Source organism: Arvicanthis niloticus, chromosome 2, assembly GCF_011762505.2.
Source record: "Arvicanthis niloticus isolate mArvNil1 chromosome 2, mArvNil1.pat.X, whole genome shotgun sequence".
NCBI lineage: Eukaryota > Metazoa > Chordata > Mammalia > Rodentia > Muridae > Arvicanthis > Arvicanthis niloticus.
Window position 1 is genome coordinate 48,429,799 of NC_047659.1, and position 144,179 is coordinate 48,573,977.

The 144,179-nt window shown below is 41.2% G+C and overlaps 1 protein-coding gene and 1 long non-coding RNA gene across 3 annotated transcripts; one reads left to right on the top strand and one right to left on the bottom strand.

Moving 5' to 3' along the window:
• The first annotated feature begins 33,762 nt into the window (after positions 1 to 33,762).
• On the top strand, positions 33,763 to 35,377 carry LOC143441338 (uncharacterized). Its single transcript, XR_013108643.1, has 2 exons — positions 33,763 to 33,902; positions 34,890 to 35,377. It is a non-coding gene; the product is annotated as an uncharacterized LOC143441338 (long non-coding RNA).
• A 20,001-nt stretch (positions 35,378 to 55,378) lies between these two features.
• Positions 55,379 to 101,217, bottom strand: Sp3 (Sp3 transcription factor). 2 transcript variants are annotated; one of them, XM_034494289.2, is made up of 7 exons: positions 100,569 to 101,217; positions 99,836 to 99,984; positions 99,258 to 99,386; positions 90,674 to 92,033; positions 64,844 to 65,036; positions 59,475 to 59,671; positions 55,379 to 57,104 (listed from the first exon to the last, which is right to left on the bottom strand). In XM_034494289.2, exons 1-7 carry the CDS (start codon positions 100,573 to 100,575, stop codon positions 56,788 to 56,790), a joined length of 2,352 nt encoding a protein of 783 aa, XP_034350180.1. In that variant the 5' UTR covers positions 100,576 to 101,217; the 3' UTR covers positions 55,379 to 56,787. The 2 variants fall into 2 exon arrangements, with proteins under 2 accessions (XP_034350180.1, XP_034350181.1); XM_034494290.2 differs by lacking the exon at positions 99,258 to 99,386.
• Between the last annotated feature and the right edge of the window lie 42,962 nt (positions 101,218 to 144,179).

The window sequence follows — 144,179 nt, forward strand, 5'->3', positions numbered from 1 at the left end:
CATCTGTGCATCTTCCTGCCTGATTCCAAATACAATGTCACAATTTTAATCTTTAAGATGTGACTACTGGATCAGGCAGATGACACAGCTCATAGAGAGGTTGCCTTAGCAAGTGCAGGAACCTGAATTCAGAGAGCTCCAGATCAGTGAGAGACCCTGCCTTAAATAAAAACAGTGCTTGAGGAATAATGCCCAAAATTATCTTCTGGCTACATAGCAAATGCTAGAACAGCTTAGGTTACACAGCTGATTTCAACAACACACACATACACACGCATGCACACTCACACACACATATATATACATGCACAAATACATACATATGCATACACATACACACATACATATATACATATACAAATACATATACACACATGCACACACATACATACATATACACACACATACATATACATACACAAATACATGCATGTATACACACATAAATACATACACATACATATATGCATACATACATACATACACAGATACATACATACATATATACATACAAAAAACAACTCCATTTGCATCATTACTCAGCCATCCATTCTCAAAACATAGCCTCAGAAAGGAGAATGCTTAGCAAATTGAGACATGTTCATCCCATATTTACGAGTCATAACTTTACAATGCTTACCAGGTAGGTGTTTTCCCTGTTTTGACATTTAAGATACTAAATGTAGCCTAGATGACTCTGTGCCAAAGGCCTCCTCCCTCAAATAAAGCAACCACTGTGTGAATCATACAGATAGCATGCAACATGGGAAGCAAGACTCCACTATTAATTTAGGAATTCTCAGATGGTTGGGGAACTGGTTTCTCAGCGAAGATGAGCAAGTGACATGGCCCCAGCGTGTGAAACTTGAACAAAGGAACACAGGGAGAGCCTCAGCTCAGAGATGCTAGAAGCTCCTGGCATGCAAAGAAAGTGGCTGACTGCTCTAAGGCAGAGTCAGCCTCCTACTTCATACAATAAAACATCTAATGATTGAGTTATAAATTTTGATTTGTTTTTAAGGATAGAGGGGAATGCAGATTTTTCCTGAGCCACCTGGGGATTTCTTCCTGTGGTTTGAAACTGACACAAAAAGCTTAAGATAAGACGCAGAGAGCCAGCTGGTAGATGCGACAAATGTTAAGCTCCACAGAGGAGAGAACTTAGGGAGAATGAATGAACTACTGCCTTAAAGATATATAAAAGTCTCGCCAGGATGATTTCTCAGGAATCTTTGAACATGGTCTACTCATGGGATTTCTGGGATTTCTTTGCCTGGTATGACGTAGAGCCTGGAAATATACCGTAAATACACATAGATAATAAAATATTAAGGCATTCTATCTTAAAAAATTAGATTGAAGACAGGAGGTAGGTCACCTAGCCTATCTCAGACAGTAGACATTTAGGCCTTGAGAATTATATAAAGAGAGTGCCTAGAAATAGGCTTATACCATAAGTAGACAGAGATATTAAATAATTTAGGCCTGGATCTCATGAAGGTCTGGGCAGGAGACAGAAGCAGCACTGTCTCATCAGTTAATATTTGTTTAGATTGCTTTACTTGCTTTGGATTGCTTATCAAAATGAGTGTGGTTATGAGTTTAGTAGTTGTATTAAAATTCCTCTGGGAGAGAAGTCAAACTAAACATTTAATGACTTCTGGTTACTGGACCAAGAACTTGTTATTTTGGAAGAGAGGTTCTGTATTTTCGTTGACAGGAAAGGAGATGAGGATATGGATCCAGAGTCATATGGATCAGATATGACATGGGAAGATTCCCTAAAGAACTAGAAACATTCAAGAAAATCAAACAGGACAGGTAAAGAGTGCCATCCTTTACACGGCATGTATGTACAATTGGTTACTAATAAATTTAACCCATGAAAAAGACAGCTGTCACCTGCTCAAGCAAGGAGCAAAATTTCGTTCTTAACTGATTGTGCCCTGCACAATCCATATGAAAAACTTAATGGTACTAAAATTTTGGTTGTGAGATTCATATATTACAGAATGTACAGCTTTGGCAAGATTCATCCTCAGAGATGCTGAGCTGACCTGGTTGGCCCCCAGCCTCCCTTTGCTGCCCAAAACAGCTTTGTTGATTCCAATAATCTTGCCTCATCCAACCTTTCAGATGAATCCAGTCAGAACTTCAGTCAAGCCCTGAGCCTTCAAAGCATACAGAGCTAAAGCTTTCTTAAGTCTTACCAATTTTTCTAATTTTCCTTACCCCTCCCCATCCCTTTAGAAAATTTCTCATCACCCATATTCAGCTGGAAGTAACTATGGAGAATCATCAGCCCAATTCCCTGGGTTTGGGTATCTGGTAATGGTTATTTTACAAATTATAGATTGTCATTTTAAAGGATAATTTGGAAATGCTCATAATTTTGAACAAGGAGGAAATAGGTAGGATGGATTATTCGATTTTTATCCTTGAACAAAGCATGTGTAGCCATAATCTTGATAGAACTATCTTTTTAATTGTTACAAACTGAAGTTATAGTTTCTTACATTGGTACAGAATTTATATTGATACAGATTTAAGGTTGTCATTGGTGTAAATTTCTAATAGTGATACAAAATTTGAGATTAATATTGTTACTCTTAGATAGGCAATGAGTGCCTGTGCAACTCATCTGAAACTGCGGGACTTAGGCTCAACCCTGCTAACAGTTTGCCATTACAAACTGCTTAGGATGATTAAGTAATACAAGTGAAGGGCCAGATAACAAACTCATGTTTATGTTAAATTCTGATTTAATTACAGTAAAGTATCTTCAATTTACTCAAATAGAAATGGCTAAGAGTAACTAAGGTTTAGCAATTCAAGATTCTTTAGTATTCAAAAACATCAGAAATTCACAGAATATGGCATTTAACGTTATTTAATCATTTGACAATGAGACATGTTTGCTCCAGACAATTTCCTCATTCTCCTTCAAATAAAAATTGAGCATCTTTACTTCCAGGTGAGGTTGCTTATGGTGACAAGGTAGCCATGGGGCAGAAATTGCCTGTTTCATCTGCAAACAAAATACTGTCCAGGAAAAGGACACACTATGTGGAATAGTCAACTGATAGCTCTGCCAAGACAGAGCAAACAATCCTTCATAATCCTGCTTTGCAAAGGTCTGTCAGATGATCCTGGGCCAATAAGCTGAAGATAGATGTTCCAATGTTATGAGAAATTAGGGGGCTGTCCAGGTAGTCAGCTGTCTATATAACTGTTTGTTTAAGTTTGAGAAGCTGTGTTTGGTGCTTCCTGTATACCCAGGTAATGTTTAAGTCGTTCTCGGATTTCTGATGGGGTTAAAGACTAGTTTTAGTCTCATAATCAAACCCAAGTTGTTTAACATTGAAAGAGAGGTTATAGAGTAGAAGACATAGTTTTCTGATGGTGTTACAGGCTAAAATCTAAACATAATCCAGGAATAGAATCATAATTATTTGTTAGGAATGAGGGTAGAATACTTTATCTAATTGACAAATATGATGAACTGGATGTTAATTGTATATCATATTCTGTGATTTACATGATTGCTATGGTTTTGTTTAATTTATGTCTGGAAGAAGAGGGGTTTTTAAATTTTATTTTATTAAATGGAAAAATTTGAAATGTAGGGGTTGGTTTGATGCTAAGGTCCTGTTCCCCAATTGGTTCTTGATCCCTCAATAAAGATACCAGTGACCAATGACTGAGGACAGGGTGTGACACTTAGAGTTGCCCAGGAGGATGGAGGAATGCATGTTTCACAAACAGTATGTGCTATATACATAGCAAAGACCCTGTTCTCACAAAAACAAAAATAAAGCAATATGAAAAGAAACAATTATATGATGACATTAGGTAACAACACACTCAACCCATCACTATATCTGGCTTCTTAAGAGCTCTTCTCTGCTCTTGATGACCTTAACTTGGGGAGCTGGAGTACAGCTAGGGTGAACAGTCACCTCAAGCCAGTGGCTTCCGAGTTCGCTGTCTCATATTCAGGAATAACACAGAAACTCAAAAAACAAGCAAGAAGTAATAGATTTACAAAGGTAAAGTAGGAGAGACCTCCTAAGAGTGATAATGAGTTCAGTGGTTTTTATGAGACTTACAGTGAGAAGTGGATAAACTTTATTGTGCTTGGTCATCCTCAGCTCATCAAGGGCTGAACCAGGAAGTGGCTACACCATCAGGAAAATGATCACTTCATCTACTCTCTCCCCCAACTCACAGTATACATTTTGTAGACTACAGATTGAATAATTTCCTATATGACCAGCTCACAATCCACCATTTCCTGTCTTATCAGGAGCCTGGCTGTGACTCAGAAAACAAGTTGTCAGCCTCTCATTTTATGGCCCTTGCCGTTTTCTCTCTGAGCAGGGTGTTGGGGCACACTGAATGTGCCCTTTGCCCTCTTTGTCCTGAAGCCAGGAATTCTTAAGGTTCATAGGGAGACGGGTGTAAACAGAAGACCAAAGTACATTGTTAAATGGGAACTGAGAGAGTCAGTTAGGAAGCCCAAGAGGAGGTGGATATTCTCCCTGGCAATGACTCGACAGTCTCTGGTGATGATCTGCCAGAGGACACCTACTCAGGACAAGCATAAACAGGTGAATTCCACAGCTTACCTAGACAGAAGCCAAGTTGGAAGAAAGAAAGAAAAATCTGCAGGAAAAAAAAGAAGAAAGAAAGAAAGAAAAGAAAGAAAAGAAAGGAAGGAAGGAAGGAAGGAAGGAAGGAAGGAAGGAAGGAAGAAAGAAAAGAAAGAAAGAAAGAAAGAAAGAAAGAAAGAAAGAAAGAAAGAAAGAAAGAAAGAAAGATGCCAAAGTGTAATGGTTTGTATATGCTTGGTCCAGGGAGTGGCACTTTTAGGAGGTGTGGCCTTGTGGATGTGAGCTTTAAAACCCTCATTTTAGCTTCCTGGAAGCAAGTTTTCCACTAGCAGCCTTCAGATGAAGATGTGAAACTCTCAGCTCTGAGTACACCATGCCTGCCTAGATGCTGCCATATTCCCACTTTGATGATAATGGACTGAACCACTGAACCTCTGAACCTGTAAGCCAGCCACAATTAAATGTTGTTCTTATAAGACTTGCCTTTGTTGTGGTGTCTGTTCACAGCAGTAAAACCCTAAAACACAAAGGAACCTAAAATGTCCCCAGAAGAGGAGGAGAAACAAGGCAACAGACTCAGAGAAAGAGGATGAGACCCTCCTGTTGACAGGGACTACAGCTGGAGGGAGCACAAGAGTGGGGCCTGCTCAGGCTTGCCTTGTAGAGAGCTCTCCAGTACCAGTGGGATTGGAGCAAGGACCTGAGGGTGAGGTCCTGAGACACTAAAAAGCTTCTGTATGGTTTAAGGAGCCATGAAGGGCCTGAGTCACCTTGGTTTTAAAGATAGAAAGGACCTGAGCAGACAACATATGACTCACCAGTAACCTTGAGAACATGGTCCCCAAGAAAAGGGAGCAAAATCTTGCTATAAAACATTAACAAGAGAAATAGGTTAAGCCACAAGGTTATGAGGGCAACCTCCATATTTTCTTACTGAGCTGAAGATATGAGGGAAGAGACCATTAAACAAACACAAAAGAACTTTTATCAGACTGGCAAGAGATCAAGTAGAATTCTAAATCTCTTTCCCATATTAATCCCATAATCCCCATAATCTCATGAAGTGGACACAGCCATCACCCCATTTATAGGGGTGTAAGGTGAGGCTTAGAGAGGTGAGCTGTCCCCACAATCAGCCAGCAGGGATGACCCCAGGCTGCCTGACACAGTAAAACCCTACTTAGCTTCACTGTGTCACTCACCCTCAGGCATGCTGGATGGAGCCAAAGAGAAAGTTTGGTTGACACTCTGGTTAACATCTTCTTCAATGACCATAGGAGATAGGGAAAGTTAAACAATTTGGAATGAGAATGACCTTTTGTGAATCCCAGTTGGTGTTTCGCTTCTTCAGTCAGAGCCTCGAAGAGCTTCCTCCTGCCTACAACCTTACCAGCATGATCAGGAGCAGCCCCAGTCATCACCCAACACTGCCAGGCTTGGATGATGGGTGGAAAATAACTCACTGGTTCATCTCAGACTCACCTACCTTCTGTAGTTTGAATGTGTCCTTCAAATTTCATGCATTAACACTTAATGTCCAAATCCCTATGTTAACAGTAGTTGGAGATAATTGGGTTAGAGCATCCTCCTCATGCATGAATTCGTGCATCCATGGAGTGATGGATTAATAGTACAGAAGGGGTGCTTTTTCTGTGTATACAAAATCAAGCTTTCTCTGGCATGCCTGTTCTGTCCTCCCATGTCTGCCACAACATGATGTATCGAGAAATTCCATACCAAATAAAAGCTAGGTGCCATGCTCTTAGGATTCTCAGCTTCCAGAACAATAAGCTAAATAAACCTCTGTTTTGGTGAAGTACCCAAGGTCTGGTGTTTTGTTATAGCAACAAAAATAAACCAAGACACTAACCTTTGTGAAATCCATTGAAAATTATAACAAGACTATCTCCTCTTAAGAATAAAGCAAAACGTAAATGTATTCCACAGTGCTGGGATCCTTAAAAATCAACTTAATGGGCAGCATACACCTTTAATCCCAACACTGGGAGGTAAGACAGGTGGACCTTTTTGAGGTCGAGGCCATCCTAGTCTACACAGTGAATTTCAGGATAGCAAAGGCTACATAGAGAGATCCTGTCTCAAAGGAAATCAATCAATTTAATGATTTTACAGATGGTGAAAAAGTCTGTAGAGCCAGGGTTAAAGGCAGATCCAAAATAACCACCCAACACAGCATTCTCCCCAACCCCATGGTGAAGCTTTCTTCAGGTCATTTGTGAAACAAGTGTGCTAAGAGTAACAGCAGCTCTTTTGCTCTCATACACTGGACACATTTTGAAGTGTGAGTGATGGAAATTACATCTGCTCAGGATTTGCACTGGCCTCTCTGGAAGCATCCTGCTTATGAGTGAACCTATGAGACCTGAATGCAGCCTCGACCTCCACACTTCACAGTCCCTCCTGCCTTGTGCCACTCAATGACAGGGCTGGGACTCTCTACCTCCAGCTCTCCTCAAATGCCTGGGAACTTTCCTGTACCTTAGAGAAATTGGCGAGAAGCATCTTGGAACAAGAGAGCTTCCATTTGGAGCCCAGAAAAATATTCTCTTGTGGAAGAAGAGTATCCATACCATATCATAGGAATCACTATCCTGGACTCCTGACCAGGATAAACACACCACCAATTCATCCCACTTTCCAAATGGCCAGTTTGTGACCTGCCAGTGAACTCTTGGGATGGCTGTGCTATTTTAATAGTTACATTTATTTCTGTGGAGTTTTTAATCATTTTGTTTATTTTTTTTTTTTTAATTTTAGTGATCTCATTTTTACTTAAAAGCTTTTGGAGTTCTACAATTACCTCAGTGGTCATGAACTGCTCTAGAATTAGATGTGGTGTCTTCTTGCTCTGCAGCGCCAATGGCGTCCCCAGTCCTGCAAATCTGCCTTTTGTGCTGAAGGAAGCACTCGTGGTGGGAATAATTTTGCTCACCTCACTGACAACTCTTTGCCTTAGTATACACATTTACCTCTTTTTTTTTTTTTTTTTTTTTTTTTTTTTTTTTTTTTTTTTTTTTTTTTTTTTTGGTTTTTCGAGGCAGGGTTTCTCTGTATAGCCCTGGCTGTCCTGGAACTCACTTTGTAGACCAGGCTGGCCTCAAACTCAGAAATCCGCCTGCCTCTGCCTCCCAAGTGCTGGGATTAAAGGTGTGCGCCACCACTGCCCGGCTAGTATACACATTTAGTCTGAACTATTTTTGTTCAGTCTGTCTGACTATCCATCTACCCATCTCTCTCTCTCTCTCTCTCTCTCTCTCTCTCTCTCTCTCTGTGTGTGTGTGTGTGTGTGTGTGTGTGTGTGTGTGTGTGTGTGTGTTGTTGAAATCAGCTGTGTAACCTAAGCTGTTCTAGCATTTGCTATGTAACCCAGACTGATTTCAAACTCACAGTCCTCTTTCAGATTCCAAATGTTGGGATTACAGGTAAGCAACCGTCACACTGGGCTCTTCTCATAACTAATGACCACACTCAGTTTGAGGAGCAGTTCTTGAATATTTGTCCCTGATTATTCTGAGGTAACTTAGGGGTTTATGTGAGGAAAACACCAAGACCTGTACCCAACACTGCTTGGACCCAAGTCTTGACTGAAAATGTCTTTAAAATTTTATAGAGCTGTATAGCTGAGGAAGATTTTCCTCAACTTTTGAGACTGTTTTCTCTTTCTCCTTGTACAGAAAAAGTCAGAGTTAAAGAAGTATCTGTGTGCTCTCCATGAAAAATGGCAGACTCTTCCCAACCTCCACAGCAGCATGAGGGGTTCTGACCTGCAACTGTTGTGTAGCACAACCTGCATAGATTCAGGGTTCTGTCCACAGCTGCCCTGTGACACCCAGAGGCAGATTTGTAAATATACATTCTGTTGTTTCCCAGTCCTGCCATGTCTTCTGCATATCAGGATGTGCTCAACTCTTTGTCCTCCATTCCCTCCAACAGTGCTGCATGGCATGGAGAGCCTGGTTGACTGGATTATACAAAAGACTAAGATTTAGCCCTGGGAAATTGTGCAACATTGTGCAATGCCTTCTGGTGTCTTCTAGTCAGTGGGCTGTGCAAGTAATGGAGTCATTTCTAAGAAGCAGCACAAGAGAGTCCATGCGAAATTCAAGGTAATCAAAAGCCAGCTCACCTAGACTGTAGGGCAGCTGGACCAAGGGGCCTCTGCCAAGATGTGCTTCCAAGTGACAGTATAAAGCAGAGCCTGCCCACAAATGTGGAGCACGACACAGGATCTGATAATGGCCATGTGAATGCATTCAGTTGGGGGGCTGTTTGCTTTGGCAGTTTCCCAATGAACTAGGGACTTCATCTAGTTCTGCATCTTAGCTACCTGAACCAGGCATTTCCACCAGAGAAATGTGCACCAACCTGCAAGCGTGCCTTCCCATCTTGGAGGTGGACATACAGATCTAGTCAAACAGGTCAAAATTCCATCAAGATGCCTGGTCCTATCAAGACAACCCACCTCCAACCATCTCAGCAGCTCACTCCTGCTCTTTCAAATACTTTCATGGACATCTTAAAAAATACTTGCCGATAAACCTCAGCCTTCCAGGGTGTGCTGCCAGGCCCTTCCTACAGGAAGCTCAAGGACCAGCTCTCTCCAAATACTGACAAAAAAAAAAAAAAAAAAAAACCCAAGACCTACCTGGGGACACATCAGAGACACTACTTTCTCTACTGCTGTCCATAAGCAAATGTTGATATTTCTGTACTTTTTTTCCCTTCCCATAGAATTCAGCCACTGTCCACTGAGGGCCAGAATGTGGGCTCTCAAATTCACCCTGGGTTACAATGATGAGCTCACATGTTATACCATCAGGCCCCAAGCAGAGCCCCCCGCCTAAAACTTAACTTACCCATTCCACTTCGCATTTCCCAGGGTTTCTATGTCTTCCATTTAAGCTGGCCCTTTTCATATTTTTAGATTTGAACTCATGCCTAGGAACAGGAGGTTTTGCAGAGATGAAAGAAAAAACTCTTTTTTAATTAAAAGCAGATGACAGAGACAACTCAGTCAGAGCATTTCCCCCACTGGCCATGATTGAGCAGAGAAGCAAAGGTTCTAAGTCTTCCTGCATCTCCCAGATGATATACTTCGTCTGAGCTGCCTCAGGGTTCCCCCAGGAAGCCACACTTGCTATTCTTGCTTTGCCATTCACCCTCACAGAGCAAAGGTGAGTCAGGGCCAGAAGGGAACCTCTGTGTTGATCTTCACATTATGCGGGGAGGAGGGGAGTAAGGTCAAGGTGGTGATTGCTTGATGTTTTCTTTGAGGTTGTTGTTGTTTGGGGTTTTTGTTTTGTTTCTTTTAGATTTATTTTTATTTTATGTGTATGGGGGTCCCCCCCCCCCACCGCATGTGTCTGTGCACCTCATGTGTATAGCGCCCAGTGAGGCCATAAGAGAGCATCAGATTCCCTGGAACTAGAGTTATAAACAGTTATGAGCAGCCATTAGGGTTCTAGGAATTAAACTGATCTGTAAGAGCAGTCAGTGTTCTTAACTACTGAACTGTTTCTCCACCTCCTGACCAAGCTTGTTGAGGACCTCATTTTACCTTCCAGCTGGTGGGTCCACCTGCTGAGTACAGCTTCTCAGCTGCCCTGGTATTCACATAAACTGAGAGCTGCTTCTTGTGAGGAACTCTTGCCCTGTGTGTTCTGTGCCTCAGGACCATAGGAACAGGGGGCATCACAGACACAGACAGATATCCATGCTAACTGCTGGGCTTTTCACTCCTCCCTCTACACAGTCTTAACTGCATTGCTTCCTCCTTTCCAAACATTTTATGCTTGTTTTTCTTTCTCTTAATCAAATCTAGCCTTCAGCAGTCTCCTAACTAGGATAGTTTGTTGCAGATCAATTTAACTCAGAAAGAAAGAAAGGAAGGAAGGAAGGAAGGAAGGAAGGAAGGAAGGAAGGAAGAGAGAGAGAGAAAGAAGCAATTGAGGGAGGAAGCAATGGAAAGAGTAAAAGAGGAAGGGAGGGAGAGAGGAAGGTATAGAAAGAAGTATAAATGTACATGTTTTTATTCCCTTAGATGAAGTGATGGGATGAGAGCCATACCCAAGCCTTACAAATACAAGGCTTGGGCTGAGACCACAATGTTTCTATCTAACTATCCCTAGGCCTATGCCTGGAAGCTTCTAACCTCCATATACCAGAGCTAGCTTAGACAGTCAACAGGAAAACCATGACTGGGAGAGTGAGGATGATTTTTTTTTTTTTTTTTTTTTTTTTTTTTTGGTTTTTTTATACAGGGTTTCTCTGTGTAGCCCTGGCTGTCCTGGAGCTCACTCTGTAGGCCAGGCTGGCCTCAAACTCAGAAATCTGCCTGCCTCTGCCTCCCAAGTGCTGGGATTAAAGGCGTGCGCCACCACGCCCGGCGAGAGTGAGGATGATTAAAGGAAAGGCAGAAAGAAGACAGAAGAGACAGATATGGGAGGGCTGCTGGTGAATACCATGGCAGCAAGCAAGTGTATTTTCTCATTGTCTTTTAAAGGCAAACAACTCAAAGCATGACCAATTTCAGGAAGATAAACAATGACTATAAATGCTTATGTGGTGAGTTTATGGTACACAGAATCTATGTTTTGACTAAGGCCATTTCCTTCAAGCTATAACAGTCTCTCAAGGATGTATCTATTAAGTGGAGGAACTTGGTAGGGTATAATGCACATCTTTATTAAAAACAAAGACAGATGTGGGCAGACTCATTCATTATTAATCACAAGCAAGAAGTCAGTCAAAGTTAACTCTGGAAGTATTTCCTACATGTCCCCCTTTTTTATCTGTACAAGCCAAAGCTGTCTCAGCTATTTGTATAGAAAGACTCTGTATGTCTTAGGCATCCCCTCAAGTAGTAGAGACCTTACTTATCATTGGTACATGAATCCTAGCATTCATGCCCTGTCTTAGGTTGATATACCTCTGAGAGAATCTTACCTGTCATTTTTACTTATAAGAGGCACTTTATCAGTCATGGAGCAGAAAGCTATGCTTGTCTCAGGTTGCCATTTGAAAACACAGAACTTACCTGTCATTGACACATGAATAATGTGTGGCCTGTCTTAGTTTGAGGTTTTCAATATGATCTTACCCAACATTAACTACCAACTTCTGCTAGGGAAGATGTTGGAGTTTGAATTTATGTAACTCTGCTTTGACATCTGTAAAAGCTTGATGATTCCTCTCAAATGAACAGGTAATAGATAAGCAATAAAAAGGATCATAAGCCCAAGTCCTTCTACACCCAATAAAAGAGATGTAAATGAAGGAAAAACAGCCTATAACTTTTTCAGAATATCATTTGCAATGCTAGCGGCTTCAAAAGACAAAGGTTTTTCTTAAACTTACAACCTCTTTTTGCAAGGGTAACAAATCTAGAAAAATATTAGTATTATATGCCAAATACCCAGAAAATGCCTTTTTACTCTGGTCCAGTTATGCTGACTCTCATTATACATTTTTGGAGTTATACAAATTCAGACATATTGTGGGTTACCTTGATGCTGTTTGTATTCTGATGTTACTACTGCTTTCTCAAGAGGGGTTGCCCCAAATGAGCAGTGGATCACGTAGTCAGGTGATCTCATGTGAACCTTCTCCCCCATTCTATTTGGTCAGTAAAGGCTAGAGCATGTGATTAGGCAGTGGAAGGGAAAGGTGGAACAAGAGGTTTTGGAGAAGGGAGGAGAAGGGAAGGAGAAAAGATGGAAAAAGAGGAGGATGAAGCAAAAATAAAAAAAAAAACACATAACCAAGAACTACAAATAACAAAGGGTCTCATAGCTGGGGATAAGTAATATAGTGCTAGATCTGCTCAATCTAGACATATAACTTATAAATATAATAACTAAATGATGTGGTTTTTAATACCAGCTTATTGGAAAATACTACATTTGGTACCTAATGTGGGGCTTAAAACCAAACTAACCTGAGATAAAAGTCCAACACACACACACACACTATAAACAGCTAGGCTGTGCTCTAAAGCTTCAGCAGTGTGTAAATTAAATGCTAAGTGGGTCTAAGGGGTCTACAGAGAGCTACTGAGAAGCTACCTCCTCAAGCCCCAAGCAAACTACAACAACCAGAGACAGCACCTTAATCTGAGCCGGGACTTAGGCAGTACCAATGCTACAACATGTTTGTGGCTCCCTGAGCCTAATGAAAGACCAAGGACCCTTGGGCATGACTGCCTGTGAAATAGCCTTCACAGCTGAAAAATCAAAACAGCAGTTAACTTTCCAAAGCCTCCTCCCAGGCACAGTGGGCTTATTCAGGCCTCTCCACCAAAATAGGACATAGGACAAAGGCAGGATGGCCCAGAAACAAACTATAGTATCCTGAGTCAAATAGCAGAGGGAGACAAAGGTACAAGAAGCTCTGGATCAGCTAATAAGAATTATAAATTGATGATGATGATGATGATGATGATGATGATGATGATGATGATGATGATAATGATAATAATAATATATGTCTATATATTTCAATACTTAAAAATGAGATACACAAAAAATACCTTTTGGGTTTTATGGGATGATATTTTGAATGGTTTGACAGGAATGGATTTAAGGGAAATTGACACTTTACCAGTTATCATTATTACAATGTTAAATATCTTATTTTACTATGTCTTCTTGAAAGACAGGGCCCTAGATAAAAATTTATGAGCCAGAAAAGGGATTAAAGGAAATGCTGAAACTAAAGGTACAAGATTTTATAGGTCATGATAAGTGACAGGCAGAGGAAAACAAAGGTTGGAGACAAGAGCTAGAAACAAAGCTAAAACAAGATATAGAAAAATTCATAGATGTGACTGAGAGGCAAACTTAAGACTTGGCCACATGGCCTAGAGGAAACACTGAAACTAAAGGTACAGGAACTTATAGGTCAAGATAAGTGACAGAGAGAGAAAAATGAAGGTTGGAGACAGGATTTGGAGAAGGAGCTGAAACAAAGGATACAACAGCTCACAGATTAGACTGAGTGGCAGAGAGAAAATAATGAGGATTGAAAGCAAGGCCTAGAGAAGAACCTTTTAGAGTTAATCAATCACAATAAAATAGACAGCAAAATATCAGAATTACAATATAAAGAAAAATTAAAATGTGAAAGCAGAACCTTGAACAGAGAATGCAGGAAGTCATGGAACAGAAGTAACAACAAAAGGAGAGATAGAAGCATGGACACAGACCTTAAGGGAGGAACTTAAAACACCAATTAGGGAAAACACTCAGGTAGAGACAGAAGATAAAATTAGAGAAAGCCAACCAAAGATTGTTTAGAAAAACAAACTTTAGTTTATCCAGTTAGTATACAACGAAAACCACCAGATGACGATCATCCATGGGGTTATCAGGAACTCGAATGGCAACCTGTGTACGTGTTATAACTGAGAAAATTTAAGGAAAGTGTCACTAATTTTGGAATGCATTTGCCATTTGTAAAATAAATCCTGACTTCTTGGGCTATTAAAAATAAACGAATTCCCCCAAGACTGGAAGGATATGGCAAAGGCAGTATTAGAAGCTGGGTCACCTTTACCATGGTTCTCGTGGTGGAGAGAAGAGGTAGAGATAGCACAACAAGATAGAGCTGGGATAGAGAGATTTCTAAAGATCAACTACTTGGGGAAGGTTGTTTTGCTGAGGTAGAGGTACAGGCTATATATGAAAAAGAAAAATTGACATTGTATACCTTGGAAGCCTTAAAGAACAAAGTCACAGAAACAGGGAAAAGAATTTGAATCATTTTCTCAAGTCATGCAAGATCCAAAGGAAACAGTCTCTGACTTTTTGCAAAGGTTGACTTCAGCTGTAGAAAGGAGTATATCAGATTCATCAACAAAAAAGGCACTAATCGAGTCTTTAGCTTTTGAAAATGTGATTGCTGAACACAAGGAAGTAATTGAGCTATTGAGGGTAAGGTCAACATCAATAGATGAGTGGATGAGATATACAGTTGATGTTAGACCTCATTCTCCTGATATGACCTTAATAGGAGAAGCTGCCACTAGAGGCCTTGAGACAGCCCAAATTTTCAAATGTCTTAATTGTGGTGAGCAGGGTCATTTCAGAATAAACTGCAGAAAATAATTAATCCCAAAAGAGAGCCTATGCCTTCTGGAATATATAAAAGATGTGGCAAAGGCCGACATTGAACTAGGGAATGTAGAGCAACAGCAGACAAATGGAACAACACCTTACCAAAAAGCATCCTGGGGATTTGGAGGTGGGGAGATAGGCTCTTGCAGGCCCCAATGCCAGACAGGAATAGTTCTCTTCCTCAAGACAATTAAACACCACTGCCCTGAAAACAGACATTGTGAGAACAGATAACAAAGTCAAGGCAAATTCTATATACAATTCAAAAAGCCTATAAAGGGGTCAAAAACAAATATTTTGGCAAACTTCTATAGAGGACCAAAGGCTCAAGATTAGAATATTAATAAACAATATTGAAATTGAAAGAATGGTCGCCGGGCGGTGGTGGCGCACGCCTTTAATCCCAGTACTTGGGAGGCAGAGGCAGGTGGATTTCTGAGTTTGAGGCCAGCCTGGTCTACAGAGTGAGTTCTAGGACAGCCAGGGCTATACAGAGAAACCCTGTCTCAAAAAGCCAAAAGAAAAAGAAAAAAAGAAAAAAAGAAAGAAAGAAAGAAAGAAAGAAAGAAAGGTCAACACTGGAGTAGATGTCACCATTATCTCTCCAAAATCTTGGCCTGCAGATTGGCCACTTCAAGAAATAGATATCCAATTTCAAGGAGTTGGGACTTTATCCCAAATAAAGCAAAGTACCAGATGGGTTAAATGTATAGGGCCTAAAGATCAGATAGGAAAATTATGGCTGATATAGCCATAAACTTATGAGTAAGAGATCTGTTACAACAGTGGAAAACACAAATTAGTGTCCCTTCAGTTTCAGAGACTACACACAAAACTGGTCAGTTTAAAAAAGAAATCAAATTAGTTAAGAAATATTATCAAAGATAATTATAGACTGTTCAGGCTGTCCATAAATAAGACAAAGCAAGGGCTAATGATTCAGCTTTACATCAAGGAGCCACTGCTGACAAGACACCAACAGCCTTACCACTAAGGTGGTTGACTGACCAAGCCATTTGGATTGATCAATCATCTATGACAAAAGAAAAACTACAAGCACTAGAACAGCTAGTCCAGAAACAGCTGGAGGACCAACATATAGAGGATTCCACCAGCCCTTGGAATTCTCTGGTATTTGTCATTAAAACAGATCTAGCAAATGGAGGATGTTGACAGATCTCAGAGCAATTAATAAGATTATCCAGCCAATGAGTTCCCTGCAGCCTAGAATCCCATCACCTTCCTTGCTACCTAAGGAATGGCCTATTACAGTAACAGACCTAAAAAATTGTTTTCTCATAATTCTTCATCATGAACATGCTAAGGAAAGGAAAGGCTTGCTTTCTCGGTACCTACCTTTAATAGTTGTCCAATAAAAAGATATCATTGGAAAATCCTACAAGGAATGTTAATAGCCCTACCTTGTGTCAATATTTTGTTCAACAGCCATTGGAGATGACAATAAAAACAATTTCCTCAATCCATTACTTGTCATTATATGAATATAATATCTTATTGGCTGATTCAGATATAAACATTCTAGAAAGAATATTTGATAAAGAAAAAAAAAACACCTTCCTTTGCTGGGGATTGCAGATCGCCCCTGAAAAAATACAAAGAGAGGATTCTATTAATTATCTAGGATATAGAATAAATCTACAAAAGTTTAGGCCACAAAAAGGTGCAAATGAAAAGAAACCAATTAAGGACTCTTAATGATTTTCAGAAGCTACTAGGAGATATTAACTGGCTTCAGCCTGTAATTGGCTTGGCTACTCAAGAGCTAAGCAATTTATTTCAAACTTTCCATGGTGATAAAAATTTAAATAACTGAGGAAATTATCAGCCAAGGTGAAAAAAGAGTTAGTTCTGGTAGAAAGGAAATTACAGGATATACATCTAGATCACATTGATCCAAAGATGGCCTCCATTTTAGTTATCTTACTTTCTATTCACTCCCCTACAGGAATTTTCATGCAGAGGGAAAATTATCTTAGAATGGATTATTTTTAAACACATAAACAGAGTAAAAAATTAAAAGCCTACATAGAAAAGGTTTATGAATTGATATTTTAAAAAAAGATGAGATTTATTAGCTTATGAGACAATTAGCTGGAATGGATCCAATTGAAATTATGGCACCTTTTACTAACGCAGAGATTACCTCTTATGGACACAAGATGAACATTGACAAAGAACATACAGTAGTTTCTTGAGAGAGATTAACAACGAGGACCCTAAAAACAAGCGACTTCAGTCCATAAAAAGAACTAATTAGATTCTCCCTCGTATAATAAAAAAATTCCAATTTCTGGAGCCCCTACATTTTACATATGGCTTTATTAACCTTAACTTTTTAATATACTAATGAACAAAAAACTACAGCTGCTAAAAGACATTAGATTATTTAAAAAAAAAAAACAGCATGTTTATTTTAAAGATGTTCTAACACCAGACTGGAAAATAGGAAATATGTTATGCTGGGGGAGAGGTTATGCCTATATTTCCACAGAAAAAGAAAATCAGACATGACGGGGGAGACCCCCTAAAGACCTGACTACAGACAAGAAAGAGATTGACAAGATCAACGAGATAAGTGAAATATATGGGGTGATATATATGTCTCTGTACACAGAGACAACTCTGGGACTGGATGAGACTTAAATGTCTATATACAACCAATAGAAAATTATCATGACTTATTATTACATACTATCCTTTAAGGTGAAATAAATAAAAATTTATATTGTAGTTCAAGTATGTGATTAAACTACCCTCTAAGAAAGGCAGTTGTCTTTCTTTATTGATCTTCCTTAACTGATCTGCACACCCTACATGTTCCATACGATGTCTTTACAGAGCTATGTGTTGCTTGTATTACAGATAACAAAGGGTCTCATAGCTGGGGATAAGTTAGTATAGTACTAGATCTGCCCAATCTAGACATATAACTTACAAATAACTAGATTGTATGTTTTTATACTGGCTCATTGCGGTTGATTTTTTTTTTATTGGGGTTGGAGATTACTACAACATAGATGTATTGAGCATGACATTCCAAATTGCTTCTGACATTCATTCCTTGTACCTCATATCTCCCATGATCTGCACTATATTGTATATTGTGTCAATCCTTTGTTCTAGCTATCTATCCAAATCTTTAAAAATTTTTTATTTTATGTATTCACCGTTGCTCTCTTCAGACACACCAGAAGATGGCATCAGACTCCGTTGCAGATGGTTGTGAGCCACCATGTGGTTGCTGGGAATTGAACTCAGGACCTCTGGAAGAACAGTCAGTGCTCTTAACCACTGAGCCATCTCTCCAGCCCCCAAATCTTTTTGTATGCTCAAGGCATTGGTTACATTTTCTGCAAAATGATCAACAAAACTAGTTATTTGTACCATTCCTGCTAAAACTAATGTAGAAATAGCAGCACTGGCTTTAAGAGCACTGAGAGAAACGACACCAGCAGTGATTAGTCCAGTCATCCCTTGGCTCCTTGCCAGAGTGTAATATAATTCTTCCAATATTTGTAAGCCTTTTTCAGAATACCAGGGTTCAGATAAATTTACAGGAATCATAATAAAAGCTAGTTGATATATTACTATTACATATTGACAATCGTACAGTGCAGAAACACAGTTGAACAAAAGACAAAACAAGAAACACTGAACTCATCATCACAGACAACAACAAAGGTAACATTCCCAATTAATAAAAGATTAGGTGGGGTAATGCAGGATGTCACATTTACCTTAACCCCAGAACCTGTTCCATTTTTATCCACAGCAAACATAACATCATAACATCATACAAGGCAGCTGCCAATTTCCAAATATGTCTCTAAAAGAGTTCAGAACCAGCCCTCCAAATGCCCATTGTCATTTCTAATATTGGATTGATTTCCAGACTGGTCCAAGATTGAATTGGGATAACCAGTAACATTAAAGGAAAGAGAAGGGTCATTATAACAACTTCTCCATTTGATTGATTTTTGGAAGTCAGGTTGCACAGTCTCCATGTTTCCTGTCCTGCAAGGTCTAAAAGCCTGAGGCAAGGCAGCTTATACAGTCTGGGATACAGGCATTCCCATCCTAGTGCTTTGCACTACAGTCTTAGAGATATTCTTCTTCCAAGTCTGAGGGTCCACAGAAGCACATTCAGCATTGGTACTATTTTAAGTAAAACAAATAAGTAGGCCCTGACCCACAGCAGTGTAATTCACTAATTTGAAACACTTTTTACCCTTAGACCAAGGGAATCCTAACAGCTGAGTATTATAGGGGCCACAAGTACTTCTGGCCTTGACCATACAGATGGATGTAGCAAAGGTGGGTCAAGAACATATGCCCAGTACAGCTTCCCCATTGCCGCTGTCAGGGAACTCAGCAAGCTCTCAATGAGCACCATTCTTTGGCCCAGCATCAGCATGTCTCACCAATTGCTCTGGCAGCCACCATGCTCCTTCAGGATCCTGTGGAATAAAACACAAACATGCCCTCTTCCCCATATTCATACCATGCCATATGCCAGTAAGCGGATCCTTTCATCTCACCTGAGCATACGTATGCTGAGTTGATACATGCCATAGATAATCAGCAACTGAGAGTCCCTTGGCATCCAAGGTCAAAAAGTAAAATTTTGTGGTGAAGGGTTATATGACTCCCTCATTTTTATTTTTTGAAACTGATTTTTTAGAGGTCCATGGGCTCATTCCACAATTTCTTGTCCTTGAGGACATATGAAATTATGTATATTATATAGATTGTTATATAGATTATAACTTATTTTTATATATTTAACTCATTTAATTCATATTTAACATATATAATCAATATTTGATGTATAATTTTCATTTAAAGTTTATAATTAATATTTAATGCATATAATTTGTATTTACTGTAAATAATATATTGTTTAAATGTATATAAATCATATTCAATGTATATAATTTATATTTAACTTATATAATTTATATATAATGTATATTTAATGTGAATAACTTATATACACATGCATGTACAAACATGCATGTAGTTATTATGTACATGCTTCAATGTATGTAATTTCTAATTTATATGATATATGTTAGTTTATTTTATTTATATTTGGGGCCACCTGCTGAATTGGACCAAATTAGGCAGGTGTACTTATTTGGAGTCCATTTGGTGTGTGACAGGTGGGTTCAATCTTAGGACTCTCAATTCCCTGAAGCTTATGTGAACTTTAGTTTACAAAAGTATGTACATTAATATTTACCATTGCATTGAAAGCCATATTTTAGAAATATAGTTAATAGGACTGGAGAGATGGCTCAGTGGTTAAGAACACTGGCTGCTCTTCCAGAGGTCTTGAGTTCAATTCCCAGCTCCCACGTGGTGGCTCACAACCATCTGTAATGGGATCCGATGCCCTCTTCTGTGTGTCTGAAGATAGCTATAGTGTATTCATATACATTAAATAAATAAATAATAAATAAATCTTTTAAAAAGAAAAAGAAAGAAAAATGTAGTTAACAGGTATCTGTTAGAAAACAGGGGTAGACTCATGCCTTTGAAACCTAATAAAACCTGTAGGTTTGGGTTAAAAGGCACAGAACATCTTTCCTCAATCCAGAGGGCTAGATACACAAGTTGAACAGAGTTGTTTCTAGCATGATGAGAAGCTCCTTTAAGTTTAGAATTAGAAGACAACCAAAAGGAAATTAAAATCTTGAGCTTGTAGCTGAATTGTAAACTGCCAATGTTCCATTAGCTTATCAGAACTCCACTGATCAATGTTAAAATTCTGAACTTTGAAACAACAATAGCATGTGGGAGGAATATGAAATATTTCCTATTTTTATACCTTAAATGATTTTTTATATCTCTATAACTTGCACTTATATACCTTAAAACATCTTCTTAGACCTTCCAACATTTATAACTTCTACATACCAACTTGAAACATCTTCACTTGCATTTACCAACTTAAACATCTTTCATCAGAAGTACTTTTTATTTCTAAATCATCGGCATCCAATCATTTACATCCTCTAACCTTCATCACTTGCTTGTATTAATCTCAAGCATTTTCCATAAACATTTTTTCTTAGACCTTAACCTGCTGGATTGGATCATAACTCACCTATGTCAGTCCAAGAAGGGAGGGGTGGGAGTGAGCTCCAGCTGCCGGCTGCTTGGGACTGAGCATCCTGCTCTGTGCTGGCTCCTCTATCCATTCCCCCTCCTGCATGCTATCTCTGTTCTCTGGTGATGAGTGCAGAGCGGAGGGGCCTGGAATGGGGTTAGCAGAGGACCAATTGATGTTGCTCTATTTTACCAAAGCATATTCTTAAGCATTAGTACAAAAAGCATACTACTGTTTCCATTTCCCATTATTCTCTCTCTCGCTCTCTCTCTCTCTCTCTCTCCCTCCCTCCCTCTCCCTCTCCCTCCCCTTCCCCCTCCCTCTCTCCCTCTCCCTCTCTGTGGATATGTATGTGTATGTGTGTGTGTTTGTGTGTCTTTTCCTTTTTCTGAGCTCCCTTACTTTTTCCAAGCTCCCTTATCTGTACTTCCTATGTCTTTTAATCCTGAAAATTCCTTACCACTGCCAGCACTTTCACTTTTCCAGAGCACTCCACTTCCAATGGTGACTTTTACTGTGCATCCTATAGTCAAGCCCCACTTTAGGCGCCACTCTACCGGAGCCAGTTGGTACAGTCAATGAGAAAACCACAACTGGGGGAGTGAGGATGATTATAGGAAAGGCAAACAGAAGAGGCAAAAAGCAGATATAGGGATGCTGCTGGTGAATACCATGCCAGCAAGCAAGTGTATTTTCTCAGTGCCTTTTAAAGGCAAGCAACACAAAGCATGATCAATTCCAGTAAGACAGACAATGACCACAAATGATTATGTGGTGAGTTTATGGTACACAGTATCTATATTTGACTAAGGCTGTTTCCTTAAGGCTGGGACAGTCTCTCAAGAACATGTGCAAAAGTGGAAGAACTTAACAGGGTAAAATGCACATCTTAAAGACAAAGACAGATGTAAGCAGACTCATTCATTATTAATCACAAGCAAGAAGTCAGACAAAGTTAACTCCAGAAGTGCTCCCCATATCCATACAATCTAATCTTCTGCAAGCCTGGACCTTGAAGGCTGCAGCTTCCAGTCTCCATGTATTAACCTAGGCCTAGAATGTTTCCGCCTCTGAGACTTACTGCTAAATAAATGCACCCTTTCTAGCTCTTTCTGAACACTGACTAACTGGTTCAACTCAGCTGTTCTGGCTTGAACTCCTCTCCAAGCTGACTGATTCAAATAGGCTTCTCTCAGTTTCTGGTTGAATTGCTCTGCTTAGAAAGACTCCCTCTGAACCTCACAAGCTGAACTTCTCTGAACTGAACTGAACTGAACACCACTGACCTCCACTCTCTTCCCTCACAGTTCTTAAGTAGCCTCTCTTTCCTGTCCTAGTGAGAGCTGGGTGTATCTTATCTCTGACTAATTTTGTCAAATCTTTCTCTGATTCATCACTTTGTCTACCTCTCAATTAAACATCATTGTTTGGGATTAAAGGTGTGTGCTAAAGGTGTGTCTCTATTCCAGCCAGAAGAATTAGACGTGTGTATTCCTCTACAAGGAAGAAAGAAAAGAATTTTAATTCTACATTTTCTTACAATACTTCATTTAAATTCAGTCTTTAAAATGTCATCACCAAATGCATTTACACTTAGTTGTTCTCCAGTCACATATAAAAAGTCTAAGTTACAGTTTCCTACACCTAGGTAACAGGATGAACAGTAGACAGCAATCAGTGTCTTGAAGTCTGGTCTGTACTGTCAAATGCTTGGCTCTCTTCCTTGTCATCTCACATGTAGGGAGAAGGCAAGAGCACCCACATGCATTGATTAGAATTACCAACCAGGCTCAGTGGAAGACAAAAGTGATCAGTGTCATACAGTACCCAGAGAAAACATGTGTTCTGGATGTTCTATCTCCTCTCTAGGAAAACCAGGGTTCTTGATTACAAGACAGAAATCCAACCCAAACTAGCTTGTGATAAGGAGTAGAGAACCCCTTGGAAGGCTCACATACCCATTGGGAAAAACATGAGACCACTGAACATCAGAGACTCGAAATCTCACCATGTGTTTGCCTCTCCCCACCCATTTCTTTCTCTCCTCCCTGCCTCTTTTACCTCTCCATTCTCCTTCTTCTGCATCTCTCCATGGTTTTCTTTTATTTCCCACTTCATCCACAGTGAAACCATGAACTCATCTCTGTTCTCCAACTTAACCAAGGGGAGAAGATTCATTCTTTTTCCCCCAGGTCCTGTTGAAGATTCCCTAAGCAATGATTCAATTGGCCTGACAAGAGTCAAATGTCTGCTTATGGAGTACCCACAGGGAAGTCACAGAGGCCCCAACAGTCACCTTTGTTCATGTCTATCACATGTACTGATGGTCAAGTAAGTACCTTGCCTTCTCCTAGCCTTGGTTTCTTCACTGTAAAAGGAGATAATGGGTAGAAGGTGGTTAATCCCTCCTTCAAAGAACTCGCATTTTCCATAGATAAAGTCAAAGGCTGATGTAGTATCCACCATACATGAAGCTTCAATAAATGTTCATTTTTCTTCCAAGGTGAATCTTAAAGTCAAGGAAGAAGTCAGTGCATAAAATTGGGAGGAAAATTATTTGAAGTGTGGGGAGCCGGATGGGCGATGCTGTACAATTCAGAGTAAGAGGCACTACAGGGGCTGTTAAAAGGAGGGTAATTGAGCCTTAAATCATTCCCACCTATAAATCACCCACAAGACCTGTGTTCTAGAAATGGGGTGAGGGGCAGCTATCACCTGTTGAAAACCATGAATGTCAAGTTGATCAGTTCATCTGTAGACAGTGAGATGTTCTTTGCTACCGAGGGGAAGATAATTTCAGCCAAGTAACACTTTAAGGCCAATGTAAAAAGAATTGAAAAGGGTTTGGATTCTTATGAACTCCGAGGTACAAAAGCTGAATTTGCTACCTCTTCCTATGTAATGCTTTGGAGCCAGGCCAATGAGTGTACCCAGCTGTGCAGTTAACATGAATTTACTACCGTTTCTTTAAAACTCTTCCCTGTGTCGTCTTCCTTCATACACTTTATCCTTAAGTTTTATGAGAGGAAAAGGAGACTTCGTATTATGCATTTCTTAGGCAAGATTACTGTACCCACGGAGCAAAAAAAAAAAAAAAAAAAAAAGCCATAGGCAGTAAAATTGCCACTTTCTTTGAATCTTTAAGAAGTCAGTACATTTAAGTAAGACATAGTGTTTTTATATCAAATCAATTTGATTCACACCAACATCTGTTCTTGATCACTAATGTGAAATGTAATAATTTAAAGGCAGCACAGAATCGAACTTGACCCTTCTGCTTATTTGTTGTCCTCGTCTCTTGCATTCCCCATGTGTCCATTCCTCCAGCTTGTAAAAGACCACAGCATCCAACAAGACACTGGAATTTCCTTTCTCCGAGTTTCTATTTCCTTCAACTCAGGGCATGGCCACACTTCTCACCATTGCAGCATGTGGGTCTTACACAGTTGAATGCATGACTTTTGAGGTTCAGTCCATCCTCAGAGCTTTGCCCTCAGCCTAGGCTCTGACCCCATGACCCCTGCCATCCATGAAGCCTCTAACACAGCCACCTTGCACTCTAGTTCTTATTTGTAACATCAGTGCTTTTATCTTAATCAAAGGCTGCTAGATATTGCAATTTGATTCCAAAATGCCTGTGAGTTTGTCTGTCCAACAGTATCCAGCATTAAGCCCTTGTACACAGGTTGACATTTTCAATCATTGGGAAAGGAAGGTCCCTGTGAGACTTGAATGTAAAACTAACAGATTTTGGCTCAACTTTATCAGTTACTTTTACATCAAATTGTCTTGTGGATCTGGAAAAACTGAGCTCAGCAAGACTGACACAGGGTTCCATTAACACACTGTGCTGGTTGGATATAGGAATAGGGGTAGGGCCTAAAGATAGCTAAGGACCCCAAACCTGACCCAAGAACTGTATTGTATCTCTATCATTCAAGAACTGTACTGTATCTCTACCTTCCATCAAAAAGCAGAATGTGTTCTATTACAAGTAAGATATTCTTTCTGAACCCAGGATGATCCACTGACATCTCCCAGTACCTACAAGTCCTCGCCTCTATGTCAGCAGAACAAATTCCTACAGGACTCAGATGTCTCATGTTCTAAGTGGATTCACTGGTATAAAACTTGCCACTCCATAAGAAAAAGTCTTAAAGTTCCAAGACAATAGAGTAATTACACCAGGATGGGCAGGGCCATCGAGACCACTGACAGGTGACCCTCAGAATTAAATTCACGCATATTTCCTCTCCCAGTTTCCATAGTTAGGGTTTCTATTGCTGTTATTAACTACCACGTCCAAAAGCAAGTAGGGGAGGAAAGGGTTTATCTGGCTTTCACTTGCATATCATACTCTATCATCGAAGAAAGTCAGGACAGGAACTCAAGCAGGGCAGAAATCTGGAGGCCAGAGCTGATGCAGAGATCATGAAGGGGCACCACTTACTGGCTTGTTCTCCATGGCTTGCTCAGCCTGCTTTCTTATAGAAGCCAGGACACCAGCCCAGGGATGGCACCACCCACAATGGGCTGAGCCCTCCCACCTCAGTCACTAATTAAGAAAATGTCCAATGTGGAGAGCTTTGGGGCCTGCCTTCTAGGAATCCGGCAAGAACTTGACATTGGACAAGTAAGCAAGCCCAGGCAGGAATTTGACTTTGGGCTAGGACAAGGAAGTAGGCTCAAGTTCTTGATCATCTTGATAAGTCTCTGAATCCCACAGGACTTTGTTTATTGCCTTGTTTGTTCCTTGGCTGTTTTTTGTTTATTGCCTTGTCTATTCCTTGACCTAGTTTTGACCTTATTCTTTGCATGTACTTAAAATGGTATAAAAGCAGACTGGAAAAAAATAAATCTGCTTCAGCCTCAGCACTGGCTGGAGTCATGTTATAGTGTTGTCTAATTGTCTTTCTCTTTTCAATCCTCACTCACTCACTCATTCACTCCCTCGAGACCCAGTTGACTGAACTGGCTTGGTCAGCCCAACATGCTTGCCTACTGCCTGATTTTATGGAAGCATTTTCTCAACTGAAGTTCCTTTCTCTCAGATGACTAGACGCTAACCATCCCTCTACAGAAAATATCAGCCTGGTTGGAGAAAGGACTAAGAGATAAACCCCATAGCTGGAACATTGATCAATAAGAGCATGCACTATTTGAAACCAGAAAAGACTGAGGAGATGTCTGTATTTAGCTTTTCAATTTTAAATTCTTCTCCAAACCACAAATAATCTATTTAATAGGGTCAGAAATAAGATGATACCATTTATATATTTTAAAAGAGCAAGCTCTATACTACTGGTTTGTTAACTAACAAGTTCAGGAGTCACTGTTTTGGACTGAGCACTGTGCACCAGGGTCCAATAGACTAGACTAAAAGTCAAAACGGAGTCACTCATGCCAAGGCTTCACATTATCAAACCAACCAACCATAACTGAGCTGTTGAATGGCCTTAAGGGAAAACAGGAGAGGGGGAGGGAAAAAGAGAGGGCAGGAAGGAAGAGAACAGAGAAATGACTGATCCATTTTTTTATTGTTAATTTCTGCTTTGCTCTGCCCTGCTTATCCTACTCAGTTTACAGAATAGACATGTAATTTAATTCTAGAGCCTGAAACAAAGCCCACTAAGAGTTTTAAACTTTCATTTTGCATTATCTAAGCAAGAGGCCAACATTAACGTCCTAAAGACTAATTTGGGTTGAAAAAGAGAGAGAGAGAGAAAAGTTCCGTGTAATGAGAAAAAAAACAATTTTCAGTCAAAAGAACATTTTTCAGTCTGCATTCACTTCTCCCCCCTCCCCCCCCCCCCAACTACCAGCTAAACCATTAGCAATTCTGAGGATAAGAATCATGCCAGGTAATGAAGCTGTGTCAAGGTCCTGCCCCTAAAAGGGTTGGCCCAGCAGGGAACTTAAGGTGGTAACTCAAGTAGTGTATTCATGAATTTTAGTTTCTAACAAGTGAGGCTGGGGCGGTGTAGGGAAGTGGTAGGAACTGGCAATGTTTAAGGCAGTGCCTCTCAGCTCATGGGCCTTGAACCACCAGCAGCTATATCCTGTGTGATGAAAATTCTCAGGCTCTGCCCTGCCCTCTGAACCAGAAAAGCTGGAGGATGGGCAGCAATCTCGGTTCTTAGTGGGAGCTGAAGGAAAAGTATACAGTCCAAGCCACCAGACTGATAGCCCTTCATAAGTCACATATATATACATACACACCTCTCTTAAGAATGTTGCTTGTCAGCTGAGCAATCCCAGCACTCAGGAGGCAGAGGCAGATCGATCTCTGAGTTCAAGGCCAGCCTGGTCTACAGAATGAATTCCAGGGCAGCTAGGGACACACAAAGAAACCCTGTCTCAAGAAAATCGTGTGTGTGTGTGTGTGTGTGTGTGTGTGTGTGTGTGTGTGTGTGTATGTGTGTGTTCATATGTAGCCCCAGGTAAGGAAGAGTTTCCAGTCTTTCCTTTATCAGCTGGTTTCTTTCCCTCCCCCACCTCTCTCCAGCCACATTATCTTTGATGGCATCTTGCATGTGAACCACTATCTTTTTTCAAAGATTATATATTTCAATATATAGTACATCATGCCTATTCACAGTGTATAATTTTATACACAATTATAGAAATTCTGTTTCTAAAATAAATTATTTGGGGGAGAGGAGAATTGTCATCCCAAAGGAACTGAGCACATACTGACTGAGAACAAGCAGGACTGGGTCCCTAGAGACAGTGTAAGGGAAAAGAGGATGGGGAACGAGGAGGAGATGATGGTTTACCATCTAGAGAGGTTTGCACATGCCTACCTTGGTCATTTCCTTGTTTAACTTTATACAGCCACCCAATTTTGCAGTGGGTGATCCAGGCTGAGGGTGAGTTAACTGACCCCAGATCACTTCAGTGTGTGGCAGATAAATACTTAATCAGTTCAGGATTCAAAGCCTCCAGATAGGTCAAGGGTAACAGGGGCACAGAAAAGAGACTCCAAGAGGAAAACTAGAGGAGGCTTGAGGATCCACAGGAGGGTGGCACAGTCAATCATCAACCTTGCCATCCAGACTAATGTAGGAGCCACTCTTCAGGTGGTGAAGGAGAGAAGGGGGTTCCCACAGAGTCCAGAGGAGCAGGGACCAAACACACACAGTAAGGAGCTTTGGGCAGTGGCCATGTCCCAACAGCACATACAGATTTCCTCATTCAGACAGCCAGCTCGGTAATTTTAGTGTGTAGCTGGGCAACATGGTTTAACCTGTTGTAGGTACAGAGCATAAGGTTTTGGTGGTTTAGGATTTAAATGTTTTTCAAAGCACCTTCTTTAACCCATCCTTAATGAGGTTCCAGAGGCCTCTATCAGACCATAGGTACGAGCCCATCTAAGTGGCCCCTGAAGCCACAGCTCCCCCTTTTCCCCCCCATCATGGGCCCTGAACAGAGACTGGTACACACCACCCCTTCCAGGAGGAAGCTCAGGGGTACAGTTGTACCTAATAGTAGTGGGAAGAAATTCCTAAAATATTACCCAATGTCATCTCAAGTTTCCCAAATGTGGAAAAACTTGCCCCAAATCTAACCAACAGGAGTAAATAAATGCCAGGCAAGAAATTCTTAGTTTCCACAGCTTCCGGTCAAAGGCCATCAAGTGGGGAGGAAGGGGGAGGGGGAGGGGGAGGGGAGAAGGAAGAAAGGATGGATGCTCACAGGAAGGTAAGAGGACTGGACCAGCTGGGAATGGCAAGAGAATACGGCAAACGCAAATCAGAAATCTTCCACTTGCATGGCCTAAATCAACAAATTGTATCAAGGCTGATCATGGTGGTGCAGGCTTGGGATCCTAGCATTTGGGAGGTAGAAGCAGAAGATCTTACGTTCAGGGCCACCCTGAGCTACATAACAAGCCTCAATATCCATAATAGAAAAAAAAAACTGAAATTAAAAAGTTATAAGGAAATCTATGGACTAATATATTGTTATGCAATATTATCATAACAATTTGTCAGATTTGGAGAAACCAGAGAAGAGGGAAAGGACATGATGCAGTGACAATGTCTGTGCCAGGCAGAAGGACAAGGGACTCTGGTTGAGATTTGAAGCCAAGTCCCTCACATCTGTCACTCATTATGGTGTAACAGTGAGAACTTAGCCATGTGGATGTAAATTTACCTAAAAGCAAAGATGACAATTATTGGCAAGGCACTTAGAGTAATGGCCGCCCACACTCCCGACTCCCCAGGATCCTTGTGCAGCAATCACACTAAACTACTACAATACACACCACTGAGAAAAGCCAAGGGACATGGCCCCATCCAATGCCCTGGTCCACATGGGCAGATCCCATAATTTCCTTTTTCCTTTCGTAAGATAAGCTTTCCTTTCCTTGAAAACACAGTATGTTCATTTCTGAACATGAGAGTTAAGTCTTTCAAATCTGTTTCTCCCTCCTCCCCTCCCTCCCTTTCATGTTTTAAAAACTGTTTGGAAAGGCTAGCAAGATGGCTCGTAGGTAAGGACACTTGCTACCAAGGCTGATGACCTGAGTTCGGGCCCTATGACCCAGGTGGTGCAAAGAGAGAATTAACTCGTAAACGTCATCCTCCGACCTCCACACTCTATCCCCATGACCCACCCCAGTACACACTCACACAGACACACACAGACATACAGGACACACACACACACTCTCACTCTCTTGCTCTCTCTCACAGAGTCACACACATACTCTCACACACAAACACACACAGAGACAAACACACATTCACACAAGATGTAAGTCCCTCCCTTTCATGTTTTAAATACTGTTTAGAGGGGCTGGCAGGATGGCTCAGTAGGTAGGGACACTTGCCACCAAGGCTGATGGCCTGTGTGTCAGACACACATATACAAGAACATGCACACAAACACACAGACACATGAATACACAGAGCCACACAGACACATATACTCACATTCATAAACACATATCACACAAACACACTAAATTTATGATATGTAATTTTTAAAAGGTTTAACTATTAGGAGTCCTGGAGTCAAATTTGGAATTTAAATATGTCTTTATATTCTTATCAGGGGTCTCAAAACTTTAAAAGAAAATATTTTCACGATTTAAAGAACAATTCCCTAGAGAATTACAAGGTTTTATTTATTAATTGTATTTGCATTCCTCAACTTTTGCTTGTTAAACATAACCCACAGAGGCCAAGGTTCAGCCTTAATTCATAAGGGCACATACAAGATCCTTGTTTCAAAGTATCTCCTAGTAATTTCTCATAGTCACCTTCAGACAGAATTAGATTATATCCTTGTATTTATCTCATAATTTTGTGGTTTTGTTTGGGCATATGTTGCGGTTTCTAGTTTGTCAGCACTAGAGATACAACCAACCCAGGGCCTTACAAATATCCAGCAAGCAGGCCACCGCAGAGCCACAGACCAGACCTTTACCTACTGAGATCACAAAAGCTAATGTTTACTTCATCAAAATAAATGCGAGGATTGTGGAAAACCATGAGTCCAGGTAGAGGTAAGCAGACACAGTACAGGGTCCCTCTGAGTAGGACTGGCTTCACTGTTGACTTTTGCCCAAAGACAATGGCTTACTGTGAGGAGCAAAACCAGCGACCTCTTGGCAAGAGTATTGCTCAGGTGCAAATGGCCTTTCCTAAGGATACGCTTAACCTGAAGAATCAGAGCCGGAGATCCACATAACTGGACCCACATGGAATGTAAGATACCTGAAAAGCAGCCAGAGCGGCTGGAGAACCCTGCGGGTCTCTGTCGTATGGAGCGCCTGTCCTGCACAGGGGCCCTGTGACTTCTACAAGTGTGTTAGGCAGCAGCGTGAGGCACGTGGCTAACCACGTGTTAATTATGACGTCATTCTAACGCTGCTCACTGGAAAGACGGCTCTACACATCATAACTGAAGTTCGAATACAGATGCCTGTTTCTTCTCACACAGCCCATTTCTTGCTATACACGACGTTCTGGGATTCACCTTCCTGTACTGTGTCTGTTTGCACCTCTGCCTGGACCTTCTGACTCACGGTTCGCTCGACCCCCGCATTTAATTTGATGAATACTTATCATAAGCTTTTGGCTGAGGTCTCAGTAAAGCCCAGGAAGAAAATCCAAGTCCCTGCTTGCTGTGAGCAAGGATGAGGAGCTAAGCCCAGCATCTTTCTTTCTCTAGCCATCATGTTACTTTAGCCAATCGCTGATTTAGGAATCTATGAACTTAGGGGTCCTTCCAGGCACACATGTTGCCCGACACTTAAAGATCATGTTCAGAAGAATACCTGTGAGCTAACATTGGTTATGAACCAAACCAAAATATTTAGACTTTAACAAGACATTAAGCATCTACCAAGTCGGGGTTAAGATTACTAATGAGCTAGTGACTCACCACAGTGACAACAATTTTTGAAAGGACTGGTTAGAACTGGCACGAGAAACCCCAAGACCAAGGTCTCATCACAAAGGAGATTTATCTGTCCCAGAAGGACAAAGGGCAGGGAATCAGAGACAAAGACAAGAGATAGATGGAGAAGGGGAAGGGAACAAGGGAGGAGAAGGAAGGGGTATTCCCCCAGAGGACAAAGAACTAGAGAGGAGACAGAGGTGGCCCATAGGAAAATGGCAGTTTGTAAAGGGAAAAGGGGAAACCCTCATGTTAGAATGAGTTGGTTTGTTTTGATTGGGCATGTTATTAAATAGGTGAGCAAAAGAGGGCTTGTGATTGCTGGATTTCAATGGTTTGATAGCTGGACTTTGCTAGTCAGTCTCAGGAGGAGGAAGTGACCAAATGAAGGAATAGACCTTGGTGGCTTGCTTTAGGAATATAACCTTAAGGGGTTTTAGCAAGGCAGAGGAAACCAGGGGAAGGGCAAGGCCTGCTAGAGCCGTGTTTGTCATGCTTGGGCTGGCTAGAGTCCCTTCAGCTTTCTTGTATAGACATAAGATATAGAGGAAGATCCTGCCTGCTTATTCCAGAAGCTCCATGAAATCACCTGAGACAGAGGCACCTTCCAGCCACGCCTAGAATGTGAGCCTCAGCCCTGTGACCTCACATTGGGGAGGGGAAAGGATTGAACCTTAAAGAGTCCCACCCCTCCCTCACAGGCATGATCCATCCCATAACTGTTCCACATTCAGGTAGATGGAAAACCCAGGTACTAAAAACTATGAGCAGTTGTTACAATAATCTCAGACACCTCAGCTTTAACAAGTGAGGTTTTGACCAAGTATGGGATCCAATATCAGAAATGTATCAGTAGATTCTAATTCTAGCTGACTAATATGTGTGTGTGTGTGTGCGCGCACGCGCGTGCGTGTGGGAGCACATTACCTGTTCATGTGTGTTCATGTGGGAGGTTTACCTGAATGTGTGTGTACATGGATGTTGGAGATTGAGATCAGGTATCTTTGGCAACTGTACACCCCCTCATTATTATTTACAAATCTATTCAATTATGCATTCATTTTGGAGGGGGATGTTTTAGTATCTCTGTTGTTATGATAAAACACTGACCAAAATCAACCCGGGATGTAGATACCTGGGGTCTGTTGTGAAGGGAAGCCAATGCAGGGACTCAAGCAGACTGAAGCTCAGAGGCTGATGGGAGCTGCTTGCTTTTCCTGACTTGCTCAGCTGCCTCTCATAAACATCCCTGGCCCATCTGCCTAGGGAGGGCATGGCCCATTGCACTGGGCCCTCACACATCAGTCAGCAATCAAGAAAAGGGCTCCCAGGCGTGGCCACAGGCCAGTCTGAGGTAAGCAGTTCCTCAGTTACAATTCTCACTTCCCCGGGTGACTCAGTTGAGCCAAGCTGACAAACACTAACCTGTACAGTTGCATGGATGGGAATGCACATGCCACCACATGTATGTGGAAGTTAGAGGACTTGTGGAAGTCGGTAATCTACCACCATGTGGGTCCCATGGATGCCACTGAGGTTGGCAGTAAGTGCTGTTCACCCTGTCAATCTTCCACTTTAGCTTCTGAGATAGGGTCGCTCCTGAACCTGGAGACAGCCAGTTCAGCTAGACTGTCTGGCCAGCAATCTGGGAATCCTCCTGCTTCTGTCTCCCCGGAGATGGGATTATAAGTGTGTATCACCACCACGCCTAGTGTTTACATGGGTGCTGGGGGTTGAATTCAGGTCTTCATGCTTTGGAAGTAGGCAGCTCGTTACCCAAGTCATTTCATTTCCCCAACCCCAGATATTGTTTTTGTTTTGTCCGGGGGGGGGGGGGGGGGGAGGGGGGGAGTATTTTTTTGTTTTTTAATGCATTCAAGGGCTCATTATCTCTCATCACCTTTGGGATAGTTACAATAAGAATTATTTTAGGAAAACATTGTGTGTTATAGGAGCCACATGTTTGGACATAATTCTTTACTGGGAACAGGCTGTGGCTTCCTACAGTAAACAGATAAGCCCCACCCGTTAATCACACCAGGGTTTGCAATCCTGAATCCCCCTTCAAATGCTTTCGGGAAATCCGCTATTTACTGAAGCCAACAGTGACTTTCGGAGGGAAGGCGTCCACCTTGTAAGGGGAATGATCATACTCTACACATCTGGGTCAGAATCTGAAACGTCCGCTTATTAGATTTTAGATAATATCTGCTTATCAGATATCAGAACTTATCAAACAAACCCAAAATGCAAGTCTCCTACAGGAGCTTTACCCACCACAGTAGTCTCATCTCGGGAGGCCAAGAGGCCACCGCAGACATGGTCAGTGGGTTCTGTGACACTCCCACAGAACCGACCCCCACAGCTGGAGCTGCAGGCAGCTGCTGAGTAACAATCTTCCTTCATTTGCTGAACGTTGAGTCAGAGAAGGAATTCATTGTGTAATGACATGTGTTTCATACCTTTCAGATGCCAAGTGTTCAAAGTATAAAAATATGCAACAGGCCGCTCACAAGCTAGGCAGCGATCCAATCGTTAGCTCACACTTTGTCAGTGGCCTCCTGCTTTAGACAGGGCTGTGCAGTCCATAACTACTTCACGGTGGAACTTACAGTAAGTAGCCTCTCTCTCCCCTCCCAGCCTCATCTTCCTTCACTGAGCCTCTAGTGCTTGCTGGTGCAAATTAAGGGGGACGTTCAGGAATCTAAACCATTCCATCAGGTTGAAGAGAAAAACCAGTTGGAAACAGGGCCATTTTCATCTGTGTAGACGACAAGTTATGGACCTGAGACACCAGAGGAATGGTTTCCAAAAAGCCAACACCAGGCAAACACTTGTCCACAGTACCATCACAACCTCCAACCCATAAGGAGGAAAGGAAGCTTTTCTCTGCTTTATTTTTTCCCCCCTCTGAATTTTAAGGGAAAGAAGAAAATGATAAAACCAAGGGCTTTCATATCCCAGGAGACATTTCCGTTTAAGCTGGACTGAGCCCTACCTCTGAATCACAGGCAACAATTTCACCCTGGCGGGGAAAGGACTAAGTGACTTAATGGATATTTTCCATCTCTAATTTCCATGATTAAAAGAAAGAGGTTGAGAGGGGTACATGTGGTGCCTATTGTGCGTTTGCCAATGAATCCTAATTTAGATCAAAGAGAGTCCATGAGACACCGAACCATAAACACCCTAGTGTGCGTTACTTCAAGGAAGTTGTTAGTGTGTTCCCGATGGCTATTATGTGATATTGTTGCGCTGCGTAGCCTGCACCCTTTAATTACTAATACAGAAGAAAATCCCATATAAGAGCGAGGAATGTAAATGAGACCTCTGCTCTTTTGAACCTTTTATGCATTTGCCAAATTAGAGTTTGCTGTGGACTTTGGTTTTTTCCCTGATCGCTGTTGGTAGTGATCAGTTGGCTCGTGGGATTAAATCTGACTTTCTAAAAAACTATTTCCGATCAGTGAGCAGATTTCAGACCTTTATGTGTGCTTTGCGCCGAGACGTGGATCATGAGAACCAGATTGGGAACAACTTTGAAGTTTTCAAAGGTAAGGAAGAAATCCTCCTCTTTCTCATCTTTCCTCATTGCTCTAGTGCAGGTCACTGGCTGCCTCAGAAAGAGCAGCCGGCCGAGTTCAGGGGCACGTGACGACACCACGCTCATTCATGCTCATGGCTTCCGGGCAGAACGCTAGGCACGTGAGTCTGGATCAATAGGTATAACCCTTCTGTATTAGAAGTTGTTCACATCAGGTTTTCAAGCAGCATTCAAGAAGAGAACGGCCACACACGTCAACTTGAACAGCTGGGAGTGTAACGATGCTGCCTTCTCTAGGGTTCTGCTGCCCGACACCCCCGTGCCGAAAGGAAGAAATGGCAAAGGCTTTGCCCATGCATTGAGTGCCGAATGTGGGACCAGGCCCTGTCTTGGTGCAAAGATGTTTATTAGCCTGAATGAGTGCTGAACATATTAGCCATTCCGTGACTCAGGCTATGCCCAATCCTGCATCTCGGGAAGTCCTCTGCCATCTGTCTCCCACTACAAAGAGATTATAATAATAAAATCATTGCTAATGAGTAAACTAAGTACAGGCTAATTCCCTGGTAGGTCATATTGGTGTTCTTGTCCTAAGATGTCATGTTCTCAATGAGGCAGAGAGCACAGGGGAGAGCGTGCGATTGCGCACAACAGAGATGCCTGAAATCAAACACTAAGGCAGCATATGTCCGCATTTAAAGCCCCATCAAAGAAACATCCAACTTTTCAGCTGTAACCCAAATATAAATTTTCCTTACCCTGTCAATTAGCAGATTACAAAGCTTCTGTAGCAGGAAGGCCATTCTGCTGGCGGAGCCCAAGGATTTGGAATGGGTCCAGGTCAGACAGATGGTGTGGAAAAGGGGTGCCATGAAACGTTCCCTGTCTGCGAAGTCAACAGTTCTTCCAAGCAGCAAATGTAACCTTCGAAGGGCTGAAGCACAAGGTGAAGACCTTCACCCGCACAGCTGCGGAAGCATCCGGACGTCTAGGCGCACAAATGAGATGGGGGGCGGGGCACAATAGCCTGGTGTTGCAGTGGCATTCAAAGAAGGGCTTCAGCAAGACAGCTGATTGGGAGCCCTGTTATTTGGCAACTAGAAGAGTCTCTCTTCAGTGAGCCCAGAAAGTGGATTCAGTATCTTCCCCGAGCTTAACGTGAGTGTTTAAATTAGAATAATGGAGAGTGCTGGTTGTGTTTGGAATACTGAGTGTAACCACATACAAAAAAAAAAACTGATGTGATTATGGGGAGCCATGAAGGGTGTTGGCTGTACTATCACCTGACACCCACCCAGTTGCACAGAAAAGTTTAATTCAGGAATGGATGGTTAGTAAAGTTGTTGTACATAGTGATAGCAGCCCGCTGACTTAGAAATTACATTTTATGATGGAACAGCTAATTGACACTTCTTAGATTAAAAGAAAAAATAAAACAAACCTTAAATTCCCTTTCACAGAAATCCAAAAAGCAAAGCAAAGTTGTATTAATTTTAAAAGAATTTTAGATAAATAAAAGTGTGGCTCATCGCTTTAGAAGGCTTTAATCCATGAGGACAAGGGGAGGCATGGCAGAACCTACGGCTAAAGGAGACGGGGGTGGGGGGCTCCCAGAGGAAAGCAGGAAGCATAGAAATACGTAACTGTCATATATAATCCTAGTGACTTACTTTCTCCAGCCATCTCTGCCTCCTGAGTTCTAGACCGTCCCATGTAGCACCACCAGTGGGGGAAAAGCATTCAAAAGTGAATGCGAGGGACATTTCAAATTCAAACTGTAAGAGCTCTGAATTGATATCAACTGGCCATTTATTTATAGGTGGTGACCTATGTCAGCTCACTCAATCCTTTGAAAGTCCCCAAAGATGAAATTACTCTCATTATTTTAAAGGGAAGATATTAAAGACCCAGAAAGCAACCAGACCACACTCTGATTCTGACTCACACGGCTCTTCCCACGCCGAGGCTCCAGTTTAACAGTGTGCTTTCTTCGGTACAAGGCCCCCAATGAGAATGGTAGCTATTGGTTCCAAGTTCCAAGTCAAACTCTGTCATCAAATGAAAATGTGCCCCCTCAGGGCTGGGCAAAGCTGCTGGCCCAGGGCCTAAGACTGGTGCTGAATATGAAAGATACTGTGTCCATGTAGAAGCAGGAGTCAAGGCTGTAGGAAGAACCTCTGGGACACTCCTACAGGACAGAAAATTGAGTTTCACCAAGCAAGCAACCAAGTAAGAGATAGGCAGACACAAAGGGTGGTTGTCTTAGTTAGGGTTTTACTGCTGTGAACAGACACCATGACTAAAGCAAGTCTTATAAATGACAACACTTGATTGGGGCTTGCTTACAAGTTCAGAGGTTCCATCCATAAATCAGGGCAGGAAGCATGGCAGCATCCAGGCAGGCATGGTGCAAGAGGATCTGAGAGTTCTACATCTTCATCTGAAGGCTGCTAGCAGAATACTGGCTCCCAGGCAGCTAAAACAAGGGTCTTAAAGCCCACACCCACAAGGCCACACCTACCCCAAGGCCACACCTCTCAACTCCCTGGACCAAGCATATACAAACCATCACAGTGGTCCTGGCACTTAGGATTTCCATGGTGCCCTTCCCTCACTAAACTCTGAATCTTTTCTTCTGTGCTTTCTTCAGCCTTCTTTGCCTGCTCGCCTATAGCAGCTGGCAGGGAGGGGTGCCTATCTGGAGCTAGCGTGAGCCCCTGAGACTGGCTCCAGCCAGTAGTTAGAAATTTATTTTTTAGTTACTTTCAACAAAAGTGGACTCTGGTGTCATCTATAGGCCTGGTTTTTGTGTTTGTTTGACATGATTCTGATGGACAAAACAGGAGAACTAGATGTCCTGCTGTCTACAACAGCCCTGACTAAAGACAACACAGACCTGCCATAGCATTTGATGCTATATGGTTTCCAAAACCCAGACAAGGGTGACCTGTCACACCTGGGGAAGGATTTTATAACTAGAACCACTGTTTTCAGTTCTGAATGACCAATAAAAGAGGCTGATTGAGCAATTAAAACAATTAACTTGGTCATCAGTTTAAACATTTCAATTCTGACCCCTGCCTTATACCCACACCCTATGAAGAAGTGAGTTTAAAAACAAAAAAAAATCACAAAAGCCTCACTGGAGTAACAATTGCCTATTTTAACGTTGGCAACTTAAACTGACAATTATGTTGTTAATTGATAGTTATTTCACTGAGTTGTCATCCATGTAGATTGTTCAGATTAGCAATGTTGTTTGTGCATTGTGATTAAACCTCTGGGTATCGGCATAGGACTGTTGCATTCTATTATGGAGACATTCTAACAGAAGAGAAAGGGCTGGCCCTCCTTAAAGACACCACTGACTTAAAAGAAGCTGGGAATTACAAAGTCCTGCTAAAAGGCGGTCTTTAGCAGAACGTGATATCAATGAGATACAACGGTGGTGAAGGAAATTTCATTCTGCAGAAGTAAAATATTACTTAGGGGAGTGACAGTCAGGAGCAAGGCTACTGAGCATGCCCAGGGAACTCTACTCCTCCAGACCATGAGGCCAGCAAGACCCAGTTTTGTTCCTGAAATGTTCACAAACTCAAGACAGGTAGTAAAATTAAGGGCAGAGCTGGTTTCTTTTCAGGTTCTTTTGTGGAGTTGGGAATCAAACATAGAACCTTGTGTACACTCAGCAGTCACTGCACTGCTAAGCTACACCCGTGATTGTGGTCGGATGCTACATCTTGTTCTTATTACATTTGATTTATTTATTCAAGGAGGGGATGGGTATGCAAACCATGATACCTGCATGCAAATGAGAAGAATCTAATCGGTTCTCCTCAGACCATGTGGGTCCTGATCATCCCCAGGATTAACTCAAGACATCAGGCTCACTGTAAGTGCCTCTACCTGCTGGGCAATTCATCTTGATGTCAGTGCTACAGTAGGAAAGGAAAGGGAAAAGGGGGAAAAGGGAAAAAGAGAAAAAGGGGGAAAAGGGGAAAAGGGGGGAAAAGGGAAAACGGGAAAAAGGGGAAAGGAAAGGAAAAAGAAAGGAAAGGAAAAAAAGGAAAAAAGGAAAAGGAAAGGAAAGACAAAGCACAGTGGCTCATGTCTGGAGCAGGAGGATTACAAGTTCCGTTAATTAAGATATACGTTGAAACACATCAGATATCCTGGACACCAGATATTTACATTATGATTCATAACAGTAGCAAAATTACAGTCATGAAGTAACAATGACATAATTTAATGGTTGGGGGTCACCACAACATGAGGAACTGTATTAAAGGGTTGCAGCATTAGGAAGGCTGTCCTAAGAGCTACTGTCCTAGACTCACTCAGGTCATCCTCCAGCCTCAGCCTCCTGAGTAGCTGGAACTACAGGGAGGCTGCTTCTTGCTTTCAAAACTCGTGAAACCAAATTGAGTAGAATTTTTCTACTGTGGAGAAGCCTGAAGCTACAGTCACTTGTTAGTGCTGGGCAGTAGGGAAGAATGATCTTGGGCATCTACTGGCAGCATCTCAAGAGAGCCCGACTGGACCCTCCCCTCCCATGGGGCAGTCCTGGCCACAAGGTGACAGCTGCCCTAATCTTAGGCAGAGTGTCTTGCTAGAAGGAAAGCCAGTGACTAGGAAACTCACAGTTTTAGGATGAATGTGGACCTTTAGGCTACTGATCATTTCTACAGTGTCATCGCTTAAATCAACAGGCCTGGGCGGTGGGGAGATGGCTTGATGGGTAAGAGCTTGTATTACTCTTGCAGAGGACCTGGGTTCGGTTCCCAGCGCCTCAACTAACGGTAACTCCAACTGCAAGGGGATCCAACACACCCTCTCCTCGCCTCTGTGGGCACCAGCACTCACGTGCATACTCCCACACACACACCACAATGCACATGATTAACAATAACATAATTCTTTCAATTTTTAATTAATATTTTAATTTAATTAAGTCTAACAATAATGGTGAAATTGGAATGATGTAATTGTTCATGTGAACTGTCCTTTTTTATTTTAGAACAAGATTTTCCTTAGTAGTCCACATTGGCCTCAAACTCCCTACACATTCCCAGGCTTGCCACAAACTCTCAGCAATCCTCCTGCCTCAGCTTCCTAAGTGTTGCAATGATGACATGAGCAACCTATGGCATCTAACATTACATTGGCTCTCCTTTCCAGTCCCTCCCAGTGTCCTTCCTTCTGCCTTCAGCCAGCAGAGTCACTGTGTGGTGCAGTGGACACTGGCTTGAACTTCACAGGATGACCTTTGACCCTGCTGCCACAAGGATTCTCTTTTCTGCTCATACAGCTACCTCTCAGCCACACTTGTGCTTGTGGTTTGGGTGGGACACTCACCATCTCTAAGGCTCCAAGGAGAGCAGGTGTTGGGAGCCGACTTTTAGCAGAAAGCAGCTATCAGCTTTGCAGCCATCTTGAGCCATATACCCTGATAAGAGATGTGATTACAATAGCCTACAACAGCTGCGCACACTCTGATACCATCTTGCTTTAGGTACCCAGGATCTTTCCTTGGGTGTGTGAGATTAAAGGTGTATGACTTAAGAGTGTGACTTAGAGATCAGATTTACAGACAAGACCTAAGGGCATGACTTAAAGGCATGACCTAAAGGCATGGTTTAGAAGTGAGACATATAAAAGGCGAGAGGCAGACAGGAGAGTTCAGAACAATTTGGAGTAACAGAGATTCAGACACTAGGAGTAGGAGTAGACATTAGACACTCGGAAGAGTACAACTTGGAGTACAACTTGGAGTTAGTTATTAGACATAAGGAATACAACTAGGAACTAGGCACTAGGGACTAGAAACTCAAGACTTGGGACTTGAACTAGGAAGAGAGACTGAAGAATAAATGGGATTGACACACACTCTGTCTGATCTCCATTTTCAAGTCCGTCCTCACTCACTCTCTTGCTGAACCCTGACCCTCGGACAGGAGTGGCAGCTTGGGCCGGGAAACAGTGGCCACCAAGTGCGGAGTGGAGAGGGTGGCAACATTTTTGGCCGCCCAAATGTGGGCTAGTGCGGTTCTCAACAAGCAGGTAACTCAGCTATGCATTCAGGTTATTCTATGTCTCTAGTCACAGAAAATGAATCAGGAATGAGCACAAAACACAATTAATCAAATAAGAATCCACCTCGGAACTTTTTCTGGAAGTCCTTGAGAAGGAAAAAGAAGAGTTCTTTCTTCAGTATTAGTCAGGTAAAGGCAATGTGTATTTAGAGATAGCAGCTGGGCCACCATGGGGAGACAGGGAAGTAACAGCACAGAATGCCACAGAGGCTATAAAGACACATGCGCTAGCATTTGGTAAATGCGTGTTTCTACTGAGGATGAAAGAATACGAAAAATAGGAAAAGATGAAGGGCTAGAAGGAACTGTGATGGTTGGGATTGAAATCGGAGGTTCCCTGGTAATATGGACAGGTGTGTGAGTACGTGTGTGTGTGTGTGTGTGTGTGTGTGTGTGTGTGTGTGTGTGTGTGTGTGTGTGTGTAAAGTAGTATAGTGTACTTCCTAGCTGTGTCTCCTGAGAACACTTTGATGTGATAACACCCCAGTAGCAATAAGCACTCTCACATCCAGATCCTCATTCTAAATACCTGATTCTCAGGTAAAGGGGAGCAGGCTCCTTAAAGAAGTAAATGTTTCTAAGAAGTGGGTGGAGAGACTATCAGAATATGAAGTAACTTGTGCTAGTAAGTCAGGAAAATTGGGGGAGAAAGGATAAAAGCACAAAGAAGGACTTTGAAGAGTCTACAACCACACCACCCATCTATCAGAAGGATCCAAAAGAATGCCCCAGCTGACCAGACAGGAACCAGCAACATCATAATAAACACTGAATTATAATCCATTGAAGAAAATATCTGTGATGATGTCAATAAAACTTGTGAGTAATGAATAAAAGCAGTCACTGGCAAACTAACTCCTCCAGGACTTCCCTTCCCTTGAGTTGGTGGGTAGTGGGTAAACCCTGCTCCTCTCGACCCCATAGGATGCCTCAGCTTCTCTCAGGCCTCCCACCTCCACCCATCAGATAGGCTCTGTTCCATCCCACCCTGTAAGCCGTCCACCCATTGTGGAAGAATCAGTCCTCTCCTGGCTGCCTTCAGATCAAGATTAGAACTCTTGGCTTCTCCAGCACCGTGTCTGCCTGCATGCTGCCATGCTCCCACCATGATGATAATGAACTGAACCTCTGAACCTGTAAGCCAGCCCCAATTAAATGTTGTCCTTTATAAGAATTGCCTTGGTCATGGTGTCTGTTCATTATAATAAAACCCTAAAACGTGTTTGTTGCAGAGGATAAGAGGCTACAGAGTGCTCATCTCTAAATGAAACATCCATATTACACTCAACTCCTCCCAGCTCAGGAATCATCACAGGAGAGAGAAGCAGAAAGCCTGTTAGAGCCAGCATTAGCGGATGTCTGCGGTGAAACAGTTGCTGGACACAACAGTGCAGTTGCATACCAGACTTCAGCAGCTGTAGCTACACGTACAAGACCTTTACAAGATGAAGCCAAACAAAATCCCAGCATGAGTGGGTGGGGGGCTCCTAGGCTTCCACCTCTAGCAGAGGAGCTATTTATTGATAATTTATGGCTGTTGGAAAAGGAAGAGTCATTTTTCTTTAAGGGTATAGCACATACACACAAACATACACTTTCAAATACAAAAACAAAACAAAAAAACAAAAACAACCCTCTTGTGCTTTTGAGTTTGTTTTTTAGAGAAGTGCAAGGTCATTAGTCAGCTATGTCGCAAGTTGAGATGCTTGCTGTCTTAGTTAGGGTTTTACTGCTGTGAACAGACACCATGACCAAGGCAACTCTTATAAGGACAACATTTAACTGGCGCTGGCTTACAGGTTCAGAGGTTCAGTGCATTATCATCAAGGTGGGAGCATGGCAGCATCCAGGCAGCCATGGTGCATGAGGAGCTGAGAGTTCTACATCTTCATCCGAAGGCTGCTAGCAGAATACTGACTTCCAGGCAGCTAGGAGGAGGGTCTTAAAGCCCACACCCACAGTGACACACCTACTCCAACAGGGCCACACCTACTCCAACAGGGTCACACCTTCTAATAGTGCCACTCCCTGGGCCAAGCATATACAAACCATCACAGATGCATTCTGAGATACAGAAGATCCTGAGTAAAAAGAAAAAAACAAATGTTCTTCCATGGCATCCCTGCACTGAAATAATTTTTAATCCCTTTTCATTATAGACGAATAGACATGGATTGATGTTTACTGGATACATAATGCTCCATTTGAAGACACGTGACAGGAGAACTCATAGCTTCCACTTCAGCTGTGTCATACAGACTACCATCACCCTCCTGACACCTAGAGGTGGCAAAAGACAGAAGACTCAAGCAGCATGGAGCTTTTCTCATGCAAGAAAGCTCCTCATGCAGACTGATGTGTCATGTCACATGGGGTGCTTGAAAGTAATGGATAATGGTGGAAAGAATCCTAGGAGAATCCTCACTGAAATCCCCCAAAGCCATCCCTGTCTCTGCCCTTTTCTGCTGAGTGATTGCTGAAAAAACACATAGAGTCAAAATTGGGCAAATCATTGTGACCTCTCGGGCCTTTCTCTCCACCACTCTATGGACAGTAGCAATTTGCAGAGCCACTTCTAACATCTTGCCTAAGAGAAAGGAGCATTAGTATGTTCTCTTTAGAGCAGTGCAGACACATCCATGCTCCTGTTAGCTCACTGACAGACTGAGAAAAGCCTACCAAGCCAAAAAATATGTCTCCTGATGAAGGGAAACAATGCATTCTACCTTTGTCTTTGCTGCAGCTTTCTCTATAGCTCAGTATCAGCTCTGAGGCTCTCTTTGGACTAGTGGTCATGAGCGTCTCTCAGGATAGCTGCTGCCTCCACAGAGCAACATAGACTCCCAGCAACAACCCAAAGCCATTTAAAAAGCAAGCTTGGGATAGAATGGAAACACTTACCTCCTTGATACCAAGAAAAGAGGGACTTTGAATTTAAAGCTTCCCAAAATATCTGCATTGGGTTAAGGTGTCACCAGTCTCCAGATGGCCTGATATCAGCATGTTTCCTTGGAAGGACAACACATTAATAGCCTATCTTAGTTCCTGTTTTGATGCTATGAAGAGACACCATGACCAAGGCAACTATTGGGAGCTTGCTTACAGTTTCAAAGCGTTCGACCATTATCACCATGGTGGAGAGCAGACAGGCATGGTGCTGGAGCAGCGGTGGAGAACTTTACATTCTGAACCAAAGGCAGCAGGCAAAGAAAGTCCCTGGGCCTGACTGGGCTTTTGAAAACTCAAAGTCCACCCCTAGTAACACACCTCCTCCAATAAGGCCTCACCATCTCCAAGGCCACACCTCCTCATCTTTACAATCCTTCTCAAACAGTTCTACTCACTGGTGGCTAAGCATTCAGATATACTAGTCTCTGGGGGCCATTCCCATGCAAACTACCACATAACTTGTTCCTCAATCATACAAGTACTTATTAACAGCCTTCTGTGCCAAAACAGGTAACAAGACAGGCTGAGGAAATAGACATGCAAGATCTCTGACTAAGTTAGTCTTACCTTTATCCAATAAACTATTTTTGGCCTGACAGGGTCCCTCTAATAGCCCAGGATATAGTGTGGGGCAGTGGGCTGTGAGAGGCAGCTGGGTACCTGGTTGAGCACAGACCTTGAACCCCGGATAATACCCTAATGAAACAGTAGGAGTTCCACCTTTGCTCGTGGGCCCTGGTTCCTTTCACTTACCCACAGCCCCTCCCAAAGAAAGGTTTGTGGCCTTTGGTCATGTAGCGCAGGTAAAGGGTGTGACTACAGGCCGCAGAGCCTCAAGAGATCTCCATATTAATGAGATATGTAAGGCCAGAGGGTGTAGCCAATTAAGCATTCCTTCCCAGACCCTCCTCCTACTCACAAAAGATATTTAACCTCAGGCCCGCCCTGAGGACACGGGGTACAGCTTCATCCACTTTCCGCCATGACAATAAACCTTTTAAAACCATGGACTTCCTCTTGTCTTTGGGGCCTGCCAGGGAGAACTGTAGAGGGGCCTTCAACTAATGAGCCACTGACTAATCTCCCGACAGAGGACTTCTCTACGTTCCAGCCACAAAGGCCCACCAACTCAAGCAAGCTAGCCGAGCCAGCCTTGACCCAGCCAAGTGAGTCACCTAAACCAAGAGTCTCCACCATACTGGGCGCCTCTGGAGCTTCTCTCCCTCCTCCCTTTTGGCTGCAGGATGATCCAGCCCATATGCCTCCCCCGACCTGTCTCAGTCCTGCGGTCTTCCAGCAGCGTCTGGGTGCCCAAGGGCTAAGACCACTGGTCTCCCACCAGCCGCCTCAGCCTGGAGACCCCTGACCCAAGAGCTCTGCCCTGCAGAACCTCAGACTGAGATCTCCCCACGCTCGGAGTGGAGTTCTGCGACTTCTCACAGCCCGACATCTGCCCGGGGCCAAGGGGAGTGAACTCAGTCAAATTCCCGTGCTGCGGCTCCCTGAGCAGCGGTTCCAGCCGCCTGAGGCGGCAGACACGCGGGATCTACAACACAGCCCAACAGGACCCACGCCCACAAGCAGGCACCACAGCCCCACAAGGATGGCCTTGAACTCTGTGACACCCTGCTGGCCTAGAATATGAACAACTCTTGCCTCAGCAACCAGAGTGGACCACCCAGGTCTTTATCATCAGCAACGTCTCTCACTCATCCAGTAAACTGCCCACAGAACCTGATCTGGTTTCAGCAGCCCCTGTCATAGCCCTTAGCTTCTGTACTGAAAGAGAATTTCTGGTTCCCAGGAATTCAGAGGTGCAATGTTATTTTGTATGTCTCAAAATCTGTGTCATTCTCATGTCAGATGTAGTGAACTATATAAAATAATCCTCACAGCACTTTAATCCTTAAGCTCTAATGAAAGGAAGGGGAAATGCATATTCAGTGAACAAAATCTGGGAAAAGAAAACTAGCATTGGCGTGGTGGTGAATTCTTATAACTTCAGTACTTAGGACTGCAGCAGCTGAGGCCCAGCCTGGGCTTCATAATGACTCCTAGGCCAACTTGCCTATAATGTTAGATGCTATATGGTGTGGGGAGAGAAGAAGGTTTACAGAGAGTGGGTGGGAGAGAGTTGGAGGAGGAGAAAGGGGGATAAAGAAGAGAGGGAAAGAGAGACAGAGGCAGACAGACAGACAGACAGACAGACAGACACACCCAGAGAGAGAGAGAGAGAGAGAGAGAGAGAGAGAGAGAGAGAGAGAGAGAGAGAGAATATATGAATCTGAGTAGTTTGAACCTGTAAAGTTCAGTCTGTAAAGTCTTTATTACTCCTGATGGTAAATGCAGTTTGGGGACCATGAATTTGGTCTACATCACTATATAATCAATCCATAGTCACAATTTGTTCATAAAATACTTGCAAGGAAAGTTTCCCTAAGAACCCTCAAAAGGGGATGATACAGCAGATGAGGAAAAGAGATTGGCTCTGGCAAGGCCTTGATAGACTCTGCTTTAGCTTCATCATGAAGAGCTCTCCATTGCCTTCTTCATCAGCTTGCCAGTGCTGATGGGCAAAAGCCTGGTCTCCCCCATGTTTAAAATCTGAAGTAAAAACCAAGCCTGGCCGAGCAGTGGTGGCGCACGCCTTTAATCCCAGCACTTGGGAGGCAGAGGCAGGTGGATTTCTGAGTTCGAGGCCAGCCTGGTCTACAGAGTGAGTTCCAGGACAGCCATGCTTACACAGAGAAACCCTGTCTCGAAAAAATAAAACAAAAACAAACAAACAAACAAACACCAAGCCTGAAAATCATAGTGAAAGATATAAAACCACAGTGAAACTAAAGGGAGAGAAAACCACTGCCCTGGTAAGAAAAACCTCACGTGCCCAGTCCTCTCAGGAATACAGAGGTTTGGGTGAGATCACCTACTAACTCAGAAACTCTTTTCTACACACCTCCCTCCTCCCATAGGCCTGTCCTCAGCTTTCCCATACCTACTAGCCACTGGTACTCTTGACAAAAAGCAGAGAGACAATTCTTCCAGGGCAGTGAATCATCAGCTCAGTAATGACCAACAGCAAAGGCCCTTTGCATGTCTCCAAATAGAGCAGACTTGGACAAGATACAATAAAAATAAGAGTTACTGAGTGCTGAAGCTTCATAACTAACCATTTCACAAAATAATTCAAAAGTGGGGAAGTCACCAATCACCAATGATCAGAAGCAGATAGAGGCATCGCCAGAGGTTACAGTTAGTGAGTTCTTTCAGAGAAACTTTGCTTGCTCTGTATTTCTTCCTCAATGTTCTGTTTAGCATTTATCGTGTTCACAATCTCTTTTAATGCTGGATAACTACTTTAGTTCTTTTTCTGTCTTGTTTTTTATTATTTTATTTTTTCATTAATTTATCTTACTTTAGCTATTTTGAGACAGAAAAAAGAGAGAGAGGGGGGGGTAGGGTGGAGAAATGGCTCAGCAGTTAAGAGCACTGGCTGCTCTTCCAAAGGACCGGGGTTCAAATCCCAGCATCTACATGACAGCTCACAACAGTCTGTAATTCCAGTTCCAGGAATTCTGACACCCTCACAGACATACATGGAAGCAGAACACAAATGTAAATTAAAACAACAAAACCAATCAACATGTATTTGTAACCAAAAAAAAAATATAGACACTGATGTTGTAATTATATCATAAAGAGTATTGTAAAAGACAGCTTGCCTAAAAACATGGAGGAGATGATTTGGGAAAATTGTTAAGGAACATAGCAATTTGGTAGCTGGAAAATAATGTAGGCAGCAAGCAATGTGGCCCACTTACCCAAACTGTAGAGAAAATGTAATTAAGGGGGCAATGGAAACTGTTGTGGGTTTCACAAAGAAAAGAAAAAGTGGCTAGAGACTTTCCACACTGTAACCTTCTCTTGTTACAAATGTTAGCATGGAAGCATGGATACAAAGAGCGGGGAAAGGACCTCAGGTCTGTCCAGACTCCTCCTAATCACCTGCAATTTGATCCTCACAAAGGTGGAGCTAGGTCAAGTACAAGGCTGGGAAATGTTGATACTCCATCCCCTTTGATAAAAGTTGGATTAACATGCAAGTACTGAGGAAAAGACCTTCCATTAACATAAAGAGACAAATTACTGCTCAAGCAAAACTCTGCTATGGTCACATCACTACAAAAATGCCATAGGACATACATGATGTGCTGAGGAAATCTAAATCGTCACTATTATCATTTATTCTACTCAGACTTTATAAACTTCAAATTTTACTTGAGACTTTGCAACTAACCCAAGAATATAATCTTGGTCTTAAAAAAAAAATTAAATTATTGTAACTTGGTTGCATTTAAGTGACACCATCAGTGTTATTTTCAAGAGGTTTTTGTTTGTTTCTTCCTCCTCCCAGCCCCGAGTTGAGGCTCACCAAAAGAAGGTAATTGTAGTGAATGAATACATGTGAGAACCCAAGAGTCCTTAACTGCCTTCATGCAAGCCCAAAGCGAGAGAGACATGAACATCACACCTCCTGGTCCAGCTGAGCAAGCTTGGTAGTCGTCAGCTTGGAGATGATTATCTATTCCTGGTGGGAACTGACATCAGATCCACTCTCTACCCCTCCTCTGCTCTGTGAAGCACAGCACATCTTGCCAAAGGACATGTTGCTGTCTGGGGCTTCCTATCTCCTCGTGATAAGAAAAACAGGTCAAAAGAATACACTGCAGGCACAGCCGGTGCCAGGCCAAAGCTCACTGGACATCTAAGAATCCAGAGAAACGTTTTGATCTTCATTTAAAATCAAGAGCACAGCTAGAGATGGGGCGCCTTTAATCCCAGCACTTGGGAGGCTGAGGCAGATGGATCTTTGAATTCAAGGCCAGCCTGGCCTACAGAGTGAGTTCCAGGACAGCAAGAGCTACACAGAGAAACCCTGTTTTGGGTTGGTTTTTTTTTTTTGGGGGGTGGGGGGTGGGGGGGAGGCGTCCAAGAGCACAATAGACTCAGCAATTCTACTCCAAAGTGTATTTCCAAGACATTGAAACAGAAATTCAAATAAATACTTGTATAAATATATAAGTTTATTTAATATATAGTAAATATATAAATAAGTATACATAGCAGCCATACTCACAATGACAAAAAGAACCCAAATGTCCATCAATTGGTGAATGGATAAGCCAAAAATAGTAAAATAATTATAATTTGAATATGAAACTCCTCTACATGTCATGTTTTGTTCTCCCCTCCTGACCCCAGGACAGCATTTCTTTAGATAGTCTTGGCTATCCTGGAACTTTCTTGGTAGACCAGGCTACCCTCAAACTCAGAGATCCACTTGCCTGTCTTCTGAGAGGTGGGATTAAAGGTGTGCACCACCACTGCTCCAGCAGACTCACATTTTAAATGTGTAGTCATTGGTTGGTAGTGCTGTTCTGAAAACTGTGCAAACTTCAGGAAAGCATCTGAGCTGGAAGTAGGTCACTTCCATGGGGAGAAAAGTCACCTGATCTGGACACCCTACATGATAGCAGGATTCGAAAGTTTAAGGGGTTTGTAGTTTAGTGACAAGAGGTCACTGGTGACTTCCTCAGCATCTCCAATAGAATACAGAGCAGAGACCAGACGGTATAGTGAACTGTTAGGACTGGAAGAAGTAGAGGGTGCTGGTCATTCTTTCAAAAGCTGGCCATGAAGCTGGGACATGGGTGATACACTACAAGCCACACCTCACACTTAGCTGTCTGCTGGTAGGTTAACAGGAGACTAAGGTGAAAGAGAGTTGCAAAAAAAAAAAAAAAAAAAAAAAAAAAAAAAAAAAAAAAAAAAGTGATGGGCATGACAGAGCCCCTCTGAAGCTGTGGGGATGGAGGTGGGGGTGCCTGCAACCTTAGGGAAGCCATGATTCTGTAACTCTCTGCCTGCTCTTTGGGACTAATTAGGAGAGGAATTTAAACTTGTAGACTGCTTTGCTAATAGCTCTCAAGAGTCGCTGGGAAAGCTTCAAGAACAAAAGAATGACCAAAGTGGATGGGAAACCAAACATCCAGCTTTAAGTCATCTTAAGACTTCCTGCAGGCAGCAGGCAAAATCCTGCACATCTAGGTTGTCAAGAGATGCAATACCAGGAGTTAAGGGATTAAGCCCATCACTAGTCTCCAGCACATCCTACACCACTGGCCTCCTCCATACCTGCCAATGCAGTTAACTCTCCTCCTCCCTCAGCCTCTACCCTCCCATACCTTCTGCATCCTATACTTTCATTCTGAAAAACACAAAATGTCTCAGAAGCCCTTCTGAAAAGGAACCACCATACACAGGACAGGTGACACACATCTTTGGTTTGGGTGGCATCTACACCCTACTGACATTTCTACATTGCATCTGCAGTACTGTCAAAGGTAGATTCCCCTTTCCTCTTCGCCAGCTGGTTTGTGACTCTACTGCAGCTTTATATAGTTCCCAGTTTACCTTTCAGGGCTGACTCACTGATTTGCAATGAGAGTAGATTCAGATTTTGGCCAAGCAAAAAACCCCAAAAGCAATTTTTTGGGTATCGTTTCTTCCTGAATTTGGCCTATCATGTAACCCTCAAGTTCAACACCAGGGTGTAAACAAGGAAGGTCCTCTGTTTGTTCTGTGAATGTCGTACAAGTTTACTAGGTGTCCGTATGAACTGTGCCAAGCCAGCAGCCTCAGGGCTACACTTAGGCTCTCCCTGCTTGGGGACAGACATTCCAGATGCCACATCTGTGGACACTTAGCAGGGTTATGCTGTAACTCTTAAAGGATCATGTTCAAGGAGAGAGGGAAACAAAAACTACCCTTTTCCTAACTTTAAATAAAGGGATTGTACTGTTATAATGAAACAAGCACATGAAACTAGAGAAACCACACAGAATTTTGTTAAAATCAGAAGGGTAACTGTAGTCCTATCATTAGCCTCCACCCAAAACACTCAGAATAGAAATCATGAAATGGTCATCATTTTATCTTAAGTGCTGAGCATGGAACATGTGCTCAAATGTCAGATGAAGGAAAGAATGTCATTGTTTCTACAAATTCTATGAAGCCAGCTGGGCAGTGGTGACGCACGCACACTTTTAATCCCAGCACTTGGGAGGCAGACAGGCAGATTTCTGAGTTCGAGGCCAGCCTGGTCTACAGACTTGAGTTCCAGGACAGCCAGGGCTACACAGAGAAACCCTGTCTCGAAAAACCAAAAACTCTATAAATTATAGACTACTAGGATCCTGGAGCTACATGTCTAGATTCTGTCAGAACCTAAGCCAAGTCCACCCATTCCAGTGTAATCCAGTTTTGCTTGTGTTTTGGTGCACAATATATGGCAGTGCACTGGGCCCTAACAGGGGGCTAAAACCCCGAAATTGCAACTGCAGATGGCTGTGAGCTGCTGTGGGTGCTGGGAATCAAACCAAGGTCCCCTGCAAGAATAGCCAGTGCTCTAAACATCTCTTTTCCCAAAAACATTTAAAAAAAAAAGCCAAATAAATTATTCTTAATAAAAGTTAACACATAAAACAAAAATAAAATGAAAGATCACCCAGCTTTAATACTTTTAAGGGCTGGTGATGTAGCCTAATGGCAAAGTACTTGCGTAGTACACTCAAGGCTCTAAGTTTAACTATAAGTGTCACAAAATACGAAATTTTTGTTTTGAAACAGGATCTCACTGTCCAGCCCTGGCAGGCCTTGAACTCAGATCTGCCTGCCTCTGCCTCCTGGGTGCTGGGGTTAAAGCCATGTCACAACCAGCCTGAAATGTTTTAAAATACATATGCAGTGGAGATTTTAAGACTTAAAAATGTTAAACCTCACAGATGTTATAAGCAAATTACGTAATGGGTGGTAGCTTAATTTCATTTTGATTTTTACATTTGTTCAGTATGCAGTGTTTTTAAAAAAACTTTTCTGGGATATTAAAATTCACCAATTGGCTCCTAACCTTTAAGACTCAACTGTCCTTGTCTCTACTCTCTTCCCACAACCTCAACCACCAGTCTTTTTACCAAGTCTCCAACTAAGTCAATAAGCAACTCTCTGGTTGCCTGTGATACCCTCCACCTGACACCTTCTGTAGTGTCTCAGTCTCCTTGGCTGTTCGTCCAATCCCACCATCCGAGCCTATGCTCCTTTCTCAAGGTTCAGTCCTCAGGTTATAAGTAGTGTTTCAAAATTCTGGACTTGATTTATCATTTTTTCTGGGAAGGCCCATGATCAACCAGAGTAGAAATCGTGAATTTTTCTCATGGCACTTTGCAAAATGCATATGTAAATATTTGGTTATGTGTAAACATGAGCAATCTTTTTAACCTGAACACTGAAGGTGAGCCACTAACACCAAATCTGGTCCCAGAGTATAAACTAACCGGTTCCCTGGGGTCACATAAGGCTCATTACTCACTCATAGCAGTGTTTTAAGCACATTAGTTAAGCTTACATTGAAAATACTTAACCAATTTCAGAAAATTTAACTACTACTCTGCATGTCAACTTTTAAAGCCACAATTTCAAAATCCTAATTCAAATATTAAGTACATTATAATTAAATAAAAACTTTGGAAATTGAAGTTCTAGGGTCTAAACTACAATTAGAATCTGAAGGGAGTGCCTACTGCCTTTGTTTTTCCCACAAAATATTATTTGGTCTTTACAGTACTTTTGCTTCTTTTATTTGGATGGTTTTTGGGAGCCTTACGAAAATATACAATCTTTACAGGCAATTATTAAGCGTTTGCCAGGGTGCTAAAGAGATTCAGGTTATGAACACTGGCTATTCTTCGAGAAGTCCCAAGTTCAATTCACAGCAAGTACATTGTGGCTCATAACCAACTGTCTGTACTGAGATGTTTCCCTATTCTGGTGTACATGAAGGCAGGGCACTCATATATATAAAATAAATTTTATACATAAAAAAATGTTTTTAAATGTTGGTCAGGTAGATAGAGAAAAGCAGTTAAAAGCACTGAAAAGCAGCAGTTAGTATCATTGTTTTTCCAGGGGAACCCAGGTTTGATTCACAGTACCTACACTTTCTGGCCCATAACTGTAAACTCCAATCTCAGGAGAGCCAATACCCTCTTTCAGGCCTCCTTGGAATCAGGCATGCATGTGGCACACATACATGCAGGTGAAGTATCCATACACATAAAACAAAAATAGTTTGGCTGAGGGTATAGTGCTTTCCACATAAGCCGAGTTTGACCCCTAGAACCTACATGTAAAGACCCAACACAATGTCTCTGCAATCTACTGTAGCCATAGAACACTGATACCTGGATATTCTCTGTCCTGAAGAGCTTTAGTGCAAACCATTACAGAGGAACTGACGTGCAATCCCAGTACTTGGGAGGCAGAGACAGGAAAAGCAGGTCATCTTCAGCTGTGACAACTTCAAGGGCAGCCTGGGCTGTCTCAAAAAATAAAAATGAGTTCTGGGATTTCCTGATGGACAACACTGGTTAGGAACTATTCTCTTTTTACTTATTAGCGCACATGTGCATGGTTAAGTATTTTGTGCATGGATTGTCACAACATGCATGTGATAGTCAGGAGACAACACTGTGGGTTGGTTCTCTCCCTCAACCTGCACATGGGTTCCAGCCCCAGGACTGAATTCAGGTTGTCATGCCTGTGTAGCAAGCACCTTTACATAGTGAGTCATCTTACTGGTCCCAAGAATTATTTTCCATAAAATATGTGACACATTCCAACTTATCTAACATGTTTTAAATATATTAAAGCATTTTCACTATTTTGAAGGTCAAAGTTGTAAGGCAGTAGTTGACTTTGTAATATGCATACTCTCTTTTAAAGCATTAAGTGGTGTCTTTCAAGGCACACTAGACATGCAGCTCAGATTAATTGCACTTGTATATACATAAAATGTAAATTCTAGCCATTTATAAAAACTGACAAAACTATTGGAGGTATATTAAAAAACAGTCTTGTCCACTAATACACATTTCACAACTAAAAACCTGGCTTCAGATCAATTCTTCAAATACTTTTTTCTAAAATTAGGTTAGGCCAGCCGTCTAACTGGGGAACCCCTGGTCCAACATTCAAACAATATAAAAACAGAAGTACTTACAATCAGTACACCAGAAGTTAAATATTTTCACCGGCTGAGCCAAAGCTTTAAGGCCCACAAACACACTTTAAACGGCCATCAATTCAATGCATTTAGTCTCTAAAATATGCTTGGGAATTTCTGTATCAAAGTGTTTTGAAACTGTCAATTTTCAATTACCTAAAAACATCTTGGTGGCTAGAGAGACAGCTCTAGAGATTAAGAACACTGACTGCTCTTCCAGAGGTCCTGAGTTCAATTCCCGGCAACCACATGGTGGCTCACAACCACCTGTAATGGGTTCTGATGCCCTCTTCTGGTGTGTCTGAAGACAGCTACAGTGTGCTCATATAAATAAAATAAAATCTTAAAAAAAAAAAAAAATCTTGGCACTGGGAATAAGTCAGCAAAGTTCTTACCTTACCACATAAACATGAGAGGACTCAAGTCTGAGTCTCCAAAACTCACATAAAAAGTGAGGTATGGTGGTCCAGGATAGGAATCCTATCAACCACCCAGGAAGGAAGGATCCCTGAGGCTAGCTAGCCAGCCAGCCTAACCTAATTGGGGAGCCCTAGGTCCTAGCCTCTCAAAAAACCAAACACAAAACAAACAAACAAACAAACAAAAAAACCAAAAACCAACCAACCAACCAACCAACCAACCACTCTTGAGGTTAACCTGCCTGTATGCCTCACTGCCACCTCACACAACCTATCTTCATTTGGTTCAAATAAGCAACCTCTACTTATAATCTTAATAGAAAACCATTTTAAACAGTTCCCTTTTCACATTCTAAATTTAAGCCTCACTTAGAAAAATTGCCTAGAGTTGACCTATGCAGTGTTAAATTACAATTGAGTGTCAAGTTGGGCCTGGATAACAGACATGGAAGTCTCACACTGTGTACACAAGCAAAGAAATATTCTGCCTTTCCCATTCCTACTCCCCTTCCTCTATAACCATTTCAGACTCACACATATTCAAAACAACCTTCTGAATAGCTTCCACTTGCCATGATTACCACAGCTTGTCTATATTATCATTTTGAGGAGTACTTATGTAAATTCAGAACTCTTATAAATCAAAATACTTTGCAGTGCTTTCAAAAGGGAAACAAAGAGTAGTTTGCAAAACAGTGTTGATAAAACTGGTACAAATCAATGTAAGCTAAGAAATTAGACTTTTTCAAGTTATATTTTTCAAGTTTCAAGTTATATTTAATAAATTCATTTTTAAGTGAAAAATTAATTGCCAGCACCTCTATACACCTTTTTAAGTAAATATATTTATTTACAATCCCAGCATCTGAAATCAAGAATCTAAAAATAAAAGTCTAAAGAAAAATAAGCCAGACTTTCTTATCCATACCATTGCAGTATTTTAAATGCATCGGACTACAACAAACTCAAAAGAAAAAAAAATAGTGTTTTATTAACTACCACACTGTTATAATACACTTTAAACGTACAATAAGGTAGCCTTTAAATCTGAGGTGGTCTTAAAGATAACAAATGAACAGAATCAAACTTCTTGAAATGATGAACTGCTGTAGGTATAGGTACATTTAGGAAAATTGTAGAGCTCTTACAAGACCAGCAATGTAATTTTATTTTGTACATTTTTAATTGAAAATATAAACAATAATTAAAAAATAAAAAGAAAATACAGCATAATAAAAAACATACATTTCTCAATTAAATGTACTGGATACATATAAATTTTAAGGGAAGAAGCAAAAAAAGGAAAATGGTTGATATTTAAGTGCAGACTACCTAGATTAAAAAAAACTTAAAAAAATATCATAAAGCTTCTAGTTTCTATGACTAATATCCATATGGTTGGAGTATCGTCACTGTGGAAGTGATTTTGTTATGTTTGCATATGTTATACTTTATTGGTAATTTACAACGATGGCTTTTAAGGCCCTGGCAGACATATTTTTTGGAAACAAGATTAGATTTAATAGAAAAAAAAAAAAATCTCTGCTAAGACGCAATACACCTTATTATTATTTTTTGGTCCTCCAAACTTCAGGAAAAGGGATAATTCACTAGAACATTTTACCACCCAAATGCTTCAACCTACACATTTTAAACTTTTTAAAAACATCGGTTATATTGCCCAACTTCATTATTGAAAGAATATTAACAAGACATTATTTTGGCAAATTAAATCTTAAACATGGCTTTTCAACAGGATTTAAAAGGTGACTATCCCTAAAGGTCCATGTTAAAATGTAGTTTTCAAAATCTTACAAGAGTAATGCTTAAAATATTGTACAGTTAACCTAATTAAAATAATTAGCTTCAAAATGACAAATTGATAAGCTAAGTAAAGCCTACACTATGTAACATTTGCTTGGAAACTTGATTTGTCAGTTATGCATAATAAAAATTCCAGTCATCAAGAAAATTACAAAAATTTATAACATGATTTCTTTCACCCACCAACTTTTTTATCTTACAATAGATAAATACCAACAGTTTCTCATTTTTACACTAAACCACACAGGATTGATGCATTTGGTTAGACTACCATTCGCATTGTTAAATTCAATTTTCTCTTTATATAACTTGGTAAAATTTCATTTCTTCTAGATTCCAAAAGTACCTACAAAACCCATGCAAATTTTACCATTTTTAATATACTATGGAATATCATACAAAGTAAGGCATTTCAGTGTCGTGTATAACCAAGTTACTGTCAATCCAAAAATTTTTGCACATCAATAAAAAGATATCTAAGAACTTAGGAACAATATTCTTCTCACTACTGTATAAAAATAACCACAATGAATAAGTATTTGTGTAATATTTACTCCATTGTCTCATTTCCAGAAACTGTGACAAGCTGTAAAGGTATTTCAGTGTTGGTAAGGATGTCTTGATTGCTGGTGGCAGAAGTATTGACAGTTCCTATCCCTGACACAGACCCCTGTTGAATATTTGCAAGGATAAGTGTTGTTCCTCCTGCAGTAATCAAGGTATCATCTCTCCCAGCTTCCACAGATGCTAGCACTGTACTGCTAGAGTGAATGACTTTTTTATTTTGATGTGTTTTAATATGTTTGGCAAGGTGGTCACTTCTCATAAAGCGTTTTGAACATTCTGGACAAACAAACTTCTTCTCACCTGTAAAGAAAAGCAATTAAACTGCTTAGTTTTAAAAATTACACTTTTACAGATTAATATAGTCTCTCCTAAAACAAAGGGTCTATTAAAACTGTACTGGTTTCATGAGCTGCCCCTGTAAGATTTCCCTTGTAGAAATAGCTCAAAATATTTATCATTTTTATGGTTTGATAAAAACAGACTATATGATGGACAATTTAATTTTAATACTTCATGCTAAGAATCTGAACTGAACCCTGTTAAATACTTGGTAAAACCACCATCTGTGCCAGTTCTTTAAAGTCCAAACTGTATCCTTTTAAAAGACATTTATAGGTCATATTAAATCTTTGATAATTATCAATCAAATAAAAATCAGAATAGTTGTAGATTAAAGCAAGACAGACTGTGAGTATTCAATGAGATTAAATTCAAGAATGGAGATAGCTAGCTGACCTATTTCAGTTGAACATCAAGGGCAAACTAATATAGCAAAGGCTATTGTTTATTAAAAAATTCATGTCAACACGTGTCAACCCTAGCTTATTTTCCAGCTTAAAAAAATCCCCAAAAACAAAAACATACACGACACTGAACCTTAATTATGTTTAAGACCTACTATGCAAGATTATTCATTGAAGAAAAGGCAGAGCCAACCTAGCAGACTCCCTCTAAGCTATAAGCAGTTTCCTTTCGCTTCAGATTGCTTATGTGAAAGGGTGACTTGCAGGCAACTCAACTGTTCAAATTCCTCCTGATTCATACGGATTTCTATGTCAGTCCCACTTATTTAACAAGCAAAGATCATGTAAAAATGACTGTCTTCCCCATTTCACCACTACTCACTTTCAGCAATGAACCACCATTTTTCTAAGAAAGTATTTCCTAAAGTCTCTCTTGAAACACCAATCAGAAGAGATATCCCACCACACACTATCAGGAAATGCTACACATATTACAACCCTAACCTAAGCCACTGTGTTTATTGAGCACTCAATATCAAAGTTTTAAGAGGCACGATCTTATAGGTTCAAGTTCTCTAATTAATCTATACTCAATCGGGTGATAAATAACTCACACTTATTCACTTATTCAATCAGACTTTCCTTCTCCATATACATGATTTTTTTTTCACAACCTACTAAGGGAATACCATTGGGGAAAATTCTGTTAGGAGCCATTTTAGGGTCTACACCCCAATCTTTCAATGTTGCTAGAACTTTCTCTCATACATTGAGCATATTCAGCACAAATGTAACAGAAAATCTTGCTACTGGTATATTCTTGTTAGTTAATCTTCATCTTCTATCTTTCTAACAGCAAGAAACAGAACTAAAACAAGCAGAGGATGTACATATGACCTCATGCTCCGAGGTCATCTTATATGATGTTTAAAGGCAATTAACAGTTGTGAAGCAGAGACAACTTATTTGCTTAACCTAATAGAAAACTGAAAGGAGTCTAAATGGATCAGACTTCAAAATCCATGTTGTTCCCTTGGCCATGCTCCTTCTAAAGCCCTTCCTCAGTGTCAATTCTCAATTTCTGAACACTGCATATATAGAGAGACTGATAGACACTTTGATCATTTAATATTTAGAAAAAAAAAAAAAAAACCCTCATTGTATGTTAGGCTTCAGTTTGAGTCAGTCCTGTACCCATCTCATACAAACACCATGTGATACTGTAAAAAAAAGAAAAACGTGACGAGTCTCAATAAAATGCCTTTTATTTACCTCACATACTCAGCAGAAAAGATGAAATGTCAGATTTAGCATAAGATTCTATTTGCTAGCATAAGAGACAACGGCAAATAATGTGAAATTTGTCAACTGACAGTACAATTATGTTTTTAAAGACATTCAACAGTCAATGAAAACTAACCCAAGCCGGGCAGTGGTGGCGCACGCCTTTAATCCCAGCACTTGGGAGGCAGAGGCAGGAGGATTTCTGAGTTCGAGGCCAGCCTGGTCTACAGAGTGAGTTCCAGGACAGCCAGGGCTACACAGAGAAACCCTGTCTCGAAAAACCAAAAAAAAAAAAAAAAAAAAACAAAAAAAAAAAAAAAAAAAAAAAAAAAGAAAGCTAACCCAACTTTACATAAACTAAAAAAACTATTTCACAAGAAAATCTATACTGGTTTGTTCTTTAAATTTTAGTTACTGAGAGTGAATTTTTGATATAATTAATCCCATTTTAAAGATTTGATCCAGTAGGGTATGCTGAAAAAACCTTTAGTATGTTCTATAGCCTATACTTCCTTTTGTCTGTTAAAACTATTGGAGACTAGGGATGTAACTCAGTGTTCTTATAGTATACACACGAGTTCAATCCCTAACAAAAAAAGGAGGAATCTTTGGAAAGAGGAGAAAACATAAAAATATTAGTAACCTGTATGTGTTCTTCTGTGCCTCTGCAATTCATCACTCCGTGTAAATCTTTTACCACAGAACATCCAGTTACAAATAAAAGGGCGCTCCCCAGAATGCCAACGCAGATGTGCTCTCAGATGTGAAGTTTTCCCATAGACTTTACCACATCCTGGTATATGACAAATGTGTTGCTTCTTTTTCCCAAGATTGGTACCTCTAAAAAACACACAGAATAATATACATTTACATCAAAGTATTTAAAAACATTTATGTCATATAGCTTCTTCAATTTCAAACAGAAAATATTATCACCAACATATCAGAAACCAAAACCATTTTAAGTCTATTTAAGTGAAAATTAATGGTTTTTAAATGTACAAATTTAATGTATGAATTTTATCCCAGAACTGACTGTTGTCTGATATTGCTATATTCAATAATATAACTAAAATGACACTTCATACACAAAGAACGCACAATAAAGCTAGTAACTATCCCATTAGACTCGTTCGCAAATACTATGCACAGAACCAATTCAATTAATAGTATAGGAAACTAGTTTTATTCAGTCATGATATCAGATATCATTTTTATAATTTATTATCCAAAGAATAGTGTACAAAAACTTGTCACAGGTACAATTAGAAGGTAGATAGACAGCTTAAGCAGGTTTTAAATTAACATGACTTAAGAACATAAGTACTTGAACAGTCACACCCTGACATACACTGATTTGGAGATCCACATTTTTAATGATTAGCTAAAGCTAAGTCAACTTTCCTAGTATCCCACACAACAAATACAAATCAAAATTATCTTTACTGTTAAAATCTCCCCCCAAAAACCATAAAGGCACCCAAAATTATTCACAAGATATATAACAAACTATCATTTTCTCCACAGTGCAAAATTGTACATTACACTTAAGTATTTGATACAAAGGACAGTTTGGGAGATGTTCTTAGATGAGTGAACAGAGGCATCTTAGTCTAAGCAAGAAGAAACTTTTTCGAATCCAGAAACTGTATTTCAATAGCATTAAATACTACAAAAACATTTCTTGAAAACAAAAATTAGATTGTTACTAAATTATCCTTTTTAAAGCATGACTTTTTGGACATAATTATGAAAACTACACCAAACAAACTTTACAGTGTTTCTCTAAGATTTAAACAAAAAGAAAAAGAAAAAAGAAAAAAAGGTACTTTCAACCCCTCCCCCAACTCCCCTCCTCCCTCAACTCAGTCTAAGTGTAGCCTGTAAACCTTTCACAACTACTAAATCCTCCTGTATACAATATACCTATCGTTTTTCAAACTTCACTGGAAAATGCATAGTCCCCCACATTTATATTTTAATGTACTCACACTCAGTAGCATGTGAAATTGCCATAGGACAAACAGTGCTAAACGGTGCAGTGCTGGCTGTTAGGTGCCATAGGTGTTCTGAACAGGGAGGCATCAATGTGGGCTCCAGTAGTTAGAGAAGGCTTCGTGGAGGAGGTGGGTAGGATTTAGATAGAAAGGAGGGAAGGCATTCCAGGCAGAGGAATAGCATAAGTAAAGACAAGGAGGAATCATGCTGTTGTCTCAAGGGCACGGATGTCAAAATCTAACACATTCTAGTTCCTGCTCCAGTCCACCCCCAATTTCTAAGTCTCTTTAAAGAGCTGAGCTGAGAAAAAGTTTTGTTCTGCCTGATTTTCAATGCTCAAGTCTTTCCATGAGTTAGCTTTTTAAATTTTGCTTTACTCTTAAGTAGACCTAAGAGAAAGAACAATGTCTTTATTGGTATAAGTATTGCGTTCACCATAGCAATTTCACAGGAAACCCAACTCAATTCACTCATGACTTCACATCCCTCTGCTAATAAGGCTACCACTTGGGTGAAATAGTATGATTTTATAAACTCAAAAGTGTAATTTCACAAGCTTAGCAAAATTTAGCCTGTGAGCACCAACAAAATACAAGGCTGACAACTGAACAGCAACAAACATGGGTTCTTAAAGGACTGAGAAAAACAATAGGTAACTTGTTTTTTTCTGTTGAATTGTATGCCAAACAAAGAACAGTCATTAAAAATGGGTAATACATCTAAGAAAAAAAAAAATCAAGTTGCATACTACTGTACCACAATTTAAGGTAAATGTTTACCTTGCTGTACTTAGTACTTAAGGACATCTGACCCCAGGGAAGACCTAGATAGACCATTATGTGTTCACAACCTATCCTATGAAGCAAGGTAAAGAGGTCTTCAAGTGTAATCATGTTTCTATCCTGAACTCATTGTCCATTATATAACCCCATGTAATTAGCAATTTTAAATTTCCGTTTCTGACTGCCTAAATTTGTGCCCCAATAATTCAATGACAACACAGAATTAATCCAAATTCTGGACAGAGTTAAGGAAAGTTTTAAGAACTACAGCCTGTTTGGCTTATGGTGGCAGAAACACAAACTGAAAAATGCTGACAAAACAAACTTTGCAAAAATAATTTAATGAATTGATGCTTAATTCATGCAAAACCCATGTACCAATAATGCCTTTAGATCATTTTTTCATTACAATTGTTTCTTCAACTAGAGTCTAAAGAGTGGTTCTGCTATATAAAGACTGGCTAACTGAACAATTTTAATTTTTTTTATTTAAACCTATTTTTTTATTTTCTACGAATGAGTCTTTTTCCTATATGTAAGTCACTACAAGTGCGCAGTGACCACAGAGGCCAGAAAAAAGGAAATTGGACTCCCTGGGATTCCACTTACATATGTTTGTAAGCTGTCATACGGGTGTTAAGAACAAACCTGGGTCCTTAGCAAAGAGTCAATACTCTTAATTACTGAGACATCTCTCCAGCCCCTGAAATATTTTCTTTTAGAGCTTGCTCAAAAAAAGTAAACAAAATAGTTTTCTAAAGATGAAATTAGTTTTCTAAAAATATTATCTTACCCATTTATGCATATATTGAGAAAATGGTTAAGGAAAAAAAGGCCAATATTCTAGTCTTTAAAAACAAAAATCTTAAATTGTAGGATGTTCTAGACTATGTTAATGCTTCTAATAATTAGCTGCAAGTAGGCCTAATGCATTAATACTTACTGAATTCTGTTAAGTCAACTACAAGAACCTTGATTTTTTAATTACTTAGAATTAGTACACTACTAAGTCAATGAAGAAACAAAAATACATTCTATGAAAAGATTTACTTTCTACGATTTCTGGCATAGGTAATTTTTAGCCTCTAAAAAGCTCATTTGTTTTGTTGTTTAAGAATGTTTGTTACTTATAAGTGAGTGCCTTCACTCATTCACATAATGAGCTCCGCAGGCCACCAACACAAAGAGCCATGTACAAAGAACTGAGAAAATACACTTGTACATGTGACAGTTCACATAAATTAACAGTTCCACAAGACAATCAATTCACAAAATAAAGTTTAAAAATTAAATACTAGAAATGCTCAACCTCACCAAGCAATAAAACACACACTAAAATAAAAGTTATTCTTGTCTATCAAACTTTAAAAGTTTTTTTCTTTTTTTTTTTTTAAAAAAGTAAAAAGTAAGAAATGGTTACAGGTGATAACTAAGACACTGCTAGTGTTAAGGAGAAAGCAGGACAGCTATTTAGCAGACAATTCCTTTTGACCCAACAATTCTATTTTTGTCAACATACACTAATGAGACAATCAGACAGATGTTCAAGAACATATGTGTGAGGATTATGACAAAGCCCAAAGGAGAAAGTTATTATTTATCCACATACAATATAATATAATAGATTAAAAAAATGACACAGATCAGACTTAAAAGTACGGCCACAAAAATTTACAAGAGACATAAACAGTGAGAATAGGATGATTCTACTTTAAAATAAATGTAATAGTGCACAAAAAATATTATGGTGGTTAAACCTTGAGGTCGTATGTTATTTGTGGGGCTTTTTTGTGTTGTTTTCTGAATTTGGGGAATATGTTAGTTTAAAAATGTTTAACTTTAAAAAGTGAAGCAAGGCCAAGCATTGACCACCAATTAGATTTGATAAATAATACATCTTGAAAGAGCCTCTAAAAAGAGTAAATTTCAGAAAAGTTACTACCTATCCAGAATTCAACATTCAGTATAAATATCTAAAGGTCAGGTTCAGAAGCAGACCCTAAGTTAGCAACAAAATATAAAGGTTAAAATTTGGGAGTATATTAATGGGTATAAAATCCAGTTGTATGATGCTTTACATTTCTTTTTCCTTCCCACTCTGCTACCTCAAATTAGTGGCACTTCTATTTCACTGACTGCACAATGACCTGTGTGTGTGATACAGATGTGCCACTATAGTTTTCAAATGTTAGCAGCTATCAGTCCCCTCCCCTTTTTGTGGTTCTTAGGCCTGAAAGTATCTCTGTCCTAGTCATTATTGTTGCAAACAAACTGATCAAAGTACAAATCAATCAAGATCAACCAGAGAGCTGAAAGATAATCAAGTTTATAGCCATGAGCATCCATATACAGTAATACTGTTCAGCACATTTTGAATACTTAAATTAGTACATAGGAGAAAGGTATTGTAGCCTTTCACAATAATGACTGGAGATTTGGTTAGCACAACTTTATGATTCTGTCTTTGCTTCATATATTCAAAACTAACAAACAGATAGATACTAAAACTATTGAATCTAAACAGAAATGTCATTGTTGTCATTATGACATATAATCTTGCCTAACACTTTCCAGTTAATCACATCTTGCTTGATACCAACATTGCTGTTTTCTTTTTGCTAACATTTGACTAATAAATCTTTTTTATCCCATTTTCAGTAACACTGTACCAATCATTTGAATGTTTCTTATAATATCAGGATAGCTTTTGTATTTTTTATGATCTAATAAAATTTCTTAATAAGCTTACTATATAGCTACATTTAAAGCAATTACCAACCATTCTGAGCCTATTCCTATCAAGTGTTTGTCTGGCATGTGTGTATTAAAAAGAATGAGGATATTTTCAAAACAATAACTCACCATCATTAAGGCCCTTCACCCCCATTTCTGTTGAAAATAGTAATTTCTTACTTTTATATAGCATTCTCAAGCTATTTTTTTTCTCTATTTAGGCCAAACTCATTGCTGGTTAGCAAACAGGCTAATAAAATGGGGCCTATAAAACTGCATGTTATATTCTTTTAAAGACTAAGCAAATTTAATTTAAAAGGCATTTAGATATAAAATTTGTATTTTTTTTCTAACTTTAGCCACTCATACAGTCACACACCCAAGATGATCATATAATAAATAATTTATCATAATTAAGTGACATGGCATGCAATGTCTTAAAAGTTAGGCTGATATTAGCACTCCTTAAAACAACAACACATGGTTGATGTATGCATACCTCCCACCACCTTCTTTACAGTTGGGACAGGTGCAAGCTACCCTTCGAAGTCTTTTTCCTTCTTGATGTTGTTGGTCCCCTTCTTCATCTACCACTTGTACTCGTAAGTGTGTTAGGTCATTGGTATTCAATGTAGAATCACCACTGAGCTGCCACTCTTCAGGATCAGGTTCTTCTTCCTTGATCCTAATATCTAGAGATAAAAAGGGGATTGGCACACATACATGAGATGTAGCCTACTGCTTTAAAAAGACAAACATTAGTTTCCAACTTTTCTAAGAGTAGTATATAAAGAAAAAAAATCAACTATCTGTAAAGCATATTCATTTTCCTTCCAAAACAATATATTTTATTTTTAATAATAATGTCATCAGAAGACAGACTATGGCAAGCAGTAGAGCTTACTTTTTTAAAAGATCCAGTAAGAAATGTGAAACTTCTAATGCATTAATTACAATTAGTCAACTGAGTGACTGGAGGGCCAATCCTGGGACCTCACAGCCCTTTTATTTTTTTCTATTTTAATTTTTTGTTTTGAGAATTGCTATGATTAAGATTCCCAGGCTGGTCCTGAACTTGCAACCTCCTACATCAGCATACCAAGTAGGTGAAATTTGAGGCTGCAACAGCAGGCCCAATAGATTTCTCAATCAATTTAGTATGAAACACGTGTCTTTAGTATCTTACAACTTGTAGCCGCTCTAAGGTACCATATGAACGTAAAGAAATGCATTCACAGGGCTAGGAACATACCTCAGTCAGTATGGTGCCCTGCCTCAAAAGCATGAGGATCTGAGTTAAGATCACCCAATATCCACATAAAAGTTGAGCACTGCAGTAGACGCATTATGAGGTTAAGGACAGCATCAAGGAGGATACACACTTCAGATTCACAAAGAGATTCTGCCTCAAAAGTAAGGTACATAATTGAGGCAGACACCCAAGGTCAATTGCCAGCCTCCAGACACAGACACAGACACAGACACACACACACACACACACACACACACACACACACACACACAGGGAGGAAGGGGGAGTTACACAGGGGCCTGCCCCACAGGACAGTCAAACAGATAAGAACATAGACCTGAATTCAATTTTACAGTTTAACATACAAACTCAAGCTTTAAAGTCAACGATTACTGAAGTACTTAAAATGGCTACAACATTGCTATAGAAGTATATGTGGAAGTCTGTGGCAGTTTGTGCTTTATTATAAACCAGACTGGAAAGCAAAATGAATATAGCAAGAAGGTGTGTTATAAAGATCTATACGCATCAACAATGCAATAATGCATCATCCTTCTTTTTTTCCTAAGAAGTTTCTCTGTGTAACTCTGACTGTCCTGGAACTCACTCTGGAACCTGGCTAGCCTTGAACTCAAGAGATCCAGCTGCCTTTGTCTCCTAAGTGCTGGGATTATTAAAGGCATGCATCAACTACCACCACCACCCGGCCAAATGCATCACTTTCTAAGTGAATCTATGGCAACTACATTTTCTGCAACACAGAAATGTGGTTTTAAAAGATAATATTTTGATAAAAGTATCACATAAAATCCTTGAAAGAAATAAACACACAAAAAACTGTAAACAAAAAAGAACCCAAATTCATGAAACACATGTATGTAAACCTAAAAATCTTATTTTAGATACTAATCACTAATGCTTTAAACAAAAATAACCTTGAAAATAAAGTGTGCAGGGGTAGGGTGTGGCTCAGTGTTAGAGTGCCCAATATTTGATTCCAAGCACCAGGAAACATAAAATAAAATGTAACTCCTTTTTAAAAAAAAAAAAAAAAAACAGTAGTGCAAAACAAACTCAACCACATAAAAAGTCTAGAGGAAGCTGGGTGGAGTGACCACATACCTTTAAGTCCAGCACTCAGAAGACAGAGGCAGGCGAATCTCTGAGTTGGAGGCCAGCCTGGGTTCCAGAACAACCAAGACTACACAAGAAAACAAAACATAAAAATTGAACCTGAGGTAAGAAGAGGAGAAGGAATTCTGGGCCTAAGCTGGGTGGATACTAGTGCCAATCAATGACATAAGAATTACTGCAGGGGCTGGAGAGCCATCTCAGTGTACTGCTTTTAGGGAGGGACCAGGTTTGGTTCCCTGTACCCACATGGCAGTTCCAAATTCCTAGAGTTCCAGTTACAGGGGATCCAACAGCCACTTCTGGCCTCCAAAGGTGCCTGTACTCATATGCACATACCCACACACAAGCATTAACACATAATTATTTATTCTAACTTTTAAATTTATTTTTATCCCTTTTTTTTTTTTTTTTTTTGGAGACAGGGCTTCTCTGTGTAGTCCTGGCACTCACTCTGTAAACCAGGCTGGCCTCGAACTCAGAAATCCACCTGCCTCTGCCTCCCAAGTGCTGGGTATTTTTATTCTTCTTAATTATGTATATCTACATATGAATTATGTGTAAATGTAGGTGCCTGTGGATGTCAAAGACATTAGAACTCTGGGGGGCAACATGGGTACTGAGGATCTAACTTGGATCCTCTGCAAAAGCAGCACATGCTTTTAACCACTGAGCCATCTCTCTCCAACCACAAATACATAAAATAGTGAGCAAAAAAGTATTAATGACAAGTATAATTGGGTGCATGTTGTTATACACATGTAGTCTCAGACCTCTGGGATGATTAAGGCAGGGAGTTCATAAGTTTAAAGTCTACAGGGGAAAAAAAAAAAAAAAACTCTTATCACAACAAAACAGAAGACTGGAGAGATGGCTCAGTGGTTTAAGAACACATACTACTCTTGCAGAAGACCTACGTTCAGTTCCTAGCACCCACATCAAGTTTACAACTTGCTTACAACTGCTTGTGACCAGAAACCTCTGACCTCTGTATCTGCAGCCATGCTACTGCACCTTCGCACGTACGTGTGCCTGCACAAACAAACACACACACACACACACACACAACCTTGGTTAAAAAAAAAAAAAAGAAGAAGTATTTTTAAAAGAAAAACAAGTATAAAAAACTTCTTAAGTGTGTGAGAGACATGGAGCAGAAGTTTGAAAGTTTACAAACAAGAAGTGCTCTGAAATAGGTGGGTAGACAGACAGACAGACAGACAGACAGACAGAGTAAGTGCTGTTCTGAGAGACAGTAAAGATGACTATGCTTCACTGCTTATGAAAAAAATCTAGTACATTGGAGGAGGAGGAAGAGGTCAAACTGCCAAAAAGAGATAATAATCAAGAGTACTTAAAAGGTTTGGCTGACAGATCAATCAACTTTTTCTTCTGTTAGATAAGAGACCAAAAAAACATTCACTAATCTAGGCATTTCAATAATTACCTAGATGAGCCTGCACGCACAGTATGAGTTTCATCTGGTGGCTGAAAACTTTAAAAGTAAAGGATATTCAAGTTGTTCCCTCTGTGTTTTTTTTTAAAGATTTATTTCTATTTTATATATGTGAGTACATTGTCACTGTCTTCAAACACATCAGAAGAGTGCATCAGATTCCATTACAAATGGTTGTGAGCCATCATGTGGTTGCTGGGAATTAAATTCAGGACCTCTAGAAGAGCAATCAGTGCTCTTAACCACTGAGCCATCTCTCCAGCCCCTCTTTTATTGTGTTTGCATCTCTAGTTCTTTCCCCAACTTATGAGTTGAAACCCAGAAATCTAGGATATCCTCAAAAACTCATGTTCATAATTTGAAGTTTAGAATGTAACTTATCTGTTCAACAAATACATAAATAGTTGAAGCATGTTAAGTCACTCTTCTAGGTTCTAAGGAGAGAACTGCTAACAAGAGTTAAATTCATGTATTTATCAGGTTCACCTTTTAATTAGGAGAGGACAAGTAAGCAGGAGCACTTGGTAGCAATTAAGATATGGAAGAAGAAAGGCTAAGGAGGAATAGGAAGTTAAGAGAAGGGAGTAATTACTATTTTTAACAGTTGACAGAGACATTTTCTGCCAGTGTGGTGACATCTGACCTGAAGATGGTAATGGAGTGGGTGTGGCCAAAGCACAAAGAACAGAAAGCTGGATATATGTCTGATGAGTTCAAGGGGAAAAAAACAGTCTGTATGGCAAGAATATAATCAATGTGGAGAATGGTACATAGATCAAAGAGGCAAAAATGGAGTAGGCAAAGGAAGAGAACCATATATGATATACATTATTATGCAGGCTAGTTTAAGAACTTTACATGTTATTCTGAGAAGTACTGAAAGGAGTGGTAATATTTAAACATGATTTTATTAAAATAAACCCAGGACTGTCCTGGATGCTGAATAAAGTCTGCTAGAAGACAGTGGCAGACAAGCACAGGCAATAGCAATTTATATTAGGAAGTTATTATAAATTACTACAACAAATTACAAAATATAGTGACATAGATTTTAAGCCCAGCACTATGAAGCAAAAGCAGGCAGAACTCTGTGAATTCAAGACCAGCCTGGTCTATGTGATGAGTTCTTGGGCAGCTAGAGCTACAGTCTTTAGAAACAAACTACAGCCAAAGATGGTACTGTCTAGCGGCCTTGATGCATGCCTGCAGTCCTAGCACTAAGGAGGCTGTTGCAGAAGGAGCCCAAAAATCAAAGCCTGCCTAGGCTATATACTGAATTTCAAGCCAATCTAATCTACACCCTGAGATCAGGTCTTTAAAAGGGGGGAAGGGATGGTCAGAAATTAGGGTGTTGACAAGGAGGTTGCAGAATGACTCAGTCAAGAAATATTTTGAAGGCAAAGCCAAAGATAGCTGGGAATAGGTCTGATAATAGGCTACAAGAACACAAACAGGTTAACACTCAAAGGTTTGTCCTTAGTAACAGAAAAGATAAAGAACTGCCAGTAACTGTGGGTATCAAGTTGTAGGAAAGGGGTAAAAGTTTTAAAATACCAGATGAAGACAATGATAGCAGAGTTCCAGAGTTAAGGTACAATACTGGCTTACCAACCTAAGTTTGACTGTCATTAGCATAACTGTTATTAAGACATATAGAATGCAATGACACTACAAAAATCAGTAATAGAGGGGACAGCTGAGCATAGATATCATCAACTCCTGTAACCCCAGCACTTAAGAGAAATGGGAGTTCAAGGCTAGCCCAGGCTCAAAAACAAAATCTTTAGGTCACTGAGTGCATATGCTTGAAGGAAATAGTAGAACCCTAAGATAAGCAGTATTCATCTACCAGACACACCTTCGTGCTAACATCCAAGAAGGCAAAGCCAACTAACTGTTCACAGACTGAAGCCTCTACAATTGTAAACAAACCTTTTCAAATTTGACTGTACTGGGTATTACACGGGACTAGAAACTGACCAACACAGAGTTAGAAAATGTCAGGCTGGAGAAACGACTCCGTGGTGGCTCATACTGTTCTTGCAGAGGACCTGTGTTCAATTCCTGGCACCTACATCAGGTAGCTCACAACTACCTGGAGCTCTAACTTTAAGAAGTCAACATTTCTCTCACCTCCTTGAATACAGACACACATAAATATGTCAGGGCATTCCCCAGGCTAGCCCACAATAGTAAATTTAACATGCAAGATTACTCAAAATACTATATAAACTTGCTTTTATATCAAGTAGCATTCCTGTACAACATACATCAGCAGTTTTTAAAAAAGCAAATGTGCTTCTTTAAATGATTTAGTATTTGAGGAAAAGCAAAGTTAAATTAAAAAAATTAGACAGAAATCCAAGGTTATTTCATAACACATTTAAGAACTTTACAAACGAAGAGCTGTTATCTTCCTCAAAATGTTTAAGTTTCCCTCTGGTCTAAAACATCAGACACTGTATTTGTCCTATGATTGTGGTTGTTTTTTAAGACCTAACTGCAAAACAAGCTTGTTAGGGGTAGTAGAAAATGCATTTTGAAAAAGTTCCTGCACATGTAATAGCTGAAATGTCAAAGAGAAAAACAGAAACATAATGAGACATGCAGAAGACACACACAGGAGCATACAATATGACTACAAAGATAAAACTAATTTTCAATATCAAGTAAGCACTAGCTCAGGACACATCTGAGTTTCTATTATAGGTATTACCAGAAAAAAACATCCTAACTAACTCTTTCTAAACTAGGTGCTATTTATCAATAGACCTAACAGACTATTTACAATCTTGACTGCTTTGTTAAGTCTGGAATGTACATATATAATATAAATAGCTAGCACTGGATTAATATTAATTGAGATAGTGTTGATAAAATGAGACATTCTCCTTTACCAAGTGTATGGCTGTTTATCCAAGTCTTTCATATTCCCTTCCTTTAATTTTTTTAAAAAGCACTGGTGAAAATACTCCATTTATTTTTAAAGTTTATTTAATCATTCCTACCTGCTATAGAAACCACACTCAGAATTACAGGATATGTCCTACAAAATCTCACACATTGTTTACTTAGGTTTTCCTAACTTCAGATTCTTATGGACATCCCAGAGCTATCAAAAAAACTTTTCCCTAATTTTCTTTTGAAGGGATAGGTTTTTTTTTTTTTTTTGGTTTTTCGAGACAGGGTTTTTCTGTGTAGCCCTGGCTGTCCTGGAACTCACTCTGTAGACCAGGCTGGCCTCAAACTCAGAAATCCTCCTGCCTCTGCCTCCCAAGTGCTGGGATTAAAGGCGTGCGCCGCCACCGCCCGGCGAAGGGATAGTTTAGATGTGGGTTTCTAGAAATTTAAGTTCCCTAGTCTAATCAAAGGAATGCAAGATAGATTTGTGTACCTTTTTGGTTTTTGTTTTGTTTATAAGATAAGGTCTCACTCAGTAGCCCAGGCTGGCCTAAAATTCACCATGTAGTCCAAGCTGGCCTTGAATTTGGGGAACCCTCCTGTCTCAGATTCCCAAGTGCTGGTTTAAAGGCATGAGCCACCATTCCTGATTCACTCATATATATATATATATGCACATACTGCATTATCTCAACCTTAAGAGTAAGCAATCTTCCCCCAAACCCTAGCTCCTTAGATTGGATCACTACTCTTCTATAACTTTACTTTGTCTCAACTAAAATTGACCCCTTATTAAATACTGTTTTTTTAACCACAGTTTTCTCAGATTATCACCATAGCTTCTCAATCCACATACAAACTATTCTGGAGAATTATTCTTCCTATCAAATTTACACAATACAACCTATTTAAACACAAAGACGAACAAGGCATGTACCTGTAAATAACAGGCTTTCTAAATACCCTATAAAAGATCCCACTTTATCACCTTACCACAAATATGAGAAAGAGATCATGTACCTACTATTAATGTAGTAAATTAGTAAACTAATATTGGATTTACTTTATTTAACCTGGTAAAGAATAGTGTTCTAACCTATTAGACAATGATAGTTAATACATTTATTAATACTTTTGCACCATAAGCACTTAATATACCTCATTACATGCCTCCAACTACCCTTATGTTAATATTTTCTTCTAGATGATACTATAAAGATGTTGCCTAGCTGCCAGGCATGGTGATGCACACCTTTAATCCCAGCACGTGGGAGGCAGATGCAGATGGATCTCTGTGAGTTTGAGCCAGCCTCAAACTACAGATCCAAGTTCCAGGACAGCCACAACCACAGCCATTACACAAAGGGGGGAGGGGAGGTTGTCAAAAAGCTAGTTTACCTTAAGTTACAGTTAAAATGGACAAAGATACTATATAGAAAAAAATATATAGAGGCCTTAATAATAATTCCTGGGGCTGAGAAATGGCTTCGTGGGTACAAACTTCATGTAGAACTGAGTTTAGATCCTCACACACCCCTCCCCCCCCCCCATGTAAAGAGCCAGGTTCAATGGTATATGCCCATAATCCCAATGCTGAGGATACCAGAGGTGGGGGTGGGGAGCTGTTCTGGTGTCATCAGTGAATTCCAGGTTCTTTAAGAAATAGTATCTCAAAAATAAGGTGTAGGACAGATGTGGTAATCTACACCTTTAATCTCAGCACTTTAAAAGCATAGACAAACAGAGAGCTCTGTGAGCTTAAGGCCAGCCAGGATTACACAGTCAGACACTGCCTCAGAGAAAGGGAAGAGGGAGTGGGAGGGAGGAGGAAAGGGGAGGGGAGAAAGGTGAAAAGCAACTGAGAAAGACAGTGTGCACTGAACTCTGGCCTCACTGACCCACAAGCACATCAGCCATATCATATGCCACACCCAAGCATGTATGAGTACATGTGCGTGTGTGCATGCACGCAGGCACGCAGACACCCTTAGTACATTAGTTCTTTCCATCAAAGCCAGGAGCACTATTATGCTTCCCACATGTATAAGATACATTACCTGCAGTTTCATAAAATGACATTAAAAACCTGAGATGAATTTTATTTTATTATATATCTACATATTCAATACTATAGTGGAGTACGTAGTCTCAGTTAAAACCTGCTACACACTAGAAAGTAGAAATAGCTCAAAACATTACACTAATTGAAATAAGCAAATAACAAAACAGAAATTCCATTAACATCAAGTATCTAAAAAGTAGCCAAAATTATTGAAGCAGAAAGAATACTGCCACAGTCTAAAGAGAAGAAAGACAGAAAGTTTGTACTGAATACATACAGAATTGTGGTTTTGCAGTAACAGAAAGTGTAGGTGTTCTGTTGTACAATATGAACATACTTAACATTTAAAAACGTTAAGGACTAACATGATGGCTTAATGGATAAGGCTGGATAGAGAGTACAAAAAAATTCAAGCCTTAATCCCCAGAACCTGCATGGTAGAAAGAGTTTCAACTCTCAAAAGCTGTTCTCTGACTCCACTCGTGCATTATGGTGCATATGTACTTGCCTGTACCTGCACACAAAATAAATAAATAAACACACACACACACACACACACACACACACACACACACACAAAGGTAAGATAAAGTTAATGGTTTGTTTTTTTTAACCACAACTGAAGCAAAAACTAGAAATGTCTCCCACTTATAGAGGACTTGTTTTTAGAAATCTCACAGATAAAAATCAATGTCAAAAAAAGTTTAGAATAATGATGAAAGAGGTGCAGAAATATTACAAAATTACATACTCTTTCCTAAGGCTCTACATTTTCTGCATAAGCTATACTAAAAGTTTCCCTTTTCTCCAGATTTTAAAAAATGTTTTTAAGTTAATCCAAAGTTTTGATGCTCTCACTAAACTTAAAATGTCTCAATAATTCATAATTGCTATCCAAAAAAAAGAAACAAGTGGATTTATTTGAAACTACCATAACTCACACCATTCAAATCCTAACAGTATCAAACATTCATATTAAGAATAGATTCGAGTTTTACAAACTAATGACCTGAAAGTGATTAGGAACATTAAGCATTCAAGCCGGGCGGTGGTGGCGCACGCCTTTAATCCCAGCACTTGGGAGGCAGAGGCAAGCGGATTTCTGAGTTCGAGGCCAGCCTGGTCTACAGAGTGAGTTCCAGGACAGCCAGGACTACACAGAGAAACCCTGTCTCGAAAAACCAACAACAACAACAACAACAACAACAAAAAGCCAAAAAAAAAAAAAAAAAAGGAATATTAAGTATTCAAACTTAAGATATAAAGTTGATCTTGATTCAAAATTATAACAGAAATGGAGTCCTAATTCACCTCACTTCTTCTCATCTCCTCAAATACCCACCTGTCAAAAAATAACAGAAATAAACTGCTTTCTTAGTATAAGTAGTTGAGGATATTCGCTTTATAGCCGTACCCATTATTAAGAACATGAGTAGTTTATATTATAACAGCCCTAGATTGTACAATGTTTTATAAATGTTCACTTCTCTAACTATGATAAAGTTTTCTGTAGCTTTTACCCAGTAGCCTCCAGCCTCTTAGCCATGTGTTTCTGCTATTCACCAAGAATACAAAAATGGAGCACTAAGCATGCTGGTGCACACCTGTACTCCTCATACAACTGCAAACCCAGCACTCAGACAGCTGGGGCAAAAGGATTCCAAGTTTGAAACTCTGCCTCAAAAGAAAATTTTATTATTAATCTATTTTAATTGTATTGTAAGAACTTTTTTCAAACTTAATGGTTTGTAAAAAGCTATTAAAATATCCTTAAAGATAATAGATTTTAGCCAGGCATTGATAGGCATACTCCTACTGTAACTGTAGCACTTAAGAGGAAAACTGCAAATCTAAGGCCCAGCCTGGGCTGAAATCTGGTCTCAAACCAACCACCTAGATTTAGTCATATTCTCTAGCCACTGCATTATTCTTGTAATTTAAAATACAATGGTAATGACAGAATATATAAACTCATTTTCTGAAACTAAAATAACCTCGGATCCTTTTTAGTAAGTTTAAGTTATAAATTTTTTAAATTGAACACTGTAAGAGTATTACTACTTCAAAAAATAACTATCATTTTAAAGTACTTTTTAAAGCTCTAAGAGCATGAATTATTTAGGAAATTTTGAGTAATATAGTTTGCATAGAAATGATCCAAAATCAATTAAACATTATCTATATTAGGATGCTCAGGATATTAATCTTTGTGTAGTAACCCTATTTATTAAAAGTAACTTACAGTTATTACATAAGACTTAGAACACTAAAAATCTCCAGATTCTAGTTTTGTTGTTGCTGGGGTTCTTAAGACTTATTTATTTTTACTTTATATATGTGGGTGTTCTGCCTGTATACATGTCTGTGTACCACATGAACGCAGAGCCCAAGGAGACCAAAGGATGGTGTTACAGACAGTTGTGAGCCACCACATCAGTGGGCACTGAGAATTCAATCCTGGTTCTCTCCTCAAGAACAGGTGCTTTTAACCCTGAGACATCTCTCCAGCTCCTCACAATCACATTCTAACACACCAAGTCAGGACTAGTAAGGTAAGGTTCTATGACAAACAATCCTGCCGAGCAGTGGTGGCGCACGCCTTTAATCCCAGCACTTGGGAGGCAGAGGCAGGCGGATCTCTGAGGCGGATCTCAGCCTGGTCTAGAGAGTGAGTTCCAGGACAGCCAAGGCTATACAGAGAAACCCTGTCTCGAAAAACCAAAAAAACACACCAATCCTAACATCCTGATGGTTTGACACAGCAAAATCTTTTTTTATTTCTCACTAATTTTATACACCATCAATTCAAGTTAACAAAGATCTGTTCCCTTATAGTCCATTAGCAACCAAGGCTCCAAATAAGTGTTACCAAGAACGACATAGGGGTGAATGGCAAATTATACCCCCGGCTTTCATCTTCACTCTCACTTTACTAGTCATAAAGAATGCTGCCACAGCTAATGTCAGTGACCACAGGAAAGGGCAAGCCTATCATGTGCTTAAAAAAGTAGACTAAGAAGAATTTTGTCACTCCAAGTCTCAGTTCAACTTACTCTTCTTCCCACATAAAAACATACCTCGCCCCTCAATACAGAAGAGAAGAGTCAGGCTACATCAATCTTGAAATTGCACCTCTTTCAGACTTATGTCCAGGCCTGCAGTTTCTTCAGCTACACAAGTGAAAAAGTTACAAGGTCTCATCTGATTGACAGTTCCAAATGCCAATGTCTAAACTACACCTTTCCTAAAAACCTGTGCTTTGCCTTAGGTCTAACAGGTTTCTCTGTTCTATTTAATTTCCCCAGACTTGGCCATCAACACCTTTAGTGTCCCTTTCCTCCTAATCAGACTGAAAGGCAAACTGCTAAGTCACTTTAATCTTTCCTGTGGTAACAATGAGAGTGAGTAGCTGTCATAACTGAATGGATCAAAAATCGTATCCTCCAAAGGACTGACTCAATTATTTCCTAAATTTTTTTTTCCACTTTATCTCTTAGTAACATTGCTGTTTCTAATCACGCACCTTTAATCTCAGTACACAGAGGTGGGAATCTCACCCCTATTCAAAAACCTGGTCAATTCTTTTCTAGTTCACTCTTTCTTTGCTGGAGTCAATGGCAGCTAAACTATCATTTGTTTCCCAAGCTCATCTCCTAAAACAAAGACAAGTCCTTGCCACCTAAGTTTTTGCAGCTAAGTTGTATCAAATGTTTTTCCCTTGAACATTATTACCAGCCTGTAACAGTTGTTTGCACTGAGCCAGTTAAGGTTAATAAGGTTTTCTGATAAGAACATAAATTCCTTCTATCAAATTTTAATTAAAACAGGCTATAACTTAAGTACGACCCAACAGACATATAATGAAAATTGCACATATAATTCCCAATCGTCAAGTAGGTAAAAAACAGTAAAATTTGATATTATTCCACTTAACCCATGATCAATATAAAAAGTATTCATTTGAACCCGGCAAGGTAGTTCATGCCCGTAATCACAGCATTTTGGAGAAAGAAAGAAGAGGACCAGGACTTCAAGGCACCCTCATCTACAGAGTTCAAGGCTAGCCCAGGCTACAATAAACTTGAGATTTTTATATTCTATTTTAATACTAAATTTTCAAAATTCAATTTATATTATTTCATATTTTAGTCTACATTTATTTTAAAAGCACTTAAAATCCACAAAGAGATCTACTAAAAATAAAGATCCATTTTTTAAATTCATATCCATCATGTAACAGCTAACGCTGTATTTCAAGCTTTCCTCACAAATCAATCATGATGGTACAGACAATCGTACACTTCAAAGCACACTACACAACTGTACTCAACTTGGGTGCACTGTGGGAAGAGTACAAAGTACTCTACAGGGATTTTTTTTTCATGTTTGTTTGTTTGTTTGTTTGCCTGATTGTTTCCAAGACATGGTTTTTCTGTGATTCCCTGGCTATCCAGGAACCTACACTGTAGAACCAAACTGACCTCGAACTCATCAAGATCTGACTGCATCTGCCTCCGGAGTGCTGGGATTAAAGGCATGTGCCACCACCCAGCTAGACAGGTTTTAAGTCATAATTTAAAACTTATTATTTTCAAGGAATTTTATCCCAACTTTTCCTTTTCTCCCCTCAACACATACACTTGCATTTATTACAGTGGTACGAGGTTTGATTATCAAGATTTAATCCCAAATGAGAGAAAAGGGAGGGAAATACAAAAGGGTGGAAGAAGGGAGTAGAAGGAAGGAGTTAGGAGAACCATGGAAGGTGAGGTTACAATCTATACTATATGAAACAACTGATTCTACAACTAACTACAGGAAACAATAACATTAAGACAAGCAAAATTCTTTACCAGGTAACAGTATCTCTCCTTTAACAAAGTTTCTGAAGATTTGGAAAAGACACAGCAAAGTATTAACACAGCTCAAACACTACTCAAAGCTTCAAATTGTCTTCACAACTTCTCTTACCAAGACTCTGAAAATTAAATGAAAAGTTATAGCCATTCCTCAAAAGGAAAACAGAGAATTAGCCAAGCATTAATATACACCTGAACACAACACTCAGGATGGAAGAGAGCCAAAATTTCAAGGCCAGTCTGGACTACAGAGCAAAACCCTATCTCAAAGGGAAACAAAATAAGGAAATGGGCTAGTACTGATAAGCACTAAAGATGGGGTTTTGTTGTTTGTTTGTTGTTGTTTTGTTTTTGGTTTTTCGAGACAGGGTTTCTCTGTGTAGCCCTGGCTGTCCTGGAACTCACTCTGTAGACCAGGCTGGCCTCGAACTCAGAAATCCGCCTGCCTCTGCCTCCCAAGTGCTGGGATTAAAGGCTTGCGCCACCACTGCCCCACTAACTAAAGACAGTTTTTAACAATTTTCACCACATTTCACACTAAAAAAAAAAATCATCTACTCACTCAAAATATAAAGATCAGGATCAGATTTTCAAGGAAGTTTAAAAGCCAGTGCTCTGGTCTCACAGGTGAGGCTGAAATCCCCTTTCCAATGTTTGCCCTCTGTTCCATTTACAGATGAGCACTTACGAAAGAATTTTGGAATATCTGAGGATTCATGGTAATGGCTGAATTTCAAAAAATATTAGGAATTAAAAACTTGTAAATGGTAAGCAATAAAAAGAAACATAAGGAAAGACATTAATATATAGGAAGAACTGTACTGGTTTAGACATGTTCACTTCAAAGTCATTAATTTCTCCTTATAAACTTAAAGTTTAAAGGTTTATTTTATATGTGAGTGTTTTGCTGGCATGTGTGCATACAGTGTGTGTGTGTGTGTGTGTGTTACCCACATAGGCAGTTACAGGGTATTTCTGGATTGCCTGGAACTAGAGCTACAGACAGTTTTAAGTTGCCATGTGAGTGCTAGAACTACGCTCAGGTCCAGGCCTCTGGAAAAGCTGTAAACGTACTTCACTGCTAAAGCATCTATGTTTCCAGACTTTTGAGTGCTCTAACTTACAAGACTAAGGAAAAAAAAAAAAAAACCCCACAAAGATGATAGTAGGCGGGTTTGGGGATTTAGCTCAGTGGTAGAGCACTTGCCTAGCAAGCACAAGGCCCTGGGTTTGGTCCTCAGCTCTGAGGAAAAAAAAAAGGAGGGGAGGGGAGGGGAGGGGGGAGGGGAGGGGGGAAGGGGGGAGGGGAGGGGAGAAAAAAAAAGATGATAGTAGGCAATCATGGAATTGCTGAAAAAAGATAAAATCAAATTTCAATTTTGGTGGTTTGTATAAGATGTCCCTCAAGTTCTTAGGTTTTTGAATGCTTGTCCCTAGGTGGTAGCACTGTTTAGAGACTAAGAAGGGAGGCCTTGCTGAAAGGAAGTCACTGAGGGTGGATTTTAAGGTTTCAAAGACTGTCAAGCATTCCCAATCCTCTGCTTTCCAGTTAAGCTCTCAGCTGCTCCAGTGGCCATGCCTAAATGCTGCCCACTGTAATGGACTCTTATCACTCTGGAACTGTAAACCCTTCCTTCTATATGCTGCCTTGGTCATAGTGTTTTATCACAGTAGTAGAAAACTAATACACCAATCCAAACCAAAACTCCCCAGCACTATTCTAAACTAAACTCATTGCCAGATACCAGGGAAAGAGAAATCTAACTACTTAACAAAGTCTTACTCACTAAACATCCTGACAGCATCAGAGAAGTTACAGAAAATGTACATAATTACCCACCCTTAAAGTTATCCTAAACAACCCAGGCATGGTGTCACATGCCTTTAACCCCTGCACTTGGGAGGGCAGAGGAATGTGGATCTCTTTTGAGTTTGAGGTCAGCCTGGTGTATATATAGTGAGTTCCAGGACAGACAAGACAGACTACATAGAGAGACCCTGTCTCAAACAGAAACTTGGTTAAACATCTTCTAACTCTTGTAAGATTTTTAAAAAATGTTGTGTGTTCATCTGTGTTAAGTTTATGTGCATTACCTGTGTGGGGGTACAAAAAGAGACCAGAGGGTGTTAGATTCACTACAACTGGAGTTACAGACAATTATAAGCTACATGCTGTGGGTGCTGAGATCTGAACTCTGGTCCTCTACAAAGCACCAAGCACTCTAAACCACTGAGCTATCTTACCAGCACCCCCACCGACCCCTGATCTTCTTTGTTAATTATCTTCTCTCTCGACTTCAAGTATATAACTTCTATTTAATTTGGTTTACATTCTGAACTCGGTCTCTACACTTGTTTTACCATAATCATTTTAAGGCAACAAATTACTTGCCACGCCCAGATTAAGATTCTCTTTAAACTGTCAACAATATTGGATTCATCCATCCTATAAATTCACTGTTCCAATACCTAATACTCTTACTTCCTTTCATCACTTTATCCTATATAACTAAAACAGCCTTCTACCTTTAGTACTAGCTTCTTCTAGTTCCAATTTATTCCCGAAGTGTTTTCCGGCATTCATTACTCATGTTATTCCTCTTCAAAACGTTGCAATCCTAAATTAAAAAATAATACATTTCTAAGTCAGGCGTAGTGTCACACGCCTTTTATCCCAGCACTGGTCTATAGAGCAAGTTCCAGGACACCCAGGGCTACATGATAAGACCCTGCCCCCACCCCAAGAAAAATAAATAAATTTCTTACCACTAAAATTCAGTGTTCCGCTCCTATCCAATTTTACTGTGCGATGGCTCAGTGGGTCTATGTTCATGCAGCCCATGCTTAACCACCCAAGTTCCATCCCTGTAACCCACAGGATATAAAGAACTGATTTCTACAAATTGCCCTGACCAGCATATTCATGGCATGGAGTCCATGCACACATAGAAAATAATAACACCATCCCCTCCCCCAACAGGTTTCTCTCTGTAGCCCTGCCTGTCCTGGAACTCACTCTGTAAACCAGGCTGGCATTGAACTCAAAAGATCTGCCTGCTTTTCTGCCTTCCAAGTGCTAGGATTAAAGGTGTGTGTGAGACCACCACCTGGCTAATAAATACAAGTTACTAGCTGATCAGCTCATATGGCCACTCATACTAACATTTCCCATTGAAGTTTCTCAAAATTAACCCAGGATCATCATACTGTTGCTTTCTTTCCTTGAACAGGTTTGACTTGCACCAGATTTCTCACAGAAACTTAATTTGCATATTACATCTTACACACCATTTGGTGGTTGGAGTGGAGAACAGGAAGTTATTAAACTGTCTTCAGGGCTGGGCATACCTGTAATATTAGCATTCAGAAGGCAGAGGCAGGATGCTTCATAGTTTAAGGCCAACCTGGGTTATACAATGAGACCTTAGCTCAAAAACACCAACCACCCACCCAAAGCAAAACAAACAAACAAACCAAAAACAAAAAACAAAACAAAAAAAAACATTAAAAAATAAAAAGCCCAGACTAGAGAGATGGTTCAGCCTTTAAAAGGTTAGGGTCACAACCATAGGAAATAAAAGCCCTGTCTCCTGAACAGGCTACTACAACTTTTCAGCTCACTAGTAAGTATCTTGCCATAGTATCTCTCTACCTAAGAATATAGACTTCCTCATTAAAGTTTTCCCTTTTCCCTGACAACTAGAAAACTCTCTTATTTGAATCATATAGTTTAGTAACTTAGTATAATATTCTGTCAGTTATATAACTTTATTGAGTACAACCTTATACTGTATAACTGACTCAACAAATCAGTAGAGAATAGGCACATGTATTTAGTCCTCTTACATATCACCCAATGATGAAAAAAGAACTATTTGACCAAGCATTGTTTAAAAACAAACCTATCTACCCTCCTCTCAAGTTTTTTGAGCCTTTTCTGTTTTTATTCAAATAAAACAACCAAAACGTAAGAATCCTAAGTTTTTATAAAACCGAGCTTTCTCTCTCCTTCAGATATAAGAAGCAACACTTCAGTCTATTATGAATGTCCACCTCTACCCAAAACTCAACAACCACTTCCTTCAAAATACAAGAGACAAACCAGTACAATCTAGTGGCTCAATCCATCTACAAGATTTTCATAGGTGATAGAATTTTCCCACTTTTAAGCCAGGTTCATAGTCACACACACACTGCCCAAGGTATTACTAGGAACAGGATTCACTAGCCTGAGCACGATGGATTTCTCCCAACAGAATTAAAATCTCATCCTTCAACAACTTGTGAATAGCCCAAAATGTCTACTCAAGAATGAAGTGAGATGAGGTTGAAGACACAACGGCTCAGTAGTTAGATCACTGCTCTTCTAGAGGACTGAGATTTGGTTCCCAGCAACCACATAGTGGCTCACAACCATTTGTCACTCCACATCCAGGGGACCTAAGGCCTTCTTTTGATCTCTGTAGGCACCAAGCATGCACATAGTGCACACATACATACAAGTAAAACACTCATGCACATAAAAATATCTTTAAAAAATAAAAAGACTACTACTGATGTTACAGCTATAGCTTGCAATATCAAGAAACAGCACAAAAAATGTTTTAATTCAAAAGAAGGATATTATGTCCAGACCTGTCAAAAGAACATATAGGCATGGTAATGTTTGTAAATTTACCCTTATTCTAGGGAACCTATGGGTATAAAAACAGGTAACAAGGTCAAATACTACTAGGAAGGAAAATATTTTGCTTTGTAAAGATGATAATACAGCAGGGCAGTGGTTGTGCATGCCTTTGACTCCAGCTCTTGGTAGGCACATGTGACAGATTCAAAGCCAGCCTTGTCTACAGAGTAAGTGAGTTCCAGGACAGCCAAAAGTACAGAGAACCCTGCTGGGGTGTAGAGGATACTTTTCAATTTATTCCATCTTTTCACTATTGCTGATTTTTTTGTTTTTTGTTTCTGTTTCCCCCACCCCCAAGACAGGGTTTCTGTGTAACCCTGGCTGTCCTCAAGCTCAGAGAGCCACCTGCCTCTGTCTCCCAAGTGTTGTTATTAAAGGCATACACCACCACTATTCAGCTGCTTCTGAAATTTTATTATTTTATAAACTTTATTTAAAAGGTACAGATAAAAATATCACTAGGCCCCAAATCTATATATAATAATACATTTCTTTACTATTAATGACATTAAAAATAGAATCTGTGAAGTTTCACATTAAATTTTACACTTTCAGTACTAAATATATTTTATTCATTTATCCATCAGCACCAAGAACAAAAACAAAAAAATCCATGACAGAATTAGAATCTGAAAAACAATTAGTTTCATATCCTCTTTCAAAACTCATGTCAATTACTTGTATTCACTCCTTCCTCATCCCCTGATGAGCTTTTCTTGTCTAGTTTCTTCATGTTATATATACATGTGTATGTATATATGTATACATACACACATCCATCCATCCATATCCACAGGTACAGTTGTTTACATATATGCATGAATGTATATGTGTACACATATCATTGGCTAGGTTCCAAATATGAGAGAGCATGTGGTTTATTACTGAGATTATGTAACCTCACTTAATACCAGATCAATTTAGAAATGAATGGATAATGAAAAATCTGGTCTGTATCAAAAATCTGATCTGTATCCACATATCCACATACTATTCATTCTAAAGAAAAATGAAAAGGAATTGCAGAAAGATAGTTTTAAACTCCTTTTGTAGCTTTGTAAACTTGTATTTTATGTGAGTATTCCTATTAAAATATGAGTATGTCAGCCATAGATACTGGTAAACACCTTTAATCCTCCACTCAGGAGGCAAATGCAGGAGCATCTCTGAGATCAATGTCAACCTGGTCTATGTATATGAATTCTAAGACAAAAATAAAATCGATCAAACAAACAAGAAATAATAGTATGTCTAAAGAATTAAAAGTACTGGAAAGAGAAAAAGTCAGGCATGGAAGATACAGTGTTTTTCAATTCCATAGCCAACTGTAAGAGCCAGACTAACAAAATGAGAGCAGAGAGGAAGTAGAGTTTACAACACACAAAAGTATGGATAAAGTTTCTACTAAGGAATAGAGATTAATGCTGTATCTACACCTCAGCAGCTATAAGTAACTGGAAAAATACACTATTATTCAAAAAGAGTATCCAATAATAAAACTACTCATTTCATTTCTAATTTCTTCAAGCAACCATATCATACCCTCTTTCTCAAACTTGTGATATTTGCCCTCCTTCCCATCTGTTGCTATTAAAAAACAAGAACACTGGAGGGGGGGGCAGATTGTTTCTAATCAATATATCTATAAGGGAAGACCTCTATGCATAACCCTCCCCAGTCATAATATGATCATCTCTCTGCAACATCCAACCATATGCCTGTATCCTACATTTATCCTGTTTGCCACCTAAACATCTTTGCTCCACTGTGCCTTCTTTCTAGCATCAGAAGTCCCCTTCCAACTACCATCTATCTTGTTTCAGTGAACTTCCTAACAGAAAATTCCGTGGTCTGTAATTACCACCACTACTTCCTAAGTATGTATTAAGTCAGTAGTTAGGCTGTGTTGTATTAGAATCCTTCATTTCTAAAACTGTTGTTTGAGTCAATGGCTTGAGTTTCAGTTTAAAAAAAAAAAAAAAAAAATCAGGGCTGGAGAGATATCTCAGCAGTTAGCACTGGCTGCTCTTGCAAAGGGCCCGGAATCATTTCCCAGCAAGTACATGGTGTCTCAAAACTTTCTGTAAACCTAGTTCCAGAGGACATGAAATCCTCTTCTGGACTCCACAGGCACCAGACACATACCTATACACAGGCAAATGCACCAATATGCACAAAAATTAGTAAACTATTCATTTAAATCATGATCTTTGTATTGAAATTCGGGCAGATTTTCCAACTAGACCTGAACTGTTTCATCTCATCACATTTATGTTTATTAAAGACACTCAACATTCCTAGTCCAGCATGAATAGCAGATTCTGAAATCTAACAGTTAACTGAAGCCATTAACTTGAACACCAAAATAAAATCCCAATTTAATCAAGCTCCAACAGTTATGGATTTCCCCTTACCACACTCTTCCTCCATTCCCTTCCTACTGGCTTAACCAAATTCCTCTCCTCGTTACCTGGTGCTTACTCTGCACAGTCAGTTCCTAGAGGAAGAGGGGCAACAAAAGGATCTTAGAAAGATCAACAAGTTCAGTCAAGTTCACTGCTTTAAAAAGGCTGGAATAGCAGCTAGAGAGATGGCTCAGCAGTTAAGATCGTTGATTGCTCTTCTAGAGGTTCTGAGTTTAATTCCCAGCAACCATATGGTGGCTCACAACCATCTATAATGAGATCTGATACCCTTTTCTGGTGTGTCTGAGGACAGCTACAGTGTATTCATGGATATAATTCTTTAAAAAAAAAAAAAGGGGGGGGAGCTGAAATAAAGGTTTAGTTAAAAAGTTTTTGTTTATGAAGTTTTTGGACAATTACAGAGCACTGGTTTGGGGGTTCCTCCAATATTTTAGAAAAGCTGACATTGAATTCTTATCTACCAAAACTAAAATGTTAAACAAGGACATAGTTTTTAGGCATTTTCATCTAAGTATCTATGCCTAAACAGATAAAAAACTTTTTACTCTGAGGATGTCTTTCTCTTGCTGCCTGCCCATCCTTTTTTAATGCTGTGGATGGGGGCCTTGGGTATGCTAAAATGCCATATATACCACTAAATCTAGCTTTCCTTTCCTCATCTTGCCAATTAAAAAGACAATAAACAAAGGGTTTTCCTAATAACCTAATATTCATTGGGGCTTGAGAAATGGCTTATCCAGTAAAAGGTCCACAGCACAAGTATTAGAACCTGAGTTCAGATCCCTAGTATCCATGTAAAAAAAGAAAAAAGTAAAAGGGGGAGCGGGCAAGGGGACTGTCTCAAAACCAAAAAAAATAAATAAGGTGGACCTTATAATCAAGAAACTCAAAAAACAGGTAGTAGTGGTGCTCACCTTTAATCCCAGCACGTGGAAGGCAGAGGCAGGCAGATTTCTGAGTTCGAGGCCAGCCTGGTCTACATAGTGAGTTCCAGGACAGCCAGGACTACATAGAGAAACTCTGTCTCGAAAAACTGGAAGGAAGGAAGGAGGGAAGGGAGGGAGGGAGGGAGGGAGGGAGGGAGGGGCGGGCTCAACATCAACCAACCTCTACATCCACACCTACAACATCCACACTTACAAACACACAGATTTAACATTCTCTAAATAAAATCATACTACCTTTTATTACTTGCTTCTGGACTACCTATCAAAAAAAAAAAAAAAAAAATCCTACCTGTATTTAAGACAGTGTTCAATAGCATCTGAAGGTAACTTCTTGGAAGCATTTTATGTATCCCAATCTAGTTTCATAATCAACACAAATCCAAAATACATGTCCTGCATGGTGGCTCATGCCTGTAACCCCAACACATGAGAGGCTAAAGAAAAGACTGATGTGTGACTACACTGAAAACTACTGAATTTGATGTATGCTTTAAAAAACAAATTTTGTATGTGGATTATACTTCAGAATTTTTAAATAGTTCAGCTTGTACCTTCAGATGTCTGTCACAAGTAGTTCTTATACATAAAAGGATTAAAAGTTTGTTGTATGCTAACAACCCCAGTCCAGGATTCTCTTTTTAATTTCTTAAATAAGACTGCAGTTCACAAAAGTATCTTATTATAATATTAGTTCATATTAGAATTTCCATGATGTCTATCTCTTCTCCATCCCTACACAAAACTCGGGATGGGGGGGGGGGGGGAGAGACACACAAGTAAAACTTAAAAAAAAAAAAAAAAAAAAAAAAAGGATCGGAAAGATGGTTCAGAGGTTAAGACCCAGGTGCAATTCCCAGCACCACATTCTATAATTCCAGTTCCAGGCCTTCTGACATCCTCACAGACATACATGCAGGCAGAATACCAATGTACATAAAATTAAATCTTAAAAAACGCTTTTAAAAAATTAAAAAATAAATCTAAAAGTACCTGCCTAAGCATGTGTCAGGCCCCAGGTTTAATCTCCAGCATCAAGTAAACAAACAGCTAAACAAACAAACTGATGACATTAACACAACTAAATATTTTAAGAAAATCTACTTGTGAAACAAAAGTCTTATAGAAAAGAGAAAACAAGTTAGGCATGGTGGTGCATGTCTGTAATCCCACCACTTAGGCAGCTGAGGCAGAAGGATCAATGCTACAAATTAAAGCCCAGTCTGTCCTACACAGCAAGATCCAGTTAAGAGTCAGGACTACACAACACAAAAAGGAAAAACATGGTTTACATTTTTGCAAATCCTTGAATGCCTAGGGGAAGAGAAGACAGTATCTCTGATCTGTTTCTGCATTCAATTGCTTGTGATATGTGGTTTGGGGTCCAGCATATGAATAACCTCGCAAAGATATGTAGCTGGGAGAGAACGGAATAACAACAGCCTTTCAGCTAACTGTGGGTATTCTTTTGATACTTGCTTGACAAGTGACAGTCTCTTAAAGGACAGTTGTAATGTAGAATCGTACAAACATGAATAAGTTTGCCATGCTCTGTTGGTCATCTTACAGTTTAAATGGTTTGCAACACTATAAACTGCTCATTTTAAAACCACTGGTTCAGCTTTCCTAGACACTTCCCAAGTGTCATACAGCTGATTTTTAAAAAACCTTTATCATGAATAACAATAACATCAGAAAAAAATGCAACTTTACACAGTAAATCCAAGCTGTAGAAAAGTTCCAATTTCTCCTAGAAATCCTCAATTTTACCACTGACAAATTATTTGCCAAGCAGATATGACAATTTCACTTTAATTTTGCAAAAAAGTGTCACTTCATAAATGAAGTCTTAGAAACTAGTTTTGAGGGTGAAAACTAAAGCTCAGTGGTTAAGAGCAAAGTCTGCTGTACCTAGACATGTACAGAGAGCACAGGTGTACATGTGGTAAAATAAAAAAAAGTGGTCAATAGTAAATATTAATGGAGATGCATAGAAACTGAAGCCCTTGTACATAAAACCAGTGTTTGTGTGTGCGCATACATGCGCATACATACACACACACACACACACACACACACACACACACACACACACGTTCCTAACAGCATATTTCATAGTAACCAAAAAGTAGTAACCCAATGTTTACCAACAGACAATTCTTAATATATCCATTCATAAAATATTAGTCATAAATAAAGTAAGGTACTAATACATCTACAACATACATGAACCTTGAAAATGTGCTACATTAAAGACAGGTACAATAGGCCATGCACCATACAATTTCACTAATAAGAAATGAAAAGCAAATTAAAAGATAAAAGGAGGTTAAGGCAAGTATGAGAAGCAGCCGACAGGAACCAGGTATGGGTTGCTTGGGTGATGAAACTGCTCTAAAAGCAAGCAGGTTATAGTTGCACAAATTTGTAACTACAGTGAAAACTACTCAACTGTATGCTTTAGAAGACAAATTTTGTTTTGTGGACTATATTTCAATAAAGCTTTTTTTTTTTTTAAATTTTATTTTTTTCTTTCTTTCTGTTTTTTTTTTTTTTTTTTGGTTTTTCGAGACAGGGCTTCTCTCTGAAACTCACTCTGTAGACCAGGCTGGCCTCGAACTCAGAAATCCACCTGCCTCTGCCTCCCAAGTGCTGGGGTTAAAGGTGTGCACCACCACTACCCAAAGCTATTATTTTTAAGCACTTGAATTTGATCCCAGTTCCCACAGGTAGAAAAACAATCAACTCCTTCTGAAAACCAACATGTGCACAATGGTTTGCACATCACTGACCTGCATTAACACACATAGAATAATTTCGTTTAAAAACTATTGCCTTTTAAAGTTATGCAATGTGCAACGGTTGGAAATTTTGTAAACTTCTTTATTGGGTTATCAAGTAGGTTTTCAGTGAAACTGTAATTTGTCTTTAAAAAGTACAGTCATTAAGAATATACCAAACATTCATACATTTTAAAGGGTTCTTTTTCTTTTTAACATATGTGCCTGTGTCTGTGTGTGTATGCACTCACACGAGTGTGCAGGTGCTTACAGAAGCCAGGAAAAGGTGCCAGACCTTTAGAAGGTGGAGTTACAGGTATCTGTGAGTCACCCAACAGCTGGGATCAGAACTAGTCTCATGTAGAGCAGCGAGTACTCTTAACCACTGAGTTAAGATGTCTCCAGTCTTGAGTTTAAAATTTGACCCATCAGTCAATGTGAACACAAAAAAACAAATAACTTTAGTATTAAGGAAAAGATTTCTGAAAGGATCCTTAGACTCTCTAGAAGTCTACAAATCAAATTTTGAAAAATTCTATTCTAAGTTAGTGGTGGTGAACACCTTTAATCCCAACACTCAGGAAGCAGAAGGAGGCAGATCTCTGAGTTTGAGGCTAGCTGGGACTACGGAGAAACTCTGTGTCAAAAGAGAGAGACAGAGAGACAGACATATACACATAGAAAGACAGAAAGAAAAATTTTATTCTAACTAGTTTCAGAAATCCCAGATACAATAAAGAATTTCTAAATGCAAATCTGACACTCAAGGACAAACTTATCTTTCTAGGCATATATAACAAATTCTTAAGATCACAAAGGAGAGAGAATAAGGAAAGGGAATCATTAAAAGTGATGATGGAAATTACTTCAATCACTTCAATTCTGTGCCCCAATTCAAGACTTTAGAAGTTGACTAGAAAGTTTAAACAATATAATCTCCAGAAAAATCCAAATATGAAATAAAAGAATTAAAGTTATATAAGGAATTAATGCAAAACAAAAATATTGTTATCTAGACAAATAATACTGTAACAATGTTGCCTTTTTAAGCTTCATTAGTTAATTGTGCTTGCAAAACATTCAATGAATAGACTTGCAACATCTATAATACACACTTATCAGTAGCTATTTCTAACAACCAAATTTAATGGCCACTATCACAACAAAGAATGTTAGGTGTATAGCTTCTAGTTAAGTTATCTTGTCTAACATCTACATTTTATACAATGAAGAAATGGAATCTGCCAGAGAAAACTAGCTAAGTCAAAATCACATACCTAGTGGCCGAGACAAGCCCCAGCACCATGTTTCATTATGCCCACCAGATACTCCACCCGAATACAATATACACTATGTTTAATTCAACCAGCCATGGAGACACAAACCTTGAATCACAGCACTGAGGAGACAGAAGTAGGCATATCTGAGTTCAAAGACAGCTTGTTCTACACAGCAAGATCCAGGCAGCCATGGACTAACTTAACTTACTTCATTCCCTCCCCATAAAACAGAAGTCAAACTCATCCCATACCAAGACCAATAGACAGTCTCCTGACAAATTAAAAGGGAAAAAAAAAAATGCCTGATAGTACCAATCAGATGTTAAAATAAATACCTGTTGTAAAAAAGAAAAATATTACCAGTACAATAGAAAATCTTTAACTTCAAATAAAGTTTCAAAAAGAACAATTTGGAAGATACTATGATGTCTCCTATATGTAAATACAAGAATATAGCACCTTTAATGAATGTTAGATGCTGATAAACAACTAAAGCAAAGCTTTTCTGTTTATTATTGTTGTACTTTTAATGACATATCATTAAGACTCACCTGCAGGACTGTCAGCATTCTCTCCTGGATGTAGCTGTATACCAGTAGAATCTATAGAATTTACTGTAACTGTCTGTAGATTTGGCAACTGACCAGTGCTTAGACTAACTGGAGTTGAAGTCAAGGCTCCACCTGCTGCGACTTGACCAAGTGTGAGTGTTTGAACAGGCGTCAAAGTAATTTGTTGGGCAGCGGTATTCTGTATTTGCAAATTCTGCAAGTTCTGAACCCCTTGTACTTGAAATGTTTGCCAGGTTATCTGTCCAGAAGGGGTCACCGTCTGTGCCTGAATTAAAAAGGTTCCAGGATTCAGCTGCAACTGAAGGTTTTGCAAAGCCTGTTGTGATATATTTTGACCACTGGCTTGCACGCCATGGATTGTCTGTGGTGTAATACCTTGCACAATTTGGGCTTGACTGGTTGGCTGCTGAGAATCTTGAAGTTGTAGATGTTGTACAACAGGCTGTGCTGTAGAAACCTGAATATTCTGAGCCTGTGTCTCTTCAGAAACAGGCGACTGGATATAATTTCCCTGAAGATCTGAAGAATGGACTTGCCCACTAGTGGTAGTCAAGCTATTTGTGTTTTGCTGTAATATACCTGTACTATCTATTGTAACAGGCAACTGTGATGAAGAGGATGTTGGCACAAATAAATCTGTATCAGTATTAGTTTCATTAACATCAGGAGAAACCCGCTCACCAGTCCTTTCTGAATTGTCTGAACTATCCATAGCTTGTCCTGTGTTTATCAAATGTCCATCAGCATTAATGCCTGCAGTCATTGTCTGAGAACTTCCCGAGAGTCCCAAAGAATCTAGATCGACACTATTGATTGGTACAAAGGTAATATTTCCTGGCAGACCAAGAGGCACATTAGCAACTACTTGAGTTTGGCCAGGAAATGATGAGCCACCAATTGCAACTCCCTGAACCTGGACTTGACCAGTCTGTGGTAGGAGATTCTGGATATTAGCAGGAGGTGTTCCAGAGGCAAGTAAGGTTTGATTAGAGCCAGGAATGATCTGAATTTGGCTGCTTTCTTGATTTATACCCCCGTTATCTGAAGAGCCTGTGAAGCCAATCTGAACCTGTTGAGCGTCTGTTGACTGAATCTGTGGTATTACTTGATACTGAACATTGGACACTGTACCATTTGATGAATCTGATCCTGGTGCAACTGAAAATATTTGTTGATTCTGCAAATTCTGAAGGGGAAGGACATACTGCCCACTTGAAGTAGCAGCACCTGGAATCTGTACTAGATTACCAGCTTCATCTTTTATAGTTGTAGGTGTAGCTGACAAAACCTCCCATCGGTTTGGTGCTCCTCCTAACTGTGCAGAAGCCAAATCACCTGTCTGGATGAAGAAAACAAAAATGTTGTGATGTATTTGTGACAGCTTAACCCAACTGGCAAAAAAACTCACCCGGTATAAATTCTACTATGTGAAAATAAAAGCCATCTTAGTAACACAAGAGTTCCAACACAAAAGCAGTACTATACATACCATAATAATTTTCACTTCTTGATATAAGTTACTAAAAACATAATACATCCTATTTGAATGGGGATAGGTCTTAAATCAGAATATTCTAGATTATATTACAGCCACACTTTTTGGTAGAGGTGGGCAAGGTCTCACTATGTTTGTAGCCCAAATTTGTCTTGGAACTCACATAGCCACATGATTCTTCAGTCTCAGTCAAAAGCTGCTGAATGAATAAACTGGGAGGGACTATATAGGTGCACACTACAGTGCCTGACAATACAAACTGATCTTTTAATCACTCATCTTTAATCTTTAAACTGTATAAAACAAAGGGGCGTAAGCAAGATTATAAACAGGACAGAGTGCAAAGACTATTCAACTCACTAAAAATTTTTAAATAAGCTACCTTTAATTCTGATACTTGAGAGGCAAAGACAAATAGATCTCTGGGTTCAAGGCCTGTCTAATCTACAAAGCAAGGTTTAGGATAGGGCTACACAGAGAAACTCTGTCACAAAAAACAAACAAACCCAAATTCAATAGAATACACCTGTAATGCCAATACCCTGGAAGCAGAAGCAAAGGACTGCCTCAATCTTAAGACTAGCTTAGGCTACTGAGGCAAGCCTGGGCTATATAACAATATTTAAAAAATATATATATCATCGGGTACTATTGAGGGAAAAGGGAGACACAAACAGCATGTTTGTTACCAAGCCATTTGAATTAGAGTAAATCTATGTTACTGCTATGTCATAAATCTAAAAACACTACAATTTTATGATGTGTAAACCACCAAACATATTTTTCCTTTAGGAACTATTGAGGTGATGAGGGAGGAAGGGGTTAAGACCTTAATTTAAAAACAAACAAACAAACAAAAAACACTTAGCAGCTGGATAATGTTAAAACTTCGGCTATCTATAATAGCAGCACAGGGGAAGCTGAGACAGAGGATCATATGGAATCTAAGGCCACCCTGGGCTATCAAGTAAGACTTTGTCACAAAAAAGAAAAAGAAAAGAAAAAAAAAAAAAAAAAACCTTAATGAGAAAAGGTGATTGCCCTATGACTACACAGTTAAATAGCTAAGTCTGTGAAAGTTTTACTACTAGGTAAATACTAGAGAATAAAGACTGTTACTGTATTTATTACTCTAAAATTGCAGTAGAATACGAAGCATACATGTTTTACATCCTGTAACCCACAAGAATCTGAGCTGTCATCCCCAGTTTATAGATTCAACACTAGAAAAATGTCAATATTGGCAAACAGAATGCCCCCCGCCCCCCCCAAAAAAATTCTACATGACAAGATCAACAAGTAGATTCTTTTAAGGGAATAAAAATAGCAACATCTGACATTTGGGCTTTTCTTTTATATGCCAAATACCACAGTAACAGACTTTTAAAGCAATCCTGTGATAGACACTATTATTAACCTCTACACTTCACAGATGAGAAGTAAGAAAGACAAGTCACATAGTTAGCTAACAGCAGACAATGTGTAATACTAAGGGTAAGCCTACCTCTAGAACCCAAAGCCCTCTCAACTACTGTTCTGCTCGCCCCTCTCTGATGACCAGGAGTAAAGTATACTAAGACCAATTATAAAATAAAGACACTGGAAAAAAGACCATATACTATTTACCACCAAAATAAAGCCATTATGACCTCACTTTATTCCAGATTTATTTGTGATTTTCAATTACTCTGTATGTCACTGGCCAATGAAAAATACAAACATAGCTTGTCCAGCAATGTCAAAGTAGATATATGATTGAGCACCAAGGAATCTCTGTATGATCCAAAACAGTATATCCATTTCTTACTGAAGGACTATTTGAGGGCAAATCAATCTAGTTTATAACTTACACTAACTTCTGTGGAAAGTTTTTTACAACAGTACTTATCTTTAACTTGTTTTTTATGGTCACAAATCCCCTTTGAGAATGTATGAGACACTAAGAAATTCACTATTCAATTTTCATGCAGTTGAAAAGTCTATTTCAAAGAATGAACCACAGTTCATTTCTGACTTAATGCAAACATTTGAGCACATTTGTGAGGATGAAATAAGCATGTACAAGCAAAACAATAAAAATCTTTGTCCACAAATGGTTTCAATTCTTTGCAAGCAAATATAGATATACATGATAATATAATGTGAAAAGTGGTATACACTAGCCATATAATCAAAGCACAATGTGGAAACAGAGAGGATGGGTGTTGGGGATCATCCACACTAATTTTGAAGTCCTATTAGAATGTAAATTTTCACTTTGGTCAGTTAGAGGCATTAATAAAGGTATATATAGACGATAAAATCTGTAAGACAAAAAGAAACTAACTTACGAGTCCAAGAGGACCCAGAACAGTCTTATATTCAGACAAAAGCAATGGGGACACTTCTATCAACTTGTAAATGGCCTTGCAGGCTATGGTAAATTATTCTGACTTTATTCCATAGACAGTAAATTTTAAAAACTATGCAAGGTTTATAAGCAAGTGATTGATGCAATCACATCTGTGTTTAAACTAAAGGCTCAGTGAAGGAGACTGAAATAAATGCAGAAGAAAATAAAGATGAAGAAACTGAACCCACTACAAATCTCCAGGCCTGAACTCAAATACACTTAAAAACTTAACCTTCAATGTTTATATCAAGGACCAGGCACTGAAGTCACTTTTGGTCAATTCTAATTTAGAACTGACATTATAACCAAAAGTAATCTTTCCAAACATAAACAATTTGTTTTATTTCAGTCTTTTGGCATTTTAAGCAAATTGATATTTACTTAGTCTATTTTGTATTAAAATCTGCATAAAAATGAACAAAATCCACTCATTATCTTAAGTTATTGTTCAACTGAAAATCAACAGTCAAATTTTTAGCTTGCATTAAATTCACAAACATTCTTGGGTTATTTAGAGGGATATAGTACTTTGTCATAAGCTAATTTTACAAAACTGTATTTTGTCCATTTTCTTTAAAAGATAAATAAAAAAGATATATAGATAGGTAATTTTTACAAGAGTAATAATAAAGTAGATATTTAACCATGAGTGAACAGCTTTCTAGTCATCAAATTCCTTGACTCTACACAGTACTCAATCAAGTACAAGTCTGCATAAACGCCTTCATGTCACCCCTTCAGAGAGAAACAAAGTGCCAACTTCCCATAGTATAGGCAGTTAAATGAAGGGGAAATCTGCATATCTGAAGCAAAATAATATATTAAAACTTCATGAATAATCCTAAAGTGAAAGCATATTTTAAAAAATATATTTAAGGCCAGATACAGTTGTTTATACCTCTAATTCCAAACATTTGGCAGAACATCAAATTTGAGACCAACCTAGGAGTTATATACATACATACATACATGTATGTATATGTGAAGTCCCTGTCTGAAAGAGAAAAGGGAAAAAGGAAAGCAAACTATATACACAGACATATACCTATATGCAAAGCATGTAACTCCAAGTTATCATTATTTAAAAACACCCATTAGATACCTGGAACAACAACCAATATATACTTTATGAATAAATGTATATTAGTCTCAAAAGAAAATTACAGAAAATATATATAGAATAAAAGAAATCATCAGTAAAACTGACTTTTTGATATTAGCACCTAAAGAACTATAAACCAATTTTAAACCTACTTATGTAATTCCTCAATGAGCAAGTTCCAGATAATCCAAACACTACAAAGCCTGAAGTCTGAAGCCCTTTCCTTCATAAAAGAAGTTCCATCAACACATCAAGGACACTAAATAACAAATGGGGAAGGGATAAATTATAAAGTCATCTAATACCAAAAAGCAGTAACTGGAAATACTACCGAAACAAAGGGAAACACTAATACAACTCAGGTAAGAGCTTGGATTGGCTTAGGTGCCTGATAACCCTCTATGTAAGTTTCCAAATAAAACTAAGTCAGTATTTTCTCAGTCACTCTAATATTCTGATTAGAAAATTAACAAGGAAAACATCATCTAACATCAAAGTTGATGTTGTGAAAGTTGTTGAGGAGGCACTGTTCATTCTTTCTTGGTGTATACACATAACAACGTGAAAAGGACCATCACCTACAGAGGCCTTGGGTGGTGGTGACACACCCAATCATGTTGCTATAGCAATTCATGACAAGGGCATTCTCCAATGCAACTAGGCATAAAATGATGGGTGGAGATTGAAGGAAAAGAACATGATCTGTCTTCTTAGACTGTACCAGTAGAAAGGGGAAAGAAATTCTCACTGCACTTTGAAAGAGTGATTAACTTCTTAGACCCCCCATTAATGGCTTTATAAAAGCCAGAAGCATGTAACTGAAAACCAGAACAAGTGTGAAACCAAGGTGAAGTCAAACATAATATTCTTGAGCAGATACTCAAGTAAAATTTCAATTACAACTCAGACTGCAATGGCACTGTAAGGTCTTCCCCACCCCCACTCAGTATGTGGGGATGGAATGGAAGCCAAGGCTTTGCAAATGCTAAGCAAGCATTGTCACTAAGCTACATCCTAGCCCTCTAAGGTCTTAATGGTAAAACTCCCTACTCTTGAAATAAAATCAGTATTCACTTTTTAAAATGTGCCAACATATACCTGCAAAACTAATGAACACTGAACTTATAACTGGTGATTCTTATAAAATTTGTTTGTAATTTATTTCACAAAAGCACAAATAAATTATCCACAAGGTCATGCCTGTAATTTGGACAATATATACAGAGATCTCATTTCCTAATTATTAATAATAAAATACAGAGGAACTTTGCTGTATCATCTCTGGATGGCCATATTACAGGTCACTATAGATGAAACTGCAGTTACTGTCTAATCTTTAGCTCTGCACACCCTTGACCAGAATCAATCCACTTTATAACAAGTTCCAAACTCAAAATGGTAAAGCAAGTCTCTAATGAACACTGGCTTCTCAAGGTACTTAGCATCTTGAAATATCAAGCTAAATTGCCATCAAGTTGAATATCGCACTTGACTTTAGACAGAACACTTTATTAGATATCTCAGACTAGAACCTGGTTCAGAAAATAAACATTAATGGAAAAACTGGCAAAACACAAAATCTGTAGCAACTTATGTTTAGTGATATACAGATTTGAAAATGTGCCACAATAAGGGCAGCATTTGGGGAAAATTGGGTAAAGGGTGTTGTTAACTCTGACACCAGATTCATTCCACAACTTTCAAGACACTAGGGTCCTCTAGTACTCTCCAGTAATTTGAGAGTACTTAATATATATTTAAGTATAGTTTTAAATGTTGAAAATATCCCAATGAATTCATTTGAATTCATTTTTTAGACATTCTGAAAAAACTTTAGATCACTTTTAAACTGGAAATTAACTTTTTTCCATTAATGTTGAGACAAAAACACAACTCTCATGTTTTTCACCTTATTCAACTTTCAGCTCAGTTTATTCCAACTTTGCTCAAAGTGAGAAATTTGGAAGAACTCAGGTTTATCAAACACCAAACATGCACCAAGAAAATTTCAAGTTTAGGAGCTTTCTCTATAAGAGATAAGCAAACTATATTTTCATACTATTACTTTTACTAATAAATTCAGACTGGTCGTGTTCATCTGGCAGGATGATGTGACAGTTCAGAGACTCTTAAAGAAGAGTAAGGACATGGCAGACACACCTCGTTGGAGTGAGCACACCCCTCCAAGTGAGTCTAAGCATAGCGTCCTCATCTCTAAGCCTCCTGTCACCACTCCCCTCCCATCTGTAAGCACATTCCTAAACTTGGATAGTTACATGAAAATTTTTACTGTATTAAAGTTTTTCAGTTTTACTTCTGAGGTAGTTTATTAAAGTAACCAATAAACTTATTTTGGCACTTTGGGACTAGAAAATTGTAACTTATTTTAAAAGTTTACTAATCTGCTTATGTTTAAATGTAAGTTTTCCCAAACAGCTTTTGATATTTTAATCTGCTTAAAAAATACAAAACATTAAAAACACTTCCATTGCCCATAGTATAATTTCAGACTAAGTTTTCTATTTACTAATAATATAGTATAACAATTAACGTTGAATGACTAGTATACAACAACTAACTTTTCTGACTGACAATTAAGCTGTTACTAGATAAATCGATTACTATAAACCAACTCTTAAAAACTTAGTACTGAGAAGTGTTTTAATGATCTTAACAGGTGAACACCTTTTCACAGTAAGCTAAAAGAGCAGCAATGGTCCACACAGATGTAAAATTCACATTGTCTACAGCACCTAATTTTACATTGAGTCTTCAAGTAAGACTTGCAGCTCCTCACCACATCCCAGACACTCTAAAATTTACAAAAGAATCCGAACACACCAGACTAGATAAAATAAAAATGAAATTTTGCCAAACAAACTCAACTCTAAGTATGGAGTGTACTAACATGCACGTAGACAAAATGACTCTAAAAAACTTCAAAGGCTAAAGTTATTACTAACTTCTAAATTTCAATAGCCTCCAACTGTTTCACTTAACCTTACTCAGAAAGAACTAGTGCAAAGTTGGAGTCTGCAAAAAGCCAACAACTCTGAATGATCGGGTTAAATAAATAAAACAGAACAGAACACGCTCCTTAAATGATCTTCTGCCTAACTTACCCAAGACCTGGAAACTTGCTCCAGATTCAAAAACTCTAGAAACTAGAGCCACTGCCTCGGTAGGTGATACTATCTATGGCCGATAGGCTGTGCTTGCCAATGTTGCAGAGAGCGACTGAGTTTTCAAGTCCTGATCCGAATTACTTAAACATCCATTTTGGAGTCCTGTGCCCACCCTCCCCCCCACCTCCGCCGTCTCAGACTTCATTTTGTGAGGAATTTTGCGCGCGATGCCGCAGTGACAATCTCCGGAAAGCGCGGGCCGGCCTGGGCTCCCACCCGGGACGCGAGCGGGCTGGAAAGCGTGGCGGGGCCGGCCGGGACGGTCCGCGCGTGGCGGCCGCGCGGCGGCGGGAGGCCTGAGGCTGACCGGCGGGCGGGCTGGCGCGCCGCAGGCCCGGGATGGCGGGCGCGGGGCCTCGGCGGGGGCGGGCCGCGCGCGCGGGACTTACCGCTCCGGCGGCGGCGGCGGGGACCCCGGCGGCGGCGGCGGCCGCCTCCTCGTCGTCGTCGCCCGGCGATGGCGGCCCTATCTTGCTGCAGGTAGCGGCCAGCAGAGCGAGCGGTGACGGCTGAGTGTCCTACCCGCGATGGGCGGGTTCAGAGAGGGAGACAGGGAGGGGGTGGCGGTTAGGGCCGGGCCCGCTCGCACAGGAAGTACGGCTCGCTCCGCGCCTGGCCGCGCCAGCCGGGCCCGCGCTCTCCTCCTCCGGGTCGGCGGCGCCTCTCCCTGCGCTCCGCCCGCGCGGCGGCCCGTAGCGGACGGCTGCGCGCCGGGCCTTCCCTCCGCCCGGAACCCACCCGGGAGGGCGCGCACACTTGCACACTCACACTCGCACAGAAAAAAAAAAAAAAAAAAAGGCGGCGGGCGGGGGCGCGCGGGCGGGGTCGGAGCGTTGGCGCCTCGGGCGGGCAGCTCCCGGGGCGGGGGAGGGGCGGGCGGGCGCGCGCGGGAGGGAGGGAGGGAGGGAGGGCGAGGGGAGGAGAAAGCGGCGCGCGGGGAGCCCGGCCGCGCTCAGCCGCTCCTCACCTGGGCCGCCGCCGCCGCGCCGTTTCCGTGCTGCTGCTGCTGCTGCTGTTGCTGCTGCTGCTGCAGATACTCGCCGTGGCCGCCGCCGCCGCCGCCGCTGTCCACGTCCAAGGCAGCCATTTCCTCTTGTTTCACGGGCTTTTCGGGAGCTGCAGGCACAGCGCGGGGGGGGTGGGGCGGGGAGGAAGGCGGGTGCGGGGAGGGAGGGGGCCCGCGGGCCGCGGCCACATTAGCGCCAGCCGGCCCCGGCCCCTTCCCCTCCCCCCGGCCGCGGCCGCGGCGGCGCGCTCCCTCCTCCCCTCCTGCTGCCCCCGCCCGCCGCGGCTGTAACCCTCCTCCTCCTCGTTCCCTCCTCCTCCTCCCCGCGCTGCCCCTGCCCCCTCTCCTCTCCTCTCCTCTCCTCCCCTTTCCCTCCGCGGCGCTCGCTCCTCTCGCACCGTCAGTCACTCACACACGCCCGCCCGCCGCCCGCGCCCGCACACAGGGGGATGCGCTCCCGGCGGACTGGGCCGCCCGCCCCGAGCCCGGCGGGCACTCGGCGCTGGGGCTGGAGGGCTGGACGCTGGCTGGCGGGGAGGGGAAGGGAGGCGGAGGGGAGTGCGGCTTTCTGCCTCCACAGACACTCGGTCGCACACTCGGGGCCGGGAGCCGACGGTGGCGGCCCCGGGCTGGCTGTGGGCGGCAGTGGCGGCGGCGGAGGCAGCAAGGGTTGCTCTCTCTCGGCTTTACGTACCGGTCATAGTGTGTTTAGGACACCTCAGGCGGGGCTCCCCGCCGCCTTACACATGGTGAGAAGCGAAGGCGGCGGCGGCGGGAGAGGATGCGGGAAGCGGCGGCGGACACGGCCGGAGCGGTCCGGGGATTTTTTTTTTTCCTATTTTGATTGACTGTGCGGGAAACACAAAAGGTGGAGCCTCCAGCCCAAAAGGGGGGAAGAGGGTGACAGCCCGCCCGGAAGTTCCGCCCCTCTTCCCGGCGCTCATTTGCCGCTAGGCTCTCCGTCAGCTGTGTTCATTGGTCCGGACGCCTGTCCGTCGCTCGGCCAGGCGGCGGGCTTCCTGTTTGCCCCCGGGTTGAAGGGGAGAGACAATGAGCGGCCGTGGCGCCTTAGGTTCCTGAGAACGGCCCCGGCTCGCGCGTTACCCCGCTGTGCCAGCCTCGTTCCTCGGCTGCGGCTGCCAGGCCCGAGGCGCAAGCCTCTTCCACTCGTTGGCCCTTCGTACAGGCCTCGCCAAGCTGTCGGGGAGCTGAGCTGGGGAGGAAGTCCGTCCCCGGTGGCTCCGGCTCCACTCGACGTTTCCTCCATCCTGGCAGCCGCCTGGACTGGATCTCCCCAGGGCCTGGGCTCTCGGAGCTGCCTCTTGCCAGCGCTGCCAGGAGGCCACCGCCGCTCAGCCCCAGGGCTGCTGCTGCTACTGAGCAAGCCGGACCCGCCCCATGAGCCCTGGGGGAGGGAGTTGGTATTGGGGGAGACACCCCCTCCGAGGCTGGAGGAGGACTTTTTCACACACATTCAGCTCTTGGTCGCATAGTCGGATCCATCGCCTTCCCATCCCACACCATCCTCCAGCCCTTAGCCCTTGGTTACCAACCATCTACTTTTATGGACCCTGGAGGCAGGCACTTGACAGCAAAAAGATACATCTCCAGTCCCTTCATAAGGAAAAAGGGCTTTAATTCTGGCCAGTGACATCTAAGAAGGCTTAGTTATATTTTATTCAGTGAGACCGAGTCATCCTTTAAAATTAGTTTGCTGCACACACAAACTCCCTGCTTCTTAAGAAAGTTAACAATGCCAACATTTGTTAAAATAGTAAATATCAAGTATCCTTCCCCTTTGGAGCGTTTAGATACTTTTTTTTTTTTTTTTTTTTTTAACTTAGTGGTTTAGTTAACACTCCTTGCTTTGACATGCTTAATGGCTTGCAGTCATTCAGAAGAAAGTGTTCTGCAAACAAGAGATAGAACATTGTCTATTACTTCTAGATAACTTTCGCTTAAAAAAAAAAAGGTTGAATTAAGAGTAGGAAACACTATCCACAATACTTTAATTAGAAATCTATCTCAAGCAAGAATAAATGTCCCAATTATTGTACTTATGTTTTCTATAATAAGGTTGTGGAGTCAAAGCATTTAAACTAACTTTATATGCACTAGGTTAAAATATGCATCTCAGTTCCAAAAGACTTTCTGGACTCTGGTTGGTTGGTTTGTTGGTTGTTTTTGTTTTGTTTTGTTTTGTTTTTTGTTTTTTGTTTTTTTTCCCCAAGGCAAGGTTTCATGTATAGCCTTGGTTGTCCTGAAACTTGCTTTGTAGACCAGGCTATCCTGGAACTCACAGAAATCCACCTGCCTCTGCCTCCTGAGTGGCCCTCCACCGACTATTTCCTGGTACTATTTAATACTGACAGTGACACATGTTCTCTCTCTCTTGTGGCATGCAAGCAAGAAAAATCTTTAAGTCAAAGCTCTTAATGCATATTAGCAAAAGTATCAGTCACCACTAAGGTGAGATTCAGTAGACTTCTCCAATCACAGTTGAGTCACTGTTACAGCCTATCTCAAGATGACCAAAAGCAAAATGGTCTCTTGAAAAGAATACTTTTGCCAGGCAGTGGTGGCTCACGCCTTTAATCCCAGCACTTGGGAGGCAAGGCAGATCTCTTGAGTTCGAGGCCAGCCTGGGTCTAGAGAGTGAGTTCCAGGACAGCCAAGGCTATACAGAGAAACCCTGTCTCAAAAAAAAAAAAAAACTTTTTTCTTAACTAGTGCAGACACTCAAAGCATATGCAAAGCATAATGCCTGTATATAAATAAATATACACATATAGTAACTGATACAGTATAATTCACAATGTATTAATATGTTTTGGTACAGTCATTAAATAAAAATTTTTTAAAATATCAAGTATCATGAATAAATCTCAAAACAACAGTAAGATCTGTTTTCCCCTGTCCCCATGACTTGGCCCAGTTTCTTGTCATGTTTTCTCTCAAGGTTTTCACAAGCTATTCCTGGCCAAGAAACAAAACCAGATCACCCTATTCCCCAGTTGACTAGGACAAAGTTGGTAATAACATCAGCTACAACTCCAAGAAGAGGAAATAAAGCTAGATCTGCAGTGTCCCTCACTGAATAGCTAGAAGTTTCTGTGGAATCGTGTTCAGTGATTAATCTTAGCATATCCAACCGAAATGTCAGTACTGTCTAGGCAGTTGGGCTACGTTAATGAGTTGGTTCAGAATATGTAGAACTTTGCTTTTTAAAAGGAGGGAAAAACTAGTTGCAGAAGGGTATTTTAAAACTTACCAAGTTGTGACTATATATGGATATACATAATAACTGTTAGGGTTAGTTTTAATTGTAGCCCACTGTGGGTGGTACCATTTCCTGGATTTATTTGGGTCCTGGACCATATAAGAGCAGAGGCAATAGGCTGAGTTGTAAATATGCAAACATGTAATTTGCCTGTGTATGGATTCGATGTGTCCTGTTTCCTTGGGTTCCCTCCTAGAAAGGACGAAGGTAAACTTGCCTCCTTTAACTTGCCCTTTGTCAGGGTGTTGCATCACAGCAACCAGAAATGATACTAATACAGAAATTCACTGTAAGGTTTGAAGATGCTAAGTTTTAGACAGTTAAGGCGGAAAGTGAGGATCAGCCAGATGGCTTAGCAGATCAGGAGGGCTTGAGGCTAAACCTGACAACACTTCAGTCACAGGAATCCACATGATGGAAGGACCATACCTCAAGTTGTCACCTTACCATGACATGTGCATAAAGCACAAACGCCATAAATAAATAAATAAATAAACGTAAGAAGAAAATAAGATTTAAATGGGTTTCTTAGGTGTTGTGCTTACATGTCCAAGTTTTAGTTAAGTTAGGCAGGCAGAGGGTATCACCATACTTCATATTATGTTGTCTGAAGTGCTATGTAATCACTGTTTAACCTTTTAAACAAATGAGTACCTGTAGAGACAGTAAAACAAGCATGTCCTGGCTGACCAGGAAGAGACAGTGACTCCATATGACTAAGTGCTCCAGCCTTAGTCACTGGAAAATTGGACTGAAATGAGGCCTATGAGATTGGGAGCAACTGGGAGACAGTTAAGGTACGCTGCTCTGGTGCCAAGGACACCCATGGCCCATGGACAGAAGGATCTGGATCCATAGTTAAAACAAGAAGTGGGACGATGCACAGACTCAGGAGTCTTTGCCACATTCACAGACCTCTATCCATTTGTTCTAGACATGAACAAGTTCCTTGGCTTTAAAAAAAAAAGAAAATGTAGGTCAGGCTTGGTAGCACATTCTTATAATCCCAGGACGTGGCAGGTTGAGGCAGGAGAATCTCAAACTCAGGGCATGCTGGGCTACACAGTGAAACTATCTCAGAATGAGAGGTAAAGAGAGGCCAGCTGGTTATCTCAGTGGTCAAGCACTTATCTAGTGTGTTCATTCCCCTTGTAACCCAGAATATAAACCCTCCACGGGATGATGCAGCTACCTGAGCAGTTGTTCTGTTTCTTCCTTATGCAAGGGCTCCAGAACTTGCCTTCCTGACACCAGTTTCAACACTGAAACACTTCCTGCTAAGAACGCTCTCCTCCCTAAACCTCTGCTTTCTGGTTTTCTCTCATGAATAGTCTCCATTTTTTACTACACTGTCCAATTAAAAAAAAAAAAAAATCTTGGGCAGTGAAAATGCTTGTTGTCTGTTCCTTACAGCATCCACTAACCACACTCAACCATTAGTGCTGGAAACTTGACCAGTGTGGCTGGGCAATTGAGTTATTATTTTTAATGAATGTATACTTAAATGGCTGCACATGGCCAAGGGCAAATGTATTGGACAGTACTGCTTTGAGTATCTGCCTGCGTCTAACCCCTACATATAAATACCAGTGCAGACTTGGTTCTTGGCTCCTCGGGCTTCCCTGAGGAAGCTCAGCCTTCCTGCAGCCCCAGCCTTCATCTCTGAACTCAGGTCCCTGTCTTATCTTTAGTAGTCTGCTGTCACATGGATTGCTGCTCCCTATCCGCAGGCGCCATAAATTCCTCCTGAATGTTTCACTTAGCCTCAAACTGCAAATGCGCAGAATTGAACTCTAACCTATCTACAGACTCAGCTCTGGCTTTGGACACTCTGTCTGCAACAGTAATGCCATCATTCTCTCAGAAGTCCAGGCAGGAGTCAGATTGGACACATCTCCCCAGCCTTCCCACTAGCAGAAGCCATTTGGTACTGGAAAGTTTTCCTGCATAATCTCTCTTAATGACTTGTTTGTTAAAACCACAAAATTTATGGACCCCTGCAAAACACTGCAAGGCTCTTACCCTCAGAAAATATAAATGTATACAAATTCAAATCACAGAAATGAAAAATTAAGTCTAAAACACACAGTGGTTAGAGGACTCACCTAGTGTTCACAGGATCCTGCACTCATTTCCCTGTACCACAAAAGATTTAAAAAAAAAAAAATGTATTGCCAAAGACAGTCTCTCTCAAGCCACTGACTGATGCAGCAACTCCTGGAAGGCATTAGAGCATGCTTTGCATCACCCAGGGCCACACACTTTACTGCCCCTTGTGCTCTATGTCTACCACTGCCCCTTCCTAGCTCCAGCACCTTTGTGGCTCCCATACAAGACATGCCTCATAAGCCCTCACTGTCCCACAGTTAACCCCTCTTGTGCCTTGCCATCAGGATTTTCCTTCCTGGTCTCTGTTTCTGGCAACTCAGACAAGAATTTAAGCTTGAAGGAAGCCTTCCTATACAGAAAGCCATTGTTTGTAGTTGTCAGTAATACCCTCCTCTTCAGCTTTCCATTACACTTCTAGTGTAGCCTTCAGTAACCCTTGTAACTCATGATTTACCACCTTTGTCAGCTACAATGTTACCATAAGCATTTTGCCCTAATTACCTTCTCTGGGGGTTTTTGTATTGAGTTTGGGGATTTTAGAGGGTGGAGAGAGTTCTTTTCTTTCTTTCTTTCTTTCTTTCTTTCTTTCTTCCTTCCTTTCTTTCTGTTTGTTTTTGTTTTTGTTTTTGTTTTTGTTTTTGTTTTTGTTTTTGTTTTTGTTTTTGTTTTTCGAGACAGGGTTTCTCTGTGTAAGCCTGGCTGTCCTGGAACTATGTAAACCAGGCTGGCCTCCAATTCAGAAATCTGCCTGCCTCTACCTCCCAAGTGTTGGGATTAAAGACATGTGCCAACATTTTTGAAGAAGGCATAAATTTCAATATGCTACAAACTTGTTTTAGAATCAATGGTTCAAACTTCTTAGATATGACCTATTGGAAAGGAGCTAAAGAAAAACTAAACAAACTAAACAGAATACACCAGTTGAAAAACAGTCCAAAACAGTAAAGAAGCTGGATAAAGGCCCTATCTGTAATCCCAGGCCAGGTTGGGCCACATGTTTACCACTGACTCATGATATATGTGGAATCATGACCTTCAGGTGTGTACCCTTCTGTGAGCCACTAGTTGAGCAAGATGGCCCTCAGTAACTCACTGGGTCACAAAACAAAAGAAGACATGAACAAGGGAGAGGGACCTATAGGGAGAAGGAGGGGGCCAGCCAGCCTGAGAAGAAGACAAGGGAGAGTGTGAGATGAGAGTAATTAGAATAAATTAAATACACCTATGAAATTGTCAAAGAACAAATTTCATTGATAAAACAAAATTTTTAGGATACATAAAATTATGTATAAATACATATTTATAAAATCCTGTCTTAGTATATAGAAATATTTCATAACATACAAAAATTGTAATCCTACTATATTAGCAAAGCCAAATAAAAACCAAACTGATAAAATAACTTACAAAGCAATACTTATATATCATCTAATATTAAAATATGTACTGTATACAAATTTTAACACATAATAAATAATTAAATGGTTCTATCATCTAATTTCAAGACATGTCTATGCTAAGACATACCTCAAGGGTTCTGCATCCATGATGACAAGTGACCTTAATTATATATTCCTGTGAGTTGGTTTTCTTAGTCTATCAAAAGAATGTTTATTTAATTTCTCTAGTCAATATTTTGCCTTAAAGCACTTGAATTATTTCTACCATTCCAGTTTGCTGATATGCCTTTCCTTCTCCACTCTACTTTTTTTTTGGGGGGAGGGGGGTTGAGACAGGGTTTCTCTGTATAGCCTTGGCTGTCTTGGAACTCACTCTCTAGACCAGGCTGGCCTCGAACTCAGAGATCCGCCTGCCTCTGCCTCCCAAGTGCTGGGATTAAAGGCGGGCGCCACCACTGCCCGGCCCTCCACTCTACTTTGAATGTTCTGACTTTACACTCCTGTAAGATTATCTTTCTACTTCATATTTCCTCTACCCTGAACTGAATAAGCCACTTAATCTGCTTATGTTCCTAGGCTACTCGAGTCATTTCGTCATCCTCTTTGTATTGATGTACCCTCCCTCTAGTTTTGTGTAACAGGTTTACTGCATGTTCCTTCTTCCAAACCATTGACATAATGAATAAAATTGGTCCTTATATTGATCGCTGGAGCTCTGTGGTCTCTCTATCCAACCCGTTCCACACTTTGATATCAAAATCAATGTTTAATCGACTTAAGTAGTTCACCCCTGCACCATACTCAGCTGACATTTTAGATCTTTGGTTGTACGGTATCATTCATGGCACTGTGTCCCAAAGTCATTCATTCTTGGCTTCCTCAAATATTATTTATTATCAGGCTCAGCAATTATTTCATTACAATGAGGCAGATAAGATGAATTCATGCAGACTCTCTTTAAATTAAATCATAACTTTCTGATTTTTCCAATTGTTGATTTCCTACAAAAATCTACTGATACCTTTAGTACAGACACTAATCTTAGTAATTCTGAATCTTGTACTCAGGGTAGGAAAAGGGATATTTAGAGAATTTTAATGAGAGTTTTGCCTATTATACATTACATATTATAACTGTCAAAGACATAAGATAAAACATTTCAACTCCCCTTTTGTCTTTATGGAAGAATGTGAACATCTATTAAGAATCAAGAAGAAAATATTTGAATTACAATAGTGAAAACTCGGGAGCTGTAATCCATAAAAAGATGTTCTACTCTATATAAATTATACTTTGATTTCTAAAATGTATTTGACTTTTATGTGTATGGGTGTTTTGTCTGCATGCATGCCTGCTGCTCATGGAAGTAAGAAGTGAGTGTGGAACCCTTGGAACTAGAGTTACAAATGGTTATGAGTTGCCACATAGATCCTGGAGGTTTAATCAAGGTTCTCTGGAAGAGTAGCCACTGTTCTTAACTTCTGCCATCTCTGCCATCTCTCCAGCCTCTAGTTTTTATGATGAGACAAATATGTCAATAAACTCCTCACTCTAAAAAGCCCAGCTGAAGATGGTGGTGAGTAGTGGCGCACTTGCCTGTCATACATAAGGCCCTGGGCACAATTCCTAGCACTAAAATAAATTGGAATGAACTACTTATTGTAAAAACAATTGAGATTTGGTCTGTTGCTATGTATTGTAATGCTAAAGTCTGTATCTGGCGGACTCAGGCCTACCACTGAATTGTCACTTTTACAAGCTTTTTTGTACAAACCCTATTTCTTGCTTTAAAACTACTGGTTAAATAAAATTGGCCACAGCCAATTACTGGAAGGATTAGAGGTAGGTGGCATTTGTTTGTTTGTTGGTTGTTTTTTTGAGACAGGGTTTCTCTGTGTAAGCCTGGCTATCCTGGAACTCACTCTGTAGACCAGGCTGGCCTCGAACTCAGAAATCCCCCTGCCTCTGCCTCCAAAGTGCTGGGATTAAGAGCATGTGCCACCACTGCCAGGCTAGGTAAGTGGCTTTTGAGTTACCTGGGAGACTGAGGAGAGACCAATGAAGTGAAGAAGGAAGAACTAGAGGAGAGGAAGCCATCCTGAGGGGAAATGGACCATGAGCATGTGGCCAGTAGAAACAGCTAGTATCTAGGGTACACCGCTGGGGAGGTAGCCAGGCCAGCAGTTAGAAGAGTAGATTATGGGTGACCCCCAGTAATTGTCATAGCCAAATAAAATAACCATAATCTGGGTCTCACTTATTTGTAAGCTAGTCAAAGATAAGCTTAAATTGGTTGTACTACAGGAAACCTTTCTAAAATTACAGTCACTTTTTTAAATTTATTATAGCACATGCCCATGTGGAGCCAGAAGACAACTCACAGGTTGATCCTTTTGTTCCCAGATATCAGACTCAGGTGGCCAGTCCTGGCAGCAAGCTCCTTTAGTGCCTCAGCCATTTCACTGGCCCTGTGGAAACCTTTTGAAGATGAGCACACATGAGCACAAACTCAGAAATGAATAGTTTGAAAGCAGGTTTTTGAAGAAAAAAAATAAGACAGTGGAATAGAAAGAAGCAAATCTCCTTAAAGCTTGTTTAATATACACTAAAAGTGAATACATTAGAGGGCCAAATGAATAATCATACAGAGTTCCCTGTAAACACACACACTTGCATCTCCTTCAATATGTCAGCAAAATGGGAGAAGACACGTTTGTGTGCATGGCTTTCCCCTTCTGAAATTAGGAAACCTTGCACATAGCAGTAAATGTATTGAATAGATACTTCTTCAGCTCAGTTATTCTATCAGCTGTTCCTGATTTGTTTAGAATTTTAGTTTGACTTTTTTTTTCTTTTATTCCTTCCTTCCCTTCTTTTTATTACAGTTTATTTCTTTCTTTTTGAGTGCCTGGCGCCCATGGGAGTCAGAAGGGCATTGGATCCTGTGGAACTAGAGATACAGATGGTTTCAACCCACCACGTGCATGCTGGGAAACAAACCTTGATCCTCTTACAAGAGCAACGAATGCTCTCAACTGCTACACTATCATCTCTCCAGAGTGCTAGAATTTATTTATTTATTTGTGGTTTTTTTTTTTTTTTCTTTTTCCATACTTCTCTGTGGAGCCCTGGCTGTCCTGGCACTCACTCAGTAACCAGCCTGGCCTAGAACTCAGAGATCTACCTGCCTCTGCCTCCTAAGTGCTGGAATTAAAAGCGTTTGGGACAGAGCTTAGCTAGAATTTTGTTTATTTATATACATGCATATGAGCGCAGGTTCCTTGGGAGGCTAGGAGAGGACTCTGAATCCCCTGGAGCTGGAGTTATGGTTGGTTGTGAGCTGCCAGGTATGGGTTCAGAGAGCTGAACTCAGGAACTCTGCAAGAGCAGTAGATACTCTTAACCAACCATGGAACCATCTTTCCAGCCCAGGGAAGCATTTTTTTTTTTTTCAGAATGTCCCTAAATTTGAGTCATCTGATATTTTCATCATGTTCAGACTATGTCATGAGTTTTGGGTCCTGACTTATTTTTATAGTCAGCAAATGTCAGCATTTATTTTCATGGTTACATTAACCATTACGGATATTAACTCCACAGAACACCCTTTAAGTAAAAGGGATTAAATTAAATCAGTTGAGTAAGATCATGTAATTAGAGTGAATCTTCTGATTTGAGATACAGTTCTCACATTACTGTCTCAAAAAGGGCAACATCAAAATTACTTCATGTTTAAAAAAAAATTATTTAAACTTAGAAAATGACAGCACTCACTGCCCAAGTTCCTCTTGAAGCTGTAAGGCATTGGTTTTCTTTCTATACATAAAAATTTTCTTTTGTACAAACTGGATTATAGACATATGCTAATTTTAATTAGCTGTTAATTTTTAATGTATCGTTTATACCCTGCTGTTTTAGTTGGTTTTAATGCAGTGAAGAAACACCACAACCATAGCAATTCTTATAAAGGAAAACATTTAATTGGGGCTGGCTTACAGTTTCAGAAGTTCAGTCCATTATCACCGTGGCCAGATGCATGGCAGCATCCAGGCAGGCAGGGGGTTGGAGCTGAGAGTTCTACATCTTGATCAGCAAGCAGCAGAAGACTGGGTGCCCCATGACTCTAAGAGAGCCATACCTAGTCAAACGGTGACACCGCCTATATAACAGATATCCCTGGAATCCTTTTTACTGCTTGTGTAAAATTTCATAGCACAGATATTTTATTTAATATACTTGTGGCTAAGCATCCACACAGAATTGTGCAAACTTCCAGGGGCCTAAGATTAAATGTCTTTAATGTGCTGCTAGGTTTCTTCCTTTAATTCCTTTTTCTGCCTGTTGTTTTTTTGTTCTTTGTTTGGAAATGAGGTCTCCTTGTATGTGCCAGACTCACCTTGCCCTCTCTGTATAGTTCTCAGCAATCTGTACTTACAACTCTCCTGCCTCAGCCTCCCTACCACACCTGGCTACCAACTCTACTGGCCAACTTGATACCATGAATCAATGGACCCCTTCCTCTTATTTTGTTGACTTCCTTTGACTACTGAGTGGAAGGAGCATTTTCTTTTTTAAATGTTAGAACCTTTTGTGTAATACGCTTTTTAAATTTATATTTCATGGGTTTGAGTGTGTTGCTGCATATGTGTATGGTCACCACGTGTGTGCCTCTTGCTGGTAAAGATTAGATGGTGCCAGTTCTCTTGGAGCTGGAGTTACAGACAAAAGTGAGCTGCCGTGTGGGTGCTAGGAATTGAATCCAGGTCCTTCAGAGGTGGTGCGGCCAGTGTTCTTAACTGTGGCGACTCTCCTCCCCCCCCCCCCTTCATTTGCTTCTTGAAGTGACATTGAATTTTCTCTCTCAATGATGTCTTACTATTAGGAAGTGTGAGCTAGAGTCATTTGGTTTTGGCCTGTGGAAGGAGTAAGGTTTTTTTTTTTTTTTTTTTTTTTTTAAACATTTGTTTTATGGCAGGAGGGCTGGGCATGCAGACTCAAAGGAAAACTTGGTGAAGTCGGTTCTCTCCTTCTATCACGTGAGTCCCAGGTATAAGCTCGGGTCCTTGTACTTAGCTACAAGCACCTTTACCCACCGAGCCAGCCCAGCAGTCCTGTGCTTTGGTCTCAGTGTAGAGGTCCATTCTGGATCTCAGTCCCCTCAGGACAGCCACTGAGCCCTCAGGTTCCTCAGTGTCAAACCCTCACCTCTTAGTGCTTTCCTCTCCAGCCAGGCAATGTCCTGGTCACCACAGCTCCAAGCTTTAGCAGAGGAAAAAGAAATGGCAAATTCAAAAGCACACTGCTACCGGGCAGTGGTGGCACACGCCTTTAATCCCAGCACTTGGGAGGCAGAGGCAGGAGAATTTCTGAGTTTGAGGCCAGCCTGGTCTACAGAGTGAGTTCGCCAGGGCTACACAGAGAAACCCTGTCTCAAAAAAAAAACAACAACAACAACAACAACAACAAAAAAAAAAAACCAAAAAACAAAAGCACACTGCTTCGGACACTGGCAAATCCAGGCTGCATTCCACCTCCAAGGAAATGCATTCCAAAGATAGCGGGTTGACTCTGCTGTAAAAAGCTTATCTTCAGCTGGGTGGTGGTAGCACATGCCAGCACTAGGGAGGCAGAGGCAGGCAGATCTCTGAATTGGAGGCCAGCCTGGTCTACATACAGAGGAAGTTCCAGGACAGCCAGGGCTACACAGAAAAACCCTGCCTTGAAAAACTAAAATACAAACAAACAAACAACTAAAGAAAGAAATAATCCCATCTTTTCTACAGTTAGCCCCAAAGCTTCATACTAGCTGTAGTCTTGGTACTGTGGTGACTAGAGATTCCTCACCCACTGGTTCTGCACTTCCCTCACACCCAGGCCTGCTTTCCCAGCAAGGAATTGATTCCAGAGTCTCAAGCCCAGCTCAGGAAAGTCAAGATTTCTCTTCTGGTTTCCTCTTCATTTTCATTTAGGACATTTAAAATAATGTCAACTTGAGGGTAGATGCCAAGACTGAAAGCTAACAGAAAGATTCAAAAGGAAAGACTGCATTAGAGACGGCCCAAGTCAGGTCCTAACCTGATAAACACCACTTCCAAAGGCAACATGGGAGGAAATAGCCTATTTCATCTTATAGCTCGTAGTCTATCATGAAGGGACGTTAGGGCAGGAGGTCAAGCAGGAACCTGGAAGCAGGAACTGAAGCAGAAGTCATTAAAGGAACAGTGTTTATTGACTTCTTCATTTCTCTTTCTTTAATACCCAGGGTCACCTGGCCGGCCAGAGAGGGCACTGCCCACAGTGAGCCGGAACCTTCCACATCAATCAAGAAATCCCCCACAGACTTGCCTACAGGCCAATCCTACGGAGGCATTTTCTCAGTTGAAGTTCCCTTCTCGAAGATAACACTAGAGCCGGGCAGTGGTGGTGCACGCCTTTAATCCCAGCACTTGGGAGGCAGAGGCAGGCAGATTTCTGAGTTCAAGGCCAACCTGGTCTACACGGTGAGTTCCAGGACAGCCAGGGCTACACAGAGAAACCCTGTCTCGAAAAACCAAAAAAAAAAAAAGAAGATAACACTAGCTTGTGTTAACTTGACCACCCCCCAGAAAATTTACCACCATCAACAAACAGAGATAGTAAATGTAGTTTGCTTTTTTTAAAAATAATTTGATCAAAACTGGGGCCTGGAGAGATGATTAAATGCTTGGTGTTTATGCATGAAGGCCTGAGTTCACACAAAAACTAGTGGGGTAGTGTGCATGTAACCTCAGCATAACAGAAACAACTGAAGTCTAGAAGTTTCTAACCAGTCAGTTTAGTCAAAACAGCAAGCTCCAGGTTCATCATAGGATCCTGTCAATAATAATAATAATAATAATAATAATAATAATAATGTGGAGAGCAATAGAAGCCGACACCCAGCCCCTGACCTCATGCAAGGGCACACAGGCACACACACAGCTAAACAACAAATACAAATTGATCAAAATGTATATACTAATGGTGTATACTGTGGTGTTTTAAAATATGTATATATCATGGAATGATTAATTGGGCAAATTAACATGTGTTACCTTACATATTTATCCTTTTTTAAAAAATTAGTTTAAAACGCTTAAATATTAGGACTTAGAACTGGCAAGATGGCTTCCGTGGGGAAAGGCATTTGTTGCTAAGACTAATGAGCTAAGGGCCCTCATGGCGGGATGAGGTTTTTCTAATGTAATAAAAAAATGTTTAAATCTACTGTCTTGGCAATCTTCAAGTATACAGTTGTTGTTATTAATGACAGTCACCGAACTGTACAGTGAGCCTTAACTGATCCCATCTAATCGAAACTTTGAATACTTTAGCCAGTCTCCATTCCTCTTCCTGCCTCAGCCCCTGGTAACCAGCATTCTCCCCTTCCTGTTTGACCAGCAACCTCCCTTAGATGTGAGCTCACACAGTAGTTATCTTTCTACTATCTTTCTAGTAGTTATCTATCTATCTATCTATCTATCATTTAGCACAATGTCCTAGAAGGTGGTCTAATTCTAAAGCTACAAATCAGAAACCATCTAACATCCCTCCAGGTCACAGCGCTGACCACAGATCTGGCTGGATGCAACTGCATTACAGACACATTTTCTTGAGCACATGTAAACTGCCTGCATTCCCTTGCTGACAACCTCACGTAGCCATCCACTTTCAATATTAATGCAGCATGGGATGCAGCAAGGGAAACAGGAGGGATGCAGCCTAGGCTGAAGCTGGGCTCCGGGCCAGGATACAGAATGCGTCTGGGCACGTCTGAAGGGCTTGCCAGAAGTCTCTCAGCAGGAGGGATTGAGGAGGCTCACAGAAAATAACATCCTGAGGCAGTGGGTGTGGGGACTTGTCACAGTTTTCAGAGTCACCAGGGAAACTTTGAAAAACAATGGCTTCCTGCACAAGTACATCCCTCCTTCTAGAAAGCCCTTACTCTCTGCCCCCTGGTCCCCCTCCATCCATAGGTGCCCAATGGCAAATGATACCATTTCAGCATCAGACTCAGCCCTTGTACATAGCAGGCCTCACAGGCCTGTTAAGTTCCAGAGCAAGCAAGTTCCAAAGCTCTAGGACTGAGCCTGCTCAGTCAACACTTTTATACTTCAGGGACTGCCTGCCTGCCATCAGGACGTCTCAATAGTGATCACAGACCCTGGATCACAGTTCAAGGATAGGCCCAGGCATCTATGAACCCCTGGAACAACACACGGTTTACTGAAAGTGTGTTTCCTTTTCTGTGACTTTCGTCAGGTTATAAAAAGAGTGTGGCGATTAACACCAACTGCCCTGGCAGCTGCCAAAAAAACATTAGTGAATAGATTTTTGTAAGATCATGAAAATGTTTCTATGGCAGGTATTAGCTAGATAACAATGCTGCCCTTCCCATGAATATGACTTGTTTTTACTTTAACCTGCCAAGACATTAGTTACATGAAAAAAAAAAAAAAAAGAAAGAAAGAAAAGTGAACGCCCCTATCCCCGCTGCATACTTCAAGCCTGGTTCAAATGCTTCTGCCTCCTCCCTAGACAAAACCCAGTGTCTCCTCTTCGAAGTCACTGTAATCCTTGTAACAGCTAACCTTTACCTACTGCTTTAGATAGGAATGCACAGTCAGTCATATCTCTCCTAATTATAGCCTCTGAGTAGGAAGTCTGTCTTGTCCATCTTCTTTCTACCTCACAGTTTCCAATATAATACATTTACTTCATTATCAGATGAGGGAACTGAGAAATCATAAATCATTTAGAGTTACTAGGCCTTTATACTCTATGAAAACAACTAACCATATTTCCTTGCCCATGACACAGGTAAAATGCATTCCTTACAACTGATAGTAGGCTACTCTAGCAAGTTACCGAGTTAGGAAACATAGTACCACCGCTATTTCTGTCTTTTCTTTTTACTTTGTTGTAGGTCCAAACTATATAAACCATCATGCCTTTTGTGAGGGGCACAGAGAGCCAGCCATGTTGTGTCTCGGTGTATATACGTCTCACAGCATGGACACACACCTCAGGGAAAAGTTTCATACAGCACAGACCTAGATGGGACAGAAATGGGGACAGATAGGAGAGACAACAATACAGCTCATAATATAGGAACTAAGCAAAGGAGTCGGCTCGTCAGACTGTGGAGCTCCATTCAGAAAGGGAGGAAAGCCAGAACCTGTCTGTAGGAGAGAGCAAACAGGAAGGTGGCCCAGCCTCAGAGATGGGTGTGGCTTGGCAGCAGGACAAGAGCTTTGGAATTAGCTCCACGCAGGCAAGAGGTGCCAGGTACTGCTTTTAGGTTCTGTTTTGTTTTAAGTCTATCTACTCATTTGGTGCATTCCAGATTTGTTTGTTTGTTTGTTTGTTTGTTTATTGTCTCAGTTTACTAGAATGAACCACCTTTGGAAAGGTCCAGTCTTGTCACAGCCCATCATCCATCAAAGGCAGTGGAAAGGAAAGGTGAACAGAGCAAAGGAGGGTGTGGACCTGTTGAGAAATAGTTCTTTGGAACAAATCTGGTTTATGTTCATCTCCTTGGGCTGTCTCTCTTTTCTCTCTGCATCTCTTAATTCTCCAGCTATTTCCCAGAATCCTCTCTCTTCAGGCCAGTGTTCCACCTCCTATTTCCTGCCTCAAGTCATTGGCCATCAGCTTTTTTATTGATAGGTGATGCTTATAAGAGATTCTGTCGCCAGGCAGTGGTGGCGCAGGTCTTTAATCCCAGCACTTGGGAGGCAGAGGCAGGCGGATTTCTGAGTTCATAGGCCAGCCTGGTCTACAGTGTGAGTTCCAGGACAGCCAGGGCTATACAGAGAAACCCTGTCTCAAAAAAGAAAAGAGAGAAAGACAGAGAGAGAGAGAGAGAGAGAGAGAGAGAGAGAGAGAGAGAGAGAGAGATTTTTTTGTCTACACCCAGGTCCTCTACAAAAGTAGCAAATGCTCTTAAGCACTAAGGCATCTCTCCAGCCCCGCTGTCTCTCCAGCCACACTAACATCAATATTTTAAAGTTCTAGGAAACAAAACAAATTCCTGTAGCTGTAATCATGTGAATAAAACTATGTGTTTGGGGGGAGTGAGTTTTTTGTTTGTTTGATTGGTTTGGTTTTGATTTTTCGAGATAGGGTTTTTTGGTGTAGCCCTGGCTGCCCTGGAACTCACTTTGCCCAAGTAAAATGATTACTTTTAAAATTTTATTTTCCTTATTACTGGTAAAGGTTATAAAGGGGGAAAAAAGTATGACCTCGTGGGATGAGTCTTTTTGCATACTTCATGGAAAAGATAAGATATTATTACTCAACTGCTGAGTTCTGGACCAGCACTCCAATCTAAATTCTCCTCCATACTCTTTACCCATTCTTCAAAGCACTCACTCACGCTGCTGATGGAAGATCAAATTCCTTAGATCCTCTACTTTTATGTCCCTCTGTGGAAATTTTTATCACCTGTATGAAAACCTTCTCTGCTAAGATGAGCAAAGCCTGGCTTCCAGTCACTTTGATCCACAATCAGTTCAACAGATGTGGCTGTCTGGACACGTTGACTGATGAGTAGATATTTATTAACATGCACAGGACCTCAGGTATCCTGACACTACACTAATTCTTAATCCACATGTGCAAATCCCCAGGGCGTAATGAACATTATTTTGCTTCATTTACAAAACTGTATCCTGTGTTCTGCTGCCCTTAGATGTTAGTAAGAAACAATGGGCTTATTATAACAAATATTAAGAATCAAACAATGAATAGCTTATACTAATTAAAATGAGAACTCATATAATAGCCTTATTGCCAGACCCGAGGGAAGAGGCGAAGTTCTTGGACCACTAAGATTAGGATATTGTAGCTGGCCGTTGCTACTGTGTGGGTCCTTCTTTTTCCCACCCTTTATCCCCCTGGTTTCACTCCCCATCTCTAGATGGAAGAGAGAGAAGGAAGTAAGGAGGAGAGAGAAGAGATCTCTAAACCTAATTTCTTTCTTCTTGTTTCCTCTTTGAACATGACTACTAACAAATCGAAACTTCCCCCTCCCCCTGAACAACCAACAACCACCCACCCCATGAAGTGGGGCTCTAGAATTTATTTACCTTCCGAAAGTTCCCACAATTTCAGAAACTATCTGCAGCTGTTAAAATCTGCTAGGGCAACAGGCAAATCATAGTCAGCTGCCGTGGACAGGCTGAAGCCCCACATCCCCATACCTGGGACTAAAACAAAAGCATATTCTTATATCTGTGGGATTTTTTTTTTTTTTTTTTTTTTTTTTGTTTTTCGAGACAGGGTTTCTCTGTGTAGTCCTGGCTGTCCTGGAACTCACTCTGTAGACCAGGCTGGCCTCGAACTCAGAAATCCGCCTGCCTCTGCCTTCCAAGTGCTGGGATTAAAGGTGAGCACCACCACGACTTGGCTTATTGCCGTGTTTTTTAAACCAAAATTTCAGAATTCTCACTACAGGATGCAAAACAAAGAATATCTTGTATCTCTTCCTTTTTAAGTTTTGCTTTTATTTTTCGAGACACAGTTTCTCTGTGTCTCGGGGGGGGGGGGGGAAGATTTGTAGATTCTTCTCTGTTTAACTGTCCTATCAGTCTTAGCTGATATTAACTCTCTTGTTTTCTAAAATAGTGAAAGGTGTGTGTGTGTGTGTGTGATTAGGGATGGATGGACAGATAAATGTATCTCCTGTCCTGGAAATCAAACTTAAGGCCTTTGATGCTACTCAAGCATCCCCCACCAACCCCAGCTATAAGTCAAGCAGCATCCCCTGGGTTTTCTTTTTTTTTTTTTTTTTTTTTTTTTTTTTTGGTTTTCAAGACAGGGTTTCTCTGTGTAGCCCTGGCTGTCCTGGAACTCACTCTGTAGACCAGGCTGGCCTCGAACTCAGAAATCCGCCTGCCTCTGCCTTCCAAGTGCTGGGATTAAAGGTGAGCACCACCACGACTTGGCTTATTGCCGTGTTTTTTAAACCAAAATTTCAGAATTCTCACTACAGGATGCAAAACAAAGAATATCTTGTATCTCTTCCTTTTTAAGTTTTGCTTTTATTTTTCGAGACACAGTTTCTCTGTGTAGTCCTGGCTGTCCTGGAACTCACTCTGTAGACCAGGCTGGCCTCGAACTCAGAAATCCGCCTGCCTCTGCCTCCCAAGTGCTGGGATTAAAGGCGTGCGCCACCACCGCCCGGTCCCCTGGGTTTTCTTTAGTCCTCTACTATAATAAAACTTATCATCTATCCTATTTACACAAACCATGACACTAACTAAAATTACAGGTCACAAACAAATGCACACATTCATATGACACACATGCAAGTGCAGTACATCCTACAGTCACATGTGTATCAGTTCTGTATATCTCACAACACAGAAAGCCTAACTGATCTATAATCCAAAATACAGAGTCAGTCCACTTGACATCCATAAACTGAGCATACTCAGATTTTTCTTCAAGCCTCTACAAAGTTTTGCATGGCTATCAAAATATTTTTGGAAATTCTGTAACTTTTCTTCCTTTCCCCTGGCTTCATATTTCTGGTAAGGCCTCATCCCTAAAATACCCTTCTTCTGGGACACTGAAATAACGGTCCCAAAGCAGCTGCCAGAGTTAGAGCCACTCGGAGATTTGGGACACATTTCCAGGGAGGGCTACTTGTAGTTGATTCAGTCAAAAGCCCAACCCACTAAAATGTTCAAAGAAACAGGTGTGTGTCGAGTTGGGGGAGGAAGCGGGGGCTGTGCATCTTTCTGGATCCTCTCATTTTCGTTCACAATTCTATCTGCAGTTTTACTTCCCGTTTCTTCCCTTCTTTGGTCTCAGTGCTACCCCTCCTCTGCGTTTATTTTAGATGTGCAGAAAAACAGCCAACCATCCCCCTTCTCCCACCCCGCCCCACGCCGCCAGGGCGCTGAAGTCATATTTCTCTGCGGCTAACTTCCTCTGGTGGTGCCTCACAAGTGGATTCTTGTCACCCAGAACCACCTCCCCTAAGTTCAAAGCCAGTTAGAGGGCACATCTGGTACACAAGAGAGTGGGCCTCACCGACCAGCACAGCTGCTTGCCTGGCCCTGAGAGGCTGCCTGCAGATAGACCACACTGTGTGGCTCCCAGGGTCTTTGCCTTGCTTTTGCCCACCTTGAAATCAGTGGTTGGCATCTCAGAGGCACCAGGGAATTGTTTTTGAAAATACCTTTGAGGGAGGCAAAAACTGTTTTCAAACAAAAACAAACAAACCTTTGTTCGGGCCTGTTGAACCGAAATCTCTGAGCCTGGGCCGAGCGGTGCAATTTTTTTTTTTAATTTTTTATTATTTATTTTTGATTTTCTGAACAGCTCCCAGATGATTCTATTGTGCGGCAGGGTTAAGAAGCACCGCTGTAGATTCTGCTAGTGGAAGCTGTCCAAACCGAGCTTACTCCCTTCCTTCCAAATGCACCCCAGGAGATTCCTCTGCCTGTTCTCACACCATAGATATCTGGGAGCCAGGAAATAAAGTCAGGCGCCTTGGGAACGCAGTTAGGTGGAGGAAGGAAGGGGGTTGAAAACAGAGGAGGTGCCAAGTGGTGAAGCCGGTGTTAAGCCCCCCTCCCCTTCTGTACATGGTGGCTGCACACAGCTGGTAGGCATAAAGCCACCTTCTCGCTGCGCCCGAGGACCTGGCCTCCCAGGCTCTGGGAGTTGACATACTATAAGTGCCATGAAGCTTCGTCGGTGCTGAAGTAAGAGAGGGAAAACAAGTGTTGGAGGACCCTGAAACCCCAGGAAACGCGTTGCAGAGACTTTGGGAAGAGAATATGCTCTCCAAACAGCAGGGGACAATTTAAAATTCTAAGTTGCATCTATGCTGAAAGGGAACAAGAACAAATATGATTTGTTTGTGCGTGTGTGTGTGTGTGTGTGTGTGTGTGTGTGTGTGCATACATGCGCGCTAAGGCACTTGAGAGGCACACAGCTGCTGGTGTGTGATGTAATCTATTCCTGGTCACAGGAAGGCCAAGACTCCGCTGGGGTGGGGTAGTGTGGGAGGGGGAACTCCTAAGAGCCTCAAACCCCCACGATCCCTTCAGACCCTCCAACTGCTCACCGTGCAGTTGAGAAATAAGAAGCAAACACAGAACTCAAAGGTACTCTGCCCCCCTACCAGACACCCCTGCTTACTCCCAGGCAACTGGTGGACTCCCCCCTCCCACACTCCTAGGCCTGTGGCTGTGCAGGGGGAGGGGCCTGCCCCCACTGCCTAGTTCTTACTCAGTGCTTCTTGGCCATCTGCCTGCCTTCCTCTGGCACGGTTATGCGGCTCGGCTCTTGCACCCTTGGCTTATTCCATGAGAGAAGGTCTCCCTGCCTCCACCCTTCTTTCTGTTTGCCTCTCTCCCCAGATGTCTCAAAGTTTCTGTGGGAAAGAATGTTCTTACTGCTAATGTGAGACTTTCGAACTTCGGCCTTCTCCTGAAGGCTTGGGAGTCTGCCTGATCTAGGTGCCTAGGGAGGGGTACCCAACAGGAAGGTCCCACTGGTCTGCGCGTTCTCTGGGTAGAGTGGCTGAATGCCTCTGGGTTCCCCTGGCACTGTTCTCTGACTCCTGAGCATCCAAATATCAGGTCTTTGTCACAAGATTGATGCAGATGTGTATCCTGGATGTCGTCCAGCACAAGAGGAGTGAGTGGTTTTATTTGGGGGGTTGGTTTTGTTTTTCTTTAAACGTGTACGTGTACGTGTGTGTGTGTGTGTGTGTGTGTGTGTGTGCTTTCTCAAGCAAAGAAAATCCTCCCCATTCATACAACTCTGTGCCTCCAATTTAGTGAACTTCTATTACCTTGACCTTTTTGGGGGGCTTGGGGGGAGATTTGGAAACAGAGTCCTTCTATGTAGCCCTGGCTATCCTGAGACTCAACCACAATATAGACCAGGTTGTCCTTGAACTCAGAAATCTGTCTGCCTCAGCCTCCCAAGTGCTGGGATTAAAAGCATAGATAGACACTGCACCAGGTTTTGATGTGTTTCTTTTTGCTTTTTTCAACAGAAATCCTGGCAAAGACCCAATATGAGAAAGGATGACAAATAATAAACAGAGGATCAACCTTTGGACCCCAATACCAAACACACATGCCAGGCAGGGTCTGCACTGGTCACTCTCTCTCCAGCATCCAAACAGCACAACTCCCCATGTGGTTGCCTCCTACCCTTAAGATGTGGGTGCCTCCTACCCTTAAGAATAAAGTCTGTGCAGCTGACTGTATTTGCAGTCTTACCTACTAGTCAGAGCCAGACACTCCCCCTGAAATACTGACTGGGTTAGGACTTTAAAACCTGTCAGAAGGATCGCAGGTTGTCCTACCAGAAGAAATGCCCTAAAGGCAGATCCTCCCAGTGGAGCACTGACAGGAAACACCCGGCCTAGAACAAATATTCCTGCTGCAGGGGGTTTCTTGCCCCACCCTCCCTCCCTCTCTCTTTTCTCTTTCTCTTTCTCCTTTTTCTCCTCCTCTTCCTCCTCCTCCTCCTCCTCCTCCTCCTCCTCCTCCTCCTCCTCCTCCTTTTTAGAAACCAAGAAAACACGAAATATAAAAAGGGCTTTAGTTGTACCTAGGCCTGGCCCCATGAAAACCAGAAAATAGGCCAGTTCACAAAGTCAAGCTTCCAGCCCTCATTCACACTGGTGAAAGACAGACTAGAAACCCTCTCTGGAGCTCAGGGTAGACCAGAGACAGGAGCTGCTGGTGGGGGTGAGGGACAGAGTTTGCACAGCATTTGAGTCACAGCATGGAGGAACAGAAAAAGCAGAGACCATGAATCAATATAATAAGCATCATGACAACAGTAATGGCTACCAAGATTCTGATCCCACTTGGCTTTTGGACCTTGGGCAAACCACTCCTGAGTCTCTTTCTTCATAATGAAAAAATGAGTGCTCCTTGGCCATAGCTTGTCCCACAAACAATACAACAGTATGTGAATATAAAGTTGATTTATAAACTGTTTCAAATATTCATTATTAATACTACTTAAAATGAAATAGATCTTCTAAGACAGATGTCAGGCTTAAATATCCTACCTCACAGGAAGTACCGTAATTACCTTTTGATAATTGACTATGCACGATTTGCTGACTGCATCTGCCATATCATATTTTTTCTTGTAATATTCCAAAGTGTTCTTGGAGATATGTAAACAGTCTCATTATGTAAAAGCAGTTATCGTGGCTTGTGCTAAAGGGAGCTCTTACCTGGCAATATGGTGGAGTTTCAAGGATCCCCAGGGGATGCTTTGCACAACTCTGAGTGGGTGGTGCAAGTCTTTAAGGAGAAAACATAAAAGTGCATCTATTCTCATTGAATGCAGTTAACGCTATGATTTGTGAGTGGGCTGCTCAATGAATTCAGAAAAACATTTCCTTCCAGCTCCAGCTGGCAAGATGTCAAGACTGAAAAACATATCTCCTGGTTCTCCTTCTTGCCCCAATTGGGATAGATGAACCTAATTCTCACCACCCCATTTCCTTATGCCATTAGCAGTGATTGGATCTCTGTACATCCCGGCGAGCGAGCTTCACTTGGACCGTTTCAATGCACAGTAGCACCCGTAATGTGGAAAACTATGTTGTGAAACTTCAAATCTACTTTTAATTCTGTCTTTGACAGACCAAATTGAAGCCATGGGTTCTGCTTTGCTAGGGCCACTTAACAGGAGCTGGAAACTCCGGCCCCCTTCAGTGTGAAGGCTTCCCTCTTCTAGCAGTCGGATCAGGTGCTATAGTGATAGTTTCAGTCCACAGAAAGGGTTTGTGTCGACTAGAGAGGGGACAGAAAGGACAACCAGACCCCAGTGTTCTTTGGGAATTAGGGGTCGAAGAGGAAAGAGATAATGAGGTAGCCTGGCGTCTACTTACTGTGCGTTTATTGGATTGCATCACCTCAGTGTTCCTGAGCAAAGATGGAATTTTAAAAGACACAAAACTGCAAACAGCAGTTTTTTTTTGTTTGTTTGTTTGTTTTTTTTTGTCTATGGTTTTGATTGTGTTTTTGACACAGGGCTTCCTTATGTAGCTGTGGCTGTCCTGAAATTCACTCTGTAGACCAGGCTGGCCTTGAACTCAGAGATCCGACTGTCTGTCTCCCAAGGGCTGGTATTAAAGGCCACCATACTGGGCTTAGTCCTTATTAAGTGACCACAGATCATTGTGTTTATTTATTTCAAAAGGAGTGGTTCATGTTTCTTTTATCTACTCAGCTGCACATTGTAAGAGGGAAAAGAAAAGATAAAGTAACAGCACAACTAGTTATTTTTTCTTTATCTTACAACAAAGACATGAGGCACTTATGACTCTTGTTCCATGGATGAGAGGCTCAGCAAGATTGGGTAACTTCCTCAATATTTCCTGAGTACTTGGTAGTGGAAAACAGCGGGAGCCTAGATTTATCTGATTCTTAAATCTTCGCACTTAACTGATACGTTCATGTTCATCTGCCTCCCAGAGTTGGGAATCTTTTTTAAAAATGAATTTCGAATTGGCTTTTGAAGGTAAAATATGATTTGGATTGCCTTGGGTTGCAGAAGAAGGGGAAAGAATGCACTACACATCTGAGTTCATTTCCTTGGGGCCCCAAACAGTGCTTAAACCCAATATCTATTTGATGGATGGATGATGGATAAATGGATGGTGGCGGGAAAACAGCTTAAACAAAACCGTGGAGCTGAGGATCAGATGAGAACCAGGACCAGGAAACATTCAGGAGAAAGTGAAAGATGGCGGAAGAATAAGAGGACGGGTGTTCACTCTGATTGGGTAGGAGCCACCGTCATCTACACCAGGGAGAACTATTTGGGGGAGGGCTTAGAACTCCAGGGTGTGGAGTTTTGTTCTATGAACCATTGGGAGGCTAACTCCTAAACATGGGCCTGATGAGGCCGTCTGTGCTTGAGGATTCACCTGGCTCTGGGGCGCAAAGGGGTCTAGAGATGAGGAGATCAGAGACAGAGGATAATTCATAGGAAGACACTTGGATGGCCTGAGAGCTCGGACTTGTGGACTTGTATGGATACACTATAAACACAGGTTTTAGTTAAAAGGCAAGATTGCTAGGCATCCCGCCGTGACTGGGTCATTAACTATGAGCAGAGGACTGCAGGTTTCTCTGCCATATCACAAAGATTCTGATACAAATATTTTGAAAACATTTATCTTAGGTTTGCTGCACAAATAAGCTCTTTTAAGACTCTTTGGGGGGGGGGAGGGGTGGCGCACACCTTTAATCCCAGCACACCTTTAATCCCAGCACTTGGGAGGCAGAGGCTGACGGATTTCTGAGTTCGAGGCCAGCCTGATCTACAGAGTGAGTTCCAAGACAGCCAGGGCTACACAGAGAACTCGAAAAAAAAAAAAAAAAAAAAAAAAAAAAAAAAAAGACTCTTTGGTTGGGATAGCATCAGGCAAAAGAATTGGCTATTTGTCTAAAACAAGTAGGTACAATTGCTTTTTAAGTAATCTTAACTGACCTGAGAGGGAAAAGGCCCTCCCTAAGTTAGAGCAGTCCCTTTGTCAAGGTTGCTGATAAAAATCAAGAACCATGAGGCAGCCATGACTATGAAGATTCCCCTAATGACAAACCTATTGAGAACAGCAGCAAGAACTTCTCCATATTTGGAGCCCCACAGAAGACTCAGTACCAGACACACAGAAAGGAATGCCTCACAGATCCAATTGACTCTCTGAAAAGACAGAGACTACTTCCGCTACTGTGGGAAGATAGCCTCAAGTGATTTTTAAAGACTGCTTCAGGAGCAGGGTGTGGTGATACACATTCTTAATCTCAGCTGCAGGGGGTGGAGGGCAGAGTACAGAGAGTTCAAGGGAAATTGGGCTTCAGAGTGAGCAACTGTATTGAAAACAAACTCGAGTAATTGGAACGCCAAGTATCTTCACTCCCAGAGAGATCCTGCCTTTTAGAAATGCACCTCATGCCGGTCATCCCAAGTACCGTGGAGGCTACAGCAAGGGAATCTCAAAATCAAGGTCAACCTGGGAGACAGGAGGGTTGTAGGGAGAGACCTAGACCTTAGGATTCTTCGGGATAGGAGTAGCCTATGACCGGAAGAGGATTGGAACATGTTTTGTTTAGTCATTCAGCAAGTGTTTCCTATCAACCTACTACAAGCCAGACACAGTTTGGAGCATTAAAAATATATCAGAAGGGGCTGGAGAGATGGCTCAGTGGTTAAGAGCATTGACTGCTCTTCCAGAGGTCCTGAGTTCAATTCCCGGCAACCAGGTGGTGGTTCCCAACCATCTGTAATGGGATCCGATGCCCTCTTCTGGTGTGTCTGAAGACAGCTACAGTGTGCTTACGTAAAATAAGTAAATCTTAAATATATATATATATATCAGAAGCAACACAAATAGTTAAAGGGAGATAGATAAACAATAACCATAGTTAATAAACAAGTAACCAGCCGGGCGGTGGTGGCGCACGCCTTTAATCCCAGCACTTGGGAGGCAGAGACAGGCAGATTTCTGAGTTCGAGGCCAGCCTGGTCTACAGAGTGAGTTCCAGGACAGCCAGGACTACACAGAGAAACCCTGTCTCGAAAAACAAAAAAACAAAAACAAAAACAAACAAACAAACAAAAAAAACAAGTAACCATAGTTAAATAAATCAATTGCTAGATCAGAAATTGGCAAGAGGTATGGACAAAACAATGGAGTGTGGGGGGTGGGGCAATATCTTAACTATAAACCCGGCATCTCTGAGATGGTGACACTGATCGGAGAGACAAAAGAGAGAACTGTTATAAATTATATCAATTTTCTGTGTAGAGTGTTTGCCTGCATGTAAGTATGTGCACCATGTGCATGTCTGGCACCTGCCGAGGCTGGAAGAGGGAATCCCTTGAACTGGAAATACAACTGTGAGCTGTCACATGGGTGTTCAAAAGCAACCTCAGGTCCTCTACAAGAGTAAGTGATCTTAACCACTGAGCCATCTCTCCAGCCCCTTGACTTTTTTTCTGAAAATACTAAGCTTTATAGGTAAAAGTAAGACATTTGCTTATATCTGACGTAAGAAAAACTGGACACATGCTTCCCTGGGTTGAAAATGATTAGATACAGGTTTTGTAAACTGATTAGATACACATTTTATACTTGCATTTTAGCAATAGAAGCAATTAGGAAACTTTTCCCCCCTGGCCAGAATGTGTTCAAATACTACTTCCTGAGTCTTTTTTTTTTTTTTAATGGATATTTTATTAAATTTCAGATGTTATCCCCTTTCCCCATTTCCCCCCACCCAGGAACCCCCTATCTCATCTCCCCTTATCCTGCTTCTATGAGTGTGTACCTCCACCTACCCACCGGCCCACTCCCACCTCCCTTCCCTGGAATTCCCCCACAGTGGGGTCCTTTTTTGTAAACAAGTACTTTGTTAAAACTCTGGGTCCAATTGTTTGCTCCATCTTACCGGAAACTACTCTTTTTTCAGAAGACTTTAGGAACAAATATGGGGCTTACAAAGATGACAGACAATGCACACCCTAATATCCTGCTTGGTATTATGTTTATGGATTTTATCTGGGAATTAGGAGCTGGAAATATTTGATAACATTTTTGCCAGTGATAGTAATTCACATTTAAGTGCATATTGTAAAAATTGTAAATCTCTGCTCCAGATTCCAAGACTTCTAGGCTTTCAAATTGCAATGTCTCTCAATTGTAGAAAATTATCTTACTTGCCAGCAGATCAGGGATCTATCTGATCTTAAACAGAACCAGTTTATCGACTGTTCCTTGGGGATCTTTCAAGGGTTCTGAACTGCACTGTGTGTCCTGTCTGAGAAGTGAGATCTCCCCCAGCATGCATCTGCTTCACAGACTATGACAGGGTCTGTGAGTGGTGTTCATTTTTAACCCTATTCAGAGGCTTCCCAGCCAACCTAGTCCACTCCTCCCCATTTCCCCTGGCTTCTCTGGTATCTTCATCTCTCACTTCCATCAGCACATCTCCTGACTCCCCCAGCACTGGCTGCTGAGACCAGTGTATATTGAGGTCTGGTCTGTTGCTATGCGTTGTAATGCTAAATTATGCACCAGAAGGTCCTGTTGCCAACCAGTGAATTCTCTGGGTTACCAGCTATTGTTGTGCAAACCTTGTTCCTTAGTTTAAAACTACTGGTTAAATAAAAATGGTACAGCCGTTTACTGGAGGGATCAGAGGCAGGTGAGTTTTGAGTTACCTGGTCGAAGGTTGCAGAGGGAGGCAGAGAAGAAAGGACTAGGGAGAGGAAGAAGCCTCAGTTTGAGGAGATGCACCATGAACACAGGGCTGGGAGAAACAGCAAGTATTTGAGGTACACTGCTGGGGAGGTAGCCAGGCCAACAGTTAGAAAAGTAGGTTAGAGGTTACCCCTAGTAATTGTGAAAGCCAAATAAAATAACCATAGTTTGAGTCTTATTCATTTGAAAGCTAGATGGGCATAAGTTTTAATTGGTTCAACTATAGTGTGTATGGCACAATACCAGTGTATATTGAGCCCACCTCTTTTTGATGGGCAATGGCTTTATTCCCATTTTTCCTATTAAGCAATTCTACCTTCACAGGAAAAACTTTAGCAACTAATGCTTTAAAATTCAGATCACTAAAACAGTGATAATAAATGAAGCTGCTGACCCTAGATGTTACTACCTCAGCTCCCCAGACAATGAGCTGTAAGCCCTTCCTTAGGAGAAAAAAAAAAAGGTTTAAAAGATAGTGTCTTTACAAAGAAAAATAATCATCGAATGTGATGTGAAACAGCAAGAAACACAAAATTTCAAACAAAAATATCTCAGACTACTGAGTGCTTTGGTGTTGCTATCAGAGCTGAGTGTTAGGGATACCAATTTATTTATTGCCCTATCTTTGCTCAGATGCTCAGGTCCAAGGCTTGGTCCAGAAGCAATCTATCCTGTAAATCGCTGCAAGAAATGGGAGCTTACATATGCAGGAAGCCTCAGGATACCAACACTTTCTTCACTTGTCCATGTGTTCATTTTTACCTGCTTCCTCCAGGCATCCCTGTGTCTCACAATCACCGAAGCCACAGCCTTTAACCATGAAGATGAAGTGATGAAGTTATAAGACTCCGGCAAGCCTTAGCTTACTGGGGAGCCCCTGTGTGAACCAGGTGGAGCTGGAAATCGATGCAAAAAGCAAGAGGAATTTATTGTTTCAACACTTGGGGTAGTCCTACACTGAAAGTGAAGTGGTGACCCCATGCATCTCAGTCAGTGAGCTTTTTTATTCAGTTTTCAGGGCAGCAGCCATTAGGCACAATGTGATTGGCAGAACAGTGTGACTTTTTAAACTGATTGGTCTTTAGGGAATGAGGTGTCAAGGACTTCTGTGTTTGTAGGTGGCCTACAGTCAGTCCTGTGGAATGTGTCCCTGCCGGCAGGTCGGTTTCATCCCCTGTGGTCTGAGGATGTTAACTAGCCTCTCCCTTCTGGAGGGACAGGTGTTCCATGACCTTTCCAGAGTTCCTTAGCTGACCTCTTCATAGTCACTTGCCCACAGTTTGTGTACAGGGACAAGAATGTGGACACAGAGCCCCTGATGCAGCCTGGCATTTTGTTGTTGTTGTTTTTCTAAACAGGTTTTTCTATGTAGCCCTGTCTGTCCTGGAACTTGCTCTGGAAACCAGGTTGGCCTTGAACTCAGAGAGCTGCCTGCCTCTATCTCCTGAGTCCTGGGATTTAATGGCATCCACTACCACATCCCAGCTCAGCCTGGCACTCTTACTGGTACTCTTCAGCCCAAAGTTACTAAAATAATTATCAAAAGTTCATCGATCTCCCTATGTCTCTCTCAGCAATACTCAACCTCTCCCATTGTTTCTGTCCTCTCCACACACCCCAGGGAGACCTTATGCTGCAGCCTCCATATTGGTCCAATGTCTCTTTTCCATCATTTGTGTGAGAGCTGCCTGCCTTCCGTAGAGGGCTGATATGCAAGTTACCAGGTAAGGCCAAGTGCCTAAGCAAAAGCGACACTGGCTTATTGCTGGATCGAGGATCAAAAAAGAACCCCTTTCCCTCTGCAATATGTCCCAGTAGCTGCAGGAGAATCTTAAAAAGTCCCTGTCAAGAGGCAGCTTATGGTGGTGGTAGGGTGGAAGTGGGGTGGGGAGGGACAGAGTCATGAAGGTAGGCACACTGGAGAGGGAACAAGAGACACTCAGACAGCTGTAGACAAAGACAGGAGTTTTTGAAAATCAGGTTTGCCAGCACCTTCATGTCCAGTCTTCTGTAATTTGTACATACAATGTGGAGAACATTATGGGAAATACAAAGTCAGTCAAACATGGCCTTATTACCCATCTGTTCCTGGTAGAACAGATAAGAAGTTTGCACTCTGCAGTTGTTTCCCTTTGAAGATGTGTCTGGAAAAACAGGTGTAGCAATTTGAAAGGGGGAGCAGTGGTTTTCTCAGATTATAAATCATAGGTTCCTCAAAGCATCTCACTTTCAGCTGGTGTTGGGAGTGTGTGTGTGTGTGTGTGTGTGTGTGTGTGTGTGTGTAGTGGAGGAGGTTGGATCTAACCGGGATAAGCTGTGGGGGAGGGGTGTGGGTAAGGAGTCCTGCTGGGGTAGAGAATTGCCGCCAATTATTCTGACTGGTCTCAAGGACACCTAAGGTCACCTGAAGCTCAAGTGCTGACAGCAGCATCCATTAGATGTGGCTGATGGGTAAGAGGTGGGCCACTTCGGCTTCTAGTCCTGCTTCTAGTTCAGGATCTGCTTCCTAGAGTCCTCCCATTTCGAAGTCTGGCCAGGGACCTTCTTACCCCCATGTATGGTTCCAGCCATCCAAAGGAAGATGCAGGCATTTACCACGCAGAGGGGTTATCTGTTCTTTCTGGGCTTGGAGTGATCCTTGAAAATTTAGCAATTGAATGCCACCCACTGGGAACAGCAGGCAGGCGTTCTCGCAGGCTGCTTGGGGGCAAACCCAGTCCCGCCTGGCCCTAGTCAGATCTGGCTACCAAGACTGGAGGGAGTACATGACTGTGGACTGTGAGTGCTCACTGGTTCCTAGCACCAACTCAGCAAGAGCCTGAGGCAGGCACACGGGAGAGGAATGAGTGACACTCAGGCTGCCCTTACCTCAGGTATATAGTGGGTCCCTCATAATTTTATTTCAAAGACGTAGTCCAGTGCAGATTAGAAAGGTGTGGGCTGTGGCATTTCACTGGTCTGGTCCAAGTCCCCTTGTAAAGGGAAAGCACAATTCTATTTATCTAGAAATGATGTTGGCAAGAAGGGTCTGTGAATTCAAAACGAAGTCTAGGAAAAGCAAGAGAAAGAATCAGTCCCCGGTTCTCTACTGCAATGAAAGAAGAGGGTGCCCCGTCTCTCTAACTGATAGGGTCCACTCGGAAATCTCTATGCAGTGATGTGCACAGGATAACTAGTTCCCTTTAACTCCCACCTGTTCCCTGAACACAGCAGACATCTCTGCCAATCTATCTCCTAATCTCCAACCTCTTCCTGAATGCTCCCTGCTTGGGAGGATCCTGTAAACTGTCTAGCTTTCCAACAAAGCCTTTCTCCTACACCATTATTTTCCAAATTGGAATCTAAACTATATCCTGGGAAGCCCTAGAGTTCTACCTGAATCCTTTAGGGTTTGGTTTGCTTTCATTTTAATGATAATGAAAACAGTTTCACTCACTACAACAGCACTTTTTAGAGAGACCACTCTGGCTTTTTGATTGGTGACTCTGTTGATCGATTGATCATCTCAGCCTCCTAATATTAGTTTAAATTAAATGTTAAGTTGGGATATATTTGTACACTATGTGATCCCAAGTGTGAGGAATACTTTTTTTTTTTTTTTTCGAGACAGGGTTTCTCTGTGTAGCCCTGGCTGTCCTGGAACTCACTCTGTAGACCAGGCTGGCCTCGAACTCAGAAATCCGCCTGCCTCTGCCTCAGTGCTGGGATTAAAGGTGTGTGCCGCCACTGCCCGGCTGAGGAATGCTTTTTAATTTAATTTTTAAAATTTTCTGTGTGTGTGTGCCTGCATCCATGTTTATGTGCCATGTGTGTGCCTATGTCTGAAGACAGTTGTGAGCCACCTTGTGAGTGCTGGGAATCAAATCCAGCTCCCCTGGAAGGGCAGCCAGTGCTACTAACCACTGAGCCATCTGTCTAGTCCCTGAGAAACACTTTTGATTATGAATGACCTCTTGAGCGGCTTCTCAATTGGTCTCTTACGAGCATAAAGCTGCCAGGTGCATCCTTCTCAGCCTAACTACCTTCAGGGAGGGGGGTCCAGACATTACTGGATCTGTAAAGATGAGGATCGCAACATTTTTTTTCTTTATTTTTTTTCTTTATTATTTATTTATTTATTTATTTATTTATTTAGGTTTTTCGAGAGACAGGGTTTCTCTGTATAGCTCTGGCTGTCCTGGAACTCACTCTGTAGACCAGGCTGGCCTCGAACTCAGAAATCCGCCTGCCTCTGCCTCCCAAGTGCTGGGATTAAAGGCTTGCACCACCATCGCCTGGCTTTTTCTTTATTCTTTTTTTTGTTTTGTTTTGTTTTTCGAGACAGGGTTTCTCTGTATAGCCTTGGCTGTCCTGGAACTCACTCTGTAGACCAGGCTGGCTTCGAACTCAGAAATCCGCCTGCCTCTGCCTCCCAAGTGCTGGGATTAAAGGCGTGCGCCACCACCGCCCGGCTTCTTTATTCTTTAATCTCTTTTTTATACAGTCCAGTCCAGTCCAGTCATTATCACCCTCCCAGTCCACCCTTCAACTGTTCCTCTTCCCATTCCTCCACACCCCCAGCTCCAAGAGGATGTCCCCTTCCCTCCACCTTGACACCACTGAGGCCTCAAGTCTAGAGTGTTAAGTCCCTCTTCTCTCACTGAGGCCAGACCAGGCAGTCCTCTGTTGTAAATGTGTCTTCCTATGGGGTCATCCTCCTTCTCAGCTTCTTCCAACTTTTCCCTAACTCAGCCACAGGAGTCCCTGGCTTCTGCCCCTTGGTTGGGTGTATTCACACCTGACTCTTTCAGCTGCTTGTTGGGCCTCTAGGAGGACAGCCATGTGAGGCCCCTGTCTGTAAGCATACCACAGCATCAGTAATAGTGGGACCACAACTTTTTTTTATTGCTACCAGTCTGTTGCCCACTGATGAGGCGGCCATCCACACGGCCCCCTCCTGAAAAGCTCCGGTTTCTATGTGACAGGTGTGTTGTATTTAGGTAATCACACAGACTGAACTTAGGTTTGAAATAGGATTTCTCTGGTCCTGGCTAAGTCCGGAAATGACTGCTTTTGATTTGGTAGAATAGAGACAGCAAACAGCAGCCCATCACAAGGGATGCTATGCTGGTTGATTCAGGCTTTCCTCTGTGCTTGGTGGGTCTGTCTGTGCTCCTGACAGTGCTCTAAGGAGTCTGCAACTCCACAAGAGAACAATTCATGAAACAGAAGACACACTCAAGGGGAGGAGAGGCAGAGTTGGGGAGAAGCAGAGTTGGGAGCCGCCTCTGAGTTCTTAGGTAGGCACTGGTAGGACTCTGAATGGTTTTCTCAGATATACCTGGGACAGAAAAGGAAAGAAATGCACCATACACCATACACCCTTCTTCAAAAGTACGCAACACGGACGATAGGCCTAACTGTAAGATGCAAATTATAAACTACTGGGCTGGAGAGATGGGTCAGTGGTTAAGAGCACTGACTGCTCTTCCAGAGGTCCTGAGTTCAATTCCCAGCAACCATATGGTGGCTCACAACCATCTGTTATGGGATCTAATGCCTCTTCTGATTATCTGAAGACAGCTACAATGTACTCATATAAATAAAATAAATAAATCTTTTTTAAAAATTATAAATTACTGGGGGAAAGAAACATAAGTGAAAACCTAGATGGCCTTAGGCTGGTCCCACTTGTGTGGTGTCTCTCCTCCCCTCCTGTTGTCCCTCTAGTTCTCTCCCCTCTTTTTCCTCCCCCACCCCCGCCTTTCAAGACAGGGTTTCTCTGTGTAGCCCAGGCTGTCCTGGAACTGACTCTGTAAAACAGGCTGGCCTCCAACTCAGAAATCCCTCTATCTCTGCCTTGCACCGAGTACTGGAGTTAAAGGCATTCACCACCACAGCCCACCTGGTGATAGTTTTTAAATACAATACTGGTACAGGATATTTGGTTACAGTACATAGAAAATCATTTAAATAGAGACTGCGCTTGTCAGATGCTGTTAGGTGTGTCCTGAAGAGATGCAGTTTGGGAGTGCTTCTAAAAGCCTACGTAGATAAGAATGCTAAAGAATGGAAATTCCTACCTATTTTAAGGCAAGTTGCTTAGGTGAGGTCTTGTGGTCTTGCTCTGTAACCCAAGGCAAAGTCAGTGGGGTGGCCTTGAGTGCTACCTATCCCACCTAAAACCTGAAATGGTTTGGGTCCCTACTGACTTGGCTTGGAGCCTCACCCACCATGACTGTGACATGGTTCAGCCTGCCAACAGTGTAGGGGAGGAGCTAAAGACTTCTTTGTGTAAGTAACTGCACTTTTGATAGAGCGCCCTGTTTTGGCTTGGAAGAGACTTTATGGAAGGATCTCCTGATAAGAGATCAGGATTGTCTCTTTGGGCTTGCAGGAACAAGGAAAGCTGCTGACAGGATCCAAGTGAAACAAGATTCTATTTAAGAAAGCTAAGGAGCCCTTTTGGGTTTGAAGGAGCTCAAGAGGAAGGTAGACTAGCTCTGTAGAATAACACAGATAGAAAGAGATTTCTACAGAGCTAGCAGCTTAGTTGTAGGATCAGGCTTGTAAATAGACATTTTGCATACAATTAAAATAAAGTTACCTGGCTGAGCTAACTCCTGTGTCTTTATTAGTATAAGTATTAGATAATTTAAATGGTTACACAATACCATAGGCATCCATAATGGCAGGTTATATAAGAAAGCAGGCTGGGCAAGCTATGAAAGCAAACCAATAAGTAGCATTCCTCCATGGCTTCCCCATAAATTTCTGCCTTCGGGTTCCTGCCTTGGTCCTTGATGATGGACTTTAGTCAGGATTGCAAGCTCAATAAATCCTTTCCTCCCACAAGTTGATTTTATCATGATGCTTATCACAGCAATAAAAACCAAACTAGATCAGCTTCTAAAAGAAGAACTGCTGGGTGCAGTGGCGCAGGCCTTTAATCCAACCGCTTGGGAGGAAGAGGCAGACAAGATTTTTGAGTTCAAGGCCACCCTGGTCTATATAGCAAGCTTCCAGACAGGGCTACATTGAGAGTCTCTGTCCCAAAAGAAAAACAACAAAACCCTGATAGATTGCACTTCACTAAAATTCAAAGTATCTGTTCTTTAAAAGACACTGTCAAGACAAGGAGAAAACCATAGCCCACGAGAGAGTAATTTCCAAAGGATATTACTTGATGAAAAACTATTATCCTCAACGATAAAAACAGGAAACAAGCCGGGCAGTGGTGGTGCACGCCTTTAATCCCAGCACTTGGGAGGCAGAGGCAGGTGGATTTCTGAGTTCGAGGCCAGCCTGGTCTACAGAGTGAGTTCCAGGACAGCCAGGACTACACAGAGAAACCCTGTCTCGAAAAACCAAAAAAAAAAAAAAAAAAAAAAGAAAGAAAGAAAAACCTTCACGCATATTGGCAGTGGACTTAGTTATAATGGTGTAAACTGTGAAGCAACTGTGATGTTCCTTCGGTAGGAGCCTTGTGTGCATATTGATACGTGAAAGAAGTAAATTTGAAAAGCCCACATTGTGTACAACTGTATGATGTTCTGGAGAAGGAAAAACTATGAAATAGTGATAGACAGACAGACAGACAGGCAGGCAGACAGAAGATTACCAGTGGGTAAGGAAGAGATGAATGGATGCAGAACACTTCTTGGAGGCAGTGAAAATGCCCTCAACAATGTTGTAATAATGGATTTGTATTTACTGTCCTAATCCTCAGAGTGCACAGCATCAAGACTGGGTCCTCATGTAAAGTTAGGGTGACCATGACCTATCAGTTCAGGTTCCTCAGCTGTGACAAACACCACCAGGGAGGGTTTTGACGGTGGAGGAGGCTATGCCTGGGTGGGAACATACAGTAAAGCTCTGCTTTTCCCTGTTTCCTGTACTGGGACCTCACAACTACTCTAACAAAGTCTTTCAATCACTCACAGAAGCAGTAAACGTGCCCTGGATACAACAGAGAAACAAACCAGGGGAGACTCACTGCTTCCTGTAATTACAAGTGGGAGGTAGCCCAGCCCTGAGGCGGAGCCTGTGACTCAGCACTCTCTTCCTGATCAGTTTCTTTCAGCCACTCCACTCTGCTAAACACTGCCTTGACCCCACCCTGCTCACTGGCATTATGTGGTTGCCAGAAGACTTCAGGCCACAAGTTGCTATCTCTGCTCTACATTCCCAGCAAGTGTTATCAGATTTACCCTGATTAGAGTCTATCTCAGGATCTCTTCTCCAGCATTGGACTTCCAACCTGTTTAAAAAAAAAAAAACAAAAACAAAAACAATTCTATCCTCAAAATATACCCAGGATTGAGCCACTTCTCCACTGCTATTTGCCATTGTCGAATGTTATCAACATCCCTCCTCTGGATGACTGGAGTCACCCCTAAGCAGTCCCTTGGCATCAGCGTTTGGCTAACGTGGACTCTTGACAGAGCACGTGACGTTTGGAAAGGGTATGAACATAACCCACAGACGTGGACAGTGCTGTGTGGTATTATTGGTTTGCCTTTGCCACACTTTCCTGGTTATCTTTTGTCATGACTTCTTCATAGAGATAAACGCACCAAAGAACTTCTGGTGGTGTTCTGGTGGCTTCTTGCCACTTTCACGGCCGATTGGCAGAGCCTGGCAGTTTCTTCTAGGTCAAACTGCCATTGCTCTTTTGTGAATGGTGTTTGTGAGCGGATCAAGCTACTGTTGCTAACTCGTGTGAACTGAACTGCTGATATCCTGACAACTTAGATGGGATTCGCTCCAAAGAACTAACAGATCCACATCTTTCTTTGCTCTATTAACCTTTCCTTTTCACTACCCCTGGTGGGTGGTGGGCTAGAAGGTAGGTTAAGGCATTTAAGTACACTTATTAAAATAGGATTTGAGAGATAGAAGCCTGCAAAGTACACTTACTGAAGTGAGAAGGCTAGGCTGATTTCATGACAGGCTTCAAATTGGCAGTTAAGAAGACTAGGCCTAAATCTCTGTTTCCAAGATCTGGGCAACTCCTGGCAAGTTCAGGCTTCTTGAAGCTGCCCTGACACCTGGCCTGGCAAGGACAATGGGTCAGCAGCACTTTCCAGAGTTCCCCAGCAAGTTTCCAGCCCTTACACCCCCGGTAATGGAAGGTCTGTGGAGATGGACCCAACAGATTAACATAGAGGTCACCTACTCTGGAATTCTCTAATGGCTTTAAATCAGGCTTGCAAACTCACTTGGGTGTCTATCTTGGTAATGGGAGAGCCTAGCATGCTGGACTTCTGCGGAATAAAACACTCTTTGAGTTCACATACTATCTGAGTCTGGGGTGTCATTCTTCAGCAAATCATGGACCCTTACAAAAGTAGGATTTGAAAAATGTAAGCCTACACACCCGTTTTTGGATTTTAGTTAATTCCAGATATAGTCAAGTTAACAGCCTTCTAACAACCACACCCTAGGGCTGGCTCCATGCTTTGGAGTAGCTGGCCAGTACAAAACAAACTGTATTTTCCTTAGTTTCTTGTTTGGTTTGGTTTTGGTTTTTGTTTGTTTGTTTGTTTTACTGGTTTTTTTTTTTGCTTGTTTGACTTTTGTTTATATGTAGGTGAGTTTTTTTTTTTTTTGGTTATATATTTGTTTTTTTGAAAGAATATGAAGTTGTTTTGGGAATCTGGTGCAAAGGGTCTGGGAGGAATTGAGGGAAAGGGGAAAACATAATCTAAATATATGAAAAAAAAATCAAAAAAATTAAAAAAAAAAACGAGAAAATATAATTTGAACACACACACACATACACACACACACACACACACACACACACACACACACACGCGTGCACGTGCCACTGCTCAAAACTCATCAATGTCTCCCTGTCTCAGAACAGAAGCCTTGGTGTGCTCTTGTAAGAGACAATATAATCCCTTATAACCTTTTTTTTTTTTTTTTTTTAATTTCTCCTTCGACAAAATGAGCCAATTCAAACCAGATTAGATTATATTAAGGACAGGTTTATTGGGAAGCTGCACTTGGGCAAGTTCACTGGCCCCAAGGATTGAGGCCAGGTTAGTCACCATGGGAAAGGGGCTGGGAGAGGGAGAGAAAAAGAGAGGCAGGGTGTCACATGCAGAGAGATAAGAGGAGGAGGAAGAGGAGGAGGATGAAGACAGGCCAAAAATGTATTCTATAGGGAGGAGCCTCTGTGGGAAGGACAGCCCAGACCCTGGAAAGTTAGGGGTTGAGGGACAGGATGTGCCAGGTAGAAACTGAGGGATGCTGGGAGAACCTGGAACCAAGGTCTGCTTTGGTATGTAAAATACATACCTCAGTCCCTTGTCTGTGTCCTGGAGTCTGAAACCAATCACCCCACCCTCACCCAGCTTTTTTTTTTTTTTATTAAAGGTTTCTTGGGTTTTTTTTTTTGTTTTGTTTTTTGTTGCTGTTGTTTGTTTGTTTTTTGTTTTTTTTTTTTTTTAGGCCGGGGTTTAGCAGCCCTGGCAGTCCTGGAACTTGCTCTGTACCGTCATGATGCATGGCAACCTTTGGCTCAATTCTACCTTTATGACTGAATAATACTCCACTGTGTGAGTATGCTACATTTTCTTACCCACTCACCCATCACTAGCCATGTAGGCTGACTCCTAAACTTGACTCTGAGTTATTCATTACACTCTATTGTTCTGTAAAAAACACAAGTAAACAGGCTGAGAAGACACTTGTAAGCAAAAACAGACCACCGGTGAGGTTAGCAACATCCGGGTACTTATGTGTGTATTTGTGGGTACCAGCATAGATCTTCAAAACAGAACCTCTGGGGGCGGGGAGCATAGCTTTAGTTCACTTTGCCTTACTTTTTTTTTTTTTTTAAACTCAACATTCATTTCATTTAATTTTCCAAATTGTATGACTCAAAAGAACACAATTCAGAAAACTACTTAGAGTAGTCTAAATGGCTGGGCCACACTACAGCCATTTCCACATCCTCTGTGGCTGCAGTGCCTGCCTGCCTGAGGCTGGGATTCTTGGTGTGTGTACGTACTTTTGCCTTTCCTGTTGAACGTGAATAAATTTCTCTGAACATAAATTAATTTCTTCAAACCAAGAGAGACATGAACTACTACAGGATATGGGCACTTTATGTTTCCAGTTTTAAAAAATTAGTCCAGCAAAAACTATTTGATAGAAGTAACTGACCAAAGAACATGTTAGCTGTTCTGGCTTCAAGTCGTAAGAGACATGTTCTGATGAAATAGGGTCAAGCAAGAAAAGCAAAGGACTTTACCTGGGATTGATGGTCATGTTTGTTTGTTTTTTTTTTTTTTAAATAAAAAAAAAAAAAAAGGAGAAAAGGAAAGAGAGGAAGGAAGAAAATGCCTACTTGAATCCAACTTAAAAGTTTCTTCAAACACACACACATACACACACACACACACACACACACACACACACACACACACACACCAGACCTGGGTGATGCCTCCATCCATGGGAACTGGGATTAGTCTAGGGCGGGTGGAGATCTTTGGTGAGAAGAGAGGTATGCTGGGAGGTGATGAATTGGAGTGTGATTAAGAGAACCGAGGTGTTCGAGGCCAGCCTGGTCTACAGAATGAGTTCCAGGACAGCCAGGACTACACAGAGAAACCCAGTCTCAAAAAAAAAAAGAGAGAGAGAGAGAGAGAGAGAGAGAGAGAGAGAGAGAGAGAGAACACCGAGGTATAGCCATGACCTTAACATCTCAGAAAGGTTTCTGGGATTTTGAGGTGAGGGTGAGGGAGGGAAGAAGGGAGGGTGGGAACAAACCAACATCTGGGGAATGCTTTTCCAGGACTGGCTGAGAAACAAATAAAGCGCCAATAATTTCACCACTAGACAGAGTCACAAGGTCTTTTGTCTGGTTCTGCCATTCGAACAGCCCTCAGAACCGTCTCTGTCAGTTAGTTAAGGCTGTTGTAACAAAATACCATAGACCTGATGGCTTGGACAATTTGCTGTGTCACCGTGCTATAGGCTGGAAGTCCAAGATGGAGATTATCAGTAGAGTTAGCTCCTGATGCCTATGAGAAAAAAAAAAAATCTCTTCCCTGCCTCTTCCCACATTCTGGGGTTGGTAGCATCTTTTGGCTTATAGACCATCACCCACTCTCTGCCTCCTCTCCACGTGGAAGCCATCCCTCTGTGTGTCTATGTCCAAGTTTTTCTTTCCTTGAGGAAAAAACACCAGCCATATTGGCACCAGACCTACTCTACTGAAGTCTGACTTTGCTCATCTTATCATATCTGCAATGACTGGACTTCCCGGTTGCAACCGGCTCTGCTCTACCTGGCTTGAGACAAAAGACTTAACAAGCCTGAATAGTTACTATGTTGTGGCCTGCTCCACTCTGCCTGGCTTCAAACTGCCACTCTGGTCTTCGGGTCAGGGTCTAGAGGGAGAGAGAGTGAGGATGAGGAGAAAAGACGCAAGGAATGGAGACAAGACAATGGAGACAAGACAGACGTTCTGATCAAGTCTCTGCTCAAGTCTCTTTATTTGAAGGGAAATCTAGGGTATTTATACACTTTTGCCACGCCCCTTGTAGGTCTGTGGATATGACATAAGCCTTGGAGGCGTGGCTAGCATGTGGATTGCTGCTTTCTAGCTGCTTTCTGCTAAAGGTCGGCTCCCAACACTTCCCAATAAATTTATGTTCTTAAAAAATATTCATTTTAATCTTTTTTTTTTATTTGCATGAGTGTTTTGCTTGCATCGATGTCTGTGAATCACGCTCATGCCTGGTGCTGAACAAGTACAGAAGGCTATAAGATCCCTTGGAACTGGGGATACAAGTGGTTCCCCATGTAGGAGGGGAATCAAACCTAGGCCCTCTGCAAGAGCAGCTCATGCTCCCAACCTTGGAGCCATCTCTCCGTCCCCTGATAAACTTATATTCTAAAGTACTAGGGGCTAAGATCTCAACATGTGAATTTGAGAGTCAGAAACTGCCCATTTCCCTTTTGATACATGTGTATGTGTGGTTGTTTGTTTGTTTCTTTTTTGAGACAGGGATTCTGTATATCCACGGCTGTCCTGGAACTAGCTCTGTGGACCAGGCTGGCCTTGAACTCACAGGGATCTGCCTGCCTCTACCTCCTGAGTGCTGGCTGGGGATCAAAGGTATGTGCCAACACACATATTTCATATTTTGAGATCTTCAAACAACTTCTGGGGCTGGAAGTATGGCCTCTTCTGGCTTGTGGAAAGCTCTAGTTTCCATTTCAGCAAAAACAAAGAGAACTGACATGCTGGCCATTTTCTAATAGGATGGTTTTTTAAGCACCTAGGATTTAACAGATCCTGGAGAAAACACACGAGTCTCTTGGTCATTGAGTATAAATGCCTGTGGTGGTTTGAATAAGCTTCATTCATGGAAATGGTACTATTAGGGGGTGTAGCCTTGTTGGAATAGGTGTGGCCTTGGAGGAAGTGTGTCACTGTGTACGTGGGCTTTGAGGTCTTATGCTCAGACTATACCCTGTGCAGAAGAGAGCCTCCTCCTCGCTGCCATGAGACACTCTCTCCTCACTGCAGTAGGATCAAGATACAGAACTCTTGGCTCCTCCAGCACCATGGCTGCCCACACGTTGCCATGCTTCCTGCCATGTTGATAATGGACTGGACCGCTGAAACTGTAAGCCAGCTCCAATTAAATGTTGTCCTTTATAAGAATTGCCTTGGTCACGATGTCTCTTCACAGCAATGAAAACCCTAAGACAATGTCCTTCTTCTGAACTGGTATTGTATTCATTTATGAATGTTCAGTGAGTCCAGTGCCACGCAGCAGCCCCTGAGAACCAAGTCACTCCTCACATTGACAGTGTGAGGTCTGAAGACCACAGCTCTTCCCTGTTACGCTCTATTATTATGTGCATTTCTCCAAGATTCGAGATTCAGGAATTTAACCCCCCAAACTTTTGCGTACTAGCCTTTGGAAGTAAGGAAACACTTTTGGCAAATAATTGGGATAGGATGAAGCTATGAGGGTGAGTCTCCATGACGGCAGTGGTGACTTGAGAAGAAGAGAAAGAGACTGCAACTATCAGACGTGCTGTGTTTGCCACGTGGTGTGGACTCCCTCCCCTCTGTGATGACAAAGCAAATCCTCACCAGATGTTAAGCAGATGTCAGTGTCTTTGTTAAGCAGATGTCAGTGTCTTGCTCTTGGATTTCACAACCTCTAAAATCCTACCCCAAATAGTAATGGCTATTCCTGGTTGTCAACTTGACTATGCCTGGAGTGAACTATAATCCAGAAGTGGAGGGCTCACCTGTGATCTAGATCTTGAGGCTCCAAGACACAGGTTTCTGACGTGGTCTTGGCGTAGAGATATTGAGGCAAAGTGGCTATGGAAGGCCCAGGCAATATTGTACACACCTTTAATCCCAGGAGATTGAGGCAAGAAGATCACTGAGTTCAAGGTCAGCCTGGGACCAAGCAAGTCCCAGATGGATCCAGGCATTGTGGTACACACCTTTAATCTGGGACACAACTTCTGCTAGAGGCTTACACAAGGACATTGGAAGAAGATTCGCTCTTCTTCACCTGCTTACATTTACTTTACTTGCCAGCACACCTGTTGTAATCTACTTGTACAGAAGACCAGCTGAAACATTGTGGGACCGAGTAATCACTAGATTCTTGGACTCCGCATTCACAGCTAGCCAGAGAGAGAGAGAGAGAGAGAGAGAGAGAGAGAGAGAGAGAGAGAGAGAGAGAAAGGGTTCACAGTTCAAAGCTCAGGGTGGCAGGCGAGTCACTGCAGCAGAGGCAGCTGGTCACATTGTATCTATCAACAGACAAGAAGCAGAGATCGAGGAAACCTTACACTCTGCTTCTGTTTCATACAGTTCAGGATCCACTCCAGGGCTTGGCACCACCTACTCTTCAATTCACAGGATTCATACCCCCAATCCACGACCAGAGGCAGGCTGTGTGAGTCCAGATCTCATCAATGAACTATTGAGGTTAGCCATCACAAATCCACCCCCTTGTCAACTTGATACTCAAACGCATTGCTTTAAATCCTAACCGTCCATTTCTCATCCTCAAAGTCTCCTATTCATCCCACAATGCAGGATACAACCCAGCTTCAAAAGTCCCCGTGGTCATTAACAATTCCAACAGTTTAAAAGTTCAAAGGCCACACCTCATTTGAGACTCAAGACAGTCTCATAACTGTGACTTCCCATAAACTAAAGAACAAATTACACACTTGGACTTGACACAGAATAAGTATTCCTGTTCTAAAGACTCCAGGGCAGGCAGGACTTTTGCCGGGCGGTGGTGGCACACGCCTTTAATCCCAGCACTTGGGAGGCAGAGGCAGGCAGATTTCTGAGTTCGAGGCCAGCCTGGACTACAGAGTGAGTTCCAGGACAGCCAGGGCTACACAGAGAAACCCTGTCTCGAAAAACAAAAACAAAAACAAAAACAAAACAAAACAAAACAACAACAAAAAAAAAAGACTCCAGGGCACAGTAAGGAATAATCAGAACAGAGCAAACACAAATTCCATCAAGGCAAACACCAAAGCCTGCAGCTCCATGCCTGGCACCTGGGACTCTCAAGATGAAACTGACTTGCCGTCACATGACTTAGGGAGTCTTACTCCTCTATCTCTGCTGCCCGCAACACACATTAGCTTCTCTTTTAGGCTAATTCCATTCCATGCCTGAAGCGTTCCACCGTGGCTGTCCCATGGTGCTGTATCCTGGATATTCCACTATCCTGGATTTTCACTGAAACTTGATTCACCTTCACAGATGCACGCAGTGTCTTTCACTGAAGGACCTCTGACCTGCCACAGATTGCCTGGCTTCAGCTGCTCTCTGAAACGGAAACAAGATTCCACAACATCTCAACCTTTCATGGTTTCAAAACTAGTACTGCATGTGGTCACACAGCCAAGTTTCTGCTGCCTGCATGAGCTGTTGCCTAGCCTCCTTTGACCAGATGAGTGTTGACTCTGACTCCAGGCAGAGGCTTTAGTGGCTTCTCCTTCTTTAGATAAGTTTAGATCTTCACAAGCTGGAGCTTCTGCTGGGTGGGGTTTTGTCCTCAAGGTATTGTTCCTATTGTTTCAGCGCAGCAAGGAGGTTTCTCTCTGGTGGTGACTTCTCCTTAGCAAGTACAGCTGCTTTTTTAAAGTACCAGCCCAAATATTCTCCTGGCCTGAAATGTCCTCTGCCAAACAAATTAGTCAGTTACCTTCAAGGTCAACTTGATT

Excerpts from the sequence above, each read along its gene's own strand:
- Sp3 (XM_034494289.2), bottom strand. Across the intron at positions 99,387-99,835 it reads GCGCGGCGGCGGCGGCCCAG|GACACTCAGCCGTCACCGCT; the intron begins GTGAGGAGCGGC and ends CATCGCGGGTAG. Across the intron at positions 92,034-99,257 it reads CCGCCGCCGCCGCCGGAGCG|ACAGGTGATTTGGCTTCTGC; the intron begins GTAAGTCCCGCG and ends TTCTTCATCCAG.